General features: G+C 36.9%; 4 protein-coding genes across 5 annotated transcripts; all 4 read left to right on the forward strand.

Moving 5' to 3' along the window:
- The first annotated feature begins 3496 nt into the window (after positions 1–3496).
- Positions 3497–75327, forward strand: plcl5 (phospholipase C like 5). The gene is made up of 6 exons (XM_051887512.1): positions 3497–4434; positions 47763–50252; positions 56738–56941; positions 61110–61185; positions 67795–67904; positions 73565–75327. Exons 1-6 carry the CDS (start codon positions 4144–4146, stop codon positions 73757–73759), a joined length of 3366 nt encoding a protein of 1121 aa, XP_051743472.1. The 5' UTR covers positions 3497–4143; the 3' UTR covers positions 73760–75327.
- A 5651-nt stretch (positions 75328–80978) lies between these two features.
- Positions 80979–109574, forward strand: kcnh4a (potassium voltage-gated channel, subfamily H (eag-related), member 4a). 2 transcript variants are annotated; one of them, XM_051887514.1, is made up of 18 exons: positions 80979–81181; positions 81444–82004; positions 82143–82236; positions 91414–91647; positions 91800–91931; positions 92040–92164; positions 96874–97135; positions 97724–97881; positions 98214–98421; positions 99106–99300; positions 99490–99689; positions 101666–101915; positions 103599–103798; positions 104983–105021; positions 106003–106355; positions 106511–106596; positions 107486–107562; positions 107683–109574. In XM_051887514.1, the coding sequence occupies exons 3-18, from the start codon at positions 82161–82163 to the stop codon at positions 108556–108558; spliced, it is 3471 nt and encodes a 1156-aa protein (XP_051743474.1). In that variant the 5' UTR covers positions 80979–81181; positions 81444–82004; positions 82143–82160; the 3' UTR covers positions 108559–109574. The 2 variants fall into 2 exon arrangements, with proteins under 2 accessions (XP_051743474.1, XP_051743473.1); XM_051887513.1 differs by having other exon boundaries at positions 80980–81181; positions 81444–82236.
- A 4093-nt stretch (positions 109575–113667) lies between these two features.
- rab5c (RAB5C, member RAS oncogene family) lies at positions 113668–130955 on the forward strand. Its single transcript, XM_051887580.1, has 6 exons — positions 113668–113820; positions 122763–123143; positions 126922–127073; positions 129064–129186; positions 129265–129358; positions 129542–130955. Exons 2-6 carry the CDS (start codon positions 122975–122977, stop codon positions 129667–129669), a joined length of 666 nt encoding a protein of 221 aa, XP_051743540.1. The 5' UTR covers positions 113668–113820; positions 122763–122974; the 3' UTR covers positions 129670–130955.
- Positions 130956–132016: 1061 nt separating this feature from the next.
- Positions 132017–143340, forward strand: kat2a (K(lysine) acetyltransferase 2A). The gene is made up of 18 exons (XM_051886563.1): positions 132017–132324; positions 132840–132963; positions 134704–134849; positions 135007–135096; positions 135214–135395; positions 136097–136288; positions 136383–136489; positions 136849–136953; positions 137819–137955; positions 138085–138293; positions 138423–138549; positions 139207–139317; positions 139421–139564; positions 139818–139932; positions 140028–140064; positions 141500–141563; positions 141655–141739; positions 141907–143340. The coding sequence occupies exons 1-18, from the start codon at positions 132106–132108 to the stop codon at positions 142098–142100; spliced, it is 2388 nt and encodes a 795-aa protein (XP_051742523.1). The 5' UTR covers positions 132017–132105; the 3' UTR covers positions 142101–143340.
- Positions 143341–144179: the final 839 nt, after the last annotated feature.

The following is a 144179-nucleotide window of genomic DNA, read 5'->3' on the forward strand; positions in this document are numbered from 1 at the left end:
CAATAGAAAAGGGAACCGTCTATTCTGCCTCTACACCAATCTGCACCATGCAGAAGGGGGGTGGGCCTTGGCCAAATGACTCTCAAATGAGAGGAAGCCAGCACTAGGGATACAAAAGGGAACCTACACTCACTAATAAGGGGTCAGAGGCGGGAATGTACAACAGACCGCCTTCACTATCCCTAGTACTAGCCTAGGCCAGCTATCAGGGCGGCCCGGGTGAGGGCCAGCCCATAGCACATAGATCTACCTGGTGCAGCGGCCTCTATAGAGCAACTCTCAGCTGAGAGGAGGCAAAATCACTCAAAATGACACTGCTAAGGTGGCTAAAGAATACCAAAAAGCCTTAGCGCTCCTAAATTAATCTTAGGATGAGTGACGCTAACCAGGTAACAATGTCAGGTGGCCCCGTGGGGCCAACCCTAGACACTTAATCTATCTGAAGTCAAAGTGCTCGTCTCTTTGCAAAGCAGCCCTCCAAACCTATAGGAGAGGAGACAAACTACTTTACCCTCAGATGGCTATCAAGGCAGCCTGAAGAGGGCCAGCCTGCAACAGAGCAGCAGCCTCAAAACTACACTCAAGTGGGAGGAGGCCAGCTTACTCGCTAATAAAGAGAAAAACAAAGGAGTGTGGTCTCACCAGAGAACATACAATAAGCGAAAACCAGCACACTCACCTAAGAAGACCCAAATGGTACTTCTTTCTCTCTAAAAATCGTACTAGCCAACCTACAGGGAACTTCAGGGCCCTTATTATTATACTTTTACAATAGATAAAATAAAATAAAACTTCCTTCCTAATTAGATGAATGCCCAAGCACATCCTACACAGGGAACAGTGGTCTAAAGAAATACATTAGTATTTTAAATAGATACAAGACCTGGTAACAGTTCCACCTGCGGCCACAGGGTGGCAACCTCCACCATAGAAACGTGGTGTCCTCCACCCTTACAAGCCTGAAAGGATCTTCTCACTATCAAAGCCAAAGGCAGACCAACAGAAACATAATACTCATTACTGGCCCAGCCACAGGCCTGATGAAAGAAGCGCCTGGGGTTGAAGAACTGGTCCCGTCCGCGGCCCTCAGGTCGGGACGGGCAAGGCCCAACTTGTCTGGTTGAGGACTCAGACCTAAGCGGCATGCACGGCTTGAATGCCGCTGGTCTAAGTCGCTCAGCAGTTCAGCCTGGTGCGTCTGTCACACAGCCCTCACATGTCTGCTCCCTTAATTATTTTTTGCAAGAAAAGTGCTGAACAATAACATTTATTATTATTATTATTATTATTATAATTATAGTAATCAGACGGAAGCACACATACCCATATTCCTTCCACAAACCCTACAGAGGGAACAATGGTCTAAAAAGAAATACTTTAGTATTTAAATAGTAACCAGACCTCGGTAGAAATCGCGTTCCGTGGGGGGAGAAATGGGAACGCGGGGCACCGCAATGCGACCGCAAAGGGCACTTTCACTTTCGCGATCAAAGGTGTGTGGTTGTTTTTCGCGGTCATTTAGTACTGTATTTAGAATCTACAGTAGGCTAATATTTTCCCAGAATGCATTCATAAAAAATCTACAGTAACATACTGTACACAGCTTATACAGTTGGAAACTGTTAAGAATACAGTAACAAGCTGTGAAAACGACAAAATCTACAGTAATATGCTGTACTCAGATTGTACAGTATGGAACTGTTGAGAACACAGTATAATACTGTGAAAACAACAGAAATCGTTTACAGTGTTGCTACATGTACTGTGTTAGACTAACTGGGACTTGTCACAGCACATGCATATTGTTGCCCTATTGTTGATTGAATTCCTTCTATTATTCTCATTTGAATATCGCTTTGGATAAAAGTGTCTGCTAAATTATTAAAAGTAAATGTAAACATGCCATGCAGTTTTGTAGGAGTAGCCTATGTGCCAATGGCACTCTGGTCAGCTGTTAATGACCTTGTTCTGAGTTATATTGCTCTTGTCTGGCCTTAATGCCCCAGCTCGGCGTTTGATTGCAGCAGTCTGAAAGTGATGAATCATGATGTAATGGCTGCTCGGGCAGAGGAGCATATGATTTCTATCATGCCATCACCAGCTAATGTGATTTGGCTTTTCTGGAGGATATAATTTGACAGTATAATATTTCCTCTCTTTCTGTCTGTCCTTTTTTTGTTTTTTTGTTTTTTTGTCTATGTGCACACAGTTGCCTATACAGTATATGTGCATGATAAATGTGTGGGGGTTAAATAATATAATTAAAATGTAAAAATGCAAAAAGGTTTGTGTGAAGGTCAGGTTCAGGGTTAAGGGATAGAGAATAGTATTAGCTTTGAATAAAAACAGCAGAGGTCAAATGAAAGTCCACAGTGTTTCAGTGTTCTGAGGATTAATCAATATAATGTATATATCTATGCAAGAATAAATGAAAAGATCTTTCATGAAGTATTTCAATATGAACTCAAGCATTTATGAAACTAAAAATACAACAGTAAAAACTTTTTTTTAACTAAGTTATCTTACCATATATGATGACAATTTGTAATTGGTCTAACATTGCATTAAATGTAATTTTAATGTAAAAAAAAAAAAAAAAAAATCCTAAATGTATAGTTTTTGCCAGTAAAAACTATGAATTAATGTATCATTTTTGGTGAAAAACAGTAAAAAGACATTTCCTGCATGACGCATCACATATGATTATATTTTAAATAAATAATTTTAATAATTGTTGTTATTTTTGTTATCAGTAATGTATACATTAAGGTGTTTTGTGTTACAATTTATGTTATTTAGTTAATGTTTATTGCATTATTTTTTAGTGTCATGTCATGTCATGACTTTGTGTATGGCCCTGTGCACCGTCTGCCACATAAAGTATTTTTTATAGTGTAATCTGTTATAACATTGTATTTTTTTTTTTTTTTGCATATTTTATATATGACACTTTGTATGTATATATATATATATATATATCCGTGTATATATGAAGAGTTCCATTGCAAAAACCTCTAAGTGCATCTGAAATTTTCTTCTAAATCATGATTATTTTTATCAGGCTCCTATGTTTATGTGAAAATAACTTATTGATTGACAATAAAGTGGAATTACTGAACCTAAACATAGGAGCCTGAAAAAAATGCTCATTTTTTGAGCGTTTTGTATCTTAAGTCTTCATATAGAGAGAGAGAGAGAGAGAGAGAGAGAGAGAGATACAAAGAGTCACGCTTTCAAAGAAGCAACACAATTTTCCTCTGGGCTTGCCTGAATCTTTGCAACCTGTCTTACTTTACAGGCTTGTGATAACTTTATAGTTATGTAATAAAAATATATTTATATTATACTTTTATTTTCCCCATGCAATTAGGCATGTATTTATAAATCAAAACATCTATGGCTGCCTCTTTAAAAGGGGCAATTACTGGATAATTTCATGGTGTACTTACGTGTACCACAGGCGGAGGCATTGTGTTTGTTTATCATTTTCAGGCAGGCTGGAAGTCGAGTAGTATGTTTATGTAAATCAGCTCGTGTTTATGGCTTTGAATGGTTCAGTTTAAGTGAAATGGGATAGTTTGCAAATCAAGTGGCGGGACCTGACTCTCCAAATGTGTTTTTTATCCAGTCACAACCATCTTCAGTCATTCTTGATTGTTGACACATAAGACGCTGGAGGGATAGTACCGAAGTGACTGAACGCGTACTGACACAACACCGAGGCAGCGGAAATCCTTCCATCAATGCTTACAGGGCGCCTGACAAACAAGGGACAGAACGGGTCTAATTGGCCCTCATAACCCTGTATTACCTCGGTAGTTACGGACGCCTACCCGCAGAACACGGCGCGAGCGCCATCTGTGCGCTTTATTTTCTCCTAGTGGCGACGAGGGGGTGAGAGGGAGGGCGACGAGGGGGTGAGAAGGAGGGAGGAGAGGGGAGTTTGAATCTATCCGCCCGCACAATCTATTCACCACCAAGGCTGGCAGAGAACGTGCGGTGCCTTCGCTGTTCATGGATTTTACGGTTTTAAGAGGACGCACCGGACTCCGATGGCTGTTTGTCTCGCCGTGGGTTCTTAAAATCACAGGCTCACTCACTCAGATGGTGAGTTTTTTGGCGTAGCTAACGGCAGAGCGCGCGATGGCTGAGCCGCAGGCTTCCGAATCCGTGGCGGGACCCTTATACGAGCTCGTCTCCGAGGCGACCACCCCGACCCGGGACGCGGCGGCGGCGGCGGCACTGAGCATCAGCGATACCTACCAGACATACCTGGACGTGTCGGCGGCTGCGCACCCAGTGTATGGGGCCGAAGGGGTATACTCTAACGGACGGTACAGGGAGCACAGCAGCCCGCGGATCGGTACCCGGAACCGCGACAGTTCTGCAGAGAGGTGCACCGGTACCGGGAATCCACCTTGCGGTATTATGAAGGTGAGTGAGTGTCATCACTTTGTTATTGACTGAGGACTTTCAGAGCTCTGCAGCGATGCAAATGCTCATGGAACCGTCCACTGCTGGAAACACATTGTGTAGTAGCATTACTTAACTGTTTCTATAGGATATTTGGTGTGTCCTCCTCCCGTTTTGGACTGTCTCGATACGTTGGCTCAAAATCAAGTGAGATGCCTATCTAGAACATTTTGGAATATCTTATGGACATCTTATGCCCTCTAAGAGATTGACAATTATTAGATAACTGATATTAGATGACTGACACACAATCATTAGGCTGCAGCAATAAAAACCTGCTATCCATTATGAATGTGTTTAATTAGTATTATTTTTCCATTTATATTCATGCATGTTTCTTTTGCTATTTAAATTTATGTACCTATAGGACTATTTTGAGTTATGACAAAGCTTAAAAATCACTTGACAAAGAACGGCTGTAATGTAAAAAGTATTTCATAATTAAATTGTAATTTCATTTTCTGTTGTTAAACTAAACAAGTAAGCTATCCTTTTAGGTAAGCACCAAATTGCAACACTTATCAGTAGACCTTATGTTAAAGAACCAATAACTGATAAAGTATTGATCTATATTGATCAAACTAATTGTCCAACCCATTCTCATGATAAAACAGAACTATTTTACGAGGTGCTGATTTTGTAATAATTTGTATAATGTGATTTGTAGAAACATGATTTTGAGGGAAAAAAGTAAGCATGAAGTTCCACCCCTAAACAAACCATCAGTGGGACGTAAGTCATATGAAAATGTGCGAATAAGATTACAATTTCATGTAAATTAGTTACTGATTCACCAAAACATAAAATAGTTATGAATTGCCATGAAAGTGAGCCCCACTGCATCAAAAATGCTGTCTAGGTAGGCATCTCATCAGATTTTGTCTGTCAGTGTAACTGCATGACCGACGTCCTGGTTACAGTCTTGGATCATAACGTTTTTTATTGTTTTACTGACGTCTGTTAAGGTACTCAGAAACATATTTACATGACAGCTTTATAGTACAGGTGACAGTGCAGTGCACTTAAGCCGAACCTTAAGAAACTCAACGACTGGAAGGACAGCTGTCAAGTGGTGTTTTAATTGAAAACAATATTCGTTATAGTTTACAGAGGGCCTGAACCACACAATCGGTTGAGTTTTAATGGATGTCAGTGCAAATCAAAGACTTTGGGTTGGATAAATGAATCTATACAACTGATTGGTTGTCATTTGGAAACTGTCAATAATAGATGGAGTGGCTTAGTTGTCTAAGCACAATGCTTATAGAAATCACTGCACATTGACCTATCACGTCAAGATTGTTCTCAGGTCAAAGAAGAGTTAGAAGGATAAAAAAGGTAAAGAATAAGACAGTTTGAGTACAGTTTAAGACACAAAATTTAATTCACCTCTTTGTGTGTGTCGTTGTGGGTCAATGCTGCTGTTTGAGATGAACCAAGAGCTGAACGTCAAATTTGTCATTGGGTTGATTCACTTTGCTTAGCAACTGACACAAAACAGCGTGGTACTCTCCCATTCCCTCGCTTTATTGAATTCCTATGCGACTGTGTGGGTGTCTTGGCACCCACAAGAGGACCAGTGTGACAGGGAAACAAGCGAAGTGTTCAACGTGCCGACATCTGAGAACTCAAAGTAGATTTGGTGTGAATTTGTGGTGGTTGTGTAGAAGATTTAGCAGACTGGAAGTAAACAGTCTTTGCTCAAGACAGTCATTAAACACAGAATTTAAGTGTCATCATATGGAGAATCAACTTTCGTATGTATGAATCTCCATTATCCAGTTATTAGAAATCGACTAGCTGTCTAATTGCCATAGGGCTTGGCCTGAGTGCTCTTTTGCTTAGGAATACTGTATCATGTCATGTATCAAACCTATTTTGTCCCTGGTTTTAAGTGCCCCGTTATGCTTTTTTGGAAATTTCCTTTCATGCAGTGTGTTATAATATAGCTGTTTGTGAGTGTAAAAGAGCTGCAAAGTTCTAAAGATCTAAGAGAACGATAAATTTAGTTATTGATCTGCCTGAAATGAGTCGTCAGTAATTCCAGTCTTACTTCCTGCATGAACTCAAGTAGGTTTTTTAACTAATTTGGTTAACAATGGTCGTTTCGTTTCCGACAGACGCTGTAAGTGGTAGATCAATCACAACAGACTGGGCCATCTGACCAATCAGAGCAGGCTCTCAGGAAAGGAAGGGTTTAGAGAGACTGAATTCTTTATCAAACCATTTCAGATGCTGTGAGAAAAGATGTGATGCTGCAATGTATATTATGAGAAATTAAAGTGCATATAAAGTGCATATAAACTTATTGTAGGAGTCCTCCAAAACAAAATTAGGAAGCTTTAAAATAGCATAATAGGGGCACAAAAGAATAAAATAGCATAATAGGGGCAAAAGATGATTTTCCATCTATGCTTACAGGTTGCAGAGAGTGTTTCCAGGTGTCATGCAGTATGCTTTCATATAGAATGAGACGTTAAAAGTGACAGTCTAGCAGCATAACTTGTCCTTACAGCTAAAACTCTGTTGGTAGAACTTTATTTTACAGCCCCATTCCTCATGTACATTATGTACTTATAGCAATTACAATAACTGGGTTATAAGGTACTAACCCTGAACCTACACGATGGGCTGCACAATGTATCGTACGATGCGAAAAATAACATTAAAATCGCGCTTAAACGCGATTCTTAGTGCGATTATGAAATCGCAAAGGCTGCAATTGTTTTTTGTTTTTTTATGTGCAGATTGTCAATGAAGTATGGCTACAAATACTAATCCATCTGAAAGCACTGCGAGTTTGAGTCGCTTATAATGTACATTTGAAAAAGCAACACGCGTCAAACATCTTTCCAGACATAAGAAGCATTTATTAACATCTTGTCCAACAAAAGACAATATTTAATAACATTTTTGTTTTGTCATAATGACAGTTGTGCGTCCTTCTGTGAGATGATGTGGCATCTTACACAGAGTAAGGCAGTCGTGTGTTTATTAGTCATGTTTAATCAAAGCATTTCAATCTTCTGTTTATTCAGCTACAGCAATAGTATGACGTCAGTAGGGATTTTCTGTAATGATGCGTGCTATCTACTTCTGCGGCAGGGCATATTTGGAGTTTCTGCGTGAGAGCGCCCTCTGGCTTTCAGATGGAGAAGCATTTAATACTGATCACAGAGCTGTACAGCTCTGACAAGTTGCGCATAAAATAATCGCAGCCTTTGCGAAATCGCGCGCAATAAAATTTGCGATAAATCACGACATATCGTGCAGCCCTAGTAGTTACCTTATATTACCAGTACATTCTTGGGTAAGTACACTGTAAGTACACATACTGTAAAATAAAGTGTAACCACTCTGTTAGTCAAACATGCTACAACAGTTCCTCCAGTCAAACCACCTATGGCCAAAGCAATCCAGAGAGGAGAATCTGTCTTGCTTTTCAGCTTTCCTTCTCCTCACCTCTGCTCTTGAGTCTCGCCTTCTTGTCTTTTTAGGTCCAAGGCTTTAGCTTTAGGTCTTACTAGTAATGGGATTAGGTTATTATAACCTGTGAGGGCAGTTATCCTGACTAAGACTGTAGAAGTTGTTTAGAAAGGAGATAGATGCATCATACTTCAAGAAAATGGCTGACAGCTATAAATCTCAGTCACAGTGTCAGTCACAAATGTGTCAAAAATTCACTGTTTAAAAAACAAACCTGCATTAGTGACATTTCTGTTGGTAATCAATTCACTATCTTTCTTATGAGTTCATATTGCCACCCAGAGAATAGCGGTAGGTGATTTTTATCAATAGTATGCGAGAAAGGGAGAAAGTGGAAGAGAGAGGGTTGCGTGTGGGTTGTTGTGCACTTGGTTGAGTGAACACAGGAGCATTTAATCAAATCAGATGCTGTTAAACCGAGCAAATGTCATTGACAAATGGAAAAATATCTAGACTCGGTAGCAACGTGCACGCCTCTGCATATTAGGAAACAACAGGTGAAGTCAGGCCATGGCATACTAACAAATGTGACATTTTCTGATTATGTTTTTACAAATCACACACCTAGTGTTTATATAATTGAGTTGGTGTCGAGCGGACATTAATTATGACATTGATAAGTGGCTGGCTTATGGCTGTATGATGGCTTTAGGCTGTAGTTTATATTGTTCACATATGCTAATGTAACTGTACATTGACTACATTGGAGGGAAAATCACAAATGTGTCTAATGTGTCAAATGTGTTGTCTAGATGGCAATGAGAACAAATGGAGGCCTTTGCTGACGTTTCATGTTTCCAGAATTTTGTCTCTTTTGAAAGTGTTTCCTCTAGAGTTTCAGATTACGTCTCAAAAATGTCACACACTTGCCAGAGAAGGTTCAAACTCAGATACATTAAAGGGTTAGTTCACCCAAAAATGAAAATTCTGTCATTAATTACTCATCCTCATGTCATTCCACACCAGTAAGACTTTCGTTCATCTTCGGAACACAAATTACAATCTTTTTGATGAAATCTGAGAGCTTTATGTCTCTCCATATGCAACTGACACTTTGATGCTTCAAAAAGTTCATAAAGAGGTCATAAAACTAATCCATATGAATTGAGTGGTTTAGTCCAAAAAAAAAAAAAAAAAGTGAACAGATTTAATTTTTGTTTTTATTCACATGTAAACATTCATCAACGCACACAAACGGTGTGGTAAACTGATTATTTTGTTATTGTTCTGTGTGCTTCAGTGTTAGTTTAATATTATTTATAGTTTTTATTCATCTCTTGAATTAGCTTTCATTTTTGTATTTTCAGCTTTTGTTTCGGTTTTATTCAGCTTTATTTGAGTTAACTAAAATGTTTTTAATAGTTTTACTCAAATAACAAAATTCCAGTCCTGAGAATAAATGCACTGCTGGTATAAACAGTCCACTCAAATCCATGCTGCATCATTGATTTTCCTCAGTGTGGTAATGGGTTTGGGCCATAGACGGCTCTCCTTTTTGGTCTCATCTGGGGAGAGAAATGCTCAGGTCGGCTGTCTGGAGGTTTTGAGATTAGAATAGCTGGAGGAATTTGCGTGTTGGAGAAATCGCCCTCTGCTGAATCTAATGCGGGTGAGTTGAGGTGGTCTGCGGGGCCACACCGTGTGTGAGACTGTGTGATAATGCTGCCTCACGCAGGCTTCCGCTAAGCTAATTTGTGCAGAGTACCACTCCATCTGCCCTGCACATAATGGGGTTTGACTTCAGTGTTGTTAGGCTGTCTCTGTTCATGTTCATTGTAAGTACATATGAAAGTGACATTTGGAAAACACACATAGATGCTGAATAAGAGTATGCTGGGAATCTGGGTCACTGGTCTCTGGAGTTCACACATACGCTTTAGTGGAGACATCAAATTCACTCAGGCTTTTGCAAGTGCGTGAAGCTTCGTCTAGTCATGGATTTCCATGATCAAACATATTTGATGTTTGAGGGATCCCTATATTAGTCTTGTTACCATAATCGGTGTGCAGAATTTAAAGACCGCATATTAAGCATATATGTGTGTTATGTCTCGATGGTAACGGTCCAGTCGATCCGCATTTACAATTTGCTGTCACCAGGCTCCCAAAAGTTGCCAGAAGGATCACAGTCAGCATTACATAACACCTGAATCTTGGACAGCTGCAGAGTCCAGGATTCAGTGTGTGTGTATGTGTGTGCATAATTGGGTGTGGGCATTTTTTTGTGTGTGTAATGTATATGAATATGTGTATATAAAAATGGCAACTGACATGAAATAATTTTGAGTAGGTGACATGATACAATATATTCCATCTAATTCTATGTAAACTGATTTTTTAAATAATACTTTTTAAAAAAAGAAATAATACTTATTATTTCAGCAAGGACACGTTAAATTGATCAATAATATAGATATTTATAATGTTACAAAGTATTTCTGTTTATAATAAATACTGTTCTTTTAAACTTTCTATTCATCAATGAATCCTGGGAAAAGTGAATCAAGATTTACACAAAAATAAGCAGCACAACTGTTTTCAACACTGATGATGATGATAATAAAAATAATAATAATAAATATTTCTTGAGCAGCAAATCATATTAGAATGATCTCTGAAGGATCATGTGACACTGAAGACTGGAGTAATGATGCTGAAAATTAATCTTTGCCTTCACACGAATAAATTACATTTTAAAATATATAAAATAGAAAACAATTATTCTGTTCACAATATTACTGTTTTTGCAGCATTTTTGATCAAATTTATGTAGCCCTGGTGAGCATAAGTTTCTTTCAAAAAAAAATCATATAGCCCCCTATCTTTTGAAACATTTTTTCATAAAAAAACTAAAACATTTATATTTAGTATGTAATTAGAACATCAATGGACACATCATGCTTACTACCCAATATGGTTTAAATTCCTTTCGCACGTTTCCCTTTTATGCATCATCAGCACGCCTTTTTTCTTTTTTTGAGTGAGAGAGAGAGAGAGAGAGAGAGAGAGAGAGAGAAAGACAGACAGACAAAGTGCATCTGTGAGTCTGTTGTTCATGGTGTGAAATCTGGGCATACTCTCTCTCCTCTTCCCAGAAATGACCTTGTGTGTACCAGATTAAGACCCTTCTTTCTTTCTCTCTTTCTCCTCTCACCTCCCCCCACGAAGCGTGTTTCCCCTCACCCCCATCTCAGAAAGTGGCTCTGTCATCCAAAAGCTATACTTTCAGTCTAGTATCCCAGAGACCAGTGTGGCCGTGATGAAACTGGATACTCATCTAGCTGGAGCAAAACACTGTTCCAATGACAGTGTTTTTCGCACTCATAATGCTTTTTCATCTGGTGTGTGTTAGTTAGATGTTGTTCTGGCAAACTAGCATTAGAATTATGCCAAGACAAAACCACGTCCCTGCTTGCAAACAAGGCTTAAACCAGTTTAAGGTGGTTTTGCTGGTCTAGCTGGTCTCATAGTCTATCCAAGCTTCCAAACCCTGCTAAAACCAAACCAGACCAGTGTAACCACCGGTTTAAGCTATTTATAGGCTGGTTTAAGCTTTTTTCCCCTTTCATTAAGGTTTGCACTAAGTATGTACTTGTCTTAAAGCCACAGAACCCTTTATTGCATACTATTTGCATTTGCAAAGTACTATGTGTTAGCATAAAGCTAAATTCTTTAGCTTAAAATTAAATATTACTTTGCATAAGTATGAACTGATACTTAGTATGCACTGAAATTCTGGTCTGTACAATAAGATGATAATTATTTTCATGTTATTGCCATTGGTGATATTAAAATGTCTAAATAAATTAAAAATAAAACACTAAAATCAGTCGCTGTAAATGAAATGTGAATTTAGACAGTACACCCCTCACATTTTTGTAAATATTTTATTATATCTTTTCATGTGACAACACTGAAGAAATGACACTTTGCTACAATGTAAAGTAGTGAGTGTACAGCTTGTATAACAGTGTAAATTTGCTGTCCCCTCAAAATAACTCAACACACAGCCATTAATGTCTAAACCGCTGGCCACAAAAGTGAGTACACCACTAAGTAAAAATGTCCAGTTTGGGCCCAATTAGCCATTTTCTCTCCCCAGTGTCATGTGACTCGTTAGTGTTACAAGGTCTCAGGTGTGAATGGGGAGCAGGTGTGTTAAATTTGGTGTTATCGCTCTCACTCTCTCATACTGGTCACTGGAAGTTCAACATGGCACCTCATGGCAAAGAACTCTCTGAGGATCTGAAAAAAAAAGAATTGTTGCTCTACATAAAGATGGCGTAGGCTATAAGAAGATTGCCAAGACCCTAAAACTGAGCTGCAGCACAGTGGCCAAGACCATACAGCGGTTTAACAGGACAGGTTCCACTCAGAACAGGCCTCGCCATGGTCGACCAAAGAAGTTGAGTGCACGTGCTCAGAGTCATATCCAGAGGCTGTGTTTGGGAAATAGACGTACAGTATGAGTGCTGCCAGCATTGCTGCAGAGGTTGAAGGGGTGGGGGGTCAGCCTGTCAGTGCTCAGACCATACGCCACACACTGCATCAAATTGGTCTGCATGGCTGTCGTCCCAGAAGGAAGCCTCTTCTAAAGATGATGCACAAGAAAGCCTGCAAACAGTTTGCTGAAGACAAGCAGACTAAGGACATGGATTACTAGAACCATGTCCTGTGGTCTGATGAGACCAAGATAAACTTATTTGGTTCAGATGGTGTCAAGCGTGTGTGGCGGCAACCAGGTGAGGAGTACAAAGACAAGTGTGTCTTGCCTAAAGTCAAGCATGGTGGTGGGAGTGTCATGGTCTGGAGCTACATGAGTGCTGCCGGCACTGGGGAGCTACAGTTCATTGAGGAAACCATGAATGCTGAAATGTACTGTGACATACTGAAGCAGAGCATGATCCCCTCCCTTCGGAGACTGGGCCGCAGGGCAGTATTTCAACATGATAACGCTCCGTGATGTCCTCATGGAGGAGTTGAAGAGGACTCCAGTGGCAACCTGTGAAGCTCTGGTGAACTCCATGCCCAAGAGGGTTAAGGCAGTGCTGGAAAATAATGGTGGCCACACAAAATATTGACACTTTGGGCCCAATTTGGACATTTTCACTTAGGGCTGTACTCAGTTTTGTGGCCAGCGGTTTAGACATTAATGGCTGTGTGTTGAGTTATTTTGAGGGGACAGCAAATTTACACTGTTATACAAGCTGTACACTCACTACTTTACATTGTAGCAAAGTGTCATTTCTTCAGTGTTGTCACATGAAAAGATATAATAATATATTTACAAAAATGTGAGGGCTATACTCACTTCTGTGAGATACTGTGTATATTTGTAATAGTATACCATTTAGGTATTTTTTCATATACTGTGACTTAAGGCACTTTTTTTTTTTTTTAATTTTGTGTACTACAGTATAGTGTGCAAAGTGGTCCACAGTCCACAGCCATAGTCTTGAATTCATTTAAGGTGGTCTTGAAATTCTCAAAGAGTCATTTAGCTGATCAGTAGGTTCATTTAACAGCATAAGCACTCAGAGCAATTTTACACCACGTCCTGGATGCTTTCTTTCTGTTCTTGTCTGTGTTCCCGTCTTTGATTCTCAGGAAGGTAGGTAGACGAGATATCTGCTGGTGTAAACTCATACCAGTCATTGTGCACTTCTTTCATGCATACATGACTGAAAGGTAATTCAAGAAACCCATTTTTTCCTCTTTCCAAGCCTGTCCTCTTTTTGCCTGCCCCTCCTGGCAGCAGGTAAAGCAGCTGGCTGCAGGCCCAGTTTGTGGCACTTTTTCATCGACTCTGACCCTCTGTGTGAAGCTCAGTATATCACATGCTACAAATTACCACAGTGACTTCATTGAAAAGGCAGGAGCTGTTTACATCTATTGTAACACATCTGTCATCTCCTCAACCAGCGGACTGGGCATATGAAGACTGTTGAGACTGTTCCACTATGAGAGACTGTGGGATTTCATCACTATTGGTAGACAATTGCATTGCAGTCATGAAGATTCAGTCAGTGTAGAGCAGTGTATTACATTATCACCTGAAACTGATTGGTTTGGCAAACTTTAGGTTCTATGACTGAGATGTTTTGATTTTTTTAGAAAATATATATTTTTTGTCATTGTGACTTTATTTCGTATTTTAAATGTAATATTTAACTTAACTTTCTTATTTTTACTCTGCTGCTTAAATGGGCTTCCATATAATGCGCATATAGAATGTATTCCTCTTAAAATGTCATGTGTCCCATAACATTGGATTTATTTAAGTGAATCTGTTAAAGGATTAGTTCACTTCTGAATGAAAATTTCCTGATAATTTACTCACCCCCATGTCATTCAAGATGTTCATGTCTTTCTTTCTTCAGTTGAAAAGAAATTAAGGTTTTTGAGGAAAACATTCCAGGATTCTTCTCCATATAGTGGACTTCAGTGGGATACAATGAGTGGAAGGTCCAAATTGCATTTTCAATGCAGCTTCAAAGGGCTCTACACGATCCCAGGCGAGGAATAAGGGTAGCAAAACAATTGGCCATTTAAAAAAAAAAATATATATATATATATACTTTTTAACCACAAATGCTTGTCATGAAGTAGTTGGAAGTACCGCGGTAGGACGAAAAACTTCTCCTCCAACTTCATAATCGTCCGATATCGTTGTTTTGCCCTTTTTTTTTGTAAAGGCGTTTGCCTTAAAGGTGCAATATGTAGGTTTTTTCTGTCCACTAGAGGTCGCTAGAGGCCTATTCAAAACAAAGGCGTAGCTTGATGATGCCAAATTTGAGCGCGGAATATTGGGACATGTGGTCTTCACCTCACAGCCGGTGGAAAATAATTGGGATAGGACTCGGGAAGAAATCATGTTCATGGATGTGATTATTAACGTTACTGTAGTATGAAGCAGAGCAGGACCGAGTGTTGTGGGAGCTGAACGAGGCCGCTGGATCGATTGTGCAAAACACGCCGCGAGCAGCAGAACTTTTATTATGCCGCAGTCGCCGGCGCTGCTTCTGCTTTTCCAGTCATGAGTATGAGGTAACACAGCTCTGTTTATCATATTAGATACATTTGAGTGTGTTGAAAATGATGTTATACCGCTACCCTGTGCGTTCGCTCGGTGGCTGTTGTAAGACACTTGTTGCACACTGCAGTAAGCTAGATTCGTATTAGAATATATTAAATGCTGCATGGCTTGTGTTGATGAATGGCATGCAATTAATTTTAAAACATATTGTATGATAGAGAAATTTCTGTATTACTGTTACTAAAAATTAAGCTGCATCTGATTATGCTATGTTAGCTACTTCACAAAATAGTGTTTTTCTCTGAGGCATGGTAAAGCATGGTACTCGCAAAAAATCAAGAAAATTAGATTTAAAGGGGACCTATTATGCCCCCATTTACAAGATGTAAAATAAGTCTCTGATGTCCCCAGAGTGTGTATGTGAAGTTTTAGCTCAAAATACCCCACAGATAATTTTTCATAGCATGTTAAAATTGCTTTTTGGGGTTGAGCAAAAACGCGCCGTTTCTGTGTGTGCCCTTTAAATGCAAATGAGAGCTGTGCTCGGCCTAAGAGCACTGTAAAACTCAATAAGTTCAGAATACTCAAAACATTTGAGGAAACTTATTACCTCAAAACATTTAAGTTAACTAACTTATTTTTTTTTAAGTTGGTAGAACTTAATTTTTTTGTGACAAGTGGGGCGGGGCCGAGAGCCGTGGAGGTGGAGCAAGGCCAGTGTGGTGCACAGGTGTCTCTCATTAACAATCACATCACTGGCATTCCTTCACTCCCACGGTTCTCAGCCTCACCCTACTCAAGTACATATAGTTAATTTACATAAACATCACATTCAGATCTTGGTTAAATGTTAGTTAGCAAAAAACACATGCTATTATAAATATCAAAGAGACTGTCAATATATACTTGCATATATGTAATCAAACAACATACAGTATATGTGGTCTTAAAAGTTTTGCAGCCCATCCTCAACCTAACCACACGGTCTACTCTTCACCAGAATGGTAACCCTACAAAACTAACATAACAGAACCCCCTGTCAATCCCAACATAACACAACATTAAACACTAACTTATGTCTCCCTATGTTAATCTTATGCAAAAACACACAAAATAACACTTAATTTCAACATTTATACAGTCTGATGCAAAGCATGCTGGGAATTAGAAATCTGCTGCAACTCAACTGAATCATATTAAGTTAGTGCCATAGTGCCATGTGCAAAGCATGGGCAAAACAATTTAGTTTACTTGAAATATGTCAGTGCTGTGAACTCAAAAGTAAAAGAAAGTTTTAAATACTCGTAACAGTTAATTTAACTGAATTAATTTGTTTAATTTAAGTTTGTCCTACTCAAACGAATTAAGTATTTTGAGCGTTAGGGTTTACAGTGAGGGCGGAGCTTCAAGAGCTCGTTCTCCCCTGTCAGGATTCAGTCAGGACGCGCTATAATGTCAGAAACTGCGAATACATGCTGCATGGAGACAGGACATGTATAGTTTAGTTCAATTACGGTTATAACTTATATTGTCTTCTAGTTTTTATCCACTATATTAGTACAAGCCAGTTTACTGATGAGATTTATAACGTTTATTGTACTTCACACAAAATATGAAGCGTCTGTTTTCACTCTAGAAAATCACTGTAAGAGCTTAATAAAACACAGTGCAAGTGTGCATTAAAATATTATCCATAAACTCTCTCTCTCTCTCCCTTGCATTATCATCAAGATACACAGCGAAGTACACAGAAACACTCGTTACAACTAACAGTAAACAAATATATAAAGACATTATGCCTTTTCGGTTGGTGCTTAATAAACTGGTAAACTTTACATCCGTAAATCAACTCTGATGAACTGTAATAAAGTGCCCTCACCTTTATTACTGCCGTATCCAGTATCACTCTGGAGGCTGTATGTTTTGTATTGTCCCTTTGTATTGACATTCGTTCACAAAGCAATCCGGTGTGAAATGATTCACGCAGACATAAACAAATTTCAGTAGAGTTGAGGGAGCATTTTCTTCAAAAACAAAATGAATCCACCTTGTCTTCAGCAGCTCAGATTTCGTGAGTAAATGGAGAGAGATATGTGGATTAATCCATCCAGCTACAGAACACCTAAAATGCTCGAGAGACATTCTCGTCACTGCAGCAATGGCGGACTGTGTACAACTGGCTGTGAACTCGCTCAGGGCGGTTCTATGTTAAAACGGCAGTGTCTGTCAACATTCGTGGGCGGGGCCTGTGGCTTTTGTGACGTCACACTGCCAGGGATCTGGAAACGGCTTGTTCTGAGACACTGCTTATGATTTATGGGGATTAAAAAAAAAGAAGAAGTTGGATTTTTATCATTATAGGGTGGTTGTGTACACACACTGCTACACACATTTATAGCCAAACACCATGCAAAAGTGAATTTTGCATAATAGGTCCCCTTTAAATGTTTTTTTCAATCAGAATCTCAGCATAAAATTCAGTGAATCAATTTCATACATGCATACATAATTATATCCATCCATCAAGTTCTGTGACAGAAAGTCAGGTGTCAGTAAATAGTGAGAGAACATGGTGACAGAGAGAGAGAATCCTTATAAAGGGAACAGATTTATCCTCTTTCATTAAAACCCCATCTAATGTTCCATCTGATTGGTATGTTTACTTTGACTGCTCGTGCATTTGCATCTTCTCTCATTTTGTACCCGTCATTCTGTCACATGATGAAGTCTTGCCTGGATGAGGAGTGCATGAGGCATGGAGGAAGTTGGCTGGCTTTCAAAAAGAAAAAAACAGGAAATGAGAGTTATCAGCGCAGATCATGTTTCAGCACTGTATGTGTTTGTGGTTGTCACATGCATGGGAAATCAGTGTATCTTTGCCTGTAGGCTACCTATAGATCTGTTTTATTTATGTCTTCATTAGCATTGTAGATGCTTCTTGAAAGTTACATCACTTGCTAATGGAAACATTAAAGCAATAGTTCACCCCAAAATGAAAGTCATGTTACTTTAGAAATGTTAAAGCAGGGATCCAGACTGTGAATAAAATGGTTGCAAATGCAACAAAAAAATAAACATTTGCAGCAATAATTTAAAATCTAGTTGCTATCGGCAGTCCCGTGAGGTGGCGCGTTGTGAGTGTGTGCCAGTGTTTCCTTAACACATGAACACAGCTCAGGCCATTACGTCCAATTCTAAAAAATTAACTGGTTCTTTTTAACGAGTCAGTCAGAAAGATTCGCAAAACAAGCTCACTTGTGAGTTATTGATTTGAATATGACTCACTCAGTGGTTGAATCACTCAGAGCCCTCACTGATTTCACAACTGACTCCCTCACTAAACTGGGAGTAATTTTTTGGTCATGTCCGATTCAAAATGAATCATTGTATTTGACAACTAAAGATTTTGGCTCCTAAATATTTCATATTCAGAGCCAATTAGTCATCTAGTCATTTTTTAAGTCTGGAGCCCTGATTAAAAGGATAGTTCACCCAAAAATGGAAACTCTTGTCATTTAGTCATGTTCTTGAAAGTAATGTTAATGCAGAAATGATCTGTGAACATAATGGTTCCAAACGCAACAAAAAATAAACTTTTGCAGCAAAAAATTTAAAATCTTGTTTCTCTTTGCGATCCTGTGAGGTGGCATTATTTTTTTTAGAGTGTGTGCCAGTGTTTCCTTGTCACATGAACACAGTTCAGGCCATTATGTTCAATTCTAAAAAAATAATGAACTGTTTTTTTTAACCAGTCAGTCAGAACGGTTCACAAAACAGTTTGAATCGGACTCACTGAGTCAGTGAACTCTTCAGAGACAGAGGTTGTGTTCGAAATCAGCCCCTATACCCTCATTCCCTATTACTCCGCTAATATAGTCCACTTAAAGGAAATGAATGAAAACGAGTGAGTGAATTAGGACACCGAGCTTTTGCATCGTTTGTGCTTGCTGTTTAATAATCATTTGACAATTAGCAAACTGGCAGCTCCAGTCGTATGATGGTACGATTTATCTTGAACTTTGTCATGAAAACTAGCATGTATAAACCCAAATTAAACAACTGAATAATCAATTAAAAAGGAATTTATACCTGTATGATATTACGCTATAGCCACATTAGACCAGCGGTTTAGAAAATGGATGGATGATTCAGCTGCAGGCGCCATCTTCTGGCAAGATGCAGGGATTCGTTCGGCATGCGAATCTCAAAGTGGGTATTATGGGTATTCTCTAACCATTGAGCGTACATCAGTTGTACACTCGTTATTGCAGTGCATTGTGAGATTGAGAGAGTGCACTCGAAAACGTCCACTATGGTTTCGGACACCACTACAAATGGCTGTCCCCTCCCTTGTCTTTTTTTTTTTTTTTTTTGAGGGCGAAAAAGCTGCTCTGACCAACAGAAAGCTGCTTGGTTTGAAAGTGACTTCGGTAACACTTTACAATAAGGTTTCATTTGTTGACACCATATTAGTTAAAGGGTGAAATGGGCTGCCAATACAGTAGAAAGGCGTTTTTTTTTTTTGTTGTTGTTGTTTTATCCGTGCTACCTGACTACAGAAAAAAGGCTGTTGTCTTCCTTTTTTTCCAAATAGGTAGGAAAACTTCAACACCCATAATGCACTTGGCATTTTGCTATCCAAGGCCACCCCCAGCAGTCTGCTTACCAGAGTCAAATTACCACCTTGCTTTAGTAGGAAATACTTCTTAGCAAACTTTTAGTCATTATGGTTGTATTGTTCTCAGGTGCAAGAATTCAAAGACTAAACATTTAGCAGGAGTGAGTTACTTTCGGTTTCCAATGAAGGATCCAGCACGTTGTAGGCAGTGGTTAAAGGCTGCAAATAATCGTAAATACGCAGAGAACTCTGTGTTTATAGTCAACATTTCAAACTGGATGACCACGGACATAATGTTTTAGGCTCAACGGAGGGAGAAAACTGATAAATGTGAATTTCTCTGTCCAGGTAACATGGAGAAGGAGTAAACATTGTTCATTTACATATACTACCGACAATGTAATAATACAAAGCGAATAAAAATCGGCGAAGTAAACTAACAATGAACAATACTTCCGCTGCATTTACTAATCTTTGTCGATGGTCATTTCAACATTACTCATACATCTTTAAAATCCAAAATTGTATTTGTTCACATTTGTTAATGCACTGTGAACTAAGAAGTTTAATAAATGCTTTCAAAATGTTTAGCTCATTGTTAGTTCATGTTAGCTAATGCATTGATCAATGTTCACAAATGAGACCTTATTGAAAAGTGTTACAGTGACTTCTGTTAGCAATGATTCATACATTTCTACTCTGTTGGCAATGGACATTTTTTGCATGCATAATTTTGCTTAAATTTCACTAATGTGACCACACCTTAAAGAGATAGTTCACCCAAAACTGAAAGCTATCATCATTGACTTGTTTCAAATACAATTTTATAAGAAGTCCTGCATGGATTTGTAGTTATTTACTCTTAACCGATGACCGAACATGCATACACACATATGGGTGAATTCATCATTAAAAAAATCTCCCCAGATCAGTAGCTGCAGGGTAAGTTTATCTGTGCTGTCTAGACTCTTGGCTCTGTACCCTAAAGACACTTGTTCCCACAAGGTAGAGTAAAGAACAGCGGGAACACTCAAACACTCTTTAAAAGTCACGAAGACACAATCTTGATAGTACGCCAACCCTCTCAGCCAGGCGTCTGGCTCAAATTCAGACTAAGCAGGTAGTGAATGAGGTTGTGGTGAGTAGACTGGTCTCAGAACAGATCTGCAGATGGTTTTTAATGTGAGTTATCATGATTAAGTTTGGGTCAGGATGATCAATTGCCATCCACCAACCTGACAACCTCAACGTGAATTCACTGTTTATGTGTGTTTATATATTGCACTGTGCTAGAATGAACACTGTTCCCATGTTAGTAATAAGGCACTGTGTGTGTCTGTGTGCCTGATATATAGAGTAGACATAAATACTTTCAATGTTTTATTACCCAAAGTTTTATTAGTAATAAATTTGACCTGTCCTCCTTGTATTTGCAGGCTGTGTGACGATCACATCAGACTTGGTTGTTCCACTGTTATATAAATGTTTCCCAAATCAGTCCACCATAGTTTTGCTCTGTTTTTTGAACTAAAAAAAGACATCCGCCAGAGCAGTAAACAACTAATGAACTTAAAAAAATACATGAAGGAGGATCAAACTTCAAAACACCTCAAAACATGGCAGCATAACTCCAGTTTTCACTGTCACATGATCCTTCAGAAATCACTCTAATATGCTGATCGATGGATGGATAGATAGATAGATAGATACTATATTTGAGAAGGAATGCCTAATAACAACCAACAATTCTAAAGACTTAATGAATGCCAATTTGCTAGATCACTAAATAAAAATCTTGATAAATAATGCCTTTAACACCTTATAAACATGTCAGCTTTTCTTTCGGTAGTTTGCTTTAAAGTGCAAGAGTTCTAAATGAGTCTCTGGTATTACAGTTGGCTGTAGTTAAGCTTGGTGCTTTGTTGCCAAAGCAGAGCCAGCTCTAACCTCGCTTTCTCTCTACTCAAGGTGCCAGTACTGCTGGTACACAGATGGCTTCGATACGATGGCAACTAGTGCCATGAAAGTGGAGGAGGCATGTACGGTGTGTGTTTGTGTTTCTGTGTGTGTGTGTGGACACATTGTGTGTAGGATTTGGTCGTGTGCAAATGAAAATAGCATCCTTGTTTTGGGCTGTCATGTTGATTCAATCTGTTGCTCAAGGTTTTTGCTGAGATCCTGTGCTGTGAGCCTTGTTTATGTGTGTGTGAGAGTTTCTCTTCAGCAGTGCAGTGAAATTATTCCGTATAGGCTTGGAAGCTGGAGCTAAATTGTGCCAGTACTGCTCTCAAGACAGTTCCTAAAAATTTTCTGAGAGACCCTCTACAGTGAACTACCAGAGGGGACGGATACTGTTGGTAGATCAACCGCAGGTTTCTGGAACATTTCTCGTGCTGAGCCCTATGCTGCCGGATGGCTTTTGGTGCTGTTTATATTAGTTAAATAAATCAGATTACAGCCCACTTGCAGTTTTCTTTTTAGGATATTTGCTATTAATGCTAGATAACGCTAATGTCTGTAAAGTCAGTTTGTAGGAATTTTATGTGAGGATGCACTAATGTTAAAATACTGGCTCATATACTGATAATTATTTTCATGTTATTATGGCTGAAAATTGATAAATGGCCCATATTAAATGTTGTAAATTTAAATTTTTGGTGCATTTTGATACTTTGTTGTGGATGTTATTTGTGCTATTGAGAAGTTAAATTCAACTGAACCTCTAGTACCACTGGCCTCAGAGAAAGGGAGGAGGAGGAGGAGGGGGCAGCGACTGGTCATTGTTCCATTAGTGCTTTTATTTCCATTTGCAAAACATATTGACCTCAGTGACACATCCTGCCACTGAGAGACTGAGTATGTGCTGTCAACTTCATGCATCAATGTCTCTCTGTCTTTCTATTTCTGCAGTGTAATGTTGATAAGGCAATTCTAGACCTATGTACAGTTTGGATATCTTAATACTTTTCAGCATTCAGTATTTATCTTGTTACTTAATTGCTCTAAAGTATTTTAAAAAATGTGACTGTTGCTAATTGGAAGACGTAAAACACTGTGAAAACACATATTTTCCATGCATACTGTCAACAAGTAAAAATGATATTCATTTTTTTTTTTTTTATCCAATGAAATCAGTTTTACTGTGTTGTAATGTATAAAAAATGGCTTACTATAACTCCAAAAAGTTTGTCTTAATATTCTCATACGAAAGGATCATGAAACAGTCTTCTTTAGGTAACACGATAAGCAAATTAAGAAAGCATTTTAAACACAATATTTGCAATATTCACAATGCTTATTGTATTTGCAAAATCATCACCAGTCCTACTGTGTAAGTCTTTCATCTTTGCCCCTCCTCACCAAACATCTGTGTTTAACTAAGCTGTCAGCACTCAAATCTGTGATTGCCTCATCCCCTTTAAAAATCAGTGATTGTGTATTTTCTCTCCATGTTACTGAAAACAGTCTATAACTTGAACTGTAGCTAGAGAGTGTAATCAATAACAAAATATCACATATTGACATACATTGTGACTCTGAAATCCTAGAGTCACTTCTAGATACAAATGTTTGGGGTTAGTAATTTTTTTTTTTAAGAAATCAGTACTTTTTTTTTAGCAGATGCAGTAAAAGTGACAGTAAAGACATTTGGGCTGGGCGGTATATCGAGTTTCTACAATACCGTTTATATCGATATACAGTAGTTTGATACGAGCGCATCTGAAATAGTGGAGGACGCATAGTGCTGCTGCGGGTAAAATGCATAATAAAATTTGTCCTAAACATGAGACATGCTTAATATTAAGGGCTTTAAAATAACTCATAATATATAGTTAACACGTATAGTTTAAAGCGGCTTACCCCATCAGATGCTCTGACAGATACATGTGCTGACAGATACTTGCGCTGTTTAATGCTAATGCGTTTATGGTGTTTCCCTCAGTGCACAACTTACAATTCACAGGTATATTCTCCAGCTGTAAATGTTAGAAAGTCATGCAAATATTTCCATTTTTCTGTAAGGAGTGGAGGAGCCTTATGCAAGCGAGTTTCCGCTAAACTTCACACTTCAGTGAACGAGCGCCGGCGCGCGTGTGCGTGTCAAACAGACGGACCGCAATAGAATAGGAGTGCCATTGTTCTAACTAAAATATACATTTTGCTAAAATATTTGTTGTTGAACAATAAATGTAGTTTTAAAATTCTTCATATGGCACAAGTAAGTGTATTTTTGTGATAGCAGTAACTGTAAAGTGAAATCAAAATAGCCTAATATAATGTGCTTTTTTTTTTATTTTCATTTTTAGTTTAGTGAATTTAACTTCTGCTTTAAAAAGCATTATTTTTTTGTTTAGATTGTAATGTTACAATGTTAGAATGTAATGTGATTTGACCCTTTTTTTGCACATATATAGCATTTTGTTTTCATAGCCTTTAATATGAACATTCTTTGTAGGACAACATTGGGCAGGATATGAAATTTTTTTTCTAAATCCAAATAGAAAAATGTAGCAAATATCGCCATTCAGCCAAAAAATACCAGGATATGATTTTTTGGCCGTATCACCCAGCCCTAAATGTTACAAAATATTTCTATTAATCAAAGAATCCAGAAAAAAAGTAACATATTAAGCAGCACAACTGTTTTCAATATTGATAATAATAATACATGTTTCTTGAGCATCATATCAGAGAGATTTCTGAAGGATCATGTGACACTGAAAACTGGAGTAATGATGCTGAAAATTCAGCTTTGATATCACAGGAATAAATTTAAAATTAAAATAGAAAGTGGTTATTTACTGTAAAATTGTAACAATATTTCATACTATTACAGATGTATTTCTGATCAAATAAATGCAGCCTTGGTGAGCATGAGACTTCTTTCAAAAACTCAAAATCTCACCAACCCTAATCATTTATTAATTTTTACAGCTCTGTTTTATTTTTTTCAAGATAAAGACTAAACTAGACTAATTTCTCATTTGTCTCCATGTTTTCTAAAGTGGCAATTTGTGATTGGTCCAGTAGTCAGTGAAGCTGACTAGACAATTCACCTGTGTCTCAAATTTCCCCTCCCACACAGAAATAATATTTTAACCCATGATCCAGTAATTTTAGGTCACAGTAGATGACAGACAAATGTTGATTTAAAAGAAAAGAAAGGAAAAGAAAAGAAATTGCGAAAGAGAGAAAGTAGTAAACGATTGAAAAGATTATTGCAGCCTGGCCTTTCCTGCATTTTTTCTGAATAGAACAGTTTGTTGTTGTGATTTCTCTCTATTTGTTGCATGAGTAACAACAGCCTCACCTCCCCTGCTCCCCGTCAGCTTTCTGTATGTGTGTGTGTGTGTTCAGTGGGAAGGATGTTATCCTGAGGGATCTCAGCTGCATTCCGGCCTTTATCCCAGCATCTCTATGTGTGTGTGTGTGTGTGTGAAAAATGTGTAAAAGTTGAGAACTTGAGGTATTGTTGATGAGGACGCTGACTGTAGGCATTTGTGTGTATGTGTGTTTGTTTGCTTCAGAGATGTATTTGTTATTGTGTGATCTCTTTGGGCTGAACAGTGATTCAGATCTTTCTAAGACGCACACACACACACACACACACACACACGCATTTGTGGGTGTTTGTAGATGATTGTCTCAGGCAGAAGCAACTGAGGACCAATTTAAACAGCAAAAGATGTATGAACCCCCTGTCTTCTTTTTTAAAAGCAGTAGGGCTCTGAAAATGACTGTAATTATTATAATGAGAGCGAGAAAGAGATTGTGCACTAGGTATGTTTTATTTGGGTAATTTCTTTGACCACAAACAATGTCATAAGCAGGCATGCATGGAATCTGCACACACAGATTTCTGTAGAGTCAGAAAGCCCCTTGCGGGTTCATTTATTAAATATTTCAGCCGATTTGTTTGTGTTTTCTACTATACTTGTAAGAGCTTTGTTTAACACATTTTACCATGTTTAAAATCCAGCGTAATTTTCTCCCAGAATCAGCCCAGATACTGTGAGAATCATAAGTATTCAGACACATGCAAAGCCGTTGGATAGCTGTCAGAGAGCGAGAGAACATGCGAGATGAAGAGCAGACAACTGGCAGGGCTTCACTAGATGCATACACACACACACACACACACACACACACGCATACGTGTTTGTTATAAATTGGCTTTTGTTTTATCCCAACAAGTTGTATGTGTGCGAACTGGAAAGTAAAAATGAATAATGGTGACCTGTAATCAGAATGTCCCCTTGCGCGCACACGTACCATCTGTTTAATCTTCTCCTTAGTTTGTATATGATGAATATTCAAGTTTAGACAGATGTCAACTGTACATGGAGGGAGGTGTCCTGACAGACAGAGGAAAGGAGACAAGATGAGGGAAGTGAGAGAGCGAGTTAGAGAAATCAAAGGGGAAGGATGTTAAATTAGAGGATAAACATGATTAAATCAGATTAGGGAGCCATTTATCAAACATTAGTGCAAACACACTCACTAAACACACTTAGTGCAGATTGCCCTGAATTGGGGTTGCATGGTATACGAAAAAGTATGGCGTTTTATCATCATTTTGCAAATTTCAGTACCTGACCGGACAGCATAGTTAAGTGTCGACATCTAATACTTACTGCTATATTTACACTGCTATTCAAAAGTTTGGAGTCGGGAAGATTTTTTATTATTATTATTATTATTATTATTACAATTTAAAATAACTGTTTTCTATTTCAATACATTTTAAAATGTAATTTATTCCTGTGATGGCAAAGCTAAATTTTCAGCATCATAATTCCAATCTTCAGTGTCACATGATCCTTCAGAAATCAGTCTAATAAGGTTATTTTCTGCTCAAGAAACATTTTTTATCATTATCAAAGTTCAAAACAGTTGTGCTGCTTAATATATTTGTGTAAACTGTGATATATTTTTTCAAGGTTCTTGATTGAATCAGATGTTAAAATGTTAAAAGCCTTTACTGTCACTTTTAATGCATCCTTGCTGAATAAAAAATATTAAGTTCTTTAAAAAAATGTACTGACACCAAACGTTTGAACGGGAGTGTGTGTAACTGCTTCATTTTGTAATTGATTTAAATCAAATCGAGAAAGGGTGTTTTACAAAACTAAAGTCATTTACTCTCTTTCTGGTGTAATTTAATTAGCATCAAAGAATAACAATTATGAAATGTTGTGTTTTTGCACTCATACTTATGTAGTCTGTTTCTTGCTTTATTCTTACTAAAAACTGAAATCACAGTAGAGGAAATGTCATTTCAGCTCATTAAGTTTTCTAGTCTTGTAAATGAGAAACATTTGTATGTGTAAATGCGTGTGTGTGTGTAATTGTGAGTGGTTGTGAACATTAGCAGTGACATACACTGCTTTTCCAGATACTATTTCCCTGGAGATTGCTGATCTATACGTCATCAGGCAGTGAAAGCATCTCCTACCAACATATAATCTGTCCCTTCAGAGTCCTTGACTCTTGGAAATGTGGCCCAGGCTGTCTAATGACTAAATTGAATGGGTTTTCTATTGAATCTGGCCACAGCAATCCAGATGGCCTTGAGATACCCAATAGGTTTGTGGGTAACCTCGTTTGGCTCGCCACTTCATGAAATGATTTTTCTTTCTTTCTTTCTTTCTTTCTTTCTTTCTTTCTTTCTTTCTTTCACTAATAGGAAGTGCATCCTGTCTCTATCTCACTGATTTGATAGTAAGTGTTCGATTGAGTCTTTTTGAGTCTTTCACTAAAGGCTTGGACCAATATCAACAAATAAGTCTTTTAAATTATTCAGCCTTAACAAAGTACCAATGGCTCCAGTGAGAGGCAATAATAGATTGTGTGCGTGTGTGTGTGTGTGTGTGTGTTTCTACATTGTGTGGACCAAATGTTTTAAGGATAACAACACCTGAAATCATTGTTGGGACCAGGCAATGGTCTCCATGAGGAAAGCAGGTTAAGAAACATACTAAGTAATGTCTTAATGAAAACTCAAAAGGTTTCTGTGAGAGTTAGGTTTAAGGTTAGGCAATAGAAAATATCATTAGCTCAGTACAACAACAGTAGAAATTAAGGAAAGTCCCCACCTTATTAGAAAAACAACTATGACTGTGTGGGTGTGTGTATTTCAGGGTGTATCGTGATATGAAAGTTGAAACAGAAGAGACAGGAAATCAAATGTGATCTGGTAAACTGTTTTGTAGTCTGGGAGTTTCAGTCTGAGAATAACTCAACTGTTGAAAAGCTACAGATTAAGATAAAAACAAACACATACATACACATAGAGATATGTAGATGCCTATACATACATGCACAAAGACTCAAACATCCATACAGACATGTATATTTATGTGTAAGCGTTTAAAAATCCTTCTCATTGCCCAGAAACTTTTATGCATTTTGCATGTTTGTATGTATGTGCCTTTCTTTGTACATGTCCAGTATGTCTGTACCAACGTTTGATTGAGAGTTTGATTCTGAGGGCAGATGAGGTCAGGATTCCTCTGCTATCCTGCTGACCCAGCACACAAGGCCAGAGAAACAGATCCATCCCCTGCCGGGCAGATGATTCCTGTCTGTGCTGCATTCCAGAGCCTCAGGTCTTCCCTTAAGCCACAGTCTCATTATGTGTCGAGTGTGGACAACATATATTCCTGTCAACGGTAGAAAACTCTGTCAGTATGATGGCTTCCTTTGGGAATTACAGTCATTAGGATCTGTTTTAGCCCTTCGCATTTGTCAATCCAAGTTTTACTAGAACTGTCGGGATAGAAAACAAATTGTACAAGCTTTCTATTGCATTTTTAAAGCAGAATATAAGGCCAAAGAAGTTTCAAGAATATAAAATTAATGGCGATTAGTGTCTAATGTGCATCTTTGCATGTTCCCATTCACACTTACTATTGTATAATGCGTTTCTCAATGAGAGTGGCTTGCACTTATTGCACTTCCTGCAAGTTGCATGGCATCTGCAACAGACAAGTTTTACAGTTAAACTGGCATCTTCTCCTTCTGAGTCATTACTCCGCTACGGTGATAAACAAGTGGTAGGATGTCATAGTAACATGACCCAAATACAATGGCCCTCATTTATCAAACGAACGTAGAAACCAGCGTACATCCGAATGAAAAAATCAGCTTACGACAACGCTCACGTGTGATTCATTAAACTTTCGTATGCGGCCAATTCCGTCACACGAATGAATGGGTGTTGATAAATGTGGCGGTTGAAAACAATTGTCATTTAAATATCACACCCCAACTTTTAGAAGCCTCACCCTATAGTTTACAAAACAGAGAAACGTAACCCTGCCATGAAGAGGAAGTAATCCTATGAAAAAGAAATTTATCTTACTCTAAAAACACCTCTCAACCTCGTAATTGCAAACAATACAATTAATTTAAATAAAAATACCGGTAAATAAAACTAAATAGCCTACTTACAAACATTATTAATATAAATTTGGTTATTTTAGTACCTCACTCCACAGAAAATCCTTTAAATTTATTTTATTCAGAACAAGAATGAAAAATAAGTAGCTATATATTATAAATTGAAACACAAATTAGGCTATAGTGGCATTCTTTATAAAACAGAAATGAATTTATTTAAAGCAAAACTGAATTGGGCTCACATAGCCTACCTCTCTCATTCGGGAAGGATCCAAACGTTTTCCATATTTGCGACGTTCGCGATGGTTGCTAAACTATTGTTCATTATGTAAACTAAGCCTTTGTATTTCACTCTTGTTTCAATATCCACATAAAACATCATCCTTCGCATGCGCAAAAATGTGTTTGGTTGGGCGTTGCGACTGGTACAGATGTACTCCTATAGCGAACCATTTAAACTGAGCTGTGTTTTCTCTGCATTTTAGTTTGCTGATAAATGGCTGAAATGTAAGGTTAGCGACGCTAGAACTGATATGTAGCGTATGCGTGAGTGAGGCGCCCGCGCGATCAATTGGATTTAATAAAATAAAGATAAATATTTTAATAAAATAAAGAAAACGAATACAACGCGCCAAATGAGCGTAGCCTGTACTATCCCTACTTGATGCAGTTTTTCTCTTTTGTTTTGTTAATCTGTTAATTATTTCAGTGAAATATATATATTTCATGTAGTCCTATTATTTTAGTTTTTCTCTGCATTGCCAGGTGCATGATGTGTGAATCCTTATGTTCTGTTGATGTTGCCATTTGTGCATGCAAAGCGAAATCCCTGGAAAGAAAAAAAACATTTGTAGTATTTTAAGACACACATCTGTTCTAATTTAATTTTAATTTGACATTTTAATCGTGTCGTTTAATGGTTAATGATCGTTAGTGAGTGATTGTCGGTCAGGAAAATAAACTAAATGTTCTCATAACAGTTGTACGCAAGTTCCCGCTGACTCAAAAACTTTCGTACACGAGCTGAGACCTGACGTGAGATTTAATCTTAACCACTGCTCACGCTCATTGATAAATGCCAAATTTTGTGTGGAAACGAGCGTACGCACAGTTTTCTGGCGTACGATCATTTGATAAATGAGGGCCATTGTGAAAAGAAATCGGTTTGAGTTTGCAAGTAATCAAACATCACTATTTTAATTCATGATTCAGGCCACCAGCTTAGTAGTAGAGTTTTCAATGAGCTTAAATGGATGTGTATTCTATTGCACAGTGACACTAAAATCCGAGTATTATTGTGTGTGTTGCATGCAGGTGAAGGCTGGTTTTGTTGCACTTACTCTTTGTACTGAGAACAAGGGGAACGTCTGAGGGAGGAGTCTTTGACCTTGCCATGTCAACCATGTTTTAAAAGACATCGTCATATTGCCTAGCAACCAGCCTTTTCTGTACTTCCTCTGGCCACTGTTTCTGGAATAACAGAAAGTACGCAAAGCTGCTGAACTGCAGTCCATCACTGACTCCCTGAAAGACATCGATTTGACAGCACTGTAATATATATATATATATATATATAAAGATAGATAGATAGACAGATAGATAGATAGATTTTATCTTTCATTTTTGAAGTCAAGGTTTTTTGTTATGATGGTGGGGAAAATATCTTTAGCCTTTTTTGTAGCTGCAAAGTCAGCATGTCTATAAAGCCTGAAACTGCTGTCAATGTGGGCAGCTCTCTATGGTTTGAGACACCGTGTCTGACATCCATCACTCCTCTAGCTCTAAAGCATTCTTGTCCAGCATTCATGATTAGTGCTTAACACTTTAATGAGATTGAGAGCTTCTCATGATGCGGATTTCCTGTGTCCCTTCTCTCCATGGCCTCTTTTTGTCAGTAGGTAATTTATAGCAGGACAATGAGGCCTTGACTCCATTGAGTCGCTTTCTGTTCCTGTTTAACTCCTCAAAGCCAAAAGTCTTGAAGAACTCTATTACCTAAAGTCAACACGAAATCAAAATTGACCCTGTTTACTTGTCTTACTGTTCATAATTCTTTGGTCCATGTAAATTACAAATAAGGCCAAAAATCAAAATCTAATATCTTGCTCTGAATCTTGCTAACAACTTGCTTGACAAATTTTGCTTTTTGTTTGATTTAATCAGTTTCTGATGGATAAAATCTATTTTACATTTTGTCTGGTTGAAAATACATCAGCTTACCAAAGTAAAATGGGTTATGCATGGCTTATGGGTTATTTCATGATGACTTAAAGTGTAAAGACTATTAAGGGAACACAACAATATGTTGACTTTACACTGGTATTATGAGCTAATCTGGTATTATGATTCAGCTCGTTAATTAGCTCAGCGTTCAATTGGCCGGCTAATTGGGTATGGCAAATGGTTAATAATCTAATTCAGTGTCAATATCAGCATGCACAATTAGCAGAGAGATTACCGACTCCTGAGGTCGTTTAGTGTGGTGGTGTAGTCATTAGATGTGTTGTGAGTGTGTGCGGGTTTACATGGCTTCATTTTGGTGAAAATGAATTTGAAAAAATCTTTATTGGGTTTAGAATAGTCTATAGCAATTAGAAAAAAAAAAGAAAAAGAAAAAAAAAAAAAAAAATATATATATATATATATATATATATATATATAAAACAATAGAAGTATACAGTATGTCCTCACTTTGATAGCTTTGACAGATAAATGTGTGTTTCGGTCAGTTTTTGCCTTCATTCATTGTGGTGACCAAAGGTCCACTTATAATGTTAGCAATATTTTTACATCAAAAAACATCTTAATTTAGGAGTAATAGAATAGTTTTCTATCGTATTTTTAACCATCTCTTTGAAACACTCAGTTTTGATAGGTGTGCCACATTAAAGACTTGGAAGTAAATGGCCACTGCTATGATTGGTTTTGCATATTAAAATAATTTTCAACGTCCATGCCATTACGCGTGTGAAATTGTTTTGAAAACTTCCGATGTTGAAAAATCAATCTGGAACTATATTAGAAATACAGTTCATCCACGCTTTCTTAATGTTAAGATCACAAGCAAGGCAATGTGAAGAAGACAACTTGCCACTTCAAAATGTCAAAATGTCTAAAAACTTAAAAATTTGTATGCGTTTTGGCCGTTCATTTACATGACAATGCCGTTTTGGGTGCCTGAAAACGCAAACTTTTGAAAACGGGTTTCAAAGTGCAAGTTTTTGAAAACTGTCTCCGTGTAAACAACAAAAACGCAAATATGTGAAAATGATGACGTCAAGCACATGCGCATTACATGTTCAGTCTATAGTGTTTCATCGGCATCTAATGGCCTGACAGCAGAATACAGCATTTTCAGTCATTTTCACGGATCCGTATGAATAGGGAGCGTTTTGACAATGGTGTCGTCTGTACGTGGAAAACTTCTCAGACATTCAGCCAACAGGTGTTCTGTCCATTTCTTTCATTTGGAATTGATAGGGCAAAAACACTTTGCATTCTTATTGGCTGCTAGTAGAAAACTGCTGTAGTTATAAAAAATAAATAAATATATGATGAAATCTGTTTTTTTGTTTTGTTTTGTTTTTTCATTTATTATTTGAATATTTTGAAAAATGGCAAGGCCACACTGAAATATTCCCCTAATGTTATTCCAAGCACGCATCCTTATTAGGACTGTTATTATTACTTTGTCAAATGGCTAAATTCATTGGCTGTTTGTGGCCTCTGGAGGGACATTTTTTAAAAGCTTTTCTGCTTTTGGCTAATCTCAGATGCCTTTTTTTTAACTTTTAATATTCAAAGACTTATCCTCTGTCAAACCTGCTGAATGCACATGCCTGCAAAAGGTCGACAGAATTCAGCAGTACGGCTCATATGACAGATGTGTCCTAATTGAGATGAGCAGATTGATGGGTACAAACTGCTTATGTTTTATAACAGTGATATGCTTGACAGGGAGAGAAGGAAGGAAGGAAGGAAGGAGATAGGAAAAGGAAGACTGGGCAGGAGGAAAGAAAGAAAGAAAGAAAGAAAGAAAGAAAGAAAGAAAGAAAGAAAGAAAGAAAGAAATGGGCGAGTATTTAAAGGGATTGAGAGCGCCCCATAGGCTCCATCATTGATTTATCATCCTTTAGTCTGATTCTTTTACTTTATCTCTTTCACTTTTGCCTTGCTTCAATGTCACTTAAACATTTGGAGGACATTAGAGGGGAGGTTGTTGAAACGTTTGCAGAACATTAGTATGGAGTTTCTTCCTGCATTAATCAATTCTACTGTTCTACTCAAATAAGCCTCCGTCAGGCCCAGATTTACAACATTACAGATGACAGCGGGCCCTCAGTCTCCCTAAGCGTGATACGGCTCTGCATGCATGGATGACCTTGTGTGGAACAGATCAAAAAAAAAGATATAGGAAATAATTCTGAAAGCCGCAGGATGGTAGGTCTCTAGGAGTTGTGACTTTTTAGCATAACCTACAATGTTGCTAGTGTAACCTGCTTCGTAGGAGCAGTATTAAATTTGTTCAATTAATGCCAATGAAACATTTTTTTTTTTTTGTAATAATTGATGTAAAATAATTAGTGCTGTCAAATCGATTAATCATGATTAATCGCATCTAACATAAGTTTGTAAATATATAATATATGTGTGTGTGTGTGTGTGTGTGTGTGTATATATATAAGCTAATGTACACACACATACATACATATACATACAAACTTTAATGTTGGATGCGATTAATCGCTATTAATCGATTTGACAGCACTAAAAATAATATAATATAGTATAAACATACATTTTAATACAGTTTATAGATTTTTTTCCAGATTTTTTTTAACCTTCTAGGCATTTAATTTAGATTTCAAGTACATGCAAAACATGCAAACATGCAAAGAGGCATGTCATGATTTGCATTTATTCACTTATCATTTATGGTTTACTTCAGTTACTTACAAGTGAGCAATGATACTTACAAAAGTGCAATGATTTGATGATGGATGAATAAAAGCATTTATCCAATATTTTTGAAAAACTATAAAAAATGTGGAAAAGAGGAAGCTAATGTTGGTGTATTTTTGTATTAAGGTGCAGTCACATTACTGACGTTTCATTGAAATTTCGCAGGAAATAAAGGTCTATTGTCTATTGTTAACAGTGTATGAAGCACAGCTCACACAGAAGTCACTTTCAAACCAAGAAGCTTTCTGTTGATCAATGTAGGAGACCAACTTGAACACAAGCAATACCTGTGCGAGGAACATTTCCGCCCTCACGTGAAACTCCAAATGAGGCAGATTCCTATTTAAAAGACTGGATTTCATACATGAAATTTCACCAAATAACAGTAAGTGTGACTGCACCTTTAGAGCAAGTTTCCTGAAGTCTGATCGGAAAACAAAAGGCAGTGTTTGTGTGTGGTAGTAGCCTTGGACCTGCCTGTCTAAAAATACCCATAAACTGACAGACTCTTGACAGGAAAAGACCTCTGGCAAATATATAAGCAAATATTATTATTTCTACTGCAGAAAGCTGATGTGTGTGTGGGGGAGAGGGGTAGAGCTAGCACAGCTGTAGGCAGTTTTGTCTGTGGTGTTGAGAGAAGAGGTCGCACCGTGTGGAGAAAGCAAAAAGTGCATTTGTGTTCAGTGGAAGGCTGGCAGCATCTCAAAGCTTTAGTACACAACACCTACGCACAATCACTCAAATCACTGTCTTTCTCCTTTCTTCTGGATAAGCTGTGGCAAAAAAATGCTGTTTGAGGAAAAAAGGTTCAGTGATGGTACCTTAAAGGTTTTACTACAGATATTTACTACACATTTACTACAGATAGGCTAATAGCTAATAAAAGAACATCAAGAGTTCATTGAATTTAACGTGTTCTTGCATTACTGTGGTGGTAACTTCAAAACTCCAGGGGCGATAGTTACTCCAAATGTCTGAGCTGTTAAACTGAATTTGTTGTTATTCTGGTAGTTAGCTATGTTGACTTTAACTAACTTGCTTAGCAAGACTCTCTTCAAACTATTGAACACTGCATGACTGAAAGAGAAAAACGAAGTAAGTTTAAATACTTCCAGAAACGCTAGCATGAAGAAACTTAGCGTATTTACTAGTTGCCATATCGACAATATATAGAGAAAAAATTGTGCGAAAATTCAGAAATCTTTGGAAGATATCACTGAACATTTATTTAACAATAGCAAAAGTAAATTTCTTACTTAAGCTAATTTTTCATCTATATTTTTTGTGTTTATTTAAAATTAGACAAATCTGATATTATTTTAATCTCCAATCTGTTGTTTAGCAGTTTGGGTAGTTCTTTAATGCTTCACTAACTAGCAGAAGACACTAACCAGTTTTAAAGTCCAGTTGCGCAGATAGGGTTCGTTGTAACACTGCGTTACAATGTGCCCAGCTATTAGAACTGTACTATTCTATACAGATACAACTGGCATAATCAACTTTTATGAATTTCTGTTGAGAAACCATGGAAAAAAGGTGAATAAAGACTGAAAGGAAGAACCTGAACATCCAGAAAAGATTTCAAGAAATCCAGAAATTTCAAGAAATTTACAGCATTTGTACCAGGCTGTCTATTTATCCTGTGTTTTGTGAGAGCTGTGAGTGGAGGGAGAGGAGTGTTTTTGTTCAGCTCTGTGTTTTTCTGAATGTCTGAATGTGTTTCTTCATCCGTTTGTGTGTATTGTTTTGACCTACGCTGTCTAGCTGTGTTTTGTGTTCATTGTCAAACTACAAAATTATATAAATTTGAATTTCTAAAAAAAAAAAAATGCTATTGTTTTATATGACAAAAATAATTATTGTCTTTTATTGACAAAATATTTCAGTTTGTCAAGTATATTTTTTTAATTAAATCAGATAACATTTTTAGCTGTCATATGGTCATGTTACAACGTGCCCCATCACACGTTACAATGTGCCCCACCTATGGGGCATGTTGTCCCATTTCACTTCCCTTCTTTCGGGGTAAATAAAGAAAAAAATATACACAGTATTAATGAAACAAAGCCACATGTTTGTACCAGACACATGTGAAATTAATGTGGAACAAAATAAATTCTCTGAACCCTAAGTAGATTTACACAAACTGAGAGTTAGGTTGTGCCCCCCACTTTCCCCTAGACAGTTTATCTGATATGCTAATTTTTTCCTTGCAGAAACACTGCTATGCAATGTGTAGCATTATTAATTTTGTAATGATGACACATTTTGAAAGGCAACAATGTATGGAATTGAGTTTGCTTAGCTAGAAGAGCTAGCATTCATGTTAATAAGTTTGGGGTCAGTAAGACCTTTTTATAAGAAGTCTCTTACGCTCACCAAGGCTGCATTTGTTCGATTAAAACTACAGTAAAAAGTGTTGTTCAATATTATTGCAGTTTAAAATAACTGTTTCTGTTTTAATGTTTCAAAACATAATTTATTCCTATGATGGCAAAGGTGAATTTTCAGCATCATTACTCCAGTCTTCAGTGTCACATGATCCTTCAGAAATCATTCTGATGATTTGGTGCTTAAGAAACATTTCTTATTATAATCAATGTTGAAAACACTTGTGCTGCTTAATATTTTTGTGAAAACTGTGATTGTTTTTTTCAGGATTCTTTGTTGAATAAAAAGTTCAAAAGAACAGCATTTATTTGAATTAGCAGTCTTTTGTGACATTATAAATGTCTGTACTGTTTACTTTTAAGCAATTTAATGCATCCTTGCTGAATTAATTTATTTAAAAAAAAAACATAACCTCAAACTTGTATACAGTAGCGTATTTGGGTGCAGTGTGTTTTGGACTTATGTATGAGCAATGTAAAAGAAATTCCATAATACTGTAGGCAAGTGTACAAATTCAGATGTGAACTCAGTCTCATTGAACACACTTAAAGGGATAGTTCACCCAAAAATGAAAATTATGTAATTTACTCACCCCAAACCTTTATGTTTTTCTTTCTTCTACTGGACAAAAAATAAGATATTTTGAAGAAACAGCTGACAGTAGCCATTAACTTCCATAGTATGGAAAAATGCCACTCCTTTAAATAAAGCTACTATAAAGCTAGCTATAAACATGCCAACTGGATCTAGTCCAAAACACTAGTTCAACTGACAGTAAAAAAAAAAAAAAAAAAAAAAAACAAGAAAAGAAAAGAAAAGAAAAGAAAAGAGTGGAAAACACCCACTTAGTGTGACACTTGAGGCAATACAGAGAATGCAATGCATACTTGTGTCATGTAATTAACTCCATTCTGACACATTTGAAAACAATGTATAAAATTGCAATTAGAAGCTTTTGCAGTCACATACTAGCATAAAGTATGTTTTGGGCCTAAGTAATTATAGTAATGTATATTCTTTGACAAATTAATATTGAATTGATGAACATATATGTTGGGTTGAGTGGTGGATTGTTCCAGAACATGTTTTCCACTCATCCGCACTCTTCATTCAATAGCAGACAATGACGTACAGGTGCTTTTTGGAAAGTTCGTACAGCTTTGCTAATTCTGCACAGCCCTCCTCCCCCAGACTGAGCACTGCCGTCCACTCGACACACACCTCAGCTGAAAGACCATTATTAAATGCAGCTTTGCCACAGTTTTTTATTAGTCAAAGTACGGCCATTTACCTTTTGAAACATACAAACAGGTCCTCCTCTCTCCCTGGAGAGCTCTGACTAATGCTGTACTTCACTGTATGAATGTGTGTGTATGAAGAAGAATACTTTGTACATGTTTCTATCAGGCTCTTAGTGCTACTCCAGAGTTTCATTTCTCTTTGCTGTCTCTATTTCTGTCTGAGTGTATTTTGTGTTCTTCACAGAGTGAGATCTCATTCTGAGAATGAGAAAGCACCCACTGACTTTTGTAAGTCACACTGTGCTTCAGTGCTTGTGTTCACTGTGTGATACAGAGCTGCATGGTAAGCAGACGTGAGCTCTGTTTATCAAATACTGGTGGCTGGGATTTTTTTTTTTCCCACTTTAGAGTGGTGTTGTGAACTTTAGGACCTGTGAGAGTTCTATTGCTCCAACTCATATTGTGAAGTATGTGTGTCTTTGTTGTTCCATTGAATGGAAGGAAAATTGCTGCTGTTGACTCTGTAAACAAAGGCCCTTATTGTGAAGGACCTGTTCATTTAAATTATTAGTTTGCATGCTGTTTAAATCTGATGGTTAAACTTATTGTACAGTCATAGACATACAAGAATATGTGAATGTCTTTGAATGCTATATCTAGATCTGGAAAGCTGCTGAGGGTATCCTTGAATCATTAGTCCATGTTAACCCAGGTTCTCCTTCAGTTCGGCCTGCATATGTTGCTGTATGGAAACTGCGAAACTGAATTCAGGTCAGATAGACTTTGCGCTGTTTGTTCTCTTGTGTCGACCCCTTGGGAAACAAGGTGAGAAGAGTTGTTTCCGCTTCTGCAGAGGTACTTTACCAAGCATCCACTCCTCCTTCTCCCAAAGGAAGTAGCAAGTATACGTGCAGGGCTACCCAGCGTCCTACTTCCACAGGGTAGATGGCCTTGATATATGACCACAGTGCATTCTGGGTAATCAGCAGGTCACCTTTACTGTATGTGGATGCTGAGCGGTTTAAAGACAATTAACCCACATCCTGCATCTCCTTTAAGCAATCAAATGCTCCATTCAGACGTGTGTTCTGATGTGACTAAGATTCTTTATAATCTAATTTACTAAGTTTTAAAGTCTATAATACTAAAATGGAAATTATTTTAGACTTTGGTATAGAGATAAAATGATTTAATACATTTTTTTTTTTTTGTATAATCAATAAATGGTTAAAATCTGTTTTAGAAATAGCATCCAACATTACACCACTATGCTTTTAATAGGAAACTTAATATTTTGTGTTGCTTGCATAAATTATTGAACATTTTTACTCATATTCAATGCAATATTTGTCTCATAAAGCAGGTTGTTTACCTTCAGATTTAGTTATTGTGTCAAAAATCAGAAATAGAACAATACATAAAGTACATCATTTTAAATGCTTTTTTCCTCCAGCTTTAAATTCTGTTAATCAAAACAAGCTCTCTCACAATCCTGCTCAAACTTCAGACTTCTGGAGACATAATGTTCATGCAGAAATACTTCAGAATTTAAGAACAGTGCTTTCAAACTCTGTGGAACATCAGGTACAAAAGAATAGCAATATCAAACAGCGAGCGCACACGGCGCAATCAAGACAACAGAGTGCAGTGACAATTTACATAGTGCATCTGTCAAATCAGAGTCAAGTTGGGTTTATTCTTTGCTCTTCTGCCTAGAAAAGAAACCAAATACTGTAGCCTTTGCATTTTGGCAGCAAGACAAAGAAAAAGCCTTTTTTGCTTTGAGGCCTGAAGTTCTGGTCCATTGGAGCGTCAGGAGAGATCCAAAGGCTCAGAGGTGCTCAGTGGGCTGAGCAGCTTTATAGCAGTGCACCCGTGCTGGGTGTATTTATAGCAGTGTGTGGGTTATGCCATTGCAGGGGCGGCCCGCGTCACATGCCAGAGGAACCCTTACGTAGCAGAACCAAGCCAAGACTTCTGTGCTAAATAAAGAGATGCTTTCATATATTTCCACTCTTACAAACACAGAGATAAAGACTATCTCTGTCTCTCGCTCTCTCTATCTATTTATCTATAAATCACACATCTGGAAAGAGAGCATTTGAACATCTTTTAAAAAGCAGTGACACTGATTATTTAAATCAGTATTGATTAATTCTAAATAAAATAGTCATATTGACAAAAATTGTAAATTGATGAGGGTTTTCTACTCATACAGCGCTCAGCGTAAATGAGTACACCCCCTTTGAAAAGTAACATTTTAAACAATATCTTAATGAACACAAAAACAATTTCTAAAATGTTGACAAGACTACGTTTAATATAACATCTGTTTAACTTATAACATGAAAGTAAGGTTAATAATATAACTTAGAGAACAAAATTTTCAGTTTTACTCAAATTAGGGTGATGCAAAAATGAGTACACCCCACTGAAAGTCTCTGGAGCAAAGCTAAATTTTAGACTACAAATGTCTAATTTAACAAGAATTCAACCACAGGTAAGTCTAATTATTCATTACACAGGTGTCCAGCAGACAGTTGACTATAAAAGAGTGTTAAAACCCCTTCCCATTTCATGCTGTCAGCAATGGCACCACATGAAATATCACAAGACCTGAGAAAGAAAATAATTTCTGTATGGCATCGCAAAGGTGAGGAATACAAAGAAAAATGCATGGTGCCTACAGTGAAACATGGTGGTGGCAGTGTCCTTATGTGGGGCTGCATGAGTGCTGCTGGTGTCGGGGAGCTGCATTTCATTGATGGCATCATGAATTCACAGATGTACTGCTCTATACTGAAAGAGAAGATGCTACCATCACTCCGTGCCCTTGGTCGTCGTGCACTTTTCCAACATGACAATGATCCTAAACACATTTCTGAAGAAGAACAGGGTGAAAGTGATTTAGTGTCCAAGTATGGCTCCTGATCTGAACCCAATCGAACACCTGGGGAATGGGGAATTCCTATGGGAAAAGTTGAGCATCACTCTCCATCCAGCATCCAGTCTCTAAAAGAGGTCATTCTTGAAGAATGAAAAAGAAAGATGTTGCAAAATGTCGCCAGCTTGTTCTTTCCATGCCTAGAAGACTTGGTGCTGTCATTAAAAATCATGGAGGCGATACAAAGTACTAGATGTAGTAGTTTTTGTTGTGGGTGTACTCATTTTTGCATCACCCTAATTTGAGTAAAAATGAAAAATGTGTAGTCTAAGTTATATTATTAACCTTACTTTCATGTTATAAGTTAAACAGATGTTATATTAAACTTAGTCTTGTCAACATTTTGGAAATTGTTTTTGTGTTCATTGAGATATTGTTTAAAATGTTACTTTTCAAAGGGGGTGTACTCATTTATGCTGAGCACTGTATATGTGCTCACACACATAAGTGCATTAGAAGTACAGCAGAATTGGTTTGTCTGCCACCTGTCAGGTGCGGTGAGATGATATAAGAGGAGTTGAATAGCATCTGACTGACCTGTACAGCTGTTTTCCTCTAATCAGAAAGGATCTGCAGGTATAAGTGGAGAATGAGTTATAAATTGTACATTCTGCAGGATATTAGTCTTATGTACGTAGTATAATGCTGTATAATTGTATAATGCTGTTATACAGTATATAATTTACTGATAGTAATAATCGATCTCTCTATCTTGAAATATAAATAGTTTTGTTTTTATGTATTTACTGCTGCCACTGTCGCCTTTTGGCTTGCTTAGTTGGGGACACTTAATATTACTTAATATTACTTGGGAACACTTAATATTCAACAATGTTTTTGATCTGCCTGCATCGACACCATTCTATGCCAACTAAACTGAGCTGGATGATGACATCACTGTCTTCTCCAGAGCCGATGTATAGATGAATTAACTAAATGAATAACTAGATTTTTACAAATGAATGAATCAATACTGAATTTACTTAAGCTGGACAATGACACTATTTTCTTCTAGAGCTGCTGTGCAGCCAAAATTATTTTCCTATTATCACTGTAAAGCTACTTTGACAATCTGCATTGTGAAAAGCGCTACATAAATAAAGGTGACTTGACTTGACTAAAAAAAAACTTGGTCTTAGCTGGTGTAAGCTGGTTCTTCCAGTCTGATAGCTGAAAAGTGCTCGAAACCCCTCTAAAACCAGCCCTACCAAGCTGTGAGATTTTTTTTTTTTTTTAAACAGTTGTTAATAAGAAATATGTATTGAACACAGGATAATAAATGAACATTTTTAGTGCTTGACATCAATTCCATTCCCTCTCTTTATCTCCCACTGTGTTCTCTCTTTCACTCACTCTAGCTCTCTGTTCCCCTCTTTCTTTCAGTCGGTCGGTCTGCAGTCTGGGATTGTGTTTCATTTCCTCAGTCTGTAATTTTACCAGAGTGAGTTTGCTAAAACTGGCTCTCTTACATTTTTAACATACACGGAAACTTGAGAACACAATGTGCGGTCACACGCACATAAAAAGGAAATGTTTAATTCATACTACTAAACACAATTACAAATAATTACTGTGTGTCTTTGTAGTACTGTATATTACAACAAGGAAAGTTCACATATGCATGTGCTTTAATAAATGTCTGATAGATCAAGTGGTCTGTGTGCACGCAGCAAGTATTGGCATATTGCTTTTACAAAATGACAGCAACAGCAATATGATGAAATATATCAGTGTTCTTCAAAAGAAATGGTGACATTTATGTTGTTGCCAAGAAACAAAAATCTGGCACATTTCCCAGGTGAAAAAAAAGTGCACTTCCATAATGTACTTAAAGTGCTCTATTTTTGCATACTAATTTTGTACTTAATATACTAAAAATTCTTTAGTACTTAAGATAATCTTAAGAACATCTAAGTGTACTCAACTGTGCTATTTTGAGACACCATGAATATGAACTACAATGTGCTTTTAACATACTATCTCCGTATTAAAAAAATTTATTTAGTTACCACTTGTAGTTTTACACTGTATGAAAGATGGGTTAAAGTGTGCTACAAGTGGTAACTAAATACATTTTTTAAATACAGAGATAGTATGTCAAAAGCACATTGTAGTTCATATTCATGGTGTCTCAAAATAGCACAGTTGAGTTCACTTATATGTCCTTAAGAATCCTTTAAGAAGTACTCATTTTAATTTTTTTTTTTTATGTACAAAATTAGTGCGTGAAAATAGAGCACTTTAAGTACTTTATGGAAGTGTACTTTTTTTTCACCTGGGTTCAATTTAATGATTTTAGCCCAGTTAAAATTTAGAGTCAAAACCATATGTTTTATATGCATATATGTTGGAAAACTGCTTTTTAAAAGTAAAGTTTTAGTATAGCTTTGCTGTAGCTCAAACATAATGACATTAAGAATACAAAGGTCATGGGTTTGATTCCCAGAAAATGCATGAACTGATAAAGATGCATACCTTGAATGCACTTTGGATAAAAATATCTGCCAAATGCATAAATGCATTATGCAATATAAATGTCAGGTCAAACCCCATACCATTACAGCTTTGGCTTTCAGAAGTGACACATTCTCTGTAAAGCAAACCCACGCGCTGAGACCATGCTTAGATCCATTTACACAGACCAGACCAGTCATTTGCCTCCTGAGGAGTGATTGCATTATAATGCATATGAGTTCAGACCTTCTGACCAATCAGAAGAATCCAATATATAGTACTGAATTTGGGACCTGGTTGATCGTCTCTAACAAGCTTTCACTTATACCAGTTGTCTGAGGAATGACCTCTCATAAGTGTCTGATTGACTAAAGCATAACATAAGCATATTCTGTGAAGGTAATTACTGATTCAGAACAGGTGCTCAGTTTATTATGTGTTAATTAACTTAATTCTAATGTATTACAGAATGCACAACTAATTAAAGCACTGCTAAACTGAATGGTTAAGTGTTTTTTACTTAATTGGCCATTGAAAGAGAAATTTCACAGAATGTTGTGGGGAAAACAATCACAGGTATGTTCTAGTTATATCGGCTGTCTAAACAAAACATGTCAGTGAAACATTTGCATCTAATGGAGGAAAATAGGAGAGAGAGGAAAAAGAGTGTAAATACACCACGTTGAGAGACAGAGACCTGTTAAAAGATTTATATTATGGGTTAGATGAGTAATATGCATTACCTATACCTCCGCAGAAACCTTGACTGCAACCTGCATTGCAGTTGACAGAGAAAAATCACACTCACACTCTCACACACACACAAAGACCGACTGATTTACAGGCACTGAGACGTGTAGCACATACTGACTGCACGCCGTACACATACATTAATGCTCGTACACATGCAGTTGAGCTGGTATGACCAGTGAAGTATTACAGATGGCACTCTAATTGGTCCCTTTGGAGTAGATGCATGCCCAAGCTGGAAAAATATAAAAATAATCACAGAGTGCACAGCAGATAACACCAAGGAGACCCTTCCTGTTCTCTTCAACATACACATGCATGTATGCTTAGTTCTGTGAACATTCACTGTTATGTGAATGTGTTTTAATAGTTTTTAATGTTTTTCAGTCTGAGCAGTTCCTACGCAGGGGTCAACAGTTATATGAAGTCTCCTGATTTTTGCTGTTGTGACAGTATATGCATGTTTTTTTCTTGTAACATTACCAATATCATTTCAAATCGCAGACATCAGAATCACTTATGCTTTCATGTATGCTTTTTTTTTAAACAACATGATAAATTAACCTCTTTGAACTTCATCGTAATATGTGTCCTTTGCTGTGATTTGAATCAAATGCACAAAGTAATACCATTTGTTGTCTATTTTTTAATCATCTGCAGTGTTCATGAAAAACTCTTTAAATAAAGTAATTAGCCTTCTTAGCAAATGTCTATGTTTGTTTGTTATAGGGTTTTGAGCCACATCACGACTCGCTGATTGAAAATAAGTGTTTATTTAGCATGAACAGCTCAATGCTCATGTTAAAGGGTTAGCTCGCCTAAAAATGAATTACTCATCCTCATGTCGTTCCAAACCCGTAAGACTTTTGTTCATCTTTGGAACAGAAATGAAGATCTTTTTATTGAAATCTGAGAGGTTTCTGTGCCTCCATAGAGATCCAATGCAGCTACAACTTTCAAGGTCCAGAAAGGTAGTAAAGACATCATTAAAGTACCCCACTGGTTTAACCTCAGTTTTATGAAACGACGCAAGTACTTTGTTTGTGTGAAAAAAAAACAATTTACCACATCATTGTACCCAGTTTTTGAAAAAAGAGTTTTATTGCATTCATAGAGCGAACATTTCACTGATTGTGTACAGTTTAACGGAAGTTACACCCATAATTCGTGCAAAGCGTCATGGGTCATAGAAAAGGGGTGGATAGACACATATTAGAAGGAACAGACTATTTGATAAGGATATGTTTGTGTATTCCTTTAGCAGACACACAGACAGGATGACACTTGGACTAGTGCAAATAGCTGTGAGTGAAGACAGTCCTGCACCTTCTCATGTCTCGTATGTTTGTGTTTGTGTAGCGACGTATGTTCTGTTTTAAATGTCCTTTTAAATGACAGAGATCAGGGCACAATCATTCTCTGTCAACTTGGTGGACTCTGACCCTTAACCTCGCTGTCTTTTTCTCTCAGTTACTCCTCATCCCATGGAGATCCATTCAAACATGCACTGACATTGTCATTCTCGCTCAGGAGCAGTCTGAATACAGACACCCTTCAGCAGTTCAGTGCAAACACGGCTGTGTTATGAAACAAGGCTAACTTGCGGATGACCCTCATGGATCTGCTCCCAGTAACATGCACATGGCTTGGTGAAATGACTTCCTGTGCAGCGATGCCCAAATAATCCAAGTGCCCAAATAAGCTTAGAATTTTCCAGGAAATGAAATACAACCCTCAGCCTTGCTACTTGGTAGTTGCCTGGCCTTTATTTTGCTAATATCATCCGGTTTCTAGCACAATACATCACAAGCCTGTTTGAAAGTAAATAGTAAATACACACACATTACTTGAAGTGTTCGATGTTGAAATCATTTGACTGTTTCGGGTATGTGTTTGTTTGAGAATTTCAACCATTTCAGCCTGACAGAGCAACATTCATTTAACCAATAGTGGGAGTTTGGGATGAGACTGTCTTTTTTAAATATAAAATATAAATATATAAAATATAATGTTGCAAATCACATCTGTGCAAAACGTGCTTCATTTTGAAATGGACACCATTGAAAGAAATGATAACTTGCTGTTCAGTTAGTGAGTCAGATGTTGATTTAGTAGCCACTCTGACTGATTCAGTGAGTTGATTCAGTGAAGGATTTGTCGTGTTGGACTTCATGCAGCACTGCACTGACTGATCTGTGTATGACATCAAAGTACTGTGAGAACGATTAGAAAGCATGACATCTGCTTTCAAATCGCTCTCACGGTGCTTGATGTCATACACCTATCAGTCTGCGCAGCGCCGCACAAAGTCCAACACACCTTACTTATTTTTTTGAACAATTCATTAAAATAATCAATTTATAAGAATCATTAGTTCATGACTATTTGTTGCACAGTATGTATTGACTAAATTGGCTCATGAGAGTCATTTGTTTGTTAATTAATAATAATAATAATTATAATAAGAACTCAATAGAAAGTCATTTTCTTGCCAACATTTTTTTTTTTATCTCATTCATTCACGATCACAGCCTAGCCTACACCTAGCCTAAACAGTGTAGTATGACATTGTGCATGCTTTTGTATATGTGTGTCTAGCGTATGTGAAGCTCAGCTTCATCAGAGGTGGGTAGATGTGAAAGGAGCTTAATATGGTTTTGATCCGGCTGAAGATTTCCCTGGTAATTTCCCTGTGCTTTGACTTGGAAAGACTCCAGAGCAGGAGTTCAAATTTAAATCAAGTAATCAGATCTGTTTTGATGTTTCCTTTCCATATTCATATCTCTAATCTTCTGTGTATGCATGCTGTTTTTGCTGGTTTGAGATTGGTAGTGTCTAGATGTGTTAGCTTTATCTTCTACAAAGAAACTTAGATATTTTTGTATTGCTGAAGAGGGCAACCTTTGACTTTACTCTATTTCTTTCTTTTATGTGCCTTAAAGCATGTATGTGTAGGTGTAACTGTTTTCCTAAAAAAGGGCACCCAATGGGTGTTATAGGAGGCTATATGTTAAAAGCTTGATTTAAGTCTCTTATCTGCCATTGACTGCTCTTTCCTGTCTGTTTTATATTGATTACTGTGTGATAGATTACATTGGCCTGTGGTAAAATGGGTACTTTAGATTTCTAGCTGAGGTAGGTGTAGATAGCATTTAATGTTAGTTTCCTTATATTTATTCCAGGCCACAGCTTTCCTTCCTTTTTTAGTTTGTTACTTTTTACTTTTGTTTTGTTTTTGTTTTTTTGTTTTTTTACCTCTGTTTACTTTATTTGCCCTAATGTATATTTGTAAATTTGTTTTGTTTTTTCGTTCTTTTTTTGTTTTTGTTCATTTTATTGCCTATTGACTTCCCCCTTACGGATTAGGACTGTCTATATCTATATCTTTCCTAGAAAAGATAACATGTGTGATTGCCAAGCTCCTTGCAAAGGGTTGTCACAATCCCAATATTTTAGTAAAGTCGATACCAGTGATATTTTCTGATACTCATTATCAGTATATTAATACCACAGTGATATTCAGTATTCAACCAATGTGACATTAATGTTATAATGTGATGAATGACATGCTTGTTTATTCTAATTAATGAAATTTAAATAAATATCAATAAATTCAATTACAACAATATGTATTTTTCAGTTAAGTAAACGTTACATCCTGTTCAATTCTAGTAATTATTCAATTATTCAGTCAGTAAAAAAGACAAACAAAAGGAGCTGTGATTAGTTTTATTTTTTCTAGTCAATACTTGATTATGTATTGGTATGTAGGGACTCTATGGAGAGGTATATTTTGTTGAGTAATAATTTATTGAAAGTTACTGTTTCATTATTATGTTATTATAAAATAATTCCTGCTCTTTTCACCTTTGTCCCCAGCATTATAAAACTCTATCATGTTCTGTTGTCTTGATAATATAAGAAACCATTATATGTAATGTTTCATTTTTAGATTGTCTGTTTCAGCTATACTTACCAGGCTTCTTTGTGCTCTTTCTGCAGGATGGTTCAAAGCAGAGGCAGGCAAGGAAGAAGACTGTCTCATTCAGCTCCATGCCAAGTGACCGCAAGATGAACAGCACGGCTGCCTGCATGGCCTTCATGATGGAAGGCTGTGAGATGAAAAAAGTTCGCTCCAATTCTCGCATGTACAATCGTTACTTCCTATTGGACCCTGACATGCGCTGGCTCCGCTGGGAACCATCAAAGAAAGACTCCGAGAAAGCCAAGCTTGAGATCAAGAGCATCAAAGAAGTTCGGTTGGGAAAGAAAACACCCGTCCTACGCAGCAACGGCCTTTCGGATCAGTTCCCGGATGAGTGTGCTTTCTCAATTATATATGGAGACAACTATGAGTCTTTGGATCTGGTCGCAAGCACGGCAGAAGTGGTTAGCACCTGGGTGATGGGACTGCGGTACCTGGTCTCATATGGGCGGCACATGGTGGGCGTAGTCGAACCCAATCAACCTAGTGTAAGAACATCCTGGATTGGGTCAGTGTTCGAGCTAGCTGATCCACAAAGGCAAGGACACATTGACCTATTCCGGGCCACCCAAATCATCAAGGGTCTCAATCCTGGCATGAGGGAGTCTCGCATTGAACTGAAGTTCAAAGAGCTACAAAAGGCCAAGGACTGCTATGGGGAAGGCATTGATTTAGACACTTTTGTAGAAGCCTACTGTGAACTGTGCACACGTCCTGAGATCTTTTTCTTGCTGGTTCAGTTCTCCAGCAACAAAGAGTACCTGGACTCCAAAGACTTGATGCTCTTTGTGGAGGTGGAGCAGGGAGTGGAGGGAGTCACAGAGGAAATGTGTCGAGAGATTGTGCACAAGTACGAACCCTCTGCTGAAGGACGTAACAATGGTTACTTGTCCATAGATGGCTTCACACACTACCTCCTGTCATCCGAGTGCCACATTTTTGACCCGCAGCACAAGCATGTTTGTCAGGATATGACGCAGCCCCTTTCACACTACTACATCAACTCTTCCCACAACGCCTCACTTTTGGAAGATCACTATTGGGGCTCATCGGACCTCAGCAGCTACATTAGGGCGCTACGCATGGGTTGTCGAAGCATAGAGGTTGTAGTCTGGGATGGCCCTGACTGTGAGCCCGTAGTCTATGTTGGTAGCTCTGTTGCATCCCAGCTGGCCTTCTGTAAAGTTCTAGATGTCATTAACCAGTATGCCTTCGAGGGTTCAGAGTATCCACTAATCCTCTGTCTTGTCACACACTGCAGTGTCCCCCAGCAGAGGGTCATGGCTCAACACCTGAAGAAGATTCTTGGGGACAAACTGCACATTGAGCCTCCTAATATGGAGGACCATTACTTGCCCTCCCCTGAGAAACTCAAGGGAAAGATACTCATAAAAGGGAAGCGCCTGCCTACAGACTCTCACGAGTCTGAAGGGGAGGTCACGGATGAAGAAGAAGGCTTTGAGATGTCCAGGAGAATGATGGGTGTAGATGACAAGGACCAGCTCAACGGGATTGGCTGCAAACGATTACGACTCTGCAAAGAACTTTCTGACCTGGTCACCCTCTGCAAGTCTGTGCAGTTTCGTGACTTTGAGACGTCGAAACGGGAACAGAGGTATTGGGAGATTTGCTCCTTTAATGAGGTTGATGCCAACCACTTTGCCAATGAGTTTCCTGAGGACTTTGTCTCTTACAATAAGCGATTTCTGTCACGGGTATACCCAACGCCCATGCGCATTGATGCTAGCAACATGAATCCACAGGACTTCTGGAAGTGTGGTTGTCAAATTGTGGCAATGAATTACCAGACTCCAGGTTTGATGATGGATTTGAACCTTGGCTGGTTTAGGCAAAACGGCAACTGTGGCTATGTCCTGCGTCCAGCAATAATGCGTGAGGAGGTGTCGTATTTCAGTGCCAATGCTCGTGACTCGCTTCCTGGAGTCTCAGCCCAGCTCCTCCACATCAAGGTGATCAGTGGTCAAAACCTACCAAAGCCTCGAGGCTCTGCTGCTAAAGGCGACGTGGTAGAGCCATACATCTATGTGGAGATCCATGGAATTCCTGCAGACTGCACAGAACAACGCACAAAAACTGTCTCGCAAAATGGTGACAATCCGATTTTTGACGAAAGCTTTGAGTTCCAGATCAACCTTCCCGAACTGGCTGCTTTGCGTTTTGTTGTCCTTGATGATGACTACATTGGCGATGAATTTATTGGCCAGTACACCATTCCTTTTGAGTGCCTGCTTCCTGGCTACCGGCACGTACCATTGCAGTCGCTTACAGGGGAGTTTTTGCCTAACACCACATTGTTTGTTCATGTTGCCATTACAAACCGGCGAGGTGGGGGTAAGGCCCATAAGCGGGGTCTCTCTGTGAGAAAGGGCCGCAAAACAAGGGAATACACCTCTACTAAGACCACAGGGATCAAAGTAGTAGATGAGCTCTTCAGGGCATCGACCCAGCCACTACGGGAAGCAACAGACCTACGGGAAAACGTACAGGTAGGGTCTTTTCACGTTCAACATTTTTAAGATTTGGTTGTTGAGTCTGTTTGCTCTGAATCTCGAGTCTTTTGAGAAATTAATGTTCTGACAGCAAGCATTGATATTGATATACAAGTATTAATGATATTTGTATAGCTTCAGTAATCAGGAGTAATCAATAATAGTAGTGACTGTGCAGATTGTAGATTTTTTGGTTAAATAAACCAAAAAATAAATGTTGTGTCAAAGCACAAAATATATTTGGTATGAAAAGTGAAATGTGCTTGCAATGCCATGTGGAAAAAATTAAAAATTCCTTCACTGAGGAATGGCATCAGCTGCCACTTTTAGTATTGAAATCTGCCTTGGCCCTAGAGGCAGTTCAAGGGAGGTAAAGGGGATGTAACAAGGATTATGACAACACAGTATTGAAAACACATGCCTAAAATTACCTGTGAAGTCAGGGACAGGTAGAAAGTGAGAGAGTTAATGATGCAAGAAAGATCTAGAGTGGAAGTTTTGTTGTTGCGCTCATTAGTAATGCCCTTAAAACTGATACCTGGGTTTCGTTTCTAAAGATGTTTTTTTACATCTTTCACAAAATGTGTTTTTATAGATGAGAGAACTCAGAGAGATTACATATGTTTCTCAAATTCTAGAATATTAATCATGCTTTGTCACTGAATACTAGTGGAGGAGTAAAATTGCATGGTTATAAAGGCAATACATCATTCCAGTTCATGTCATGAAAGATTGGGTGCGAGATGCAAATAATATTGATTTCAAATGACTTTTGCTCAGCAGATTTAACATGCTGTCCTCTAGCGCATGGTCCTAATTTAAGAAGACTAAAACCTCAAAGGACATCCCATTAGATGATTAGAGACAGTAAACATATGGCTGTCCTCTTCTCTTGAGCTGTCCTTCTGCTCTGGGTCTCTCCCTTTGTCTTTAAATGTGTGCACGTATGTGTATAATTGTGTTATTTCATTTGCCAGAATGCCTTTCTGTTGTTCCTATGTCATAGATCTGTGTTTTTGCATACTCTCATTTTCTTGCATTGTCCATTTCTCTGGTGTTCACACAGCTGACCTAGTTTTTTATATTAAAATATGTTTCTAGTCATTTACTTGGTGTAATTAAAGCTTACATTACATTTATTCATTTGGCAGATGCTTTTATCCAAAGCTACTTATTTAATGTGTCCATAATATCAGTTCTTGCATTCACTGACCTCATTCAAACTGACCTTAAGACATTGCTAGCGCCATGCTCTACTGTATGAGCTGCAGCCGATATTGGATTTCCATTTGTTTAATTACAAATTTATTTAAAACTTTTTTAAGAAAGCCAGAATTTAGCCTACTAAAAGTCACTGTGCAATTCAAACAGTGAATCCGTTTCCTATTAGCCTGTTTCTCCACTGATTACTAATTGGAGAAACTGATGCGTGTCCACTAAAAAGGAGAGGGGAGGGGGGTGTACAGGAAAACACTCCTTTCATGCTCAAGTGTGCAAACAGTTAAAGGAAACACATTGAACAACACCGGTAACACACTGCCGAATGTGTATAGGTTTTAACGCTGCTATAAAGAATTCATGTGTTGTGTAACACTTTTTTTCGTCCTGCTGTATCTTGGAATAAAATCAGGGAAGATGAGGGCAGAGCACCAGTATCAAGTGCCAAGTGATCCTGTTCTTGGCAGGATGTTATTCTGCTCAGTCACTTTTCTCAATCACTATTCTTCTCAATCACAAAACATCAAGCTGTCCGCTGCTTAGTTTTTCTCCTCCATGTCTCTCTCATACACTTAAACAGCATGGTCTTCATGGTCTCCATAGTGTCATAGCAATCCCACAGGAAGCGCTGTTTGTGTAGAATGATCTGTCACTTCTGTGAATCGCTCTCCCTCACACTAATGAAATAACAACTTCAGCACAGACTCGCATAGACCAATGTGAATATGCAGATGATTAGATTATGCTTCTCTGGTATGGATACTTTTACGTACAGCACATCTTGAACTATTTTAGTCTCACAAAGCCATTTTTAATTGTGGTTTGCGTGTCAGTTTTAAATTGGATGCTATCGGTCTATCATGAGAAAGTAATCTTTCAATACAGACAAAAAAAATCCCTGATCAGGCTTGAATTGCAACCATATTGAAGCCTGATCTAAATCTGCTTTGCTTTAAATATGGAAGTATTGGCGTGCACATCGCTCAGTGTTTACTATGCACACTGTCATGAGTCAGCACTTTTTGCTTGCATAACATCCTGTCTAAAGTTAACGTGTCTGCGCTAGACTGAGCTTTATAATTGTGTCTAAATCACAGAGCCAGTAAGTGGATGAATTAGACTTGTGCTTCTGCAGCATTTAATGGGTAAATATGAGTATTTCATGGCCATGGAGCGACAGATTTATGCCACAATGACAATAATAAATCACAGCTGTGGTTAGCACGAGAACTTTAAGATCATCAGTGGAGTTTCATGATAATGTACTTCTGCTTTAAATAGGAAAATGTTGCTCAAATGTTTCTTTTTATAGCCCTGAAGATAGATGAAGTTGTTGTTTGTTTCATTGTAGCATCAACTTAGGATTTTCTAAATTCTAAACTCATGTGATTTTCTTTCTTTCATGGAATATCAGCTGATTCATTGAAAGGATCTGACTCAAAAAAACAATTTGTTCATTAATCAGACATTACTAATTCTCTTGAACATGCCAAGGAGAGCAAAATTCAAAATGTTCTGTGGACTCATGGACTTCTTTTATGATGCTTTGATGTTTTGTTTTGTTTTTATGTTAAAAGCTCCAGTCCCTATTTATTTCAATTTACAGTCTTTTTTTATTATTTTACCTGTCCAAAAAAATGTATTAATCTCATGATTTCTGACCAGTGTTTAAAAAGTGAAATATTGACAAAACTTATTAATGTATTTGGTTGTTTATTTGTTTATTCTCTTATTTTAAAATTTAAAATTTCACTTTAAATTATTATTATTATTTTTTTTTTTTTTTTCATTGTTTTCCCCTAGCACCCCCTTGTGGCCCCAGTTTAAAACCCCTGTTCAAGATTACTCCTTTTGTGTTACATAAAAGAAAGTCATCTGAGGGAAAAGTAAATTAATGTACTTACATTCACTTACAGTACATTCAAATTTGCACAATTTACATTCTCAATAGATCTTTTTGGGAATTTTTTTTTTTTTTTTTTCTGTATTGGCTCACGTAGTAATTCAAATTCCACTTAATCCAAAAGATTTTTCATGTTCTCAATTACTTACAGGCTTGTACAATTACAATTTTCACTCAGATCTATAATCACGATAGCCTGTTTTTACATTATATTTTTGATCCATTTTCACATTATAGCTCAGCTAGTGTGACCCAGATCCCCCCACTCTTCCTGACCCATGCAAACACAAACACCCTTGTTTTCACAAACACAGGACGAAGTGTCTGGAACACATTATCCGAGCGTTTGCCGGAAGCGGCTCTTTCCCGCGCTCTCCTGGCCTGAGCCACGCTATTTGTGTGAGAATTCAATTGTGGAATTTGGATAATGCAGTAAAGAGTTCATTAAACTGAAAATAACAAAAATGAATGATAAATGGAGGGAAAAAATAGTGCATTAGACAGATAGAGGAGCTCTTCTTGTGTATATGTGTGGGTGGGTGTGTGAGACCGCTGATGGCTCTCTTATATGAACAAATTGTCCAAATCTCTTCGTAAACACCTATGTTTAAACACTCCACTTATTTCCCTTACACACAAGCATCTGTCTTAGTTAAAAAACATTTGTCATTTTGCTGCCCAAGGTAGTAGGTAGGTGGGTGTGTGTGAGCATGTTTTGGTATTCCTGTGGGGAGCTTTTTTCTGAAAATGTCCCAAGAGAATAGCCAATCCTGTTGAAAGTCTTACAAGGGTCATTTCCAAAGGGAAGACAGATTAATAAATGTGCTAAATATAAATTCTCGTGTGTGAAAGAGTGTGTGACTGCATGTGTCTGGAAATGGTTGTCGGCTTCACAAATGCTATCATGAGACCAAAAGAATATTGTTAAAGGGTGAGTTCCCCAAAAAATGAAACATCTGTCATCATTTACTCACCCTCATGTTGTTTCAAACCTGTATGACTTTCTTTCCTCTGTGGAACAAAAAGTAAGATATTTTAAAGAGACGTTTTTGTCCATACATTGGGGTCTAATGTTGTTTGAACAGTTTTCAAAATATCTTCTTTTGTGTCCCACAGAACATCATCTTTTGTGTACTTTACTTTTACAGTTGATAAATAGACAGCTCTGATGTGCACTCTGATGGTGTTTCTCTAATTATCAAGTTTGTAGCATACTGTACATGTAGACGCAAATGCACTCACAGTCGGGGTACGAGGTGCTCAAGGGCTGCACAATTTGAGGGGGAAAAATGAATTGCGACTTTTCTGATGAAAATTACAATTGCAATTTAAAATGCATTTTTTTTTTTAAAAGCTCCAAGTTTGCAGTTCTTGTTTGTAGAGCTGAACAATTTGGTCAAAATTTTGTTATTATAAAGCAATATAATTATAAAATATTATTATTAGTAGTAGTAGTAGTAGCAGAAGTTGTAGTAATATTACATTAAAATATTACTATTATAAAAAATTCACTGTAAAATAAGTAAGCAGTAAGGTTCGAGAGGCTGTGCTGTATCGTGAATAAGTCACAGCTGAAGGGCGTTGTTAGGCACGAAACGGAGTGCCTGCAACCCCTTCAGCCGTGACTTATTCACGATACAGCACTAGCCTCGAGTACCTTATTGCTTTTATAAAACGGTTACCACACAATACAAATATTAAAGCCAGAAATATGTATCAATACAACTTTCATGAAGTAAACTTTCACTAAAGCATTCCTTCCACCGGAAAAATAGTCCCTGACCGTGAACAGCAACAGAAGTTACATTATTACACCATTAGATGGCGGCAAAGACTGTATTTATGAGTGCGTCAGTCAGTAGCGAAGACTTTTATATGGAAAAGACTGAATTGTTTTAAAAACGGAACAAGACGCAACTGACAAATGCTTTGACTAGAGCTGTCAGTCACAGGAAAACCCCTTAACTGTTAAAAGGACAATATAATGCAGCGGACATTTAAACAGATTTTTTATTATGAACATAGGACTGACCTGAAGGAAAATGCTAAATCTGAATGCAGGTAATAAACTTGCTCAATCGATCTCTTTCTCACAATACTCTTCTAGTTCTACATAATTGCTAAGAGTGGTTGCTAAGGGTGTTGTCATAGCCGTGTTTTATCATGAATAAAACACAGCTATTGACCAATGAGAATCAAGGACAGGAACTAACCGTTTTATAAAAAAGTATTTAAGGTAAGTATTTAAGTAAAATTACAATACTAATATTTATAGCTAATGGCTAACATAATAATTTCTTCATTTTAAAAATTTTAAACCATCTAGCTTTTATTTTGTTGGAAACCTGCAGGGAAATCTTAAAGCTCCTCTTTTGTTGATGACAGCTGGTTTAAGTGCTTCTCATTCTAAGTTTGGGAATATGGTTGCTGTATGTTGTTTCCCAAACGCACGTCACAAGCGACCGAAACAGCTGATGCTTAATATGGAGCAGCACTTACTGCAAACCATGCCACTCTGAGACATTAAAAACACCAGATCATGATTTGCTCATGTGTAAAAGGACACAGTTACATAATCGCACTAAGCCATATCGCAATTTTGGTTGTAATCCTATCAATTGTGAAGCCCTAAGTTCTCTATGTGTGTCAGGAGACCAGGAAAACAGCATTGTTATTGTATGATCTGTGTCAAAAGCTTACAAGCAGCTGTCCACCCTCTCACTCATAAATCAAAACTCTTGCTTACTTGATACTCTTGTTAATACACACAGAAACACAGCATCAGACTGCAAACAACCCAAAAGCCAAGTGGTCTGAGATCTTAATGTCATGGGAACTTAAACCATGCTGCTCTTCTCTCAAAGACCTTCTGTGTTTACAGAACTCTCATAGAAACATCATTTTTCTCAGATGGGTATGATATCATCCCTAATAATTTCCTGAACTAAGGCAACATTGTTGGCAAGAGCAGTTCTTAGAGTCTTAGTGGTGATTTAGTATTAGTTACTAGAAGGCAAAGCTTTGTCCTTTCTGCATCGCTCTGGGACTCAATGTGCTGAATGCACTTTTATAACAATCTAGTGCGTGACTTTGATCTGGCCTCCAACTTCACTGAGTGCTGTGTCCTCTTGTGCACATTCAACAAATACTGAGACAGAGAGAAAACAGAGAGGAAAGTTTAATTCCCTTGGTTGAGGTAAACATGAGCTTCTCCATGGCCAAAGGTAGATGTATTTGAACAGAATCACACTGTGTGTGCTGTTGCTGTGATTAGTCGCATTTATCTTGAATGTGAAACTGACCTGCAGTTTTTCATATAGGTCTCTAAAGCTAATGTCTGCTCTGCTGTCTTTTTCTCCAGAATGCCATGGTGTCGTTCAAGGAGCTCTGCGGTCTGACTCCGGCAGCTAACATGAAACAGTGTATCCTGACTGTGTCCTCCTGGCTGATGAACAGCGAGCGAGCGCTACGGGTAATGGTAAATCTCAGCGAGGCCTACCCCACCATGGAAGCCCATGGCCCCATTCCAGAGCTACTGCGTAAAGTGCTCACCGCTTATGACACGGTAGGGTGAAATTCAACAGCGTGACCCTAAGAGTACACATGTGAACCATAAAAATATGTTAGGCTCTGGCAAAATACTGTAGAACACAACATGATAGGGTAATGCATGATAGTTCAGCTCGAATATTACATTAACTTGTTTAGTAGTTGTAGTGCAGAAATGAACAAAAACAAGAAACAAGCATGATAAACTTATAATGAATAACAATATGGCTGAATTAATGAATGCAGTTCCAGCAAATCTTGTAGTATATATAATCTTAATAAACCTGTGTGTTGTTTTAGTTTCATCAATTGTCATAAATCCTGAATCTGTAGTTTCTATAATGCATATATATATACATACAAACCCGATTCCAAAAAAGTTGGGACACTGTACAAATTGTGAATAAAAAAGGAATGCAATGATGTGGAAGTTTCAAATTTCAATATTTTATTCAGAATACAACATAGATGACATATCAAATGTTTAAACTGAGAAAATGTATCATTTTAAGGGAAAAATAAGTTGATTTTAAATTTCATGGCATCAACACATCTCAAAAGAGTTGGGACAAGGCCATGTTTACCACTGTGTGGCATCCCCTCTTCTTTTTATAACAGTCTGAAAACGTCTGGGGACTGAGGAGACAAGTTGCTCAAGTTTAGAAATAGGAATGTTGTCCCATTCTTGTCTAATACAGGCTTCTAGTTGTTCAACTGTTTTAGGTCTTCTTTGTCGCATCTTCCTCTTTATGATGCGCCAAATGTTTTCTATGGGTGAAAGATCTGGACTGCAGGCTGGCCATTTCAGTACCCGGACAGTTTTCCACTTTGCCACAGTCCATTTTAAATGAGCCTTGGCCCAGAGAAAACGCCTGCGCTTCTGGATCATGTTTAGATATGGCTTCTTTTTTGACCTATAGAGTTTTAGCCGGCAACGGCGAATGGCACGGTGGATTGTGTTCACCGACAATGTTTTCTGGAAGTATTCCTGAGCCCATGTTGTGATTTCCATTACAGTAGCATTCCTGTATGTGATGCAGTGCCGTCTAAGATCCCGAAGATCACGGGCATCCAGTATGGTTTACCGGCCTTGACCCTTACGCACAGAGATTGTTCCAGATTCTCTGAATCTTTGGATGATATTATGCACTGTAGATGATGATGATAACTTCAAACTCTTTGCAATTTTTATCTGAGAAACTCCTTTCTGATATTGCTCCACTATTTTTCGCCACAGCATTGGGGGAATTGGTGATCCTCTGCCCATCTTGACTTCCGAGAGACACTGCCACTCTGAGAGGCTCTTTTTATACCCAATCATGTTGCCAATTGACCTAATAAGTTGCAAATTGGTCCTCCAGCTGTTCCTTATATGTACATTTAACTTTTCCGGCCTCTTATTGCTACCTGTCCCAACTTTTTTGGAATGTGTAGCTCTCATGAAATCCAAAATGAGCCAATATTTGGCATGACATTTCAAAATGTCTCACTTTCAACATTTGATATGATATCTATATTTAATTGTGAATAAAATATACGTTTATGAGATTTGTAAATTATTGCATTCCTTTTTTATTCACAATTTGTACAGTGTCCCAACTTTTTTGGAATCTGGTTTGTATATATATATATATATATATATATATACGTGTGTGTGTGTGTGTGTGTGTGTTTATACAGTCAAACCAAAATTTATTCAGACACCTTGAACATTTCATTCATTAATACAGTTTATTCAATATAGGTTAAAAAAATGGTAATAAAATATGACAAGATCTCAGAGTTAAACTGTGTCAGAAAAAAATAATCTTTATTATGTCAGATAACACTAAAGCAAAACATGGTCAGGTCAAAGTGTCTGAATAATTTTTGGTTCCAAATGTTTATCAATTTTACTGGTAGTCCACTGTATGAAGAATTTTTGAGTATAATATGTCACAGTTTACTTTATTTTGCTATCCTCACTTACATAAATGAACTATAGTGTCTTAGTAAAAATATATCAAAAATATAAAAAATGTCTGAATAATTTTTGGTTTGACTGTATGTATGCATATATATATATATATATATATATATATATATCAACATAATGTTAGAAATAATGAATTTATTTTTGTAAATCTGAAAGTATAGTTCACAATACAAATCGTTTCAAAGCAGCTTTACAGAAAATGCATGTCAACATTACCATTTAGAGTAATCTGTTATCAGAGGTGATTGTGTCCAAATTATGTAATTTCAGAAAAGTACATATACAAATCACGCAGTTAGCTAACAATGTATTAATTTAAGCAATGTATTAATTTAAGGCAGAAACAATGAACTCATTGAAGTAATGAATACATGTTAACAATGATTAGGATATATAGCAAAATTTGCATTGGTTCAAAAATGTATAATCAGAAATACTGAATATATATATAGAGAGAGAGAGAGAGAAATAGAGAGAGAGAGAGTTCCAAATCTGAATATAATGTCATAAATCCTGAATATACTGTTTAAATCTAAATTTATTTATATAAATCCTGCATATATAGTTGTATATAGCTGCAGATCTTAATATACTGTCATAGTTGTATATGTATGAATAATCATATAAACTGAATATATAGTTAAATAAATATAATGTCATAATATACTGTATATCATAAATGTAAATCCAGAATATATCATAAATCCTGAATATGTAGTTGTAAATATGAATATATAGTCATATATCCTGAGTATATTGCTGTAAATCTGTATATACAGTCAAACCAAAAATTATTCAGACATTTTTGATATTGTTGATATATTTTTACTAGTGGGTGCAGGACACTATAGTTCATTTATGTAAGTGAGGAAATTCTGCATACAGTGGACTACCAGTAAAATTGATAAAATTTGTGTTATCTGACGTAATTAAGATACATTTTTTCTGACACAGTTTAACTCTGAGATCTCGTCATATTTTATTACCACTTTTTTAAACTATAGCGAATAAACTGTATTAATGAATGAAATGTTCAAGGTGTCTGAATAAATTTTTGTTTGACTGTATATATGTTGTCATAAATTCATAATATATACTTGTAAATATGAATATATAATTATATATCCTGAATATATAGTTGTAAATTTAAATTTAATGTCAGAAATCCTAAATTGTAGTTGTGAATATGAATATTTAGTCATATCCTGAATAGAATATGTTCTATATATATTTGTTTTATATTTTTATTAATTTGATTTATACTGTACTTAATTATAAAGCAAGATCGGCCTTTTTTTACTTGGATTTTTTTTAATCCAAATATTTATTTATATAGTTATACCATACATCAGTACCTGTGTAGATTAACTGGAGCTGCGTTTATGAATTCAGTCATAGCCTACAGTAGAATAACTGCAGCATTCTGCTCTGTCTTGCTTGTTCCTTTATAATGGGACTTTACTACAACAGATTAAATTCTGCAGAGATGTGAGAGTGTGTTTGATTGTATTACACACACACATCCCATACCCTGCTCTATCACACCCTGCTGTGTATTTTCTCTTTCAATGCACAGTTCCATTTTGATATGAGCAGACATCCTCATATATAATGTATGCAGGAATATAGTGTGTGTGTGTGTGTGTGTGTGTGTGTGTGTGTGTGTGTGTGTGTGTGTGTCAGACTGTGTAGGATTTCCACTTTGTATTAGGCCTCCGTCAGGGTCAAATTAACTATGATTTGTCAGGTGTCAAAATGTTTTGTTAGACTCTGAATAAGGAATGTAGAGCCCTGTCTCACAGTAGCAATTTTGAAAATTTTATTTGACAAATCTCTGACAACACCAGCTTAGACCAGCATGATTTTCTATGTTGGTCCAAGCTGGTTTACAGTGGTTAGTGCATTCAGTTTCATGACATACTGATTCACATCATAAAGAAACTCAATGCCTAAGCAGTGAAAGGGCTTTACTGCAAGAAGCACATCTCATCTGGCCTGTGGAATGCAGCTCAATCTCTTCTGTCAATACAGCTTATTACTGAGTGTGTGTGTGTGTGTGTGTGTGTGTGTGTGTGTGTGTGTGTGTGTGTGTGTGTGTGTGTGTGTGTGTGTGTGAGTTTGAGCTTCTCTGGGGAGGGCATGCCTGATCTGGAAGACTCACTTCCTGCTGAGACCTGACTTCCTGTTTCCTGTTTTTGATTTCTTATAGATGATCCAGACAAGTCGTACACTGATCGAATCAGCCGATGGTGTGTACTCTAAACTTACACAAGCACAGCGAGCAGGTATTGTTGCACAAACACACATACAGTACACATACAGTATTAGCAAGTAAGATTAACAGTGCAAGCACAACCACGCTTCATCATTTACAGTACTTCACAATAACAATTAGGCATTGTTAATGACTGTATGTTTTTGGTTTACTCATGGAGCAACAGGAAGCATAAACTCTTGCACACACACGCACACATATTTTCTTGCATGGTTAATAATTAGTGTACCCCTTAATAATCTAATAATTTTGTAGCTGAAGTGAAATTTTTTTCCAGAGTTTCCTTTTCGTCTCTTTTTGCATGTTTTGGAAAAACTTTTAATCAGCTGACCTCGTGGACAGTATTGAATAGCCTGGGGGCTTTTTTTTTTGGCATAAGACACACATACCAACAGACACAATTGTCCATTATTTTTTAAGCGATGCAAGGGGGCTTGTGCCCTAAAGCCTTCTACTGTGTTCACATAGATAAAGCTAAGATTTGAGCAAGAGAGAGAGAGAGAGGAAATGTTAATATGACAGGATGTTTATTTGAAAAACATAACTTATCATTAATTATTATTTTATCATAAATTAATAAAGTGATATACCAAGAGGGCTCATGAGATGCAGTGATTTTACAGTGGAAAAGGCCCAGAATCACATTAGACTTTAAAAACGCAAACATTTTTAAGACACTGCAAAGAATAGGATATGATATCACTCTTTAGGGCTTCTGTTTTTAATAAAAAATGAAAATATTAGCACATTACAGTTCAAAAAGAAAAGGCGGCATTTATTTGATCAAAAATACAGTAAAAACAGTAGAAATTGTGAAGTATTATGAAAGTTTAAAATAAAATAACTGTTTTCCATTTTTATGTGTTTTCATTTTTATATTTGTAATTTATTCTCGTGATGACAAAGCTGAATTTTCAGCATCATTACTCCAGTCTTCAGTGTCACATGATCCTTCAGAAATCAGTCTGATACACTGATTTGCTGCTCAAGAAACTTCTTACATTTTCATTATTATCTTATTATTATCAACACTGAAAACAGTTGTGCTGCTTTTTGTTGAAACCATGATATGTTTTTCAAGATTCTTTGATGAATAAAAAGTTTAAAAGAATAACATTTATTTTAGATTGTTCCCGCAATTTATATTTATATAGATTTATATCCCGCAATTCTGACATTTTAACTCACAATTCTGACTTTATTTCTCGCAATTGCGAGTTTATATCCCGCAATTCTGACATTATAACTCGAAATTGTGACTTTATTTCTTGCAATTGCGAGTTTATATCCCGCAATTCTGACATTATAACTCGAAATTGTGACTTTATTTCTCGCAATTGCGAGTTTATATCCGGCAATTCTGACATTATAACTTTTCTGAGAAAAGAAGTTAGATTTGCGAGATGTAAACTCGCAATGGTGAGAAAAAAAGTCGCAATTATCTTTTTTTGTTTTTTATTTAGTGGTGGAAACAAGCTTCCATAATGTAATGCATCCTTCCTGAAAAGTAAAAAAAAAACTTACTGACCCCAAATTTTAGAATGGTATTACTCATTCAAAATGTGAAAATATATCATCTATTCCAAGTTTGTGTCAGTCTGTGACATTTAGATTTATTCCTGTCATGCAGATTCGCTGGTCAAAGTTCACCAAATTTTAACTGTTGTACACACAAAACGTGATACTTTTGTACACGAGATTGTGTCGCTGGTCTCTGGCATCCACATGCTTATGAATGGAAGTCAATTGAGTGCAATGTCTAGTGTGACCTTAGGCACAATTAAGTCTGTAATTATTATTGATAAAAATGTGAATAAACAAAAATCTTCCGCCAAGAACTATAGTTCATTGTTGTAACCTCAAGCTATTTGTGGTTGCCAAGCAACATAATGCATTAATACAGAATGTGTGCATTAATATGTGTGAGTGTGTGTGTTTATAGTCATTTTACAGCAGCTTCGAATGCAGCCTATCCAATCAGAATCTAAAGACGGAACAATCAGTTTTATAACGTTCCGCCAGAATCCCTGGTCGGCTATGTGTCACCATGTTAATGGAGAAATCTGCTTCAGAGAGCAATAGAGTGTCAGTAAATAAACAAGGTTGGCGTGCTCTAGCGCTGTCTCCTCGCCCACTCTTTCTCATCTCATGTTCTTCCACCTCCCTCCATCTATCTCGCGCCGGTGGAGAGGTTGAATCATGGCTTTGCTAATGACCTTCTCTGCTCTTACTGGTTTGGGCTCAAAAATAAACACGTTTCTATAGCACTCGCCGTCTCTCACATTCTGCCGTGCAGATCTGGACTTGTACAGCTGAGTGTCACAGCTGCCGATCTGAACCTTAATTAGCAGTGTGAGGGGAGGGGGGCAGCTGTTTGAGAGAGATGGAGAGCTGTGGAAGGCGCTGATAGCCTTGTCCAGCACCTCTCCATTCTAATAAACACTTCGGTCAAACTCTGCTAATTAAAAGTGAGTTAAGTAATTAAGATTGAGAGGACTGAGAGCTAGGACAAGTATAAATGTCCATTCCTGCTCACATCTTCAGATAATTATCGTGTCCCATGGTTGCTTAAAGGGTTAGTTCACCCAAAAATGAAAATAATGTCATTTATTACTCACCCTCATGTCGTTCCACACACAGACCTTCGTTCATCTTCAGAACACAAATTAAGATATTTTTGATGAAATCCGATGGCTCAGTGAGGCCTCCATTGACAGCAAGATAATTAACACTTTCAGATGCCCAGAAAGCTACTAAAGACATATTTAAAGGGGACCTATTATGCAAAATTCACTTTTGGCTATAAATGTGTGTTGGCAGTGTGTGTAAACAACCACACTATAATGATAAAAATCCAACCACTCCTTTTTTTTAATCCCCATAAATCATAAGCAGTGTCTCAGAACAAGCCGTTTGCAGGTTCCTGGTAATGTGACGTCACATTAGCCACAAGCCCCGCCCACGAATGTTGACAGACACTGCTGTTTTAACATAGAACCGCCCTGAGTGAGTTCACAGCGAGTTGTACACAGTCCGCCATTGCTGCACTGACAAGAATGTCTCCCGAGCGTTTTAGGTGTTGGATGGATTAATCCACATATCTCTCTCCATTTACTCTCGAAATCTGAGCCGCTGAAGACGAGGTGGATTCATTTTGTTTTCGAAGAAAATGCTCCCTCAACTCTACCGAAATTTGTTTATGCCTGCGTGAATCATTTCACAACGTACTGCTTTGTGAACAAATTTCAATACAAAGGGACAATACAAAACAGAGGTTGTGCTAAAAATTTGTTACTCAAGGATAGATCAGTACAAACTGTTCGTGATCCAGCTTACAGCAAAATAGGACCCCTTTAAAACAGTTCATGTGACTACAGTGGTGCAACCTTAATGTTATGAAGTGACGATAATACTTTTTGTGCACCAAAAAAAAAAAAAAAAAATGTATTCAACAATATCTAGTGATGGGCGATTTCAAAACACTGCTTCATGAAGCTTCGAAGCTTTACGAAACTTTTCAGTGGTTCGGAGCGTGTATCAAACTGCCAAAGTCACGCCCCCCAGTGGTGAACCAATGACATTTCTAAAAACTTATAACATAACAAAGCCTTGTTTGCTGAAATCATGTGACTTTGGCAGTTTGATACACGCTCCGAACCACTGATTCGAAACAAAAGTTTCGTAAAGCTTCAAAGATGAACGAAGGTCTTACGGGTGTGGAACGACATGAGGGTGAGTAATTAATGACAGAATTTTCATTTTTGGGTGAACTAACTCTTTAAGGCAAGGGTCTTCAACCGGGGGTCCACAGTGGTAATGCAGGGGGTCCACCAATTAATGTTTAATCATACATAATTTTTTGTTAAAAAATAAAAACATGGGTAAAAAAACATTACAAAATCTAATTCTAAGCACCCTCAAATGAAAGCAAGAGCACCTTCAGTTGATACTGTAACAATATCATATTGGAGAAACAGATTTGGCAAACAATCGCCTAGGGGTCCTTGCCCTGAAAAGCGTTGAAGACCCCTGACTTGAAGCAAAAAATAAACTCATCTGTATGTTTACATGCAGTTTAGTCAGACTAAAACAATACTTTGCCTTTTGTCATTAAATTGTTTAAAACCAAAATTATCTATTGTAAAAATGTTGTTAATGTTACTAAACAATTTTATTTTATTTTTTTTTTTTTTTGTGAACAGCAAAGTTGTGATTTACCACATTAAACAAAAATTTGAATTAGTATTAACCACAATACCAGATGTTCTTTCTACAAAAATACCAGTTTCTCTTGAATATTTGCATTTACCTTTGTTTTCCCTGGTGTTTATGATTCATCAAAATAGATCTCTGACCTATTTGTGCTACAGCATGTCGGATGGATGAATATAGGGACGGCTAGATGGATAAATGGATGTTTCAGGCCTAACTCAAACACTTACTGGAATTTCATATGTGTCTATATGCATTTAAACACACTCATGCATGAATCTAAATATAACTGTTTAACTACGTGCAGTTTAAATTCATAATAATCTACTTGACATAACGATAGTCCCTTTGCAAGGACTTCATCATTTATACATTGAGACGGCTATTCAATACTGCCCGTAACTAACACAATCTTTCTTTCAATTCAGCGCAGTTGCTCAATCCTGTACTTTATCCTGTTACTTCAACCCTGTCCTTAATCCTTTTCTTTATCCAACTCTTTTTCTCTTGCCTTCATCATGACACCTCCGACTCAAAGATTCCATCCCACACGCAAACATGTCACAACCGATCGTCCAATCAGGAGGCAGCCTTTTCTAAGAGGATCAACCATACATCACCATTGCCATAGCAACCACATTAAATGTAACAAGGCAACTTTGTCTGTCATTAAACACGCTCTCATCTGTATCGAACTTCAAAGACTCTCATACACAAACACATGTAGCTGTCCTCTCATTTGGTGACAGCTCAGAAAGGTACATTGTGAGAAAATTATGGTTTTCCCAGCAAATCTCTTGTCATTTGCAGCCCTATTACTCCTTCCTTTTCGCAAGCCCTTCCTCGCTCTGTGCCCTTGAAAATGTGGAGCTGCAGATGAGCTCATTTAGATAACAATGTTGTCAGAACACTGACATAGTAAGTAAATAAATTTGAGCGAACATAGCTGTCCTTGTTTACAGCTGTGGCCTCGGGCCCTGTGTGAAATCATATGAATGCTGAGCAACTACAGCCGATTTTACTTAAAAAGAGTATTTATGACTAGCTAGCCTTGCAGTAGCAGCATCTCTTGGCATAAATTCGGCTTTGGCTGTGGAGATGAGAGGAGCTGTTCTTGGAATGATTCCCAGCTGAGCGAAGTGGACGGTGGGCAGGTGTTAGGGAACGTTTTGACACCTTCAGGCTTAGCGCCCGGAGAGAGTTTGCACAAATACACTCTCAGACATTTCTCTTAGACATGCTGCTGCAGCTGATAGCCCACATCTTATCTACCATTTCATTCAGGATGTCACAAGTGTATGTTCTGCAGGTTTTGGGGGGGTTTATCCATGAAAGAGAGTGTGAAAGCTGTAGTAAAGGTCAAACAGGCAGTGCATTCAAGAAAAAGGAAATGTGAAATGTGTGTGTGATTGCAGCCCCACTTTGCTGTTGCTTCTTTTAACCTTTGTCATATTTATGGAAGCCTGTTTCCACCTCACTGTAAAAAAATAAGCAATAGTTGGAGCCGATAGCCTCGTGGGCAGGTGTCCAACATGAGCTCGAGTCCTGGCTCGCGGACCTTTCCCAAACCCGTTCCCCTCTCTCTCCCACTTCTCTTCCTGTCTACTCGATACTATCTCAATGAAAGGAAAAACGCCAAAAGTAAATATAAAAAAAGAAGCAGAAATAGTCTGATTTTGAGATATAACGTCGCAATTGCAAGATGTAAACTGAAAGATTTACCAACAGAAAGTACCATGAAGTACTTTGGAGTACCATGTAAATACCAGTGATCTTTTAATTCCATGGTTTATATCAAAGTACCATGGTATTGACATCTGATACCTTCACATGTGCTGCCACAGTAGATTTTCATAAGGGATTGATGGCTTTTGGTGCAAAATTGGCCTTTGTTTACATCTTTTTGATAGAGTGTCGTCTGATATAAACTTATACTTGAGAGAGCATTTGTGCCACTTTTGTTAGACAGATTTTTGTCAACATAAGCAGCGTTTCTTCATCTGCCTTCAGATTGGCTTACTTTCTGTCACTGAGATGCTGTTAACAAACGTTTCTGAATCGTACAGTTCTATTGTTTAAAGTGGATACTTTTTATTTTCACATACTGTTTGCATTTTAGTACATCCATCTGTCCATCCATTCGTCACAGTGCTCTGTTTGTCTCTGTGGCTGTTTCTGCTATGAATGATATATGGAGTGAGTCACGACTGTGATTTGGTTGCCCTGTGGCAGCGTGTCAGAAAAAAAACAGCTTCTAACAATAACAATACACCCATATTACTCTGTGATGTCTTTGCCCATATGTTTTTACAAAGCATATTCTCAAGATTCACGTTATGCTGGCTAGGAATTATTGTCTGTATCTTTCATAAATACTATAACAAATGTTGCTTTATTGGACTTTCAGGATTGGATTTTCATGAGGATCTGCATCGAATCGGGGCAAGAGAAGGATTGAAAGGGAGGAAGTTACAGAAGGCCATGGAGAGTTACGCTTGGAACATCACTGTGCTAAAGGTTTGTACCTTTTCTTTATATTATGGACTGAGGGATGTATATACCAGGTACACTTTTGTATTGGGGATAATCATTACAGGGTTGCTAATAGGTTTGCTTTAAGTGCTACTACTCAAAGTGTTTCCCGGCAGGCAGCTCAACCACAACCAATCAGATTTCATGCTAGTCAAGGCCACAATTAAATAGCTTTTGTCCTGATATCGTTGTGTACCTTACAATGTAGATGATCCATAAACTGCACTATGAAGCCAGGGAATTATGGAACATGATCATTTATAAAAAATTAATATATGTGTAGATTATTATGAAAGACATGAAAATCAGTGTAGTGCAAATTGCATTCATATCAATGTTTAATATTATTGCTCATACAAATGTTTAGACAAGTATAGTATTGTCCTTAATATAGGATCTCCATATTGAAGGATCTCCATATTAATTAAAATATATATACAGTGTATACTGTATGTGTATATATATACATATATATACACACACACACACACTTCTGTTTTAAAGTTTAGGGTCAGTAAGACTTTTTTGGGGATTTTTATTAAGCAAAGATGCATAAAATTCATGTAAAATAAATGCTGTTTTCTAACTTTAACTTCAGCAAAGAGTCTTGAAAAAATGTATTACAGTTTCCACAGAAAACTTTAAGCAGCATAACTGTTTTCAACATAATACTACTACTACTACTACTAATAGTTTCTTGAGCATCATATCATCCTATTCTAATTTAAGACATGAAAAAGACAACTTGACTAGCGCATGTAGTATATCATCATTTAAATACTCTCCTCCCATAAATTTTGCGTCTGAAAGGGAAACTCCTACCAATGCGTATGCAATAAAGTCAGCCGCAATAATACCCGTCCACGCCTTTCATTGCAAATATTTCACTGCTTGTCTTTAGTTAATCCTGACAATAGTTTTTTAATGTCAAAAGAGGGTTTCCACTGGTGCAAACTGTTATTAAATATGGCCCTAAAAGTGTAGTGTGTGTGTGTATAAACATATATTATTAATTTTTGAACATTAGAATACTAAAATGCATTGCGATATATTGTGTATCTCTAAACCGCAGTCAGCTACCATATAAAACATACAGTAGTAAGAAAGAGAATTAACCAGCAGTGATGCTCAAGAACCTTTCCAGTCTTACCCATTTTCCCACCAATACTGTGATAGTTAATTTGTGCACATTGCTAACAACATAATCAGACATTTTTATATGTAGTCCTGGCTAAAACATAAGATCACCATAAAGTGAAAATATCCTCTCCCCCCTCTGTTTAGTCACGCTTGCTCTCTCTTTATCTCTCTGCAGATGTGTTGATATATTTATGGTGTTCATGATAAGATAAGCTTTGCTAAAGTGCCATGTTTTCTAACAGATTAATTGTGTCCATACTTATGTAAACAGATAAACCGGACACAGTGGGAACAAAGATTAGATGTCACCTTTAGTGTGCGATAGTGTTAATGAAAGTGTCAAATTGCGGAACAACAATACGGATGGGTCTCTGGTCTAGTTGTGGATTTAATTGCACTGTCAATGGCAATTTGTTCTTGTTGAAATCTCTAGATTTTAGAATATTTTTGTAGTAGATTTAATAGATATTTTATGTATTTAATTTTTTTGTGAAAACAAGTTTGTGTGCCATTGCAGAACAGGTATGTTGCACAAGTGTGGGGCAGATTGTTGTCTTAATTAAGCCTTTAATATAATTAGATGACTAAAGACTAAAGCACTAAAGAGGCCTAAAAGGGATTGAACTGTGTATCTCACATAAACCTTCCCGTTTGTGTGTCCTAGTGTGCATGAGCTGATTTATTTACTTCCGTTGCACATAAACAGGGCTGAATGCAGTTATATACATTCTTAAGCCAAACTTGAAATGTATGACTTCGGTGGAGAAATGTATTTATCTGTGCATCTCTAATTTATAATATCACATTAATATTATAATAATATAATATAATATTTTTTCACTCAGTATAAATGGGTTTTACAAATGAATCTTTATACAAGAAAATATATTGCTGCATTTATACTTTAGGTAAGGTTTGAGAAATCCTGCTCTAAAGCAGGTACTTTTCTTGTATAAAGATTCATTTGTAAAACCCATTTATACTGAGTGAAAAAATTTTATATTATATTATTATAATATTAATGTGATATTATAAATTAGAGATGCACAGATAAATACATTTCTCCACCGATACTGATAGCCGATTATTCAGAGTGGTATCTGCCAGTACCAGTAACGATACCAATAGTTTGGGGGTTCTGCCTTTTATACCTTCTTTTTTTATACCTTCTTTCATTATAATTAATAATTAATCATTATATTTTTAATTATTATATTTTGAAAGAAATCCAAATAAAAACTTTATTCTCTCCATTTCATCCACTTGTTTCAGAGTAACTGGTATCAGTTATAAACAAACACATTTTTTAGATTAATATTAACACACATTAACTAAATTCTGAAGATTAAATTAAATTTTCTGAATGTTATTAATTCATATAATTACTATTGATATTGAACATCAAACTGGTTTCTTAGCATTTTCTTTACACAAAGTACAAATTCAGTGCATTTTCCTGCCCTCTTTTGATTGACAGGATATATCGGCCCTGACTGTCGGCTGTTTTTAAACTATTGACCGATAGTGTTATGAAAGTAAAATAATGCCATATGTTTTTGAAACAAAAAGTATCTGAATTGCACTACTTGAAAAAAATATGCATGGGCAAAATATTTTTATGGGCTGAAATTCAACATGGTTGTATATTTAAGCTGTGAATATTTCAATTCAAAACATTTCACACATATTTTCATTGTTAAAAATTCAATAATCCATATTCACCTTTTAGATTTCACTTCCAAAATATTCATTCTGTTTAAAAATACAACCTATAATATTCAGCAGGCAATTTTCGGTCCATTTTATTTCGCGTCACAAATTCAGTAACTCTCCAAAAACCCACATTAACAGAAACTCTTCTAAATTAGCATAACAAAACATTAATCACTACTAAATCTCCCTTACCATTAATCTTGCACAAAAAAACATTATATAACACTTAATTTTAGCATTTACTCCCTCTTTCGAGTGCCATGGGAAAAGCATGCTGGGAAATAGAAATCCCAGCCGAGTTTCAGTTAAACTTAAGTTAGTCTAAATTAAAAGAAATGAATTCATACAACTCAAAACAATGAAACAGTTCAGTTTACTTGAAAGTGCTGTGAATGTCAGTGCTGTGAACTCAAAAGAAAAAGAAAGTTCTAAATACTAACAGCAGTTAATTTAACTGAACTAATTTGTTCAATTTAAGTTTGTCCTACTCAAACCAATTAAGTATTTTGAGCGTTGCGGTTTACAGTGCATTCTGGATTAAAAAAGAATAGGATACAGGAGATGAAAGTTCTTATTTCACTCTTATTTCTAAATCTAATCTAAAGTAATTTTTGCCTATTAGTATGGTTGAATTAGATCATTGAAGGTCAGCAGCAAAGACATTGGTTAATAAAGTGAGATTACATAAAGTATATTTGTGTTAATATAATTAATTATTACATACTTGCGTAAAATTCTGAGATTGCATTTCACTGTTTTTATTCATTTTGAGTAATACTGAATGTTTTTGTGCAAGTGAGGTGAGTAAATGCATGTTCACATTTAGTCTAGATCTACAGTATGTACCACCTTGTCTGCACTTTATTTCTCTCAACATGGGGACAGGAGAGCTTTAAAAAAGTAATTTGCATTACTTATTTGCAAAAGTAACTATGGTATTTTGTTGTAAATTGAAAAAGCAATGTGTTACCCCAACACTGTGTGTGTGTGTGTGTGTGTGTGTGTGTGTGTGTATATTCCTCTTAAATTTTATATAGACCCGTTGCAATTTGTAAGCACCAGTTTGACAACCTCTAAATTACACAGCAAAATATCAAACCCAAGTGGCCTTTTTTGCCAAGTAAGCAAGCGTTGGTATGTTTTTTTGAGCAAAGGACTTTTTACTAATTATTCATTTGAAATACTGTGTGCTTCATTGTGCCCATAAGACCACTTCATTTTATGCTTAATTTGACCTTGTGACACATTTGGATGAGTTAGACGAGTCCTGACTCCAGAAAGTGACATCAAACTGTCACCCAGTACATAGAAGTGTTTCACCCAGGCTTTATAAAGTATGTACCACCTTGTCTCGCTGCAGTGCTCTTAGCCTCTCTTCTCCTCACAGTCTAAGAGTCTATATGCGTCATGCCCGTATGCATAATTCATCCGTTTTAAAATATATCACTTATTTATGGCAAAAGACTCCTCTATCCAGGTCAAGGAGCCTCTTCAGCGCTGGGCACCCATGCAGGTGTCCTCCGAGAATCCATACTGAAGCACATGCAAGAAAAGTATCCAGCCGCATGTACTAGTCTCACCTGTCCTGTCTGTTTCACATCAGAGCGCATAAAAGAGCGTCACTGCAGTCTGAATGAGTAAAAACGCAGTGCAGCTGATGTTGCAGTGCTCTACTTGGGAGTTTTCGTCATGTTGAGTAAAGTTAAGTTTGTTTTATTCTGGTAGTCCAATAGGAACGCTAGGTGACCTCATGATGCAGTTTTCCTCCATGTCCCGAAAGCACTTCATCAGCTGGTTCATGTTTGAATCATAAATGATAACTCAAAGGAAGTCATTTTGAGAAATTATTTTGGTTACATTTGGAATTTAACTGCTGAAATAGACAAATAAGCTTCACTCGATCATATCTAATCATTTCTTTTCCAGACATTTGACAGGGAAAATGCTAGTTTTGTCAAAAAACAAGGCTGGGAAGAACCAGTGTCCTTGTGAGAGAGATAAAAACCAAATTTATGTGTGGTTATGCATGTTTTGCAGGTGAAGGTTTGCATGGTTTGGTAATTTGTCCTTGTATATTAGCATTTATTTATTATGTCCCTTCAAAATGTCTTCTCACACATATAAATACATATATACAAGCTTATAAATTCCCTTGCTGGCACGCTGATTTAAGCGACACACAGGATGAGGAGACATACTGTCCTTATCCTCCTACCCCTCCCTTCTCTGCCCCATCCACTTACACTGTCACTGTCCCCTTCATCCAGTCCCCTCTGGGACGTTTCCAGAAAGAGACGAAGGGAAGAGCGTTGATATACATACGGTATTGGGAGTATTCTAGCTGTGCTGTGTTGTGCATGCAGTGCCACCTTGTGTTAGACTGCCCCCTGCAGGCTGGATCCTTACAGCGCATATAAGGATTATATATGACAGATTTATTCTCAGTATTTTCATTTAGCACTTCTGTCAAAAATGTTTTGTTTTTTATTAAAAATTAACTTTAAATATATTTGCACATCTTGTTCTGGCGTGATGGCCAATGTTCTTGTTTCTATTGTGCAGACCCTTCGGTCATCTGACCCCTATGTAAACAGAACCATTGCAGAACAGTTCAGGTTTTGGTCATAGGGTGTTTTATTTGCGATTATAGTCATGCTATGTAAAATATGATTGTATTATTTAATTAATTTATGAATGTATTTTATAACATTTTTATTATTATTTAAATCAAAATATTTTATTATGTATTTTTAAAAAATGTAATGAAACTTCTCTTTTTTTCTATCTTTTAGGGCCAGGCAGACCTGTTGAAGCACGCGAAAGGAGAAGCGGTAGACACTTTGCGACAGATTCAATGTGCTGCTCACTCGTGTGGCTTAGCCAAGAATGGAGCCTCCACATCCCCTGCCTCTCCTCTACTGCCGCCTCATGCGCGGCCCCTCCACACCATCCACGAGACTGAGACGGACGGCACCACCCTGCACTGAGAGAGAGAAAGAAAAAAGTTTTTTTTTCTTCACATTGTGAAGAAAGGTGGTATTATCTCTTTAGTCCAGAGAAAGGGAGCAGTAAAGGAAATAGTCAGGTGTGTTGAGCCAGTGAAGGACACACTGGAGACAGTTTAACTTTGATCAGTGCGCTTTACTCTCTTCCCAGCTCCACATTGCCTGCCGGGCTCGGGTCTTAAATTGGTATCCCCACCATGGAGTCATGTTTTAAAGGATTCTGTGACACAACTGCTGTTGAAAATTAGCTGTGATCACCTTCTCTAGCCATGACTCCCACAAGCCTCAAATCTCAATTAAATGCACTCATTTAAAGGGATAATTCACCCAAAAATGAAAATTCTGCCATTATTTACTCTCCCTCATGTTGTTCTAAACCTTTATGTCTTTTATGGAAGAAGATATGTTGAAAAATAATTGTTTTTGTGGTTTTTGTCCATACAATGAAAGTCAGTGGGGTCCAAAGCTGTTTTGGAGACCACTGACTTTCATTACATGGATAAACAGTTGAAACATTCTTCAGAATATCTTCTTTTGTGAAATCTGGTGTTAGCTTGCAGTAAATCTGCAATAAAATGGGTTGAAACCACATGGGGGGTATTGATCTTAAACCTCCAAAGTGAGCAAGATTTTTTAAAAAGTGCAAAACTACTCAGCTGAAAGAGCAGTACAGCATTTTGAGCTAACAAAGAGAGCTTCAGGAAACGGAACAAAACAGAAAAGAGAATGTAAATGGGAACTCACTTATAAAAGCGAAGGCCTCCTCAGTTTACACCAACATAGAACTGAAGACTCTCTCACTCCCCTTGCTGGCTTCTCCACGCATTTTTATTCATTTAAAAACTGTCAGCTCAGTACATCTTGGTCCTAAAAGGGCCTTTCTCCAGGGTCGTGCGTGTGTGTGTGTGTGTGTGTGTGTGTGTGTGTGTGTATATATATATATATATATATATATATATATGTATATATATGTATGTGTGTATATATATATATATATATATATATGTATGTATGTGTGTGTGTGTTTGATGCATATGTTGTGTATTTTGAGAAAAGTATGTATATCGTTTCTAAACTGGAAACTGGACACGTCCCATTGAGATAGGCTCTACTGGTAGAAACTCTGGGAAAATACAGATCTCAGTCGCTGAGAAAAGCACCACTGATGATCAGAAAAGCAAATAAATATTTCAATAAATGAAGAATTAATCATTTTAAGTCAAAGTAAAGACACTTGACCATCTCATTAAGAACACATCACACCCAATAATACACCCTGTTCATGAATATTGTTATTACTGCTGTTAATATTGTGGGTAGGTGTTAATTAAAATGGAGGTTATTTTATATTTGTGTAAACAGGTGTCATTCTGTACAATTTTTCTTTGGTGGAAACCTCACAGGAACAGGTAATGTGAATGTCGGGGAGACAAGGGGGTGGGAAATATAGTTTGGGTCAAAGAATTTGGGTGTTTACTGTCACATTAATGTCAAATAACATCTGACTGAGATGATGTCTGTCATTTATAAAGCCCACATGATATCAAAAATGTGTCCAGGTCATTTATTTTAATACTTGTGTTGTATTACATTTTTAGAAAATCAAAGGACATACACTTAAAAGTTTGGGTGGGTAAGATTTTTTTCTCTCTCTTATGTTCACCAAGGCAGCATTAATTTGATCAAAGATACAGTATTAACAGTAATGTTGTGAAATATTATTACAATTTAAAAGCTGCAGTCCGTAACTTTTTATGGTTAAAAATGATCTAAAATAAATTTTTGAGCAAGTACATAACCAGCCAGTGTTCAAAACTATCTCCTTACCTTAGCCCGATTCACAACGGTAAGCTTGTAATAATGTTTTATAATAAAATTGGTACTGGTGGGTTTCCGCGGGAAATTCGAGCATGCAGCCGTTCGTCTTTGCGTCATTACGTCACGTCTGTTTACATGAAGAAGGAGTCCCAGCTAGTAGGGTACATCACACGTGAAGATGGCAGATCATTTATAGCCTTTTCTCACAGCAGCTGCAATAATTAAACATCATTTTTAAGGTGGATTGTAATCCATAAAGGTTTGAACGAGCTTAGTCTAAGCCCTGTCTGTGAAACCGGGCCATAGTCACGCAGTGCTGATGGTGTTAACATTAACAATCTGAGAACAAAGTATAACAATAATAATAATAATCCAGAAAGGTCCAAATGACAATCATCAGCGACAACTTTGGACTTGGACTTTGGACTGCGGAGTGGCTACAGAAATTTAAATCTACAGGTAACGCTAATACACACTAAATACATATACTCCCAGTTTCACAGACAAGGCTTAAGCTAGTCCCAGATTAAAATGCAGGTTTGACGTGATCTGAGCTAAGCGATCGTTAGATTTAATCCACATTGGCAGCGCGATTTATTGTAATGCTTTTTTTTTCAGTCAGAACAAAAGTGGCAGACATGTTACTTGTTCAGATGACATTTTCTGGTGAAAATTCTTATTTTGGTCATACTTCCAAGATGCAGAATCTGTGATTCTGAAGTACAGTGTCACATCAATGTGGTAACTGACACCAAACATTAGATTCATCCGTGCTGAGGAGATGTGCCGATACACAACCCATGTAAAGATGATAATTCCACAAATAATAATTGCAGGTTTCAAACAGAGATTGTGTCGAAGAGGCAAAACTTACGAACTGCAGCTTTAAAATAACTTTTCTATTGTAATATATTTTAAAATGTCATTTATTCCTGTGATGTCAAAGCTTGTCAGCGTCATTACTCCAGTCTTCAGTGTCACATGATCCTTCAGAAATCATTCTAATATGCTGATTTGATGCTCAAGAGACATTTATGATTATAATCAGTGTTGAAAACAGTTGTGCCGCTTAATATTTTTGAGGAAATTGATCAATTTTTTCTCAGGATTCTTTTATTAGAAAGTTCAAAAGAACTTTTTCATTTATTTGAAATAGAAATCTTTTGTAACATATGTGTTTACTGTCAATTTAATGTCAATTTTACTCAATTTAATGCTTTTCTTTGATAAAAAAAAAAAATCTTACTGACCCCAAACTTTTAAACATCAGAGTACTATGCATTCATGAAAATCATTTTGTCAGTGTGTCCCCTGGGAATCGACTTTGGCATTACTATCTTGAGCGAAAACCACTAAGATCCACAGTCGCATGACGTCGGTACAAACCATTACAAACATTCATATACAGACATTTGCAACTAAGATGATATTTGTGGCATCATTTTTGAATTCCTTCATGTTTACATTTCTCTACACATTTCTTTATAATTAACTGTCTGAAAGACTCCAGAATACATCCAAAGACATCCATTTTACATATAATGTGAATACCATTATTCATGCGATCCACAACATACAAAGTGATCTTCTTCTGTGGTGTAATGCAGGTGTATCTGTATTTGTTCAGTGTCTGTCATCATTAACTGATTGCTCTCTGACCTTCTGCTTCACACAAAGACATCTTGCCATCCACATTCCCCTTCTTTATTTGTTAGTGACGCTGCTGCTCTTTTGTTCCATTCAGGCTTGTCAGGACCCTCCACATTTGCAGCTAATTAAGTCAAGGCCTTGTCACACTCATTCTGTTGGCATTCACTAACGAAGCTTGTCTGCCCTTCCAAAATAGTCTTAAAAAAACTCACTTTACAATTCCTTGGATACAAGCAATCCTAGTTACACGCTAATGACAAAATGCTAACAATCCTAGCGATTCTTTATTGTATCATAATCCAGCTTCAAATGAGAACGAGAATAATTAACTTCGGAGGATGGAGCAGTGGGTGGCATGTCTCTATAAAAACACTGGTCCCGTCTCAGAAAGCTAAAGGACCATCGACTTTAAACATCAAGTCCATCAGATACATGACATTTGTCTACAACAAGACTCATGGACTGCACAGCCAAGGTAAGACCAGGCAGAGACTGAGTTCATACATTATTTCAGCTATTTAAACTGAAGGCTACAATTTTAAGGGTTACATCTGGATTATACAGTTTAAATTGCAATGATATTCATGCTGATCATAAAGTGTCATTGACACCAAAATAATTATAAAACCTACCATTGCTAAGCTTAACCGAACAGTTTAAAACATTTAATTAAAAGTTAACTGAAATTAATTGAACGTCAGAAATTATTCCACAAGGCTGTTAAAGGGTTAGTTCACCCAAAAATGAAAATAATGTAATTTATTATTCACCCTCATGTCGTTCCACATCCGTAAGACCTTCGTTCATTTTCAGAACACAAATTAAGATATTTTTGTTGAAATCCGATGGCTCAGTGAGGCCTCCATAGCCAGCAGTAACACTCCCTTTTTCAATGTCCAGAAAGCTACTAAAAGCATATTTAAAACAGTTCATGTGAGTACAGTGGTTCAATATTAATATTATAAAGTGACGAGAATATTTTTGGTGCGCCAAAAAAACCCAAAATAACGATTTATATAGTGATAGCCGATTTTAAAACGCTGCTTCATGAAGCTTCGGAGCGTTATGAATCAGCGTGTCGAATCATGACTCAAATCGAATCAAACTGCTGAAATCACCTGACTTTGGCGCTCCGAACCGCTGATTCAATACGCTGATTCATAACGCTCCGAAGCTTCCTGACGCAGTGTTTTGAAATCAGTTAACGAAGGTCTTACAGGTGTGGAACGGCATGAGGGTGAGTAATAAATGACATTATTTTCATTTTTGGGTGAACTAACCCTTTAATGACAGCTCATAGCACTTAAAATTCAATTCTTGGAATAAACAAGATTTTTTATGCACTATATATATATATATATATATATATATATATATAATTTAATTGTGGGTGAAAGTATTCTATTTTTATCAGGTAATGGAAAATGATGAAATAAAAAAAAATTTAATACAAACAAATACAGTTGCAATATTTCAAATAAATATTGCTGGTTGGTCTTTTATATATATATTAGTGTGGTAAAGAATTTCTGTTTTCATGTAGCCAACCAACTGAGCAATAAGGTGGAAAAACGAAAATGAATTTCATTCGTAACAATCAGATAAAGGAATATAAATCAGTTGCATTGTTTAAAATGAACCTATTTTAGCTGATTGATATTATTTTAATTTAGTGTGGTAAAGGTTTTCGTGTCTACTGAGTAATGGTATAAAAATACAATTAATTTTCAGTAATAAAAATCAGATAGCCCTTTGTAAGTTACCATACAAAATCATTTGCATTGTGATTATATCTAAAAACGTTTTCATATATTCATATATGATATGTTCAGCATTTATTGAATGCATCCTCTTTTTACAACAGAGAGTTCAACTGCTCCTCTTCATGGCGCTTTTGGCACACCTGGCGCGAGACGCTGAGGGCGTGGCCACCTGCTGCACGAGCTCTTCTAGATCCTGCAAAATGTACGAGTTTCTGTGTCGCGAGGGACGCCGAAACGATACTTCCGTGGCCAGGCATTTCGGTCGCTTTAATAACGACGCAGCCGTCGGGATTCTAACACTTGGCAAACGTAAAGTGGGCGAGAGACGTGTCGAAGACCGCCTGCAGCAACTCCTGCACGGCTCACGGAATCAAGCAGCGGGAATCCTAACTATGGGAAAGAGATTCGAGGATGGCGGGCATCTGCCGCTCGTGCACGAGGGAGGGACAGGGACCGAGAGCGCGCCCGTGAGACTCGGACTGGAGCGTCCGATGAAATATCTGATGCCCACGGTACTAGAAGATTTGGACGCTTATGAAAAACGATGACACTTGTCGCTTTTTAAAACCACATTAGAGATGTTCATTCGTGACGTCAATTGCCAAAACAGAAAGCTATTCTTAATGAGTATTTTGAAATAGCGTTTTTGATTTAAGTAAAAACTGTTTGTGGTTATCATTACTTGAAAGAGACTTTAACGGGGTTTTTTTTTCGAATATAAATCACATGTAGTCATACCTCAGATGTTATTTGTGTGTGTGTGTGTGTGTGTGTGTGTGTATGTGTGTATGTGTGTGTGTGTGTTTTATAAAAGATTGTACATAATTTTACGTAAATAAATGTTCATTTTAAAAACCCATTAAAACTACTGAGGCAATTTTCCCCTTTAAAATTCTCCTGAGGCTTCTCAAAAATGCTAAATCCTTTGCAGTTAACAGTTAGGCTACCTGTCACAGTGGGCTTTGTGAAATAGTACGATTTCTCGTTAATAAAACAATTACATTTAATATGTTAGTAATGCGCATTTTATTATAGTAGCCTATTATTTATATTATATTCATGGTGAGGGCGGAATCTTGATTTATAAAGATGAGTTGTTGGATTTCAGTAATGTGTAGTATGCTTTGTGGTCAGCAGATGGCAGATGATGTAAATATTGTAAAATAACACTTCATAATAAAGTTCAGGAAAAAAATGTTGGAAATACAATAAAACTCACAAAGCTTAAGGGGTGAGAAACAAGAATTTAACTCTTCCACAACATGAACTCTGTATTTAAAATATAAAGCCTGTGTGATATTTAATGGATTATCTGATATATTCATACTTGTTTACTTTTAACTTAATTTTATTGTTGTGAAAGTTTTTTTTTATTTTTACAGGTATATTTATCAGGTAATTGAAAATATATAAAAAATAATAACAATAACATAAAGGGCCACATTTATTTGCAGTAATTAAAATAGCATGAAATGTTACTAAAAAAAAAAAAAAAAAACACACCACATATCTGCAGGCCTATTTAAAATATATAAGGCCTATATGTGATATTTAATACAGGAACAGCTTATACAGCAAAACAGTAATAAACACAAAATAGTTCATGAATCACACACAAACATATGTGACAACTTGCCTCAACCTGACACTTTTTGGGAGACAATTAGTGCCCATGCTTTTATCTCTCCACCCCCACTGCCTGTGAAAACAACACATTTTTACATTGTTCCTGCTGCCCTGCCACTTAGTATTGACCCAGAGCTGTATCCTTTCAAATTTCACCCTTATAGAAATTCCTGTGTGTGTTTTGTGGGAGATGTTGCTTTTGTCTGGTAATATATGTAAATATCTGCTCAGCACAGATGGCTGTTCTGCTTTCCCTTTCGCACCATCTCTCTCTCTTTCTCTCCGCCTAATTCTTGTGCTTCTAGTAATGTCACTGTCTCTTTAAACCCACTTCAGCCCTTAAAATCTTTTTATTTGTGGTTTTAAGACTCCGTACTGCTCCCATTACAGCCTCTATAACTGTCACTCTGTCACTAGAGAGATCTGCTCGTGCCACATTAATATGGTCGTATGAAAAAGATTTTTTTGCAGGCTTTCAGGCAGATTATTGTCTCGCAAACAGACATAATTGCATCCACTCAGCAACAACCAGTGCTTCAATGTTAAGGTAAATTCAATCTTTGTTTATTATTATTAATTAACTATTATACAGTTTACCATACAATTTTGGAATTTTGGAATATGGAACATATATATATATATATATATATGTTCCATATTGTATATATTCCAATCATTCTCAGATAAAGAAAAATAATTTAATGAAAAAATATAAAGTACATTTTGTATGTCTTTTTGACAAACCATTTTCACTGTGATCTAATTGAGCCAGTTTTCTTGTTACTCTTTGTGCTTCTTCGTTTTGAAAGAGAGTGGGAGAAAGAACTAGAGAGAAAGAGGGAGGGACAGAAGAGTAGAGAGATAGCAGTGAGTGGAAGAGAGATGCAGTAGAGATTGTGCACCTGCCTCAGAGAGGACACAACTGATGAAAAGGAAGGGAAGGACGAAAAGAATCATCCGACCTTCTATTAGGACCTAAGAAATCAACAAAGAAAACGAATAAAAAGAAAAAAAATGAGTTGTGGACTGTCAGCTGTGTGAAGACTGAAGCGAGGCATTGAAGAGACAGAGATTGAATGCAAGCAACAAAGGAAAGAGGTGAAGGCTATGTTTTGAGCCTGTTTTTGAGAGAAGAAGACAAAACCATACTTTTGTTGAAGAGAGAGTGCAGAACAGTTTGTACCAAACTGAAGGGCTGTAGGGAGTAAGTGCAATATCTCCACAAACTTAACCATCTGGACATACACTGCTGGACGACAAGAACGCATCCTACCAAACTACAGCTTAGTGTAGCATGTGATTGCTGAAGTGCGGAGACATGGAGGAATGAAGTGAAACTGCTTTAGAAGGCTTTCCACTGAACTGATGCGGTTCGTAACAAGCAGCCATTCACTCCTTGTATAATCCAGACACCAACACAGTTTGAACCTCGGACAAAATCACCTCAGCTCTCTCCTCTCTACTCTCTCTCGCTGTCGCTTTTATTTCTTGCTCTGTATGCGATGAAGGTCTGAGGATTGGTCATCATGCCAGTGATGAAAGGGCTCCTGGCCCCTCAGAACACCTTTCTCGACACCATCGCCAAGCGCTTTGATGGCACACGTGAGTAATTCTGCTTTTCTCCAACCTCTGTCTGAGTTTTCATCCTCTTTCTCTGGAGCTTCTGACCTACAATAATGTTTAAAAGAGGCTGAAAGGAGTTTGAAGTCTGTGTTATTTTAGCATTATTCATATATTATTGGAGTATTAATAGCTTTTTATTTTTTAATTTTCAGTTTTCATTTTAGTTTAAGTTTTAGTATGAGCTTTTGTCATTGATGTTAGTTTTTTAAATAGTTTTATTTAGCTTTAATGTATTTTTAATGTTTTAGTATTTTTATTGATTACAATTATTTAATTCAGTCAGTTGCCAAAGCAACACTTCAAGTTTAAGTTTACATTTTCCATCTTTATTTTATATGAATTCAAGTATATTTCAATTACTGAAATTGATTTTTGATAGTTTTAGTTAATAATAACAACACTATCGAGTTCTTAAGAAATTATGTAGAATTGTTCATTTCTAAGTCTGTAAAAGCTAGACTCCATTTTATTAAAAAATCATTTTTGTTCATGAAATATTTTTCACAACAATATTTTAAATAGAAAGTTAAAAAGAAATCCTCAAGAGAAAAGATTAAAGTCAGAATGTCTAGCAGATTCTGTTTGCTCAGTGATTTAAGATCTTCCTCCATTGTGCTCTTTTCATGTTCATAGCTTACAGTTTGTACCTTTGTTCAGAGAAAGCTGTTGGAGTCTTGTATTTTGTGACAAATTTAGTGCACATTTTAGGCTAATAAGAACATCTTTACGCTTAGATTAAAAAAAAGTAGAAAGTGATGTGACGTGGCTGAGTATGGTGTCCCATACTCAGAATTTGTGGGCAGCCATTTTTTCTGCGGCGCCTGGGGAGCGATTGGGGGTTTGGTGCCTTGCTCAAGGGTGCCTCAGTTGTGAGTAATAGGAGTGTTCATTCACTCCCCCCACCTACATTTCCTGCCGGAACTGACACTATAACCATTAGGCCACAACTGCCAGTACAGTGTGAGAATTATAATGTTTACTATGGGGTAGTTTCACTTCATGAAGCAGGCAAAAAAACTTGCCATCCTTAATGGTTGAATGTCTTATTTTAGTGTCAGTAGGTCAGATGAGGAATTATATTCGGCATTGCTCTGGAGTAGTGATATTTTGCAATGTGCATAAATCATGGCTGAATTGTTTGTATTTGAGTGTTTGTGTGTTTACATTTGAGAGAAGAACTACTTGAAAACCCCCTGAAGTGTTATTCATTGCAAGAACGCCACTCAGTGTTCAGTAGTGTGGGAGTTATGCTCTACAGTTCTGTGCAAATACGAGCGAACAAAAGATGGAGGCCAATAGATGATGGGATCATTTTGTATAAGTGGTCCTCACTCCCTCTCTACCTGCCATCATGTCAGTTGAGAGAACTCAAAGTGTACTAAAGCCATGACGGTGAGCATGACTAAACCGTGAATGTGCGATACTGTGTGCTGAACTATTGAACTTGCCCTATCTGCTCGAAACTGACAGACACAATGGCATTAGTCAGTGTGTTACAGTCTGATCCGTCAATACATGAGATGATTGAACCTCATGTACTTTGTTGTACAGATGTTTATTCACCTCATATAGTCATGCATAAGGCCCGCTGACTCCAAGAACGATAACTATAACAATAACTATATTTCATACAGGACCACTTTGGCAAGTTACTTGAGTTTATTGAACACAATTTATCTTTGGTGGTATGGTTCCTTATGGGGGTTCTTGCTCCAAAATTAATTGAACATATAAGAGCTTTAACATTAACCCCCCGGAACCATCAGCTTGAAAATACATAGACAATTAAGACACTTAGTAATGTCTTTAAAAGCGAACATGGTAATCGTGTAGATATGGCAGTGGGACGTCTATACTGTAGCTTGGTTATGAGGATGAGTGTCTCTCAGCAGTGAGGTCCATGCCAGCCGGGACTTGAAAGCCTTAGTGATCTGAAACAAAAGAAGACGACAACCAGAAGGTGCACAGTAATATGCTCATGCTTATAATGGGGAGGGAGGGAAGGTTGCAAGCAGTTTGAGCATACTTACCGAGCAGTAATGCCACGTATATATGTCCCGTGTCTAATAGGAGAATGGTAGTGATTGGAGCGATTTGACAGCTGACCGCATCAGCTGGTCGCAGCACTATGCCTACGTGGCCTGCTGGAGATGGCCACTAGGGATGAAGAACTAACGCTGCGCTAGATTAGCATACACACCAATGGATAATAACATTCTGTGGTTATGACATATACCACTTTAAAGGGTTAGTTCACCCAAAAATGAAATTTCTGTCATTAAGTACTCACCCTCATGTCATTCCACACCCGTAAGACATCTTCAGAACACAAATTAAGATATTTTTGATGAAATCTAAGAGGTATCTAAACCATACTGCCTGATGCAGCAACATCAATGGCCCAGAAATGTAGAGAAGTCATCATTAAAATAGTCCAAATGACTGCAGTGGTTCAACCTTAATGTTATGAAGCGAGGAGAATACTTTCTGTGCGCAAAAACAAAAGACAATTTCTTCTCTCCCCTGTCATTCTCTTACGCTGTTTACGTTGTTTAGACAGTGCAGGCTTCCAGGTTCTACGTCTGAACGGCGACTCATTATTGGCCGGCTCCTGCATCAGCATCACACGCATGCGCCGTGCTGCTCACGTGAACAACGTCAGCCAATACTGAACCAGTTCAGAACCGCCCTTTAGTCGAAGCTTTGTTCAGCTGTACCCAATTCTGACTCATTTTTCAAAATCCAGTCTTTAAAACTGACTGAGTAGGAATGAAATTAGATGTATTTGTTCAGTGAATGTGAATTTGTACACGGTATACTTTGTCAATATTCAGTATTATGAATTGCATTTTGTGAAATGCGGGGGTGAAAAAACACTTGAAATCCAGTCTCACCTTTCAAACTGAAAAGCATCGATTTCAAACCACATATGAATGGTTTGTAAGACATGTTTGATTTATGCAGTTTTTACTGTTCACACTACAAACAACTAAATTGATTTGAAACTGTTATGGCCTACGCCTTGAGTGTGTGGTCTCCTGCATGTGACGTCATGTCTCTACTTATCTTTCTCTCTGATGAGTCTGATTGTTTAGGTCTGCCCCTATGCACCTGCGTCTTTCTTAATTTTGGTTTGTTAATTTTTGTTGCCTTTATACTTTGGAGTTGTTCTGTTGTTTGTTTGTGCTTCCTTTGTGTTATGTTTAGTTTTGCTATCTAAATTTATTTTATTTTTATTTTTTTTTGCATTGTATTTTGGATTCACGTGTCCTTCTTTATGTTGCGTTCCCTTTCTGGCTAATTTAAATAGGGGTTCGTAACATAAATTGGGGGCTCGTCCGGGATAATGGTGCGAAGCGATCTCTGGGTAGGTAGAGTAATTTGAATTGGATTCACTCTGAAATGTTAAAGTGGCTCATTACACCATCTGCTGTAATATGGTGAATTTGCCATTTCACTGTTGGTGTGAACACACCATTAGTCTGTGGTTCGTTTAGCTTTTTCGCATCAAGTTTGGTCTGAAAAGAGACATTTAACCTTATGATCATGTAATTTATGATTCCTGGGTACGGTTTTCCATTTCAAACAGACAGTCACTAAGAACCATGTTCTGGTCTAATAAGAGCTCACACCAACCAGCCCGAATATCGGCTAGATTGAAGCATCTGGTGTCAGTCTTCTGGTTAGACAGTAAGGAGTCTCTTAATGAGCTCTCAGGAGAATTCACCAGTAGCCTTTCACCTTCTGTGCGATGAGGCTATTAAAACAAGAAAAATTACAAACCAATGACAGCATCAACACAACAAGCAGAAATATTGATCAACTAAAACATGCAAAAGTCTTGTGCTTTCTCTTGTCCTTTCCTCCTTAGCTATTGTTTTTTGTTTTTTGTTTTTTGTGCAAGGAGATGTTCTGGGGACGTTGAGGGAAATTGTCTCTGTGTGATGCTCTTTAATAAGAGCAATGTCCTTAACTCGCTGTACAGCCAATCATATAAATCATATGAATCATTCCCTCTGTCGTTCCTGGGGACAGATTTTCACACTATGAAATGTCACGCTGACCATTTGCTCTCTCACTTTTTAGAACAACCTCCTGCTATCGTGTCACACCCGTCCTAAGCAACACTGGCTGTCTAAATTTGAGTGTCAGTATGTGCATGTGTGAGTGAGAGACGTGATGTTGAGTATGTGTATGCCTCGGCATCACCACTCCTCTCTCTCTTGTTTTTTTCTTTCTCCTTCATAATCACTTAAATCACTTTTAATTAGCTGTGGCAGACTAAAGATCTGGAGAGGCTTATTAGAACAGAGAGGTGCTTGACAAGGCCTTAATGTCAAGGCCCTAATGTTGATGTTGTGTTTTTCAGCCAGTACTTCATTAAAACTGTTGTATTAATCAGACATAAATGTTTTTCAACCTTTGCACTTAGTCCTGAATACAGTCAAGATAAATTCAAAGTGTGGAAGTTTGCAAATGGTATGTATTGTGGCAAAAAAATGACATTTGATAATTGTGTTCTGCAAAACTTTGAGCATGATTTGAATCACCATAATATACATGAAGGCATATGTGATGCATGTGTAACAGTTTATTAAAATTTTTCTTTTAAAAAAATACACTATACAGTACTCTGTGGTTGGTAAGATTTATTTATGTTTTTCAAAAAGTATCTTAGGCTAGTATCAAGTGTAGTATTAAAGTAACAAGGCTATGTTTATTTGATTAAAATACAGTAAAACACTAATATTGCTACAATGTAAAATAACATATTTCTATTTTATATATTTTATATTTATATTTTAAAATGTAATTCATTCCTGTTATGCAAACTGAATTTTCAGCATCATTACTCCAGTCTTCAGTGTCACATGGTCCTTCAAAAACTAGTCTAATATGATGATTTTTTGCTAAAGAAACATTTATTATTATTATTAATGTTGAAAACACTTGTGCTGCTTGATATTTTTGTGGAAACAGGATTTTTTCAAAATATAAAGTTCAAAAGAACAGCATTTATAATATTTGAAATAGACATCTTTTGTAACATTATAAATGTATTTACTGAAACTTTTGGTCTCCATGTTAAATAAAAGTATTCAATTCTTTAAAAAAAAAAAAAAAATCTTAGGCCTGGTTTCACAGACAGGGCTTAGATTAAGCCAGGATTAGGCCTTAGTTCAATTAGGATATTTAAGCAGCTTTTATAAACATGCCTTAGAAAAAACATTGCTGGTGTGCATCTTGAGACAAAAAAAATGGCTCTGACATATTTTAAAATATCTGCTTTCAGTTAAAACAGCTCAAACATGCATTTTAGTCTGGGACTAAGGATTGGTTCACTTTAAAATTAAAATTACCCCAAGCTTTACTCACCCTCAAGCCATCCTAGATGTATATGAACTTCTTCTTTCTGATGAACACAATCGGAGAAATATTAATAAATATCCTGACGCATCCGAGCTTTATAATGGCAGTGAACAGGGGTCACGAGTGTGAGCTGAAGAAAGTGCTTCCATCCAGTGGCGCCTGCAGCCGTACGGCTGTACGCACTGTGCGTACCATGAGAGGGCGCTAATTAATGCCGTTTTTATTTATTTTATTTTTTTTTACATAATTTTTAAATGTATTATTAAAATCTGTCTGCGTACACTCATAACATATTAATAAAGCAAGAGAGAATGAGAATAAAGGTGTGCGTTTGTGTGTTGTAAAGTCAAATGTGTGTACGTGCGTGCATGAGTGGGCGTGGGGGATATGGTGAAAAGAAATCTGATTGGCTAGTTTAGTTTCGTCGCTTTTTCCATGCATGAAAAATGACATTACAGATAGTTAATGTTTAAAAACGCTCTCTGAAACAGCTAAATTCGATTGAAACATTTGCAAAAAGGCCTAAAACTATTGAGTAGGGATGGAGAAATGAAGCCGCTTAAATCTTTGAAGCTTCGGGAAAAGTTTCGAAGCATCAAGAGTGTCGAAAACAGTGCCATCTTGTGGCAGGTAAAATTTACAGCAGCCATAAACCTGAGTGCGCAGCTGCGTTGTTTTATCCATTAAGCATAAAAGCCTTTACAAATAAAAGCCTGAAACCGCTAAATGTGTTTAGTTTTCTGATAATATAATTCACATATTAAAGTGTGGCAATAAATTAAATGTAACAACAAAAACAATAATTATAATAATACTAATACTGAGTTGTTTGAGGCAAGTAAATTGTGCTTTTATTTTATTGTTTTTATACTGGTTATATGACAGAACATATGATAATGTAATATATGCTACAGGCTTATATATTTAAAAAGTTAGTAAATGCACTTGAACTGAACTTCCATATACTTCTAGAGTAGGCTATGGTCTGGGTTCAAACATTCCGACACGCAAAGTGAAGCATTCACGTGACTCGAAAGAAAGTGAGGCTTCGGTTTTTCGTTAATCACATGTTTCTCTGAAAACAATATGCACATTTCGAAAAAAGCCACTCAGAGATAACAGCTATCTACACATGCACATCAGGGTGAAGTTAAGTGCATCAGATTTTCTAATTGTTTTTTGCGGACAGCAAAAAAAAAAAAAAAAAAAAAAAAAAGGTGTGGTGGGGGTTGGGGGGGGGGGGGGGGGGGGGGGGGGTGGATGAGGGGTGCTAGTTCTCTGCATACCCTGAGATAAAATACTGCAGGCGCCCTTGCTTCCATCCACATCCATCCATCATAAACATGTACTCCACACGGCCCCAGGGCTTTAATAAAGTCCTTCTGAAGTGAAGCGATGCCTTTGTGTAAAAAAATATCCATTTAACAAGTTATGAAGTAAAATATCTAGCTTCCGCCAGACCGCCTTCTAGATATTTTACTTCATAACTTGTTAAATATGGATTTTTTTTTTTTTACACAAACGCATCGCTTCGCTTCAGAAGGCCTGTATTAACCCCCCGGAGCTGTGTGGAGTATGTTTATGGTGGATGGATGTGGATGGAAGCCCTTTCTTCAGCTCATGTTTACTGCCATTATAAAGCTCGGATGCGTCAGGATATTTATTAATATAACTCCGATTGTGTTATTCAGAAAGTAGAAAGTCAAATACAACTAAGATGGCTTGAGGGTGAGTAAAGCTTGGGGTTTTCATTTGAAAGTGAACATCCTTTTACGACTTATCTGTAAAACCTGCGGTTGGTGATCTTACATTTTTACCAGTTATTTGTGTACTGCACTATCAGCCAATTTTGAAGAAAGAGCATAAATATAAGTGTAAATGTCATGGGAAGTATTTAAAAAAAAAAAACTTTTTATGTGCGGCTGTATATTTTCCATTAGATTGCATGGATATGAACCTGTTTTTTACCGTTTCTATTAAAAATAAACTGTAGACAGTTTCTTGGTAACCTCAGCGACAGAAATAAGCACACTGACATATGGTTTTTTTTAAAAATATATATTTCCATAGCAACCAGATACCAAGAACATCTTGCCTTAATACCACAGCACATAATAATAGTTTTCTTTGCCGTCAGTTACACGGTATCATTTCACCATCTTGGAAAGCTGAATCTTTTAAAACCGTTGGCTTCTGTGGCATTAACAGTGTCTACTTGAATGGATTGATGGGGAAAGACTGTATGCGTGAATAAACACACATACACACATGGTTTGAACACCAACTTTAGTCTCTCTATATAATGTGTGAATACAGTGGCAAGTTTACATATGCAGCATGTGTATATATACTGTTAATGTACTGTGTGTGTTAATACAACATTTTAAATGTATTTTCATTGAATATGAAATTTTCATATTTTCAAATACCTCTAGTTCTGCATTACATGATCATTTACATTGAGAAATTCTGAACAAATCTGTAGTCTTGTCTACACATTGATGCCTGAAATGTTTCTGTACAGAATTTAAAAACACAATGTTCTTTTTAATGCTGACTTCTTGTCTGATTTTGGCCTTTTTTGGGCTTGATCTAGCTCTACAGGTTGATATTAGGCATATTTTTTGTTTTTACGTCTAGAGTAGTCTAACACGCAGCATTCTTTCTAGCTTATCTGATACCACAGACAGATTCCAGCCTCTGATAATGATAAACATTAAAAACGGGCAGACAAGAGCAGACAAATTGGCAATCTCTCATACAATCTTGTACGTCAACTGTAACAGAATAATTTTATATCAATAATATCATTCTATGAAATAATATTAGCAACAGATGAAGCAAAACCCTATCAGATGTCAAGGGCTTTCTCTTATGTACGCATATGAAATCTGATCCCCCTGAATAGTTTTATTTGCTCATTTAGAAAGCTCAATGGCTTCATACTCTCGTACTCCCGTTCATTTATGTGTTCATTAAGTCAGTGGCGCAGATGCAGCACTCGCACTACACTTGTTCTGTGTACTGAGATTGATGGTGAGGTCATGCATCTAACTTAAGCTTTATTTATAGTTTCTCTGCACCAGTGCCGTCTATTGATTCTTACACAAACAAGGAACAATTGAACGCATGGATGGATGAAATGTATTTTTTAGATGTGTAAAGAGTAACATGATACCAATCAATTGCATGTTTTCCATCTCTTTAACAATGTTTAATAATGGCTTTACATTACGATTATTTATCGAAGCTCATCTGAATGACTGAAACGAAATGTGTATGTTTGTTTATTACTACTAGAGAACAAATACACTGGGTTTCGGTTCATATATTATTTCCTCGTCTTTTAGAATAGTTTGTGTACATATTCAGAGAGGTTTAATTGGAACCAATTAATTGGATCCATGAGGGAAAGGAGGCTCTTTAGGATCAAGAACCATAATACTTCTTTTTACTCATGCACAGACACCCACAGTCAATCAATTCTTATATAACTTCCACCCCTGCAAAACTTGGGTGAAATGAATAGCAAAGTTGCCATGGAAACAGTACACAGATCTTTTAGTTTTCTACACCAGTGATCTAAAGAAATCAGAATAAAACAGGAAATCTATAATTAGCATGTTAATGAAAAGGCAAGAATGAGAACGTGCTAAATGGCACACAGCGTTCTATATGAGAATTCTGAATTCTCTCTGTACGTTTATGAGAGGCAAAGCAAGTGACTTTTTACATCTCACTATTTTCCAATTCTTTCCTTTGTGTGTCTATATTTGGTGTGTACAGACAGTAACTTCCTGCTGGGAAATGCTCAGGGGAGTCGCGGGTACCCCATTGTGTACTGTTCGGACGGGTTCTGCGAGCTCACCGGGTTTGCACGTACCGAGGTAATGAAGAAGACATGCACATGTCAGTTCCTGCACGGACAGGAAACAAGCGAGAGAGTCACTCAGCAGGTGGAGAAAACCTTGGAAGGACAAAGAGAGTTCCAGACGGAGGTCCGCTATTACAGGAAGAACGGTAACGACCATTTAAAAGAATAATGCGTTGGACACATTGTCGAGACCTGTATGATTAACATCATGTGGCATTAGGTGGTTATTCAGTGAACGCTTAATTAAGAGAGGGCTGATTAAATGCTAAAGCTTTCATGGTTTGCCTTCTGTGACCAGGTACCACATTCTGGTGTCTGCTGGACATTGTCCCTATTAAAAATGAGAAAGGAGAAGTGGTTCTGTTTCTCTTATCCTTCAAAAACATCAGTGACTCGTATGGCAAATCACATCCCGGCTCCACCACAGAAGGTAAATGACTGGCCGTGAGCCAACAAAGCAACTTTTGGACTTTTATAGGTTTGGCATCTCTTATTTTGACACTTTATTTACTTGCTATGTGTTTTGCTGTTGTGTCAGAGGATGGTGCTCACAACAGGAAGTCCGGTCGAACTCATCTGAGTCAGGCTCGTGAGCGCGGCCGCAGCGTTCTGTACCACTTGACCTGTCAGTTCACCAATAGGAGCAAAAGGAAGCTGCCAAATGTAAGCAGATATGAAACTCACAATCATTCTCACTCATCTTTGTGGAGATTTTCGTGTAGTAAATCAGAATCAATTTTCTATGGAAGCTTGTTTCCACTACAGAATAAAAAGTTAAAAAGATATTTGTGACTTTTTATCTCACGATTCTGACTTTTTTTCTGGCACTTTGCAAGTTTACATCTCACAATTCTGGTGTAGGCCTAATTTTTCAGAATTGAGAGATATAAACTTGCTATTGCGAGTTATAAAGTCAGAATTTCAGGATTTAAACTTGCTATTGGGAGGAAAAAGGTCAGAATTGTGAGATAAAAAGTCGTAATTACCTTTTTTATTTTTTTTCTTCTGTGGCAGAAACAGACATCTATAATATTCTAATGTATTTGCTGAGTAAGTTGCAAGTAATCTGGCATCCAGTTAAAAATTCATAGTCTTTCAGTAGCATTAATGAAAGATTAGAAAAATGACAGGATGCACCTATAAAATATGCCTGAGTAGCAAAATTATGTGAGAAAATTAACTTGAATTCAGAGAATATGTATTTAATAAAATTTAGCTTACTCTATCGTCCATAATTTTTCCTATTTTTAAGCATAAACATTAGTACATTTTAATTTATGCTTACTAACTTGTGCTTGTGCTTAAAACGAGAAAAATAAACTTAAAGACTTTATAAGAAATGTCATATATTCACTGATATTACTCTTTATCATACATAATTTTGCTACTCATGCAAGTTAATTGATAATTGTTTTACTGGAAAATACTTTAAAATACTGATAAATAAAATGCAATTTTGCAGTACAGCATAAAGATGGTGAACCATTATGTTCGGTAATGACTGACCTTACAAACCCGTTGACACTTTTAAAGAGTAAATGTCCTTGTGCTTCAAACTAATGAGATGAAACAGAAGTATAGCTGTTAAAATGAAAAGGTCAGACCCATTGAATGTCTGGAATTGTGTTGATATCTAGCAGAATATTCAATATTTACGTCCAGCTGACGATTCTTACTTTCATAAATGAAAATTTCAGACACCAGCCCTTTTTTACAGGACAATCAGTCCTCACGCTTGGAAAAGAACACACGGTTCCCAAATCCTTACAACTCACGACTGAACACCTACATTGTGATGTAACATGGATTTTCATGCCTTTTAATACATTTTATGTAAATCACTGGTTTTGCACACAAAATCACATCTATTGAAATTCCAGTAAAAAATAAATGATTCACAGCTATAATGAAACTACACCAATTTAAAACCTAAAATGTCAATGTATCCGAGGAAGAAAAAGAAGCTAGAGTTAGACCTTAGTCAAAGTGAAAACAATTCAAAACAGCCAATTCAATATTTTGTACTATGGCGTTGGTTGGATTGAAAATGGTGGATTGTGAAAGGACATCACCTAGAAAATATTGAATAGACTACACTTAAAATCACATTTTTCTCAAAAGACTAATGTCAGAAATATCTGCCAAAATCCGAATCTCATGTGCTTTGATATTAATTTAAGGCTTGGAAAAAAATATTGATTATCCAATTAATCGCTATCTTCATTTAAACGTTTGATTGTTAAAATCCAAAAATTCATTTTGTTCTCTGCCTATTTCAGCGGCTGTGTGACCGTATTTTTATAGCACTTCTAGTCCTGCATTTCATAGCTAAAAGGTGCAGTGGTTTCTGAGTTTGCAGTCTGTATTGAATGCAACACAATGAAAGTATAATGGTAAGAAAGGTCTTTTATTTGAGAGGTCCTTGTGGGCTGCAAGCAAAAACAAGCGTAGAAAAAAACAAGACTACACAGCGTGACCAGTGTAGTCTGATGAATAAATGACTCTTTTGAGACCGCTATTTTAATGATTCGTTCAAATGAAGATGATTTGAAGCAATCCTAAACACTGCCCTGTATAACTTTTAGCATTAGCAGTGGAATATAACTGAATTAAAAAAACGGTTCGTTCCTGTCCTTGATTCTGATTGGTCAATAGCTGTCTTTATTCACGATAAAACACGACTATGACTGCTTCACCCAATGGTTCTGTGTGTCACTACACAACACCCTTAGCAACGTAAACTGTATGTTCTCAATTGATATTGTTCATTGAAGCTTACTGTATTATGTAGAAGTGTATTGTGAGAAAGAGATAGAGTGAACGAGTTTATTACCTGCATTCAGATTCAGCATTTTCCTTCAGGTCAGTCCAGGGGCGTTTCCTCCAAGGAGGCAAGGGAGGCAGTGCCTCCTCAAAAAAACTGGATGAGAAAATAATGGATATTACAAAAATAAAACAACGCAAATGCTACAAAATTTGACATTAAAAACACTGTCAAACAGCGACACCCGCAGGTAAAGTTCAGCAGGGAGTCCGCGTCTCTGTGCCTCCCTTCAGCTCATAGAAACAAAGCAGAGCCCCCTAAGCGTGCGGTGGGTTTAGTGGGGGGTAATTAATGAATGAGGGAAAGTCATGTGAGAGGAGGCAATGCCTCAATTGTGCTATGATTGGATATGATCGGTTATGATTGGACATGATTGGTTCGTGTGATAAATCCCGCCTCTTGTTTTCGTCAAATCGGTCTGAATGAAGACAGTGATGGCGTTAATGGAAGACTAATTAAAAAGTAAGTAAACAACTGTCACTTACATATTACTGCTTTGTGTCATATCAAAATTAAACTCGAAATGGCCTGAAAACATGATGACTCGGGGGGGTTTTAGTGAGCAATCAGCGTGGTGAAATTAAAGGTACATCTTTGTGTCTGTAAGTGAGTGACCAGTGTGTACAAGCTTGATGACTGCTGAAAATGAATTGACTATTAAAAATCAAAAAGCTTAATATTAGTTTATAAATAATATATATTGTTTAAATTGTTACTGCCTTTAGTTATTATTTTGGAATAAATGTAAAAATGAGTAAAAACACTAACTTGATGAAATTTATACTTGGTTTTAATAAAGAGAATATTATATAGTGTAAAAATAACAAAATAGAATTGTATTTGGTCTCTCTTTTTATGTAATGTTAACTTAAAATTGTGTAACAGGGACATAAATGAGGACTTTTCCTCCTCATTTTAAAACACCACCGCACACCACTGGGTCAGTCCTATGTTCATAATAAAAAATCTGTTTAAATGTCCGATGTATTATCTTGTCCTTTTAACAGTTAAGGGGTTTTTCCGTGACTGACAGCGCTAGTCAAAGCATTTGTCAGTTGCGTCTTGTTCCGTGTTCACAACAATTCAGTCTTTTCAATGTAAAAGTCTTCACTACTGACTGACACACTCATAAAGACAGTCTTTGGCGCTATCTAATGGTGTAATAATGTAACTTCTGTTGCTGTTCACAGTCAGGGACTATTTTTTCCGGCGGAAGGAAGGCTTTTAGTGAAAGTTTACTTCATGAAAGTTGCATTGATACATATTTTTGGCTTTAATATTTGTATTGTGTGGTAACCGTTTTATAAAAGCAATAAGGTACTCGAGGCTAGTGCTGTATCGTGAATAAGTCACGGCTGAAGGGGTTGCAGACATTGCTTCGTGCCTAACAACGCCCTTCAGCCGTGACTTATTCACGATACAGCACAGCCTCTCGTACCTTATTGCTTACATATACTCCAATGAATCAGAATTGGATTGAGAGCTTGTGAATCAGAACCAAACGGGAATTTCAAGACATTATCTTTTGTGCTGAGGTACAGTTAGCATTAAGAGTTGCCCTGGCATTTCACAGCGAGTGTTAAATGTTCCTGCTGTGTTTCATTATGAGCTGTACCTGCACCTTTTCAAAATGTCTCAAGCTGTTTTTTTTTTTTTAAATATTTTTTCTAAATGCTGCAGGTGTGGAGAGTCAATGAACATTCATTCCTGCTGCACTCAGGAAGTTAGCGAAAGTTAGCTAAACCTTTTGATTTTTTGCAAGTGCCTTTCAGTGCCTTTGGGGCAAATGAATGAATCCACATTTAGCTTGTTACTTTCATGAATCATTCAGCACTAACTTCTTTGAACTTGCAAGCAATGTTTGATATCACCATGTTTTTAAGGCACCAATAGTAGTCTTTCTGTGAATTTCTACATTTTTATTTTTCTCAAAAACTTATTAAATAAAGTTAACTTTATGTAGTTCAAGTGGTTTTAACTGTGAGAACAGAACTTTAGCTGAAGGTCACTCTCTAGTAGCAAGGTAGCCCATCTCTGTCTATCATAACCAGACCTTCTAAAAGATTACTGGTTCATGCTTTATGTAGCGAGCAACAACAATTAGGCTGCTATTCTTTTTCCTTTTAATGAGGTGACAGCACATGCACATTGAACATTTGGACATGCTGGGTCACCAGTTAATTTAAAAACTCCAATAATACAGGCACAGCGCGGCCCACATTCACACAAGAGACGTATTAAAGAATATTTGGATCAGCCGTCATTAAGTCAGAATACTACAGGCTAAAAAGCTGAATTACTCAGAAGAAATTGCATGCAGCTTGTATGATTCATAACAAACTCTCAAATCGCCAACTGCTGAGAAATAATTTGCTTGCGCATAAAAAAGGAATCCTTCCACTTAAGAGGCTCTTAGTAATAACGATTATGTCCTATTTTCGAACAACTTTGTTCCTGAAATGTGTAGGGTTTATAATTCAAATATATTTGGAGGCATGTTTGTTGGTGTAGAAATAAAAAGATGTTTCTTTTCATGTTCTTTTCACAGCATGTTTTTTCACAGCCAACTCTCCCAGAATACAAGGTGGCGTCGGTGCAGAAATCCCGCTTCATTTTGCTTCATTACAGCGTGTGCAAAGCATTGTGGGATTGGTTGATCCTCCTTGCGACATTCTATGTAGCTGTCACCGTCCCCTACAACGTCTGCTTCTCCACTCCTGATGACGACGAACATGACGACCCGGACTGTGACTCGGCCTCCAGAACCACCATCGTCAGCGACATAGCTGTGGAGATGCTCTTCATCCTCGGTATGTGCCACTGTTGTTGATTTTGTGGAAAATTGGTGTCCTACATATCTTCCTTGGGTTTGTTTCCACCTCTGTTCCATTTTTAAACAGTGTTAACTTCCGACATCTGCAGAGCTTAGAGCTGCTTTCACCTTAAACATGTTAACGAAGTGACAATCACACCCTTGTCTCCAACTGAGACCATCTTTCTAATCCACACTCCCTATATAATCTGTTTTTACACAAAGCATTAAACTAAATCTCTTTTTATTCAAAAAGATAATACAGAAGCCCCACTGTGACCTAAAGCGAGTAATAATTAGATAAATCTCATGTACAAGGATGTGGTAAAATAATTGCTTGATAGCACTAAATGTTCCATGTAGGAAGCATGAATATTTATTTAGTCCAGCATGTACAGGGCTTCATCGCTCCAATTAGCATCTTTTAATATTCATGCATCCACAGTCAATATTTGTCTTCAATTGAAAGGGCACTGTTTATAAACTTGTGAGTGTTCTGGTGTGTAATATTATTCGATTTTTGAATGTTGTAAACAAATCTAAAATGACTTGTTTTTTTTGTTGTTGTTGATTTGTTTTTCTCCAGATATCATTCTGAATTTTCGAACCACCTATGTTGGGCCTGCGGGTCAGGTGGTTTATGATGCTCGCTCGATCTGTTTGCACTACTGTACTACCTGGTTCTTCCTGGACCTCATCGCTGCTCTGCCTTTTGACCTGCTCTATTTATTCAACATCTCAGTGGTAAAATACATATTAAAGCTTTAAATAGAATAAAATATGGTTGTTTTGTATGCCTGGCTCTTTTCTAAATGTATTTAAATTTCCTTTTGTTACATGCACATCTACAAGCAGCAACACCCACAAAAATATATTAAAAAAAAGTAAATATTTTTACATATTTTTGATATTTCTGTATAATTTTAAACCTAATACTAAAAAAAGGACTCATTTATTACTCATACAATCATGTACATACAAATTCAAATATTTATTTTGTTGAGAATTGATCATATGCCTTCTATTAATTGATGTTTGGATATTTTAATCTCTTAATGTGTGTGTTTGTTTTATAGACTTCCCTTGTGCACTTGTTGAAGACGGTGCGTTTGCTGCGTCTCCTGCGCTTGCTGCAGAAGCTGGATGGTTATTCTCAGTACAGTGCTGTGGTCCTGACACTACTAATGTCTGTATTTGCCCTGCTGGCACACTGGTTGGCATGTGTTTGGTATGTTATTGGACGCAAAGAGCTCGCCAGCAATGATCCCCTGACCTGGGACATCGGTGAGGGACCGTATGGTTTATCTGTGTATTAAGATGCCAGTTAAATACTCTACTGTTCAAAAGTTTGGGGTCAATAAGATTTTTTATGATTTTGAAAGAAGAGTCTTATGTTCAAAATCTGAATGAAGTAAAAATAATAATATTGTGAAATATTATAACAATTTAGTATAACGGTTTTCTATTTGAATATATTTTAAAATGTAAATTATTGCTGTGATGGCAAAGCTGAATTTTCAGCATCATTACGCCAGTCTTCAGTGTCACATGATCCTTCAGAAATCATTCTAATATGCTGATTTGATGCTCAAGAAACATTTCTTATTATCAGTGTTGAAAATGTTGTTTTGAGGAAAACAATCATTTTTACATAATTCTTTTATGCCTATAATGTTCAAAAGAACAGCTTTTTTTGAAATTGAAACATTATAAAAGGTTAATGAAAAGGTAATACCTTAATATAAAAAATATAATTATAAAAAAAAACATTATAAAACTATCAGTTTTGATTATTTTAATGAGTCAATTCTGAATATTGTTTTTTAAATACTGATCCCAAACTTTTGAACGGTAGTGTATACCAACTGTTAGCGTCTCTTTTAGATCACTGGATTTTCAAGTCAATATTGAGTTGAAGTTTCAATCCCTTATTTTTCCTTCTTTTTCTACTGTTCCGGTCCTCTGAAGGTTGGCTGCAGGAGTTGGGTAAGCGTCTGGAGACTCCTTACACGAATGGTACAGTTGGCGGCCCATCTTTGCGCAGCGCCTACATCGCTTCGCTCTACTTCACGTTGAGCAGTCTGACTAGCGTCGGGTTCGGAAACGTCTGTGCCAACACAGACGCTGAGAAGATCTTCTCCATCTGCACCATGCTTATCGGGGGTGTGTTCACCAGTGCATATTTCAGGCCTAATGTATAATTAACTTGTTTGTAGGTCAAACAAGCCTCTTTTTGATATCCATTTTGAAAAAAATATACAAGTGTTTCATTTCAGAAAGTTTAGTGTCTAATTTAAGATGCAGAACATATTGTTCACTGAGATGATTCAGACTCTCTCTCTCTTGTCACAGCCCTGATGCATGCGGTGGTGTTTGGTAATGTGACAGCCATCATCCAGCGCATGTACTCTCGGCGTTCACTCTACCACACACGCATGAAGGATCTGAAGGACTTTATTCGTGTGCATCGCCTGCCTCAGCAGTTGAAACAGCGCATGCTGGAGTACTTCCAGACCACCTGGTCTGTTAACAATGGTATCAACGCCAACGAGGTGAGACCCAACAAACCATCACATGACCGTGGCTCTTTAGTAGGGGCTGTGAAGCGTGACTGAAATATTTACACAGTGGCATGACAGTTTAATTCACTTGCTTTTATCTTCAATGTTTAAAGGTGTGGAGGCTCAGATTGATTCTTTATATTTTTGGAATAAAGTGTTCTATGGAGTTCATTAAAGAGCAAAAATAAAGGGTTAAATATAGAACCCCAATTAACTTTCTTTTTTTTCTAAGAGTGTAAAAGCCCCCATCTGAGTTGATGATAGCATACTAGCATCATCAGATGGAGGACAATTCATGAACACAGATCTGGGTCACATCTACTTTCAATGGACTAATTATAGCTTTTTCTGAGACATACACTAATGCCGAATCCTGTCATTGTTAAAGCAATAGCAGTGGTAATTGGATAGCCCACAATGAAAAGACCCATATTTAATTAAAACAGAAAAAGGAAGACCTTGGGTGCAGTGTCGGAGAAGCTACTTTAAATTAGGAGCTTGTAACTGGGGAAGCTACAGTTTTAAAGTATTTCGACTAAACTCAAAGCTACTATTTAAAAAAAAATTATTTAGCTATGCTGTACTAACAAGAAGTAGCTAACTACATAGCTTTTTTAAGGAGGTCTTTTATCTGTTGTATAAGTGGTCACCTCCGTTATTAAAACTTAAAGGGTTAGTTCACCCAAAAATGAAAATTCCTGTCATTAATTACTCACCCTCATGTCGTTCTACACCCTTAAGACCTTCATTCATCTTCAGAACACAAATTAAGGTATTTTTGATAAAATCCGATGGCTCAGTGAGGCCTCCATTAACAGCAAGACAATTAACACTTTCAGATGCCCAGAAAGGTACCAAAGATATATTTAAAACAGTTCATGTGACTACAGTGGTTCAACCTTAATGTTATGAAGCGACGAGAATACTTTTTGTGTGCCAAAAAAACAAAATAACGACTTTATTCAACAATATCTAGTGATGGACGATTTCAAAACACTGCTTCATGAAGCTTCGAAGCTTTACGAATCTTTTGTTTCGAATCAGTGGTTCAGAGCGTGTATCAAACTGCCAAAGTCATGCCCCCTAGTGGTGAACCATTGAAATTTCGAAGCCTTGTTTACTGAAATCACGTGACTTTGGCAGTTTCAAAATCACTAAAAAGTCTTTCCTATTCCAAATGTGGTTTAGAAACAGTAGTGTATATAAAGAATGTATATAAAGACATAAAATTATTATTATTTTTTTTTGTAATCAGACCAGTCATTATGTGGTAAAAATAACTATAATGAGATTAATATAAATTATATACAAGTAATAAAAATAGAAAAACAATCCAATTTCTATTTTTTAGTTGGTAGATGGTAAAAAGCAGCATTTAAGTAAAAATTGTATGGAATATACCTTGAATGGGTGTGAATGAAAATCAATCTGACTTTTCCAGTACTAGAGATGTCCGTTTAGAAGTGTGAATTTAATTAGTTTGTCAGCTTGCTCGGCTTTAAAGCTTTGTGCACAAAACAATATTAAGGCAAAAGTTGCATATTGCTGTAAAAGCTACACTATTATTAAAGCACATTACTAAAAATGAAGTTTAGTTAGTATCACTATTAGTTAGTTACTCCCCAGCAATGTTTATTTGTGAGAAGAAAAAAACACTGACAAGTGTGGCCTAGCTCATTTACACTCTCATCTGTCATGCTACTAATTTATGCAGTGATTGAAAAACAGCAGCTACTGTAGATGGCTGGTATTGCATCTGTTTGAGATCATACTGAAAAAGAGATTCTGATCTCTAATAAGAGGGATGACCTCATCTAATACTTGACTGAAACAATATTACTATTTCATAATGATCTTTTTGGACAGTGTTAGAGTACAACAGCCTCTTTGTTTTACAACTGTAAACATGATCTTTACATCACCTCATTGTATTATGGTTAATATCCATCTGTCTACCTGTCTGTTAGCTTTTACATGACTTCCCAGACGAGCTGCGGGCAGACATCGCCATGCACCTGAACAAAGACATTCTGCAGCTGCCTCTCTTCTCCTCTGCCAGTAGAGGGTGCCTGCGTTCACTATCCTTGCACATTAAGACCTCGTTCTGCGCACCTGGAGAGTATCTGATTCGCCATGGAGACGCCCTGCATGCGCAACACTTCGTCTGCTCTGGGTCTTTAGAGGTCCTCAAGGACGGCATGGTGCTTGCCATACTAGGTACGATCAAGAGACAGTATAGAAAAATGCCTACATAGAAAAAAGCTGTCCAAGGGTGTTACCAAAATGGTCACCAAGTGAAGCGACTTGCCTTAAAGGTGCAGTAAGCAATTTCTGAGAAACGTTGTCGATATTTGAAATCAACCCAACCAAACAAACCCCTCCCTTCATTGCTCTGCCCCCAGAATACATGAACACGCAATGCAAGAGTTGTTGTCTCTTTATCATAGCTGGAGCGAAGAAAATATAATGCTTTGTGAAAAATAAAGCAAACGAATGACAAAAAAATTAACATACGTTACACAAGAGCATATACAAGCAAGATTTCGTTGTTAGTCGCCAGCAGCACAGCATCTCCAGACAAACAATGACACTCAAAACTGTTCTGTTACTAGCTAACTTTACAATAACATCGTATCATATTTGTAGGAGTTTCCCTTTCAGATGCAAAATTTATGGGAGGAGAGTATTTAAATGAATCATGCAAGGTGATTTACTAAGGTTTGTGCTCGTCAATTTACTGGTATTTGCGCCATTTTTTCTGCCCAAAGAAAAAAAACATGTCTTAAACCAGACACTAATTTGTGCTGCTCTTGGTAGATTGAGTTGATCATTATGGAAACGATCTGGCTGCGTCTGTGTTCTTTAATTTGCGCGTCGTCAGTAGATCGCACACAGAACTTTCCACTCCCATCAGCGCTTTTTTAGAATTGCGTTTGCACGCTAATTTGTTTAGTAAATCTGGCCTTAAATGTTAGTGAAAGCTGCGGCGGTTGATGCAGTTGTTTTCAACTCAATCCAAATGAGTAGACATCTGGCAGTTAAACTGATAGTGATAGATAATTAATTAAAGGAACAGTTCACTTTCAAATAGAAATTTCCTGATAATTTACTCACCCCCATGTCATCCAAGATGTCCATGTCCTTCTTTCTTCAGTTGAAAAGAAATTAAGGTTTTTAATGAAAACATTCCAGGATTATTCTCCTTATAGTGGACTTCAGTGGTCTCCAAACGGTTGAAGGTAAAAATGACAGTTTTAGTGCAGCTTCAAAGGGCTTTAAACGATACCAGATGAGGAATAAGGGTCTTATCTAGCGAAACAATCTGTCATTTTCTAAAAAAAATCAAAATGTATCAGCTTACGGAAAAAACGGAACTGGCGCCGCGTTCGTTCCGTAAGTTGAATAAGGAAGGCGTAGGACATTCAGCGTAAGCTTTTTGAAGAATACAGAATCGCGTTCTGGTGGAAGCACTTGTGACGCGATCATTTGTGCCTATAAAGCATATACATTTAGATTTTTTTTAGAAAATGACCGATCATTTCTTTAGATAAGAAGTATCGTTTAAAGCCCTTTGAAGCTGCACTGAAACTGTAATTTTGACCTTCAACCGTTTGGAGACCATTGAAGTCCACTATAAGAAGAAAAATCCTGGAATGTTTTCATCAAAAACCTTAATTTCTTTTCGACTGAAGAAAAAAGGACATGGACATCTTGGATGACATGGGGGTGAGTAAATTATCAGGAAATTTCTATTTGAAAGTGGACTAATCCTTTAAAGTGATAAGCTCACTTCTGCATGTCAGCTTTTTTGTTGTTGTATTGTTGTTGTTGTTTTTTAGCACAATTAAATCAAACAACAGCTTGACTCGCATGTAGTAACATGTTTTTCCTGCTATACAGGTAAAGGAGACCTGATTGGTGCTGACCTGCCAGGGAAGGATCAGGTGATCAAAGCTAACGCAGATGTAAAGGCTCTGACCTACTGTGACCTGCAGTACATCAGCGTCAGAGCGCTGCAGGAGGTTCTAGAGCTCTACCCAGAATATGGCAGCCGCTTCAACGAGGACATACACCAAAACCTCACCTACAACCTCAGAGAGGTAAAGTGCCTTACATTAACACACAATATAAACCAGCAATTAGATTTATAATAATAATTATTTATTAATTCAGATAATTTACATACAGTACGCAAATTACATCTGGAATGTATGATACTTCTGATTGGCCAATCACTGTTTTCAGGAGTCAAATATTTTTGTGTCCATTAAATATTTTGGATTTTTGTGACATTTTAATGACAATTAAACCATATAATTGTCCTATTCAACTGACTTCCTACATAGCTTTGCTAGTATCTCGTATCACTAGGCAGTCTCTTTCTTTTCACATAATTAATAATCTTAAATCAATTTAATCTTAAATCAAAGATTTGAGGTCTCTTCTGCTCACCAAGTCTGCATTTATTTGATCAAAAATACAGTATTAACAGTAATATTGTGAAATATTATTACAATTTAAAATAGCTGTTTTCTATTTTATTATATTAAAATATAATTTATTCCTGTGATGGCACAATTTTCACCATAATTACTTTAGTCTTCAGTGTCACATGATCCTTCAGAAATCATTCTAATATGCTGATTTGCTGCTGGTTTGCTGCTTTTTAAAAAAAATATTATTATCAATGTTGAAAACCATTTTGTGGCTTAATATTTTTCTGGAAACCGTGAAACATTTATTTTCAGGATTCCTTGATGGCATTTATTTGAAATACAAATCTTTTGAAAAATTACTGTCTTTACTGTTACTTTTGGTCAATTTAATGCACCCTTGCTCAATAAAAGTATTCATATTCAAAACATTTTATATGCACATTAATTCTGGATTCTGTAATACTTCTGACTGGCCAGACAGTATTTTGCAGTCAAATATTTTTGTGACTTATATTAATGACCATTATATAACTGTCTCATTCAACTGACTTCCTTTCTCTTGTATTACTTGCCAGTCTCTTTCTTCTGACATCATTAAATTTCAAATAATTATTTCATGTTCATTTATTTATTTGTTTTAGTACTAGTAATAGGCAGGATCATGTACAATTAATTTCAAAATATCAATATCTTTTACATAGATATTCAATACATACTTGTGTATATATTACTTCAATATATACTATATATACAATATAAACTTGCGTGTTGTACATTGGCAGTCTGTATTTGTATTCGGTTTGAGCTTGACTCATAATGGTACTCAGGATTTTCTTGTATCTCAACAGGGCCAAGCCAGATTCTCTCGCTCTACCCGACTCCCACAGGTAACAAGCAGTTTTGGCAACAAACATTTCCCTTAAATTTGACTTCTTTTTTTTTTCATTCTTTTTAACCTTTTGATTCACACTCTCATACCTTTTGATTCACACTCTCATACCTTTTGATTCACACTTTCATACTCGCACACATGCGCCGCCGCCATACTAATCAAACGGCCACATTACATAAGCTCCCAATTATTAGTGTCACTCTGAACTGCAGACGCTGTGTGTGTGTGTGTGTGCGTGCGTTTTTGTGACATATCAGGACACAAATTTGTATAATGACATGGGTATGACATAGGTATTACAAGGAGAGGGTGACTTATGCGGACATTACCCCATGTCCCCATTTTTCAAAAGGCTTATAAATCATACAGAATGAGTTTTTGTGAGAAAGTAAAAATGTGCACAGTTTTCTGTGATGGGTATGTTTAGGGGTAGGGGTAGTGTAGGAGGATAGAAAATACGGTTTGTACAGTATAAAAACCATTACACCTATGGAATGTCCCCACAATTCACAAAAATGTGTGTGTGTGTGTGTGTGTTACATCAGAGCTGGCAGACAGCAGCTCATCTGGATGTGTCTGAATCAGGTGAATTAGCAATCTGTTTGTGGCCCTGACCCTCTGTCTTATTGCTGTGCCAGCTGTCTTAATGATCAGAACAGCTACACACTCACACACAAACCAAAGGAAGGATACAGAAGCACACTTACACATACACAGAAGAACACGATGACATGCAGAGAACAGTGACTCATAAATAATTTTGAGTGTTTTTTTGCAAAAGCAGAGAGATCTTGAAACCCCACACAGTAAAAAGTATGGTGCAGAGCACAGCATTTCCTGTTCAGTTCATAAAGCCTTTAAGGCTGTGATTATGAAACATTTAAATATATTCTGCACTGGTAACACAATCAAAAAATAACAACAGTGGCCTCTAAATCACATTACCTTTGTTTTTATCCCTTTTTATCTCTCCTAGGAACGCTTTGACTATTCCAAGCTGCCCTTTATTGTGGAGGCAGAGCAAGAGGAGGATGCTGGACAGAACCAGGGCAGGAAGCCCCTGCTGTCTGGCTTGGGCGGTCTTTCATCTCAGCCTAATCTGAGTACCATGTTAGGGGAGGAGTTTCGGCACCTTAACATGCTTCGTCTCTGCAAATCGCCTATTAAAAGCTCCCGGGTACAAAGCCCTGCTTCTCAGATGCCACTTCATGAGGATCCGTCTGCAGGTGCAGTTCCTGCCCCAAGAATAGACAAGAGCTCCTGCCACAGACCAGCCAAACTGCTCATTCCTACCCTGAACTGTGTCAGCCCTCTGGACCTGAGCCCACGGTAAGAAGAAACTAGAATTCATTATTACTTTTTTATTACTTAATTATTTGCTTTAACTATATTTGCAGTGGCACTACCTCTAGAAGAAGGAAAAATACTGACAAAAGATAATAATGATTTTTGATGCACTAATGTCCTCATGTCTGTTCCTGTAGGGTTGTCGATGGCATTGAGGATAACGAACATGCTTTTCACTTCAATGTTGAGCACAGTGAGCCATCTCCTAACACAGAGGTCAAAGGTAAGGTAGACTTTCCCTTAGTATTAGACTAGTACATTATGGTTTAGATCATTTGGTTTAGAAGGTTCCCCCATTGCCCACAACAATATTCGAAACTCCTCTTATCAAGCATAAGGATTTCAAAAAAATATGTTTTTCTCACAATGTCTACCCGAATAAGTATTTTAGAGTTTGGCATAACTATAAAAATGTATATTCATTATTATGATGCCCATGGTGTTATAAGATTGTATGAATATTTATAGGAAGTTTGTTGAGTTCCCCTTTTGGGGATATATTCATTATTATGGGGATATATTCATTATATATATATATATATATATATCATAATTTGTATATATATATAATTTTTTTTTTTTTTTTTTTTTGCTTTTCAGTCTACTATTCAGTCATGGAGGGCAATTACATGCACAATCTTACATCTATTACTTTTAACGACCTGACAATGAGTAATGTTGTGTACAAACCTTAAACAATGTTCTGTTATGAATAAAGGTCAAAAATGGTTTGCCCATTACCCACTGTCACTTTGCATGTAAACACCTTTACTGCCATTCTAGCAGCTTATTATTATCTAGCGCATGTTATTTTCGATAGTTATCAGTGTTTTATTGTACATGTACAGCAAACACACCGATTATGCACATTTAGGCCACCATTAATTGTACTCCTACCTTCATTGACTCTAATTATACACAGACTATAATTATTATTGGTGCATTTCATTGCAAATTTAAAAAACTATTGAGAAAAGCTTCTGCAAATTCAATTAATTTAGGTCGCAATAATCGGGGAAAAAAACTGAGATCCCAGTGAAACTGATATATCTGATAATATGATAATTCTGCACATAAAACTGTCAGTTTCTTACTTGATTTGGCCCTTTTAGACCCATTTCAGGTTGGCGCAAACCTTCTCCTTGAGACAGAGGAAGTCAGACAGAGTCTCCGTCAACTCAATACAGAGGTATGAGGATACACCTCTTTCAAATCAACAGAAATAAAATAGGTTTTCTTATTTATGACATTTGTTACCGTTATGTGTCATTTATTAATATTCTGACATTAACATTTGAATCTGTTCCAGATGAACCACCTGAACCAGGAAGTGTCCTCACTGACCAAGGAGCTCCACGAAATGATGCAATTCCTGCATACACATGTGACCCCACCGCACTTCACTTCCTCTTTTACTCCCTACAGCTCTTTCAACTGTCATACATCACCCAACTGCACCAACGTGGCCTCCTCTACTGCCGACTGGCCATCAAGGCTGGCCTTTAACATGTCGGCCGGTCCTTGCCTGCAGCCGGATCCCTCTCTGAGAGATTCTTTAGGATCCAGGCACACGTGCATTTGCAGCATCAGCCATGCCCAGGAAAGAGGCTCCGTCTTGGGGCAGGAAGGGGACATAGAGCTCCTCAATCAAGCCCCCAGCTCTCACTCAACCTATTTTCCATGCTGCCCTGACCAGGAAAGGATTGCTACCTTGGGCGTAGATAGTCAGCCAAACCCATATCAGACTTCTAAGACCACACCAAACTCTCCCTATCTAGGACATCATGTTCCCCGCACTGGTGGGTCACTCCTGGGATTGGCGGCAACCTTTCCGTCCAGTGGTTTGGTGCCTCAGGTTAGGACTGGGGGTCCCAGCAACACATTGTCTGTGTGCACCCATAACATCCAGAGTCAGTCACATCCATCTCTAAACGCGCAGATGACCTCTGACCTGCACTCCAGGGCGCCCACACCCATCCATTTATCCGTTACACCAACCGGCCCATCAGAGCCTCTCATAGCAGTCAGTTCACATTTGCATTCTGGGATTTGTAGTTCCAGCTTGCTACATTTCCCTACAGGCCCAAGACAGAACGATCTGGTGGGATCAAGTCCTGTTCACACACTTGAGCCCATCGTTTCGTCCACTGGAGAGAAACAGGTGAAACCAGGACCTGCTGAGTAACGACACATTGATTGAGCCAACGCTGAGCAGGAGTGATGGACATATTAAAAAGAGTAGTCTAACATGCTCTTTGCCTACTGCATGGATAATGCCCCCATTTAAGCCAAATGCAATGCATTGTGGGAGCAGCGTACATGGGTTATGCTAAATATGCACGATAATGTGCACAACCGTGCCTATTGTTTCAAAATCGCCACTTTTTTTGATTAAAGTAGGACATAAAGGTCAGTATGAGTCATGCTTAATTGTATTTAGGTTAAATCAGTTTCCACTGGTTGGGTTTATTTTACTCCATATGGCTTGATTTTACATTGGCAGTTTCACCGAGTAGGTTTTGTATAAGACGAGGTTCCCTTAGGACTGAGTCATATATTACGAAGAGCCAGAATTTCCAGGCTGTTATCACGCTGCATCTTTTTCAAAGCCTCACTTTAAAACTCTTTCAGTTTGAAAATCTTTAAAATGTACCTAATTGCATGATATAATATTTTATGTCTCTTGCGTTTTCAAGGGACAGATCACCCAAACATGAAAATTCTGTCATCATTTACTCACCCTCATGTCACTGCAAACCTGTATGACTTCTTCTTTTGTAGAACATAAAAGAAGATAATTTGAGAAATGTCTTTTTTTTGTCATAAAATAGAAGTCAATGGTAACCAAAACATTCTTTAAAATAACTTCTTTTATATAGATATAGTTGTATAAGTTTACCAAAAACTACTTGAATTGTGTGTCTCTCACACACAGATTATTTATAAAAGCATGTGCAGAACAATATACATTTATTTTTGTTGCTGATCCTCTTTTTTCATTGTCAGAAAGTTTGGAAAAAAAGATTGATTTATGTACAGTATGTCTTTTCTGGGCCTGTTTCATGCCTATATTGTTAAATAAATCTTCCATTTTCTTATCTCTCCGATGCACCTGCCTAAATTAAATGCCTTGCGATTGTAAAAAATGAATTTGCCTGTTGAAAATGCTCTCATCAGAGAATAAACCATAAATTTGTTTGCCACCCGTTGCTCATTTAATGGAGTAGAGGTTTGATTGGCCAATTACATGAGAAACCAGGCTGTCCTCCTTTAAATAAAAAAACAGATTGTATTGGCAGTTAATTAAGCTGCTTTGTGGCTGATAGCGGCAATAGTTTTAGCTCTACAGTATTTCTCAAGCTGATCGATTCTCATAAAATAAATAAAAAAATTCTCTCAATAGATTGAAAGATACAGTACAGTGTCCTCCCCTAATACTGGCACCCTTGGTAAATATGAGCAAAACAGGCTGTGAAAAAATGTTTTTGCTGTTTATCCTCTTGGTCTTTCATCTAAAATATTCACAAAATCTAACCTTCAATTATTTATAGGCTTTACACTGTCACATGAAGAGAACATTGTGTTATCATTTTCATAGAAACTATCCGAAATCAACATGGTAACTGTTGTTTTATTATTCTGTTTATGTGACTGTAACATCAGAATATACTTAACCTTACATCTAAGTAAAGATACTGGAATAATCTAGTTTAAACAGCACATACTGAGAACGGCTATGCTGCACAGATCTTTTCCAAAGAGATGTTTCTTTAGACGCCCACGATCTCCCTCTTTCTCTCTTTCTGTCTACATCAGGGCTCCAGACACATCATTAGCCGCAGGAGGCTACCCACACATGCTGCTTGGTAGTGGGATAATCTTACTAACAACCTGTTATCTCTCAGTTCCTCCCCAGGCCCATGAATGCCTCATATCAACATTTCATAAAGGATATCTATTTCTATATCTATATATTTGTAGACTGTGCATCTTTTTCTGTTGTTTTATCTGAAATGCAGCTGGAACATTGGCTGACGGGGTAGAGTCTTGTCAGCATATGGACAGGTAAGGCGTTGAGGTAGAAAGCATAAAGTAGGCCTACTGTATATTGTCAATCTTTTGTCCATATAGTGAAAGAAATGTGTTTTTAAAGGTATTCATTTATTGAACGCATAATATTTCCCAGATAATGAGTAGAAACAGTTGCTGTGTGTCTGAGTAAAATTTAGCGCATTATTAACAGCATAAAGCAGTTGTTGAGAAAACGGCAGCATATGTGTATTCACCACCTACGCACAACTTTAATAACACACTGCTCACTGATAGTTCTACATATACCACTGGGCGGTAATTATGTTTGTTGCATCTAACACATTGTAGAAGAGATCAGATTTCATTTGACATAAGTATGTGAGTGGGGACAAAATAAAGGCACAATGACAGAGTTTGTAGCCCATTGAAACATATCAAATATGCGTAATGAAACTATAGGGGAGGAGTCTTCAGTGGTCCTCAAAGATGCCATAAAAATGTATTAAAAAAATTAATAATAAATTAAATGTTAGAACTTTAATTTGAAATGCGAAAAACATCATATATTGACGTAGAAGATGCGAGGAATGTATAGTCGTCCCTCGCACTTTTTTCGGGCAAGTGTGTTCATGTCGTAGAGGTTTTCATGGGCCAATGTGAATAAATCTATATTCTGTGCATGACCTGACATTTTATTCCTATCCAAAATGAAGCTATGTGAACATTATGGAGCGCTAAACATGATAATTTATGTTTCACGGACTCATGGTGTTCCAGGAAATCCCTTATGGACAAAGGCATCCAGCTATCGCTGTGTAGCTGAATAAAAAGAAGAAACGTTTTAACTGATGAAAAGCGAAGACAATAAACACATGATTGCGACAACATGCGTGTTGGTGTACGTGTTTTTCAAGCCATCTCGGGATATTTTCCTAAAATAAAGTATATGAATAATGCAGTGCTAGAAACTGTAGTATAGAAAGAAACTGTAAAATGTAAAATATAGCATATTTTCTGCCTCATTCTGTGATTTTTTTTAATTTTTTTACTTTATATAAATTCCATGATGACTTAGTTCACCCAAAAATGAAATTTCTGTCATTAATTACTCACCCTCATGTCGTTCCACACCCGTAAGACCTTCGTTCATCTTCAGAACACAAATTAAGATATTTTTGATGAAATCTGAGAGGTATATGACTTGTCCATAGACAAAAAAAATAAAATCATCATTTTCAAGGTTCAGAAAGGTACTAAAGACATTGTTAAAACCATTGACGTGACTGCAGTGGTTCAACCTTAATTTTATGAAGCGACGAGAATACTTTTTGTGCGCAAAAACAAAGCAAAAATACCGACTTAATTCAACAATATCTTCTCTTCTGTGTCATTCTCATATGTTGTTGACCATAAAATGTTTGTCCAATCATATCCCTCGGCCCGAGGGATGCGATTGAATGTCCTTCTGCCTTTCAATGTATGTTTTTACATACCCCGGTACACCCTGTTCGCGCAGACATGTCATCAGCGCGTTTCATGCTATGCAGAGTCAAGACAAAACAGCAGCCACGTTACAGTTCCTCCTGAATCAAAACGAGCTCATTTGGAAAAGCTGTGACTTTATACTCGGAGCGGTTCGTGACTCGAATGTATGCGTTTCAATAGCAACACTATCAACGCCGAAATGAATGTACAAGTGTTTGTAGTATAAACAAAATAATAATAAAAAAATGTTATTTAGAAATGTTATTAGAGAATATGGTTGTTCAGCAGTGTATTTAATTTCTTAGGCAATTAAAAGCATGAGATAAGTAAAATATAACCTGTCAATTAGACAAAGGTCAGGAAAAACTGGTAGGCCTATTATACTTGACATTTCTGTGTCCCCCTCACGTCTGAAATAGCTAGTGGCTACACCCCTGACATAACATAACAACACGAGATCCTTTTCCTCTCTAATTATTGTTTTAATTGAAGAACAAACAGTTCTTGAAAATTCTGTAATCACAAAATGAATCGTGTTTAATTAAATGTAATATATAAATACTCACTGTTTCTGTTAATAAAAAATATGGAAAAGCTTTTGAGATAAAACAAAAAACGGGTCTAATAAAAGTTTAATTAGCCTGTAGCGCCCCAGCTTGGTGATTATGGGTTAGTACATGACCTTGAGTCACTGATCTTGTTTCATGCATTTGTTTTGGTTTGACAACACAAGGGTCAGTTCAGATCAGACTAAAATATTGATATTGCCGCTTGCTTAATAACCACTGTGGGGAAGCCATATTATTAGGCTACTTTATTATTGATAAATATGAAATGACTGTATGCCCGCAGAGTCCTGTTGGTCCTCAAATGACTGGTTATCAAGTGGTTAAAGTTTTGTTTATTTAGTTTATTATTATAAAAGAGAAAATCAATTCATTTCAGACAAATGGGCAAATTACAAATTGGCTAGGCTAACAAATAAAATACATCATGCTAAATTTTTAAAAGAAAATGTTGGATATGCCTTGGGCTTCATCAGTGTTATTTTAGCAGCCTATCATTTATATACTATTATAGTATTTATTAATATCTTTATTAAGCTAAAAGATTTAGCTTTTATTTTTATATTTTCAGTTTTCATTTTAATTTTAGCTATGTGGTTTTGTCATTTTTAATATTTGTTTATTATTATGATTATGTATTATTTATTTTTCCTCCGGTTTTAATTTTAGACATTTTACTACATCAGCTTAAACTTATTCATTTCAGTATGCTGCCAAGGCAACATTTCTCATTTTCGTTTTTGTTTTTTTTTAAGTTTACTTTAAAGTGTAGGCTAATATAGCCTATTTTGTTTTATTTCAGCTTTATTTCAGTTAAAAAGAATGATTTCAACAGTGTTCATTTTAGTTAATAAAGACTCTGGCTAACACAGCTAGAAGTCAAATTTTCAGTTTAGAAAAATAAATGCGTCGTGTCTGAATTATAATTCTGAAAAGAAAAAAAAATCCATTTTGGGAATGACACAAAAACTTGCTCTCAAAACATGTAAAAACTAATTGCTCTCTAAAATAGTTTTAAGGAAAAGTATACTTTAATATGTAACATTTCAACAAATAAAATGAGAAAAAGTATAGGCAAATATTTCAAATATATATATAAAATATATAAATATATATAAAATTTATTATATTCTTGTTGTGGATGAGAAATGTAACCGCGATTTTATTGGCCATCACCACGTATATCAAAAACAAGCCCCTCCTCCTCGGAAGAAGGTGGATTACGGAAGTTCGTCCCTTAAAGCGGAAGTGAAGGCCAAGGCCCGTCGACAGGAGACGCTTCAGGCGGCTGGAGGGGAATTTTCTCTCATTCTGACAGTCAGGGATTTGACAGAAAGAGAAAAGCGCCGCACTCATATCTCAAGGTAACCGCTGTCTGTTTTTAGTATTCATATGTTTGTTGGTAGGTTATTGTTAGCCGGTCGTTGTTTACTGATACAGATGAACTGTCAAGACTGTTAGCCGATGCTCATGACGCTCCTGAGCCGCTCCTCTGGATCTTTCCCTGAGCGACATAATAAAGGAATAATTCAGGCCTCTCTTTCTATCTGTCATGTTCTAAATATGAATCTTACGGCAAAGTTCAGTTTAATGGAGAAGGCTTATATGGGTGTGTACAAATACATATGTGTGTTTGATCAGATCCCCGATCAGCAGCTCTGAAGTTTGACCATCTACAGCAGGGCTTCCTTGTCTTCATGGCTTATCATTTGACCGTTGTGATGCAGGCGAACACACATCTCTGTGGTGTCGCTAAGCGCAGATTGTATTGCGATAAATAAGGTGATACTTCTGCAAACGTCTACATGTCTTATATATCTACGTGTCTTTTTTTTAATCTATTTCGAAAACTTTTTTGCAGCTCTGCCCGTTTTCTTTTTTATCAGTGTAGCAGATTCACCGGCGTTCAGTTGAATGCTTGTGGTCAGAGCTCGTGGGGGTGCAGATCAGAAGTGAAAGACATCGGACTTCATGAGGAAGTCAATAATGTGGCCTGAGGAGGCTTGATTGACAGGTCAGCTAGATGAGTCATCACTTAAGATCGCAAATGCATTGATATGAGCTTAGAGCTGTTTGATTGGAATGATAATATGCTTTTATGACAGCACCCCACCTCTTTAGATAGGTGATATTGTGATTTACTGAAATATAAGTTTATTTAAATTAATCATATTACCTATCCAGACTTATATTTTGTGTGTGTATGTGTGTGTATATATATATATATATTTCTGAACCATTATTGTCAATTATAAATGTTCACCTTTGATACTTTGATTACTTGTATAACACCTGTCCACTGTCCTTTTGCACATGGTGAACTTTTGTTCAGTGGAGGCACTTGATGCACACATGACTTGTGAAACCTGCCTTCTTTAGCGCTGTTTTACAGTCTCGTAATGTCAGTGTCTTTGAAATATCGAATCTAGGGTTGCGTCATATTTGTGGTTGGTTGGTTCTAATGTGTTAGGATCTACTTATTGCTTAAAATAACATGATGCAAATTAATATAAAAAGAGATGTCATTATGATGGAAATGTATCTCGCTTACTGTGTGCCGCTTTCTTGTTTTGGCTGTCACTGCAGGTGAGCAAACAGGAACAGAATATTACTTTCATCTCCTAGTTCTGCTCTGGAGAGCATAGTGGCTTTTCCCAGCATGCTTTGTAACTGCTTGAGGCATTTTAGGTCATCAAGTAGGCTGTTTTTGTGTTTCTTCCATTAAAGCAATCAAATTAAAATTTCTTTCCACATTGGATTTAAATGGCCATTACTATGTTGTTCCTTTAGCAGATGACTTTTATGAGTATGTGTTGTTATTGAGGGTTTTATGAGAAACCAGGGTGTGATCAATGTGTGATCAAGGTTATTTTTTACCATTGAGTGTTCGTTGTCTCTTTCCATTTATGATTATGACTATTTCAATTATATTGTTTTACACAGGGTTCACTGGAAGCTGGCATAGCGTTAAATCACTAAAAAACTAACTAAAACAGTGTTCACAAAATGAATAGGGAATTTTAAAATTGTGATTTACAGGAATAGTCATAGAGGTAATTTTGTAATGACTATCATTTTTATATTTGTTATCTTAGACTAATCTATTTCAGTGGAAATTGATGTTTTTGTGTACAATCTCTAAAAAAAAAACAATTGTTAAAAATGAATAATTCATTAATTTTTTTTGTTAACTGTTTTTGTTAGCTGAAATAGAATAAAATATTAGAATACTTAAAGTTAAAATGTGATTGAAAATTAAAAAATTTTAACCTTGACAACACCATTTTCAACTAAAAAATGGAAAACTTTTTATGCATTTTGGCCGTTCATTTACACAACAACAGCGTTTTGGGGGCCTGAAAATGCAAACTTTTGAAAACGGGAAGTTTGAAAATCATACAGTTATCTTCTCCGTGTAAACTACATAAGTGCATATTTGTGGAAAAAAACGGTGACAATGCATATGCATATTACATGTTCAGTCCAAGCGTGCCACACAAGTCCTGAAAAAGTGAAGCCAAAGCGTCTCGATCACCCCGAGGTGGTTGGATGCAGTATAGGTCAAAAACTCGCCCTCTATTTAATGTAATGAACGTGGGACAAAATAAACAGTCAAATTACACGTCAAATATTTTTCCTTCCAAAGATGGTTTCTGCCATTTTAGGCAGTTATCACGCTGATGTTAGTTAAAGTGTTCGTTCTTTAAATAAGTTTAAGTTAGTTATTTGATGCTGTAAAAACACAGGCGTCATGATTGACAGCTGAGATTGACAGCTTCTCTGAGCGAAGTAGTCACTGGAGCACCAACGGACTTTTCTGTGGATCTTCGGGAGGAGATTGGAGCTTTAACTTAAATTTCTACATTTCCAGAGCTGGTTTTCACACTGACATAATGTGTTGTTCTGCAGTATTAACCGATTTGGTGGGACTGTGGGTGGGACCTTAATATCACGGCTCAAATTCGCGCTCAATACTGTGCAAACTCGGGCTCTAAGTTCACTATGCGCAGACTCGAGACTCAAGATGTCAGCGCCATACTGACACACTGGCAGCTTCAGTTACTACAATGGAAGAGACTGAAGGTGCGTTGTCCATCTTTTTTTTACAGTCTGTGGTTCAGTCTCTAGGCGCATAGTGTTTCTTTATAAAGTAACATCGCCAACTACTGGCCTGGCAGCATAATACAGCATTTTTATTCGTTTACACGGATTCGTTGACGACGTTGTTGTCTGTACGTAAAAAAACAAAAAAAGGAAAAACTTTTCCGTTTTTAGTACATTGTTGTCGTGTAAACATACCCTTAGTCTTTAGGCCATGGTGAAAAACAGACACATACAGGAATGTTTATTACCACCAGGGCATGTGGAAACATGTTTATTAAAAGTACAAACCAACTAATATGTGTCAGAATAACCCAGATCTGCTGAACCGAAGATGAAATGTTTGAACTGATCTTGAAGCGATGAACAGGAACGATTGGAGCACAAAGCAGATTACATGCCGTAGATTACATGCCGGCACAAACAGACAGAGAGATGGAAAAAAAGCCATTGTCTGATAGAGAGCACACAGTTTTTATTGCAAGACGCATATAAAAGCATCTGTTAAGTTGTATTATTAATGAATGCAGCTGTTGAGCGTGTCATTTTGCCCTTCCAGGCGTTGGGGAGGGTGTGGGTGTGTTGTTATCTGTGTGTTTGCTCTGCAAAATTGCAACAACTTCTTAGACAGATAGACCGACAGACCGTCCTCTCGAACACACCCTCTCAGATATTTGTTTTATGATCGGGACGGCTTGCGCTCCCATGTTGGTGATGCATGCGATTTCCTTCCAGCTGGTCGGTTTCCTGAAAAGCATTTCCTATTTCCACACTGATGAGATCCCTCCCTCCCAGTGAACTGCGTTTATGGGGGAGGGACAGTATTATTGCACTCTTTCTTGTTGGATTTAAGGGTCATACCACAGAACTGTATATTCAGCATGCGATTTTGCATAAAAAGGAAATGAGCCACAATGATTGGAATGCTGGTGCCAGCGATTCAGGCCGACATGTATTCACAGGTATCAGCACGGTGGCCTTACCGATAGATGACAGGAAGTGAATCGGGTGTCTCTAGTTTTTTTTTTTTTTTTTTTTTTTTTTAACATTTATTTTAGTTTTTTCTTTTTCACAGAACAAAGACAACAATGAGGGGAAAAAAAAAACCCTATAACAAAACAAGCAACATTTGAGGGACAGATGCATACAAAGGGTGTCTCTAGTTTTGATAGTAGTAGATTAAATTGCTGTAAATTACAGCGGTTCTCTGTGAAGAGCTTCTGTGGAATTTCGTTGTTGTCTTTGCCTGGAATTTGGTCACTTGGTTTCAGAGTGGCATTACGGTAAAAAACATCCTTCCGTGGTGGGTGTCTGATGTCATTAATGACATGGTGAACTCCATTATGCACTGCTTCAAGTTTTCATTATGATGTCTGTCCATCTGCTAATAAGATGCTTCGGTCATTTGGTAAAAATCAGTAAAGCAGAACATGAAAATCACATCAGTATTTTTTGAACGTACTCTCTATTTCTCCACTCCCTCTCTGGTGCAGTTACTCCCATGTTTTGATGCTTCTTTGCCCTCGTTATTAATCTGTAGTGCGATTTTTACAGCTGAGTGATATATTTCAGGTTTTTATTTTATTCATTTTTAACGCATTTTTTTGGACATTAAGTTTCCTAAAGTCATTACACTAGCATTAAACAAGTATTATAATTTTTTTTTTGTTTTGTTTTTTGATAATATCTTTGATTTACCATAAAAATACAACACAATAGTTGGAATGTTGGCTCTGTCCAACAAATCGATTTAATGATTCATTTTTTATTCATTACATAGAGATGTTCATGGATGTCCCTGTGTGACTTTTCTTCATATATTAAAATTCTCTATATATTGGGTAAATATTTTTTCATTGTTATATTGGTGGGATATATATATATATATATATATATATATATATATATATATATATATATATATATATATATATATATATATATATATATATATATATATATATATATATAGGGATATGTTATATTATAGGGATAGTTCACCCAAAAATGAAAATTCTGTCATCATTTACTAAATCCTCAGGTTTTTCCAAACCTGCATGAATTTCTTTCTTCTGCTGAAAACAAAAGAAGATATTTTGAAGAATATGGCAACCAAACAGGGACCCCACTGACTTCCATATTATGGAGGAAAAAAAAAACTATAGAAGTCAAAGAGGCCCAGGCCCATGAGCTGTTTGGTTACCAACATTCTTTAAAATATCTTCTTTTGTGTTCAGCAGAAAAAACAAATTCATACAGGTTTGGAACAACTTGCGGGTGAGTAAACAATGACAGAAGTTTCATTTTTGGCTGAACTAGCAATTCCTTTTAAAGGGATGGTTGAAATGAAAATGAAAATGAAAATTATTCCATGATTTACTCACCCTCAAGCCATCCTAGGTGTATATGACTATCTTCTTTCAGACGAACACAATTGGAGATATATTTAAAAATATCCTTAGTCCTCCAAGGTTTATGATGGTTGTGAATGGGGGGCCACATTTTGAAGGCAAAATGCATCCATCCATAAAAAAAAAAAAAATGAATCCATACAACTCCAAGGGGTTAATAAAGGCCTTCTGAAGTGAATCGATGGGTTTGTGTAAGACAAGTATCCTTATTTAAAACTTTATAATGTAAAATAACGAGATTATTTTACATGGCGTACTATGTGTTATAGCATAGGACATAGCATAGTATGTCATGGCGTAGTGTAGAGAGTCATAGCATTGTATACTACTTCGCGGAAGTTAACGCTTTTTGGACGTACGTTGAATGCGCATGGCTGTCGCGCCGGAAGTTATTTTACATTATAAAGTTTTAAATAAGGATACTTGTCTTACACAAATGCATCGATTCACTTCAGAAGGCCTTTATTAACCCTCTGAAGTCGTATGGATTCATTTTTTATGAATGAATGTATTTTGTCTTCAAAATGTTGCCACCCATTCACAACCATTATAAACCTAAGAATATTTTTAAATATATCTCTGATTGTGTTCGTATGAAAGAAGATGGTCATACACCCCTTGAGGGTGAGTAAATCATGGGATAATTTTCATTTTTGGGTGAACTATCCCTTTAATACGGTTTACACAGTTCAGTTATTTGCGGGAGTAACCTGCTCTGTGTGAACGGAACTGTGTGAGTCTCGAAAGGTCCCATTCAAACAGCAACTTACAGTAGCGTCTGGAATACTGAACGTGCAACGAGAGTCAAGCCCATATTCTTATTCTCTTACCATCAACTAAAGCAACAAATCTTCATTAGATTTGATGGATGAACATGCGGCTCAATTGGACTCTTGTTGCGTCAACAAGTGATGAGACTTTTCAGTTTTATGGACGTCGCCATCTTTGATATTACTTTGGTCACTGTTGCTTTAGTTGATGGTAAGAGAATAAGAATATGAACTTGACTCTCGTTGCACGTTCAGTATTCCAGACACTACTGTTAGTTGCTGTTTGAGTGGGACCTTTCGAGACTCACACCTGTAAGTAAATGCTGTTGTTGAACCCAAAAACTGACAATGTGAATGTAGCCAGTATGTAAAACAACTAGATTTTTGCTGTATTTTATGACTGAATTTAACTTTAAACATTTTGAATCTAATTAGCTGCAATAAATGTTTGAAAAAGAAACAACAAATATTGAGCGAGATTAATCATATATTCAGATGGCCTGTTTCATCGTTTTTAGCTGTATAGTCAAGCCAACCCTTTTTGTCATTCTTGTTGTGTTTCTGTTTTACTACTTTCTGTGCAAAGCATGTTGAACAGTATGAGAAGATGTAGTTTGCAGAAATTTGTGTGTGAGAGTGATTCTAAACCTCCGTCACATGCTCTGGATTAGACTGAACCTCAAGACCTGATGTTGGCAGCGACATCTCGCTCTTCATAATCACTTTTTTTTTTTTTTTTGTGATAGCCCAGGCCTCAATTCCTGAATATTCTTATATTTAGTAAGGAGGTCCATCCATCTGTTTATTGACATCTATCTTCTCTTCTTCTCTCCCACTGCTCATTATTGTGTCTGCTGCAGCAGAAAGAATATCTGGCCCGGTCTTTAACAAGCTGAAATAATGACCTCAGACTGAGTTGCTGTGTCTCTCTCTCTTGTAATAATCACATTCATTTCCTCTCACCTTAATTTGCTCAGTTGTTTTTGTGATCTACTTTACCTCTGCTCTCTGTATATGGCTACAGAGAATCTACTGAACTTTATAATAAACTAGTGATCAACCGATACTGATTTTTTTTTTTTTTTTTTTTTTTTTTTAGAACCGATACCAATGATTTGTGTTTATGTGCCCGATAACCGATATGCAGAACTGATATTTATTTACTTTTATACTTCTGTTTTTGACACAATTACAACACAACTGAACTGAACAAACCCTCCTTTGTTTTAGGGTTTGTTCAAACAAAACAAATCTTATTTATACACCAATAAATAGAGGGGTCTGAAAGTGCAAAAAATAAAAAAGTGCACTGTTACTAAACTGTTTTTGTTGAAAATTAGTAGTCTTTCATGTTAATTTTAAACTTCATATTACAAAAATAATTTTATTTCTAAAAAGCATCAGCAGCAACACTGTTAACAATAAGCAAAATAAATGTAGAATGTCTAATGTTTTCAAATGGAGAAAATAAATTAAAGACAGGAGTCATATCAACTTTCCAGAAATGTAATACTTCATTTTAAACTTCAGTTTTAGTAGATTTATAAGCTGTTTAATAGGCTAAAGAGTGAAGAATAATTCGCTGGATAATGTTAAATAACTGAATAATATTCTCTGGAATATTGGAATATAACAAACAAAACATTGTATTTTATTGCATTTCTCAACTGGTATGTTATATCAGAATTATTAATAATGTTTTTGTTGTTCTATATTATGAAATATCTGCTGACAAAGTGCTGTTAATCTATGCATTTACACAGAACTATACTCAAACTGCGATCACTCGTGGAGATAATAAATAATTAATTTCCATAGAGTTGTGTTTACTTGGATGTTTATTAGCGAATTAATGGTTATATAGTAAATGTTTATATAATTACGGTGTTTTAAAACAAGTGAATCTTGTTAAAAGTTACATGCGGTGGCCGTGCTGGAGCATTTTCTGAGCATCAACCCGCTGAGTGAACAGCAAAATGCAGACGACTTCACGAGACTAATGATGAACATAGACAACAGAGAGAGAATTAAATTCAGCGCTTTTATTTCCAACATGTGCTCATTCATGGCTGTATTATTTAATTCATGCAATGTTACATCTTTATTGAGACAGGACTTGACGGATTATCTTATGTGACTCTGTGAGCTTGTCTCTATTTCTTAGAGACAAGCTGCATAAACTAGCTACATTTCAGGCATTTATGTAACACATCTAATTTGTGCATTAATGGCTATGATGATACGCTGTAATGGCGATCCTGCGCTCAATTCTCAAAACACCCACAAGATGGTGGCGTTTATTGGTAAATCCGATATTACAAAACCGATATCCGATTATGGTAAAATGCTTAAATATTGGGGAAAATATCGGTAAATCGATATATCGGTCAATAATAAACAAAACGTAACACTGAAACCCAGTTTGGACAAAAATAAATGTTTCTGAAGTTGTAAATACTTTCCCCCCCCAGCTGCCATTATATTTATCAATCTGAAAGTATAAAGAAAATGTTACGCCACAGTCCACAATTCGTTCAGCCCAAAGCTGAGCTGAATGTTGCTTTGTGTAGAGCTCCAAATAACAAATATACACATAACACAAAAAAAAACAGGTCCTGACCCTTTTTCAGCACCTTTTCAGTCGATACGGTGCAGGTTATTTTGGATCACTGATAAGTGTAGATTATTTGGGGAACTAGGTTAGTATATGCGTGACATGACACTCTGATATTTACCTAGCATTTTTTTGTATTGATGCTTTTAACTGTAATTGCGGCACAGTGTGGGTGGAATCTGTAAAGGGGATTGTTTTGTTGCAGTGAGTTTTATTGGAGCATTATGGGGTGGCTGGTTAATGGTTAGTGCACTGGAATGGTGTGATAGCTGTTAACGGCCTGTAATGAATCCGTCCTTTCCGTTCACTCAACTCGGGAACATCACAGTCCAATGTTTTATAATATGACCAATTATATCAGGTAATTTATGTTTTTTTGATCAACTTCCTTTCTCCTTTTTTTCCTCTAGGTTTATTCATCCAATTGGGGCCATCTCTCCATCTTTTTCTCACTTCCTCTCCTGATTCTCTCTCTCTCTCTCTCTCTCTCTCTCTCTCGCTCTCTCTTGACCCTGTCCTCCCCTGAGCTCCATTGATCCTGGTTCAGGACCCTGTCGTATCCAGTGAGGACCACTCTCAGATCCAGTCAGCCCTCTCCTCTCCTGTTGTCCAGCCTGTTGGCATGGCGGGGCGAGGTGGACCAGCGCGGACCAATGGTGCCGCCCCCGTCGGGAACAAAATCTGCCAGTTTAAACTGGTCTTGCTAGGAGAGTCTGCCGTCGGCAAGTCCAGCTTGGTGCTCCGTTTCGTCAAAGGCCAGTTCCACGAGTATCAGGAGAGCACTATTGGAGGTGAGCCAGACCGTGTTAATGTCCAAGCTTATTCTTTCTAAGGATGGAGGATTTTCCTCACATTTTTGAATATGAACTCTCATTACATGAATGCATACAGGCCTCAAACTCCTCACTAGTTACTATCTTCAGCTATGGCATGAAAGATAGAAGACATGGAAAAATATAAGGCATGCACAATATATCAGTACCTAATCGGTATTGACTGATATTGAATATGTAATTTTTGATGCTCATTTCTGCCTATTTTAGCATTTAGATCTAACATTCATTTAAGGTTGGTCTTTTAAAAAAAAAACAGTGTAGTCTTTGCAAATCTCGAAATAAATATCCATTATCAATGAATATTCAATATCCATGCTGTACATTATAATGTTGTGATGCCTAAATTCACTTGTAGCTTTAAAATGATTGATTTTGGTTTTTAGTGTGGAATTTTATCAGTTATCTATCTACTATATCATAAAAACAATTATCAGGCATAATTGTAATATCAGTGCATCCCTAATAATGTTTCCCTAATAATATAGTCTCTCATGCGACATTTATTTCTTAGAAAATTTGTGTTTTTTTTATATATATATATATATATATATATATATAATTATTTTTGACTTGACTTTCCCTGATGATCGCAAAAGAGGTCATTGGCATAGCTTTAAAGGCACAGTAACAAAGACTGCCTTGAACAATGGTTCTCAATTGCTTTGGCCGTGGGACCCACATTTTCCCATGGTCATTAAGCCGCAAGCTAAACACACAAGTACTACTTAACATACATATACATTGTAAGAATATCACTAACACTGATGAAAATACAATATAAGGTAAGGCTATTAAATAGCAGTAACTAGTTTTTGTTAATACAATAAAGTTAGTAAATTGATATGAGCCACCACAGTCATCAAAAATATAGAAAATCACACAAAGTGAAAATAAAGTGGTGTTTTGGGTTAAGGTTATGGAAACTAACATTGAGGTCACGATATATTTCAAGCGAAATTGAAGAACGGACTGATGCAACATCATTTCGAACAAAATCAGGCCAAAACAAAGTTCGTTTGGAGTTCGTTTTGGGAGTTCGAAACAGCTTGCCAAAGCAAACTTTCCAGAAAAGTTTTCTACGGCTGGTAAACACCTTTGTACTACCAGATGATGTACTAGGTAGGTGTGCGCTGAGGCTTTGCCTTCTTTGATGTGGATCTTTTCCGGTTCATTTCTCCTGTTCAGTCTGTCGAGGAGAATACATACTAACTATACTTATACGGTATACTGTTATACTAAAAGTATAACGCTGCTCACGTATTTCAAACTTCTTTTTACCCCTAAGCGAAGAAAGAAAAAGAACTTTGCAGTGAGTATATTGTGGTAAATACACAATGCTAACATGAACTGTTAGACATATGAACACTGATCCTAATTAAAAGAATGAACATCATGCAAATCTAACACACGACATGCCAGTTATGTAATTTATTGGTACCTAAGACGTTGCGTACTCTATATATGAAGAGTAAATGAAATTATGAGAAGTGACATACAGCGCACGTCTCTATTTGCGTGCGAGCGTAGTATAATGTCTGACAAGACAGGAAATTTGTTTTTCTGAGGTGAGAGGCTTTTTATTTCATAACAAATAATAATGACACTGACATATAGCCTGACAACATCTCATCTGACCATAGATATTGAATCAGGACAATGCAGTTATTTTACTTAAACTGCGACTGACAGAAGTGAACAGCGTTCATGCACGCATCTCAGAATAAAGATCTTGCATCAGAAAAACATTTAGAACTACGTTTTTTTTTGTTGTTGTTATTATTTGACGGCACACTCCACGACTCACTCAACGGTCTTGCGGTCCACTTTTGGTTTGCGACCCACCAGTTGAGAAACACTGGCCTAGATAATTTTAAAGAGAAACTTCTCTAAAATATTTGGTGCAAAAAACCTTGATTAACATAATTAATGGACTTTAAGGGGAATATGCTGTGAAACTGTTGAATATGTCTTGTTTAAGAGATTATTTACGGGATAATATTTTATAACAACAGTGAGATTGTGTTGAACACTGCATATATGAGGTTGTGTGGCTGGTGTTGATGTGTGGTGAAAGGGCTGGGCTTGCTCTGAAGCAGACAATCTGGTTCTTACTTGCTAATCACATGACTACGACATGAGTTATACTGGAGTATTAAACAGACAACCAGTTATGCATGTGCACATATCTGATCTCTTAACCAAACGTGTGTATGCTGTATACCTCTTGAATTGGTATTTATTTAAAAGATAGATTTATGTTATCCACTGATTCACATGGACAGAGAACATAGTTCAGTGACCAGAAGGAAAGGGAAACAGTCAACAATAGGATTTCCTGAGTGTATGTGCTATTGTGTCCCTCCATTTTTAAGTTGTCAGTGTTTTAGGGGAACTTTAAGCAAGTTAGATTATAGACATTAGTGGATTTGTTCCATCAGGGCTCAGTCTCACATTTAGCAAAAGATTCTAGAATAAAGTCAGACACGAGGAAAGAAAAGTGCTGGGAGTGACATTTGGTACGGGCAGGATACCGCATGCTTACACAATAAGGAAATTCTCAGCACTTTTTTTTGTCCTTCTAAATATTTTCCTTCAATGCCATCATCCTGTCGTCAGTGAGCAGGTCAAAGATCGCAGCACGCAGTGCTTTGGAGAAATTAATGTGAGCTACAAACATGTGACCATGGCACCTGACTCAGCACAAAGTTTGAGGTTGAAGGGATTAGAAATATCGATGGTCTTTCTTATTCTGCGCTTCCGCACACTTCCTGTGTCTGCGTCATTTCAGCGTGTATTCTAAAATCGGAATTTTCTGGACAGTCGTGATGTGAAGTGTTCTGGGTGGTTGCCAAGGTGTTACTGTGTGGTTTGTTCTAGTGGTTGTTAGCATGTTGATAGATGTTTGCTAGGGTATCATCTCATATAATCTATATATTTCCCCCCCAGGAAAATTCAAAAGAACAGCATTTATTTGAAATATACTTTTGTAAATGTCCTTACTGTCATGTTTGATCAATTTAATGTATCCTTGCTGAATAAAAGTATTAATTTCCTTAAAAAAAAAAAAAACTTGCTGACTCAAAACTTGTGAGCAATTGAGTAATAGTGATGTTTGCCTTAGCACTATTACTAATTAAAGTGAGTGTGAAATGCAAATGTAATGAGATACATTATATTAAAGGGGACTTTCTGTTCCCTTTGTGATTTAATGTCCAACCCTTCTGCTGATGAAAGCTTTGTACAAAAAGCAACTTTGTAATGATTTGAGCTTTTCAACAACAAGGTTTTATTTTTTATTTTTTTTTAGGATGTATTTTTGCCTTTTATTGCGGTAGGATTGTGTAGAGTAGACAGGAAGCGAGAGGGGGGTGGGATTAGAAAAGTTTTGCGAACCAGGACTCTAACTCGAGTCGCCCAAAGCACAATTGCACTACATTTCAGAGCCCTTCCCATACGGCTATTGGCTCCAACAACACCAAAAATTTTGTCCTAGGCAGCTGTGATGAGTGGCAGAACATTTTGTTGAATCCTGCTCCACATAACTGTACATAAAATGTCAAATACCTTCTAAATGGCCTGATCATGATGACGCATGTTTCTCATTCTTCCTCTCTGCACGTCCAGCCTTAAATAGCTAAGCAGTAAGGAAGTGCTGAAAGTATCATTTTGATCGTACAAACTGATACACATTGCCGTCATGTCATAAACATTTCTGTTTTTCTTTCCCTTCTAGCTGCTTTCCTCACACAGACAGTCTGTCTGGATGATACAACAGTAAAGTTTGAGATTTGGGACACGGCCGGACAGGAGCGATATCACAGCCTGGCCCCTATGTATTACAGAGGAGCCCAGGCGGCCATCGTCGTCTATGATATTACTAACACAGTGAGTGCCCCTGATTATGAAATCAAAACCTTTTAAGTCAGATTTGGATCTTGTACAGCCAATCATTTACCAGCTGAGAGTTGCGTGGCACCTCAGCTGCAATGTGACTTTGTCAGTCGTGCAAAGGCTGACATCACAGCGTTGTGCTCAGCAGAAGGGTAAGGTCTGAATAATAAGGTTTTACCTGACTGACTGCCGGGGTTAATTATTATTCTGTAGGATAGAGTCAGACCTTTGCTCAAAGTCAAGCAACAGTCACAGTGGCGATGCAATTCCTGTTGGCAACCTTAAGCTAATGTATGTAGTATATGTATGGCTTTTTGTTAATGATACTTAAAATACAGTGTTTTATTAATTTGTAATTTGTAAAATACTATATTTTTAAGTCTTTTCAAAAACATGCATATGTATGTGTTTTTAGTAAATAAATAGGGATATCAGTTCATTATAAATATATGGCAAAGCTGAATTTTCAGCATCATTTCTCCAGTCTTCAGTGTCACATGATCCTTCATTAATCATTCTAATATGAGAATTTAATGCTCAAGATACAATTCTTCATATTATTAATGTTGAAATCTAAACTATTAAAGTTATCCTGCTTAATATTATTGTTCTTCATACTTTTTTCAGGATTCTTTGATGAATAGAAAGTTCAAAAGAACAGCATTTATTTGAAATAGGAAATGTATTCAAATAAATACGTTTACTGTCAGTTTTAGTCAATTTAATGCATCCTTGCTGAATAAAAGTATTAATTTCTTTAAAAAAATTAAACCCCAAACCTTTGTGTTCTGTATATATAATGGTAACACTTTATTTTAGTGTCATTGTTACACGTTATATGTAGTTACTGTAGTAATAACTATAAATTATGCATAATTACATGCAATGAACACTAAACCAAACCCTCATCCTAACCTAAACCTATAATAAGTACGTGCAGTTAATTATTATTACTCAGTACTGAAATGTATAATTACACTGTAACACTGACACCTTAAAATAAAGCGTAAGCTATATAATTTGACATGCACTATTAAATTGACATTACATTGTTGCAAGCAGGTAAAGCATTGAATATACATTCCCAACATGCTTTGCATTTAGACAGTAAGTTACGGGTTTGTGTCTTGGGCTTGGCTAAATGCATTAAAATGATTAATTGTACTAAATTGACACATTAAATTGACATCCCTACAAGTCACCCATGATTCTGTAGGTGCTCAAAACCATTCAACAAGTTCAAGAACATAGCAGTTCACTTTAGACTAGGGCTGCACGGTTTATCATGATTAAACTGCATGCGATTTGGCAAAGGCTGCGATTATTTGATGCACAGCTTGTCAGAGCTGTACGGCTCTGTGATCAGTAGTTAATGCTACTCCATCTGAAAGCCAGAGGGCGCTCTTGCACAGAAACTCTAAATATGTCATGCAGTAGAAGTAGATAACACGTCATATAGCTGTAGCTGAATAAACAGATTGAAACGCTTTGATTAAACATGACTAATAAACACACAACTGCCTTATTCTGTGTAAGACGCCACATCATCTCACAGAAGGATGCTCAACTGTCATTATGAAGTGAGTTTGGAGTACAAACATGTTATTAAATGTTGTCTTTTGTTGGACAAGATGTTAATAAATGCTTCTCATGTCTGGAAAGATGTTTAACGCATGTTGCTTTTTCAAATGTACATTATAAGCGACTCAAACTCGCAGTGCTTTCAGATGGATTAGCATTTGGAGACATGCTTCACTGACAAGCTGAGCGTAAAAAATAATAGCAGCCTTTGCGATTTCATAATCGCACTAAGAATCGCGTTTAAGCGATAATCACGTTTAAGTTCAATGTTATTTTTCGTATCGTTCGATAAATCGCACAGCCCTACTTTAGACGCTTCTGTTGATCTATGATTGGTCCTTAACTTTTTGTTTGTTTGTTTAACAGTTACTCCTCAACTGTTTTTTCTATCTCTCTCTCTTAGGACACATTCACTAGAGCAAAGAATTGGGTGAAGGAGTTGCAGCGTCAGGCAAGTCCAAATATTGTTATTGCTCTGGCTGGCAACAAGGCAGACCTGGCCAACAAGAGAGCTGTTGATTTTCAGGTACGTTTATATGAACGCAAAACAACCTCTATAAATCTGCCTCCAAATGTTTTTAACACATCTGCATGCTTTGTTTAGGAGGCGCAGGCATACGCAGACGACAACAGCCTACTCTTCATGGAAACGTCTGCAAAGACCGCCATGAACGTGAACGAGATCTTCATGGCTATTGGTACGACTCTCTTCAAGCACAGAGCAAAACACAGCAACATGACACCAGCTTCCCCTGCCACAAAGACGCTCAACTAGACACCACACCTAATCATTCAAATACCGCTGTTGATTTAATTCAGATCAAAGCAACCTAGTATGTTTATGAAGAAATGTCTTATATTTTTCTTCTCAATTTCTATAGCCAAGAAGCTTCCGAAGAACGAACCGCAGGGTGGGGCAGGGAGTGGCGGACGGGCCAGAGGAGGAGTCGACTTACAGGAGACAGCACCTCAGGGCAGAAGCGGCCAGTGCTGTGGAGGCGGCAACTAACCATTGGACCAATCAGCTGGCAGATGCACCCAAGGACTGATACAGACACACAAACACAGTATGAATCCATAGTGTGAGATCCATTCACTTATGACCCAGCTCTAAACTTTGGCCAGTTAGAGCTTCAGAACTGGAAACAGGCCATCGATACCCTTGTAAATCAACACGTTAATGTTTCGACCATTTATCCCTCCCAAGAACAGTACATGCAAACATTCACATACACACACATGTCTCTGCCATCTACGAGTTATTTGATTTGTCTTATATAGTTTTGACAAAACAAAAAGGAGACAAATGTGACCAGATTTAACCAGTCGCACTTAAAACAAAAGAAATTCCAGACTGCTGCTGGTGGAAAAACAAGTTGTCTCTCCCTTATATTTCCTTATGCTCTCATTTGCTCATTTGTATGAAAAATCTAGTGGCGACGCCACTATTTAAACGCGCTCTCCCTTTTGGTGGATGCATACTGCCAGTATTGAGTTACATCTCGTCTTTCTCCTGCTCTCCTTGATCACATCCCTCCTTTGTCGGAGAGAGGAAAGAGTGGAGAATGAGAAAACAGGCTATTTTCCATCTACGTCAGGCTGTTCTGTAGATCCTGTATTATTTCTATTGTATTAGTCTCTCAGACGTCCACTACTCCAGCACAAATGAATTCAGTATATGATTTGATAGGCTAGACTTCTTTTCTAATCATTTACATATATCTACTTGTATATCTAAATGCATTAACAGGTGGTATAACTCCAATGTGTTGTTTTTTTTCCTTTGCATTAATGAAATGTTTTTGAAATCATTCAGACTTGGAGAAAATACCGTACATATGAATTACACAAGGCAAAATCAGCCTCCTCTGACCAAAATCACAAATATTTACGAGGGGAAAAAAGATAATGTTGCTGTTCCTGTACTCTTACTTTTTTTCATTTATTTTCCTGTGAATATGACCCCAATCATTAGCCATTTCAATTCAGCACCTTTGTAAGAATTTACTTGTTTTTGTACTTAAGGTCTCTTAGAGTGCACTGGGTATTTCTTTGTCCTCTGACAACATGTGATTTTTCTGTCAATATTGTTCCCTCCTGTTTTATGTCGAAGGACGTCTATTTCGACCGGCATTTTCAGCATCACTTGTGACCTAGCACAACATGTGAACAGTGACCCAGATGTCTCAAAGCCGGGTTTGAGGAATGAGGGACGCAATGGAAAAAAGCAAATAAATGGAAAAACACAAACCTAGTAGAACTTGTAATTTTACCAATAAAGGAGGGGAAGGTATACATTCTGTCTGTTGTGTTGTTATTTCTAAATGTAGGTGGTGATTTGGAGGCATTTTCTTATTCCTCCCCTAAATAGGGTTGGGAACAGAACCTTAATTATTCACCAATACTAAATAAATTTAAAAGGCGCTCTGTTTAATTAACAGTTCTCGAATATGCAATCTTTTGCTGCTGTGGAAGGGAGGTCATCATGGGTAAAGTACTCGCAGTTGTTTTGAACTTGACACCAAACGCAGTAGTTTTGAGTTACTGATGCTATTGTAGAAAGTCACTATTCACAATCAATCATGATTAAGTTAATCCATGAATGAAAGTGTCTAATAACAGGGTGGTTACTGAGATTAGGCAAATAGTATCTTGCTGGTCATGTGATCATAACATGGCAGCACCCGTGAGAGGACCCTCTCTCTATGTGCAATAAAACTTCTTTTATAAGGTTACAGATATGACTGGAGTCTTATTCTTATCTGAGTGGTTTGATTTTATACATAAGATTCAAAATGACTACGCCTTTATTTAGGAGTAGCCTACAGCTTTTTAAAAAGGAGAAAATATACTGTGGGCTCATCATGAGACTTAAATCTGTATCTGGTTCTTGCTGGTCGTTAAAAATACACATTATGAGTTTTCGTTTTATTAATGATGATTTATCTAAATAAATCAATGAAATAACCATTTTTTTTTGTCTGTAAGGCAGTAAATGGGTAACTAAACCGAAATCGTTTCCTACGATTAGCATCTCTAGTTCCAAATGTAAATTTATTTACAAATTTATTTTGGTATTTTTCTAAAAAGTCTGTCGGCTAATGTATTAACCACATTAGCTTACTCGTTTTAAAAAGATATTAAAAGGCCGTTTGCTACTAAAATAGTTTATACAACTAAACGTTTCATAAGCTTATTTTCTCCGCTTTTAAAGTGATATAGCACAATAAGTAGCTCAAGTGTTTAATGCCCCCCAGTGGAAAGTATTATATCGTTTTATTCTGTAGTACAGCTTATAGTACTACATCTCCCAGCATCCTCACATATTGCGCACGCGCAGTGCAGTGGTGAGACCGTGTATCGAAAACCATCACAAAACTTTATTGAAACGGCACAGGGTGGAAGTGTGCACGGCGATCCTAGGAGGGGAAGTGAGGCTGCTGATATGGCGGACCCGGTGGCACAGACCTCCGCGCAGCCCCGGCTTCAGCAAGCTCAGTCCAGCGGCCCGGCAGGATCCAACCCAAACCCCGGAGCCGGGAGCAGCGACCCGGCCCGACCAGGCCTGAGTCAACAGCAGTGGTCCAGCCAGAAGAAAGCCCAAGTCCGCTCGTTTCCGCGGGCTAAAAAGCTGGAGAAACTCGGAGTGTTTTCCTCCTGCAAGGTAACCGAGAGCTCGGCTCGTAACAATAGAGCGAGTTCCCTGGCCTTTCATGTGTCAATGCTTCACTGACAGTCTGCAAACTAGTGACGGATGTTCCCTGGTACGAACACAAATAATAAAAGACTAAAGACGATTTAAGGCTAGAAAATAAAAACACAAGACTTTGAAAACCTCCTTCCTATGAACTAAAGAGTGGAAAATTACTCACATTTCTAGTGACCTCCTACCCATGCAGAAATGCTGTCAAAATGGGTAGCTTAATAGGTTTTGAGACCGCCTATGTGGTGTAAAATCAGTCTGTGGTGGTTAATTGGATGCATTTATTATGTATGTTTTTATAACTCCATATGTTAGGTGTATTTTTGTATATCCCATTTTATTATGTCATGTTACCACTGCATACTTATTCATAAGAATGTTTTGACAGTTTTCGCTTGATCAACATCTAACTGAACCTGATGTTTACTGTCCTCATTGACAGTTCTTTAAATCACAGTCATGTTCTCTAATCACAGGCGAATGATGCTTGTAAATGTAATGGTTGGAAAAACCCCAATCCACCAACAGCCGCTCGTATGGAGCTCCAGCAGCAGGCAGCCAGCCTGACAGAGGCCTGCCGAAGCTGTGGACACTCTTTGGGTAAGATTAATGCCTCTATGGCGGTTCTGTTACATCACACTATCATCATACCCATCATCCAAATAGGCTGATGTAGCATAATAGAGCGCAACAGTGCTCGCCGGCTTGCTTTTTCAGTGGCCTTGGTTCCGTAAGTATTTTTCCAAATCATTTTTTGAATAGGTATTTTTAAAAAGTCTTAGTTAAAGAGTTATAACCCAGGAACCAAACCAACCAGCTACATCACATTACAAACTTTGATTTGAAGGAAATCTGACAAAAAGACAAAGGTATACAAGACTGTACATAAATGTATATACAGTGCTGCGTAGATTACTTACAAAGTGTAGTCCGTTACGGATTCCAAATTACATGACAAAAATTGTAGTTCGTAACGTAATCCATTACATTAAACATTTTAGGTGATATAATCTGACTGCTTTTAGATTACTTTTGACCCAACTTGTTTATCACATTGATTTGAATAGGATAATATTGTAATATATTGATCTAAAAAATATAAAGAGAAAGAAAATATATTCCATTCTTTGTTATCGACAACAAGTGCATTAAATATTACATTACTTTAGGGTTTGCAAAACCGGGGTTCGTGAGTTTAATGAAAAGCTAATAATTAAATTAAAAATTAAATTAAAAATTTAAAAAATAAAAATTTGTTTGACAGACAAATGCCTTCCAAAGACATAGCAATACATGGTTAAATGACCTACTGATAGTCCAAATTAATAATTAATGTGTTCAGCAGGAGTTGCAATGTTGAGAAAACACTCCTTAAAAGTGAAATGATTTCTGTAAATTCAGTGATCAAATGTTTTGTGGCCTCTTTTCAGAATACATTTTCCATGTAATTATAGCCACCTGACTAATGACTGAACTAGAAGACTTTCTGAATTCAACATGCTTTTTTTTTTTTAGAAATGAACATTTAAACATGAAAACGAAGAATTAGGGAGAATCAATAAATTATGAATGATTTACTGCCATTGTGTGAATATGTAATCATGTAATCAATATAAAATTAACTGTAGTCTGATTATGAGTATTTTAAAACGTAATATAATCTAATTACAAGTACTTAATTTTTGGAATCTCATTACATAATCCAGAATTACATATAAGTGACGTGTGAAGGCCAAGTATGGCAACCCATACTCGGAATTTGTCCTCTGCATTTAAGTTAGTATGTGTACATTGTTACAAAAGATTTCTATTTTAAATAAATGCTGATATTTTTTAACTTTTTATTCATCAAAGAATCCTGAAAAAGTATCACAGGTTACAAAATAATATTAAGCAGCACAACTGTTTCTAACATTGATAATAAATCAGCATGTTAGAATGATTTCTGAAGGATCATGTGACACTGAAGACTGGAGTAATGATGCTGAAAATTTGCATCACAGAAATAAATTATATTAAAGTATATTAAAATAGAAAACCATAATTTTAAATTGTAATAATATTTCACAATATTATTGCTTTTTCTGTATTTATTATGAAATAAATGCAGCCTTAATGAGCATAAGAGACTTTGTTCAAAAACATTAAAAATAGTAATGTTTCCAAACTTTTGACCGGTAGTGTATTTATGAAGTATATATGTCATGCAAACCAGAGATAAGCAGCATAAATGTGGTTATACAGGTTATATATATGTTAACTGTGTAGTTCACAATCATATAACGCATAGTTATTGTTGCTTCAGGTAGTGTTCACATTCTCTTGTGTGTTTATCTTTAGCGGAGCACGTTTCTCACCTGGAGAATGTGTCTGAGGAGGAGATTAACCGGTTGTTGGGGATGGTAGTGGACGTGGAGAATCTCTTCATGTCTGTCCATAAAGAGGAAGACACAGACACCAAGCAAGTCTACTTTTATTTGTTCAAGGTAAATGGGCATTTGACATCTGCTTCCTTCATTTTTTTTAAAGTGCAAGCATGCTCAAAGTACTAACATGTTAAGAAGCCTTTAAGATTTTTTGTCAGTTGAATATCTCACATTTTTGGCCGTGTTTTTTTGGGTGGCTGTTTGTTTCTTTTCTTAGTTGCTGAGGAAGTGTATTCTGCAGATGGGGAAGCCAGTGGTGGAAGGCTCTCTCGGTAGCCCTCCCTTTGAAAAACCTAACATAGAACAAGTATGTGTGTATGTTGTATATAAGAAAGTGTGTATCACAAGCAAAGCTTTCTGACAGTCATTTGTCATTTTATGCAGAGTTCTGCATTCAAGATATCTCTCTCTTTCTCTCTCTCAGGGGGTGTTGAACTTTGTTCAGTATAAGTTTAGTCATTTGGCGCCTAAGGAGAGGCAGACCATGTATGAGCTCAGTAAGATGTTTCTGCTCTGTCTGAACTACTGGAAGCTGGAGACTCCGTCACAGTTCCGTCAGAGGGCTCAGAAAGAGGATGCAGCCGCCTACAAAGTTGATTATACTAGGTGTGTGTTTGTGAGTTATATTGTAAATGAGTGTGTGTGTGTATGTGGGTTATATACATATAGATGCTGAAACTGGTGCTAATAGTTGCACAATAACTAGTAAAGAGGAAAAGATGATCAGTTCACTCATTTGAAATGAGTCACGCTCTGTCACACCATCAAATGTCAAAATTTTGTAATAGAGTTAGCATAATTTGAGAGCATAATTTTATATCTAAATGAAAAAAAAGGCAGTCAAAAGACTCAAAATTATATATATTGATAATGAATATACCATTCAAAAGTTTGGGGTCAGTACCTTTTATTTAGAAAGGATGCATTAAGTTGATCAAAAGTGACGGTAAAGACATTTATTGAAGATTTTACACAAAAATATTAAGCAGCACAACATTGATAATAATTAGAAATGTTTCTTGAGCAACAAATCATCCATATTAGACTGATTTCTAAAGGATCATGTGACATTGAAGAGTGGAGTCATGATGCGAAAATTCAGCTTTGCATAACAGGAATAAACTACATTTTAAAATATATTCAAATGGAAAAGGTTTTTTTTTTTTTTTTTGATTCTCTGTTTCTACTGTATTTGTGATCATACAAAATGCAGCCTTGTTGAGCATATGATTTCTTTCGAAACGTTTAGTAGTAATTCATTATTATAATTTTGATGTGTATGAACCAATACAATGTCTGTGTTTCAGGTGGCTGTGTTACTGTCACGTTCCTCAGAGCAATGACAGCTTGCCACGGTATGAGACCTGTCAGGTGTTCGGACGCAGTCTGCTGAAGTCCATCTTCACCGTCACCCGCAGACAGTTACTGGAGAAGTTCAGAGTGGAGAAAGACAAGCTCCCACCAGAGAAACGCACTCTGATCCTCACACACTTCCCCAAGTAAGACACATTACCGTCGTATCAATACATGCTCCAAAACCATCACTCTCACATAGTCCAACTGATTATATGTTTGTTTGTGTGTGCTTGTTAGGTTTCTTTCCATGCTGGAAGAAGAAATCTATGGAGAAAACTCCCCCATTTGGGAGGCAGACTTCACCATGCCAGCCTCAGAGGGGGCACAACTGGGGCATCAAACAGGTGCGTGTTTAGGTGGTTATTAGGGATGAGCATTTTGTAATGAAACAACTTTCTTAAATTTAAATTGATGTTAAAAATACAAGCATGACTTGTACTTTTATTCACAAATATTAGGCTTGTTCAAAAAACATTGCCTCAGATTAATGTGGTATCCATTGTCTGACAATTTGTAATTTTCATACTCCTAACATTCAGTAATCCAGACAAGATTATTACAAGCAATTCTCGCTGCACAACATACTAAAAAATTGTGCAGATGGAAATCTATAATGCATCTGGTTATGGTTAGCCACCATAGTGACTTAGCTTGACATGCTTTTTTGGACTGTTTCTTCAAATCCCTTCTCTTACTGTTGTAGTACTGAGTCCAGTCTCGGTGTCTGGCTCTCCTCTCAGTAAGGGTAGCAGCGGTTCTGCTCTGGGTGTTACAGGTTTGGACGTCACTTCCTCTGAACCAATAACCGGTAAGAAGATCCAGTTGCAGATTTTTTTTTACTGTGAACTCTGTACTTTGGCATTACAACGTTAAAGGGTTAGTTCACCCAAAAATTAAAATTCTGTCATTTATTACTCACCCTCATGTCATTTTACACCAGTAAGACCTTCGTTCATCTTCTGAACACAAATTAAGATATTGTTGATGAAATCCAATGGCTCAGTGAGGCCTCCATTGCCAACCAAATAATTTACACTTCCAAATGCCCAGAAAGGTACTAAAGACATATTTAAAACAGTTCATGTGACTACAGTGGTTCAACGTTAATGTTATGAAGCGACGAGAATACTTTTTGTGCACCAAAAAAACAAAATAAAGACTTTATTCAACAATATCTGGTGATGGGTGATTTCAAAACACTGCTTAATGAAGCTTCGACGCTTTACGAATCTTTTGTTTCGAATCAGTGGTTCGGAGCGTGTATCAAACTGCCAAAGTCAGGTGATTTCAGTAAACGAGGCTTCGTTACGTCATAAGTGTAAATATCTTTGTGTTCCGAAGATGAGTGAAGGTCTTACAGGTATGGAATGACATGAGGGTGAGTTATTAATGACACAATTTTCATTTTTCGGTGAACTAACCCTTTAAGTATACAGTCATATATATACAGTAAATCAGTGGTTCTCAGCTCTGGCCCTCGAGGTCCACTTTCCTGCAGAGTTTAGTTCCAACCCTAATTAAACACACCTGAACAAGCTAATCAAGGTTGGAGGTAAACTCTGCAGGAAAGTGGATCTCAAGGGCCAGAGTTGAGAACCACTGTGGTTGACACAAGAATGATGACAATGATCATGTCAGTCTCTCGTAACATTGTGTAATACATTGTCTCTCAGGAGAGAAGCGAAAGCTTCCTGAGGCACTGACTCTGGAGGATGCAAAGCGGATCCGAGTAATGGGCGACATCCCAATGGAACTGGTCAATGAAGTCATGAAAACAATCACAGACCCTGCTGCCATGCTGGGGCCAGAGGTCAGAGTTTATCACACCCTTAATATAGCCTTAATCTGGCATGAGGTTTTTCCGTTTTGCATTTACAGTTAAAGAGTCAAATTTAATCTTCTAATCTCAATAACAGTGATCTGTTTTCTGTTTTCCCAGACTAGTCTGTTGTCGGCAAACGCGGCTCGTGATGAGACGGCTCGTCTGGAGGAGAGGAGAGGCATCATTGAGTTCCATGTGATTGGTAACTCTCTCTCTCAGAAGTCCAATAAGAAGATTCTAATGTGGCTCGTGGGCCTGCAAAATGTTTTCTCCCATCAACTTCCCCGCATGCCCAAAGAATACATCACACGTCTTGTGTTTGACCCGTAAGTCCGCAGTGACCCCTTTCTTTTTCCAAAGAGCCCACTACTTGCCTCAACCTTTAGCTTGTCAGGTTTTGTCTCTCGCTAGCCTCCTCAGCCTCTTTTGACCCTGCGCCCTCTGTGTGACTGCAGGAAGCACAAGACTTTGGCTCTGATTAAAGATGGCCGTGTGATTGGAGGGATCTGCTTCAGGATGTTCCCCACTCAGGGATTCACAGAGATCGTCTTCTGTGCAGTCACCTCCAATGAACAGGTCAAGGTATGGAGATGCACTTGATGGAGGCTAAATGACTCTAAACTAGTGGCTCTCAACCAAGGGGACAGGATGACTTAAAGGGATAGTTCACCCAAAAATGAAAATTATCTAATGATTTACTCACCCTCAAGCCATCCTAGGTGTGTATGACTATCTTCTTTCAGACAAACACAATCAGAGATACATTTAAAAATATCCTTAGTTCTGCAAGGTTTATAATGGTTATGAATGGCAGCCCAAATTTTCAAGGCAACAAAATGCATCCATCCATAAAAAAAAAAAATGAATCCATATGACTCCAGGGGGTTAATAAAGGCCTTCTGAAGCAAATCAATGCGTTTGTTTAAGACAAATATCCTTATTTAAAACATTATAAAGTAAAATAATTAGCTTCCGGTGGGACAGCCATACGTATTCGACGTATGTCCAAAAAGTGAACTTCCATCATGGAAGTTCACTAAAAAAAAAATCTATATATTAAAAGTATTTACTCAGGAAGTAAAATCATGCTTAATTAATTTTTTTTAAATGACTGTTTTAAAAAACACATTAATCACATAAATTAGGATATTATATTAATATGCTGTATGCTATCCTTTTTGAGTTGAATTGATGTCTTTCACTTGATTTATTGATAATTGTTTGTGTGTTTATGTTTAGGGCTACGGCACACACCTGATGAATCATCTTAAGGAGTACCACATCAAGCACAGCATTCTGTATTTTCTCACTTATGCTGATGAATACGCCATTGGCTACTTCAAGAAACAGGTACAGCTCCAGCCACTCACCTTCAGACTCCACCAGCCTCTCTTGTCATTTTCTGTTTTTCCACTGCACAACTTCATCTGTTGACCCCTCTTTCTGTCGGTAGGGCTTCTCCAAAGACATCAAAGTGCCGAAGAGCCGCTACCTTGGTTACATCAAAGACTACGAGGGAGCCACGCTGATGGAGTGTGAACTCAATCCCAGAATACCCTACACCGAACTCTCACACATCATAAAGAGACAGAAAGAGGTGAGAGTGCACAGATTTCCCCTGCTGCTGGAGGGGAATTATATTGTGTTGAGAAATATAATAGTATAAAATTGTGTATATGGTTTTTGGAGAGGGATATTTGCCACTTTTTGGCAGATCTCAAAGTATCTTAAATTGGCTAGACATTAACCTTTTGTCAATTTCTCTGAATGTCTCGGAGAAAGGCAAGGCAGCCAGTCTTTGTTACAGTATATGACTTCCAGTCCTATGGGGTTGTTGTCGTCTGCCGTAGATAATCAAGAAACTGATCGAGAGGAAACAGAATCAGATCAGGAAAGTGTATCCTGGTCTCACCTGCTTTAAAGAGGGTGTGCGGCAGATTCCTGTGGAGAGTATACCAGGCATCAGTAAGTGTGTGCTTGTCTCACATTAGTGGCTATTATGCACCCACAAAATCCTTCCATTTACAAACACTCTCTCCCTCCTTTTTTTTCTTCTTGAGGAGAGACTGGTTGGAAACCTAGTGCCAAGGAGAAAAGGTCAGAAAATTTATGCATATTTATTCTGAAATCTAAGACCATCTGTGTGTCTGTATTAAATCATCTTACTGATGATTTTACAGTGATATCATGTTATGTACACTACTTTTTGCAGTCAGTAAGATTTTTTTTAAAGGAATTGATTCTTTTATTCGGCAATGAATTCGGCACATTAAAAGGTTAGTTCACCCATAAATGAAAATTCTGTCATTAATTACTCACCCTCATGTTGTTCCCGTAAGACCTTTGTTCATCTTCGGAACACAAATATTATATTATAAATATTATATATTTATAATATTGATAAAATCCAATGGCTCAGTGAGGCCTGCATTGACAGCAAGATAATTAACACTTTCAGATGCCCAGAAAGCTACTAAAGACATATTTAAAACAGTGAGTACAGTGGTTCAACCTTAATGTTATGAAGTGACAAGAATATTTTTTGTGCACCAAAAAAACAAAATAACTTTTTCAACGATTTCAAACCACTGCTTCATGAAGATTCAAAGCTTTACAAATCTTTTGTTTCGAATCAGTAGTTCGGAGCGCGTATCAAACTGACAAAGTCGTGTGATTTCAGTAAACGAGGCTTCGTTACATCATAAGTATTTTGAAATAAGTATTTATATAAGTATTTATTTCGAAATTTCAATGTTTCACGTTTGTTTGATTCACGCTCCGAACTACTGATTCAAAACAAAAGTTTTGTAAAGCTTCATGAAGCAGTGTTTCAGAATCGCCCATCACTAGAAATTGTTGAAAAAAGTCGTTATTTTGGTTTTTATTTAATTAATATTAAGCAGCACAACTGTTCTCAACATTGATAATAATAAATGTTTCTTGAGCAGAAAATCTTCATATAAGAATGATTTCTGAAGGATCATGTGACACTGAAAACTGGAGTAATGATGCTGAAAATTCAGCTTTGACCTTACAGGAATAAATTACATTTTAAAATATATTCAAATAGAAGACAGTTATTTTAAGTTTTAATAATATTTCACAATATCACTGTGAAATTTACTGTATTTTTGAACAAATAAATGCAGCCTTGTTGAGCACATTAAAAAAAAAAACTTTTGAATGGTAGTGCATGAGTGTACACAGGGATTTTTGCCAGTGAAAATTGAATTGAGAGACTAGTCATTCAGTATTTTTAATTGCAATGAAAATTATATTTGGCATTATTTATTTATAAGAGTATGTTTTTGTAAAAATTATTTAGCGTTTTTTCCGTATACTTGTGACAATAGTTGGTCACTATATATGAGATGAGCCAGTCTCATTGCAGTTCCTAGTAAAGTTACCAGCCATCAGCGAGAGTAACCATTTTACTGGCCAAAAGCAATTTTTACTTGCTTATGGTGTTTTAATGAGTGTTATTTTTGCACCCTGCATGTATCCATTATTCCCTCTTATTTTATCTCTGCAGTAAAGAGCTGAAAGATCCGGATCTGCTTTACAACATGCTAAAGAATCTACTCGCTCAGATTAAAGTAAGAGGCCTGTTGTCACACTCAATCACACATTCATCTAAACTACACAATATTCAGTTATATTCTCACCATCTCACTTGTGTGTTTACAGACGCATCCAGACTCCTGGCCTTTCATGGAGCCAGTGAAGAAATCTGAAGCTCCTGACTATTATGAGGTTATCCGCTTCCCCATTGGTGGGTACTGATGTGATCTGCATGTACAGTAATGAGATTTTAACCATTCTGAAGAGTTGCTATCGAATTAGTCAAACTAGCTGGACAGGCAATATTAATCAGTAAAAAGCTATAGTTTTAACAACATCAAATTGCATCCAATTAAATAAATCTCTTCTCCTACTCAGATTTGAAAACCATGACGGAGCGTCTGAAGAACCGGTATTATGTCACAAAAAAGCTGTTTATCGCCGACCTGCAGCGTGTGATCACGAACTGCAGGGAATACAACCCTCCAGACAGCGAGTACTGCAAGTGTGCCAACACACTGGAGAAGTTTTTCTACTTCAAACTGAAAGAGGCTGGGCTCATTGACAAGTAACGGACATCTAGCCTAGGACAAGGGACCAGTTAGATAATATAGAGAGTGTGATCACATACACACACACGTTTTATTTGGATGAACGACATCCAAACCTGTCGAAAGTTGCTGCATTCTGTTACTATTTTTTCTTTATACAATATAGTTATAAAACACAAGGTTATATTCATGTGTATGACTCTGCCATGCCAGTGCATTAAGGGAAAATGGAAACTGAAAGTGTTCAATGTGGCTGTTAGCTTAGACAGAAATCACCATTAGCAGTTCCGTTCTTCTTTCTCATCCTCCACCATAAAACGAATGACTCACGCACACTGCAAGCTGTTGCTCTACGTACACAAACATTCAGTCGTGTAACTTAAAGTCTTATCCTGTGAAACTCCTCTGACCCGAGATGCTGCAGCCAAAGACAGACAATATTTGGCCTCTAGTGATGTCACTGCAGTGGCATCATTCTCTGCCAAAGCTGTTTGAAACAGCCGGTCAGTCATATACAGGATGTGCCTCTTCAGTATAAATCTGAAAATATGAGGGAAATCATTTTGAGTTGTTCCGTCAGTGGCTTTTATTGGAGAAAAGATGGCTCCTTCTATGACAGATCACTTCAAGTAACAATAGTCAAGTGTTTTTTTTTTTCTCCTGGGAAATTACTGCTGTCCACTTTGCTTTGTCAGTGCAGTCGTGAAGTGTTTATCTTTGTTCGCAAACCAATATTTGTCTTCTTTGAAAGCTTTCAGTGTGTCATGACCCCAGGCGTAAGCATTCTGTTTTTGCAACCTGCTTTTCACACCCATTTGGGACCATGAACAACTATTTCCATTTCAATCTCAACTGCACAACACTTTGTCTGCTACTACCTAAAATACTCCAAATGGACAACTGCACAAACCTCTATATCCAAATATGTATGTGATTTCTGCAATACAGCATGTTCTCTGCTAGTTTACCACTCACACACACGGGACAGGACAGCAAGTTTATTTTTTAGTCTCGTAATGGGCATTTACTTGAATCATAACTTCGACGAACTGCTGCAATGTTGATGTATTATCAGGGTTCTTTTGGATTTACTGTGTCACTGTTGACCCCTCTCGTGAAGAGGACAGACGGGTGTGATAGAAAGCAGTTGGAAATGGTTACATTTGGATGATGCATGTAAATTGCTACGGTTCTGTGTACTATAATTCTGTTTTTTTGTTTGTTTGTTTTTTGTTTTGAAAATAAACAGTTTTTTATCTAAGTTTTCCTTGCTGAGAAGTGATGCAGATTTGAGCTTTTCCAATTCTGAATTACGCAAATAGAGATTTATAGAATCACAATGGATTGCAAAATGGAACAGATTTATTAGTAAATTATAAATGAGTGTGTGGTTATAGCTTTTATATACACTACCGTTCAAAAGTTTGGAGTTTTATAAATAAGTTATTATTATTTTTTAAATATATAGTTTTTATTCAGAAAGGACACATTAAATTGATCGAAAGTGAGCGTAAAGACATTTATAATCTTTAAAAAAAAAATGCTGTTCTTTTAAACTTGGTTCATCAATGAATGTGTTCTTTGATAATGTATCATGGTTTTCACTAAAATATTAAGCAAATATTAAACTGTTTTCAACATTGATACTGATAAGAAATGTTTCTTGAGCTGCAAAACTGAATTATTTCTGAAGGATCATGTGACACTGAAAACTGGAGTAATGATGCTGAAAATTCAGCTTTGCATTAAAGGTATAAACTAATATTTTGCAATACAATTACTATAGATTAATAATTTATTTATTTACTTTATTTTTAAACCTTTTTTTTAAATTAAAAATTAGATTTAAAAATTACATTTTTTAAAATAAGATTTTTTTTTTTTGGAAATGTATTTTTGTAAAGCTAAATTATAAACAGCAATCTAGTTGTTGGATTGCACTCCCATTATTATTATTATACAATGTCATTATTTTCTTTCTTTTTTTCCCATTAAACTCAATATTGTTTCAGTTTCCGTAATGTATGACTAACAGGCAAATAACAAAGCCAGTTCCTTCAGTTTCATTTCCTAACATCAGTGACTGAAAGATGGGGCCCC

Source organism: Ctenopharyngodon idella, chromosome 3 (genome assembly GCF_019924925.1).
Source record: "Ctenopharyngodon idella isolate HZGC_01 chromosome 3, HZGC01, whole genome shotgun sequence".
Taxonomy (NCBI): domain Eukaryota; kingdom Metazoa; phylum Chordata; class Actinopteri; order Cypriniformes; family Xenocyprididae; genus Ctenopharyngodon; species Ctenopharyngodon idella.

What these genes read in the sequence shown, in the direction of transcription:
- rab5c (XM_051887580.1), top strand. Translation starts at nt 122,975, where the DNA reads ATGGCGGGGCGAGGTGGACCAGCGCGGACCAATGGTGCCGCCCCCGTC. An exon ending in TCAGGAGAGCACTATTGGAG is followed by an intron (nt 123,144 to 126,921) that starts GTGAGCCAGACC and finishes TTTCCCTTCTAG; the next exon opens with CTGCTTTCCTCACACAGACA. An exon ending in TCTATGATATTACTAACACA is followed by an intron (nt 127,074 to 129,063) that starts GTGAGTGCCCCT and finishes TCTCTCTCTTAG; the next exon opens with GACACATTCACTAGAGCAAA.
- kcnh4a (XM_051887514.1), top strand. Translation starts at nt 82,161, where the DNA reads ATGCCAGTGATGAAAGGGCTCCTGGCCCCTCAGAACACCTTTCTCGAC. An exon ending in CATGGTGCTTGCCATACTAG is followed by an intron (nt 101,916 to 103,598) that starts GTACGATCAAGA and finishes CCTGCTATACAG; the next exon opens with GTAAAGGAGACCTGATTGGT. An exon ending in CCTCTGGACCTGAGCCCACG is followed by an intron (nt 106,356 to 106,510) that starts GTAAGAAGAAAC and finishes CTGTTCCTGTAG; the next exon opens with GGTTGTCGATGGCATTGAGG.
- plcl5 (XM_051887512.1), top strand. Translation starts at nt 4,144, where the DNA reads ATGGCTGAGCCGCAGGCTTCCGAATCCGTGGCGGGACCCTTATACGAG. An exon ending in CACCTTGCGGTATTATGAAG is followed by an intron (nt 4,435 to 47,762) that starts GTGAGTGAGTGT and finishes CTCTTTCTGCAG; the next exon opens with GATGGTTCAAAGCAGAGGCA. An exon ending in TGCTCACCGCTTATGACACG is followed by an intron (nt 56,942 to 61,109) that starts GTAGGGTGAAAT and finishes GATTTCTTATAG; the next exon opens with ATGATCCAGACAAGTCGTAC.
- kat2a (XM_051886563.1), top strand. Translation starts at nt 132,106, where the DNA reads ATGGCGGACCCGGTGGCACAGACCTCCGCGCAGCCCCGGCTTCAGCAA. An exon ending in ATCCTCACACACTTCCCCAA is followed by an intron (nt 136,289 to 136,382) that starts GTAAGACACATT and finishes TGTGCTTGTTAG; the next exon opens with GTTTCTTTCCATGCTGGAAG. An exon ending in TTGGCTACTTCAAGAAACAG is followed by an intron (nt 139,318 to 139,420) that starts GTACAGCTCCAG and finishes TTCTGTCGGTAG; the next exon opens with GGCTTCTCCAAAGACATCAA.